At 48.4% G+C, this 143,318-nt stretch overlaps 2 protein-coding genes across 2 annotated transcripts; one reads left to right on the forward strand and one right to left on the reverse strand.

Moving 5' to 3' along the window:
- Positions 1-9,044: 9,044 nt before the first annotated feature.
- On the forward strand, positions 9,045-30,457 carry LOC132587721 (cholesterol side-chain cleavage enzyme, mitochondrial). Its single transcript, XM_060260070.1, is given in 12 exon segments — positions 9,045-9,289; positions 9,292-9,346; positions 13,244-13,305; positions 13,308-13,398; positions 17,356-17,461; positions 17,463-17,556; positions 20,267-20,470; positions 21,630-21,790; positions 23,781-23,947; positions 27,661-27,739; positions 28,761-28,952; positions 30,341-30,457. Coding segments are annotated over 12 exon segments (1,560 nt in total). The 5' UTR covers positions 9,045-9,057.
- An 8,539-nt stretch (positions 30,458-38,996) lies between these two features.
- Positions 38,997-116,928, reverse strand: CCDC33 (coiled-coil domain containing 33). Its single transcript, XM_060259990.1, has 12 exons — positions 116,845-116,928; positions 113,129-113,266; positions 66,235-66,311; positions 64,822-64,849; positions 52,124-52,319; positions 50,887-50,975; positions 49,378-49,509; positions 45,888-45,972; positions 44,929-45,050; positions 44,210-44,296; positions 42,196-42,315; positions 38,997-39,083 (listed from the first exon to the last, which is right to left on the reverse strand). Exons 1-12 carry the CDS (start codon positions 116,926-116,928, stop codon positions 38,997-38,999), a joined length of 1,245 nt encoding a protein of 414 aa, XP_060115973.1.
- Between the last annotated feature and the right edge of the window lie 26,390 nt (positions 116,929-143,318).

Raw genomic sequence — 143,318 nt, forward strand, 5'->3', positions numbered from 1 at the left:
AGAGAATAAGGTTTGAAGAAGAAGAATTGCAGATTTATACCCTGCCCTTCTCCCTGAATCAGTCTCAGAGCGGCTTACAGTCTCCTGTATCTTCTCCCCCCACAACAGACACCCTGTGAAGTGGGTGGGTCTGAGAAAGCTCTCACAGCAGCTGCCCTTTCAAGGACAACCTCTGCCAGAGCTCTGGCTGACCCAAAGCCATTCCAGCAGGTGCAAGTGGGGGAGTGGGGAATCAAACCTGGTTCTCCCAGATAAGAGTCCGCACACTTAACCACTACACCAAACTGGCTCTCATCCAGTGGCTCCTTGAAGGCCCACAAGGTTTCATTCTGGGAATAAGCTTTCTCGTGATATCTCAAGAAACGTGCATTCACACGAAAGCTTATACCCAGAATTAAACTTTGTGGGCCTTCAAGGTACCAGGCTGCCAAGTTCCCAGGCCGGGTGGGGTTTTCCCCACCCCAGAGGTTCCCAACCTGCTGGCTTGCATTGGGCCGGTGGGGGGGGGGATCCTCCCCCGATGTTGTTGGCGTGATGATGTCACTCACAGTGATGTCATTGTGCCGTCGACGTCACGTGCTGGCTGCTCTAGGAGCTTCTGGGAAAACATTATGGTTTCCCTGGACGCTCTAGCAATTTGGGAGGGAAAGCTCTATGGCACCTATTGTACCATAGAGTTTTTCCTCCCAAATTGCTAGAGCATCTGGGAAAGCCATAGAGTTTTCCTGGAAGCTCCTAGAGTGGCCGGCGCGTGACGTCGCCAGTGTGATGATGTCACTTGTGAATGATGTCACTGCTCCGCGCACATGAAAACATGGCAAGCCTAGTCACTGGGTACCACCGGACTAAAGCTGTAGCTTGGTTTGCTATGTTGGAGTGACTGGCCTGAGGCTAGCTGCCGGGAACTTAGAGTGTTCATTTTGAAACAGCTACACTGACTGACTGCGAAGACGAAGAAGAGTTAGTTTCCATACCCCACTCTTTACTACCTGAAGGAGTCTCAGAGCGGCCTACAGTCTCCTTCCCTTCCTCTCCCCACCCCAGACACTTTGTGAGGTAGGTGGGGCTGAGAGAAGGGTTCTGAGAGAACTTGTGACTGACCCATGGTCACCCAGCAGCTGAACGTGGAGGAAGAGCGGGGGAATCAAACCCGGTTCTCCAGAGTAGAGTATAGCCGTTATTAACCACTACACCAAACTGGATGGCCCAGGCTAGCCCAATCTTGTCTGATTTTAGAAGCTAAGGGTCAGCCCTGGTTAGTACTTGGATGGGAGACCACTGAGGAAGTCCAGGGTTGCTACGCAGAGGCAGGTGCTGGCAAGCCACCGCTGTTGGTCTCTTGCCTTAAAAACCCAACCAGGTCACTGTAAGTCTGCTGCAATTTGATGGCACTTTCGACCGCCATCACAATGGCCGCCGCCTGGTTGTTTTCTCAGTTCAATTCAAGGCACCAATTTTGACTTTTAAAGCCATTCAAGACCAGGGACCCGCCAATGTTAAGGACTCTCTGCTTCCTTATGTCCCTGTGTCCCAACTACAGCTGTCAGGTGGCCATCTGTTAGCTATCTGGCATCGACGAAAGCCAGGGCCTTTTCTGTCATGGCCCCCAATTCTGAGGAACTGGTTCCCCGAAGAGGCGAGGGCGGCTCTCTCTGTGGATATCTTCAGGAGGCGCTTCAAGACCTACCTGTCAGTCAGGGATTTTGAGAGGGTTTGGATTGAACATTTAAAGGTGGGGAGAGATTTGAGGCTTGCTGTTTTATTTTTGGTTTTAACTGAAAACTGTTATAGTTGCCAGGTCTGGGTGGGGAAATACCTGGAGATTTTGGGGGTGGAGCCAGGGGAAAGTGGCATTCGGGGAGGGGAAGGGGTATAACGCCTCATTGGGGTATAACGCCACAGAGTCTGTCATCCAAAGGAGCCATTTTCTTCAGGTGGGTTGTTCTGTCACCTGGAGACCAGTTGTCATTGAAGGAGACCTCCAGCCACCACCTGGAGAATTATACAGAAAGAAATGACTATACAGAAAAGTGATATTGTAATAAAAGGGGGGAAAAAACCTGTATAAAAGTAACAACTGTTGATACAAGTCTTGGCTTGCTACTCTATACAACCATTGTAAAAGCTGGAGAGTGTCTAAATATAAATCTGAAGGAAATACTGGGCATTCCATTACTGAATTCAAGGCTTTACCCAGTGTACTGCAGCCTGAAGAAGGTGAATGTAATGGATAGTTACCTAGGCAATCAGGTAACATCAGCCCTCTATTGGCAATTTTGCCAATGTTGTTAAAATCTGGCATCTAGTGTGTAGTGTTTTTTTCTGTCAATAATATTGATAATAAATCGTTTGTTTCAAAATATAGAGTAGCAAGCCAAGACTTGTATTAACAGTTGTTTCTTTTATACAGTTCCCCCCCCCCTTTTGTTACAATACCACCTGGAGAATGGCAACCCTATCTGCCATGACTCATGATGGAAGGGTGGGGCGTAAGTGTTGTAATAAATAAAGAAATGTTTTCCCTGAGTACAAGTTACCGATCCCATTGTGGGCAAAAGGGAAATCAAACCGATTTCCTTATCGTACGATCTGCAGTGAATCGCAGAGGCTCAGACCTCCGTATCTGAAAAGTGATTCAAGTGGGGTGTGTGTGTGTGACATACACAGTTGACTCAAAGGTGCCCTAGATATGGCAGTCACCAGAGACAGAAGAATCATCGAATCACAGAGTTGGGAGGGGTCATTGGGAGCATCGAGTCCAACCCCCTGCTTAACACAGGATCAGCCTAGGGCAGGGGTGGTCAAATGTAACGTAAGAGCCCCATGGAACATGAATGTCAGATTTGGAGAACCATAGGATAGGAAGGAAGGAAAGAAGGCAGAAAGGCAACTACCGGTAGATGGGGGGGGGGGGAGAGGTGGAAAGAAAGCAACTTTAAATGTATTCTCCAAGCCGCCAGCTGGCTTGGTAGAAGTGATTTAAAGAGATTTTAAATGCCTTCTCCAAGCTGGCCAAAGGGGCAGTGGGGGCTGGAGAGCCAAACTATGTGTGGAAGAGCCATGTATGGCTCCTGAGCCGTAGTTTGGCCACCTCTGGTCTAGAGCATCCCTGAGAAATGTTTGTCCAGCCGCTGCTTAAAGACTGTCAGTGGGGGAGCTCACCTTTTAAATTCATGGCCTGGGTATAATGGATAATTGATCCAAGGGTATCTGGGGCTCTGGGGGCTGTTTTTTTGAGATAGAGGCACCAAATTTGCAGCAGAGCATCCAGTGCCTCTCCCCAAAATACCCTCCAAGTTTCAAAAGCATTGGACCAGGGGATCCAATTCTATGAGCCTCAAAATAAAGTACCCCTATCCTTCATTATTTCCAATGGGGGAAGGCATTTAAAAGGTGTGTTGTCCCTTTAAATGTGATGGCCAGAACTCCCTTTGGACTTCAATTATGGCTGTCACAACTTTGTTCCTGGCTCCACTCGCAAAGTCTCCTGGCTCCACCCCCAAAGTCCCCAGATATTTCTTGAATTGGACTTGGCAACCCTATCTCGGGAGGTGGTGGGCTCTCCGTCTTTGTAGGTTTTTAAACAGAGGCTAGCGGGCCATCTGACAGCAATGCTGATTCTGTGAATTAAGCCGTTCATGAGAAGGAAAGAAGGAAGGGTGTGTGTGGGGGGGGGGCGTAATTGTGAAGTTCCTGAAATCGTGCAGAGGGTTGGACTAGATGACCTTGGAGGTCCCTTCCAACTCTATGATTCTATGATATCTTCCAATTTGGATATGATACAACTCTTAATAAAGCCGCATGTCTTAGGATTTCTTGTTTAAGCTGAGGAAACACTTGGCTTTATAAAGACTGCCCCCTCTAACTAATTCTCCATTAATACTGTTGATATTAGCCAAAGTTGGTGGCGTCTGCCACCTACTGGCAAAAAGAGAGAAAATCAATCCATTGAGGCAGACTTAAGTTTTGGAGAGGAGGAAAGAATTTCTTTCTGTAAATTCTCTTAACTGGAATTCTCTTGCATATGATTTTATTTCACCTAATTTGATTTTCCCCCCCAGAGTTTTACAATAACATATTTGTGCAGTGTGCAGAAGTATTGAATTCATGGCCTTGTGTTTGTGTCCTTTATAAAGTTTATATCTCTGCCTTTTGTTCTTCAATCAATCAGTCATTTTATTTATATCCCGCCCTCCCCGTCGAAGCAGGCTCAGGGCTGCTAACAACATTAAATCAAATACAGTAAGTTATACAATAATATTTAAAAGCAATAGCTAATTTAGCAATTTAATTAAAATTCTAAAATTAATAAAATTAACATCCTGGTGCTATTTCAACAGATGGTAAAATCACTTAAGCAGTCTATCTTTTAATCGGTGAAGGCCATCCCGAAGAGAATGGTCTTGCAGGCCCTGCGGAACTGTTCAAAGTCCTGCAGGGCCTGTACTTCTTCCGGGAGCTGGTTCCATAGGTGTGGAGCTACAACAGAGAAGGCCCGCGTGCGAGTGCTCTGTACTTTTGCTTCCTTCGGCCTGGGGATGGTCAGCAGGTTCTTCCCTGCTGACCTCAGTGCTCTTTGGGGCTCATATGGGGAAAGACGGTCCCTCAGGTAGGCAGGTCCTCAGCCATATAGGGCTTTAAAGGTAATAACCAGCACTTTGTAACGAATCCGGTATGTAACTGGCAACCAGTGCAGTCCGCGCAGCCCTGGCTGTATGTGCTCCCATTTTGGGAGCCCCAATAGCAGCCTAGCCGCCGCGTTCTGCACCAGCTGCAGCTTCCGGGTTCGGCACAGAGGCAGCCCCATGTAGAGGGCATTACAGTAATCCAGTCTCGAGGTGACCGTTGCATGAATCACTGTTGCTAGGTCCTGGCGCTCTAGGAAGGGGGCCAACTGCCTTGCCCGCCTTAAATGAAAAAAGGCTGACTTAGCAGTGGCTGCTATCTGGGCCTCAGTTTATATCTCTGCCTTTTGTTGTTGCTGTCATTCAGTCGCACAGTCGTGTCCGACGCTTTGCGACCCCATGGACAAAGTCATGCCAGGCCCTCCTGTCTTCCACCATCCTCCGAAGCCTACTCAAATTCGTGTTTGTTACATCAGTAACACTGTCGAGCCATCTCATCTTTTGCCATCCCCTTCTTTTTTTGCCTTTTGTCTTTCCCAGCATCAGGGTCTTCTCCAGGGAGTGCTCCCTTCTCTTGGGGTAGCCAAAGTCTTTGAGCTTCAGCTTCAGCATCTGACCTTCCAAGGAACAATCAGGGTTGATTTCCCTTAGGACTGACTTATTTGATCTTCTTGCAGTCCAAGGGACTCTCAAGATTCTTCTCCAGCACCACAGCTCAAAAGCATCTATTTTTCTGCTACCTAATCTTAAATAGGTACACACATGGCCCGGCCTGACAAGATCTCATTCATGTCAGATCCACCCCTCAGGACAAATGAGTTTGACACCCCTGCTCTAGGGCATACCGCACTGGGGTTTCCTCACTCCTAAATCTCCAGGAATTTCCTAAGCCAGAGGTGGCAACACTTGCATTTGTCAAGTCAACATTCCTAATGGTAATAGTATCGGACAATAAATATTGTCATCCCTATGTTAACTGAGGACGAATTAGGGTTGCCAACTCCGAGTTGGAAAATACTTGTAGATTTTGGGGTAGGGTTGCCAATCCCCAGGTGGGGGCAGGGGATCCCCCGGTTTGAAGGCCCTCCCCCCACTTCAGGGTCGTCAGAAAGCGGGGGGAGGGGAGGGAAATGTCTGCTGGGAACTCTATTATTCCCTATAGAGATTTATTCCCATAGAAAATCATGGAGAATTGATCTGCCGGTATCTGGGGCTCTGGAGTGGCTGCTTTTTGGGGTAGAGGCACCAAATTTTCAGTATAGCATCTAGTGCCTCTCCCAAAATACCCCCCAAGTTTCAAAAGGATTGGACCAGGGGGTCAATTCTATGAGCCCCAAAAGAAGGTGCCCCTATCCTTCATTATTTCCTATGGAAGGAAGGAATTGAAAAGGTGTGCCGTCCCTTTAAATGTGAGGGCCAGAACTCCCTTTGGAGTTCAATTATGCTTGTCACAGCCTTGATCTTAGCTCCACCCCTAATGTCTCCTGGTCCCACCCCCAAGTCTCCTGGCTCCACCCCCAAAGTCCCCAGATATTTCTTGAATTGGACTTGGCAACCCTATTTTGGGGGGTAGAGCCTTAAATTGGGGTTTGGGAGGGGAGAGACTTCAGGAAAGTATGATGCCCTAGATTCCCCCCCCCGGTCCTTCAAATAAGCCATTTCCTCCAGAGGAACTGATAAATTGCAACAGTGGAGATAAACCTGGAGATAAATTGTAACAATGGTAGATCTCCAGGTGCCACCTGAAGGTTGGCATCCCTAGCTTGCATACATTCCCTTATCAAATAATACACCCTTGGGCCTCTTGGGATCATTTCACACACGTTGGATAATGCCCTTTCAGTGCACTTCAGTTAATAGATTTTTCTGTTTCGACAATCCAGATGCAAAGAATTGCTAAAGGACGTTGAAAGATGGTAAGCAAAAGGGAACTTTTATCGCGCTGAAGAAAAGTTACTTAAAAAAAATATTTGTAGGAGAACACGGTTTCAGTTTTCTTCTCTCTCCTCTTTTTCAGTTTTATATTTTCTCTCTCCTCCCCCACCATCTTACATTCTTTGGCTTTGGCCTGTCATTTATGTCCTTGAAGTGAACTTGGTGTTCTGTTCTCTCAGGGATGATGCCCATTCTGTTATCAAACCAGGGTTGTTGGTTTTTAACATGTTATTTCAAGAGTTTTCCACTTCCTTCTTTTCTAAAATGACATATATGTACATTGCGGCCTTCTCTTTCTCTTCACTATATCGTACCAGCTGTCTTACGTTTTTTTGTGTTTGATATTAGAAAAGAGCAAGAGTCCCATAGCACCTTAAAGACTAACAAAATTTGTGGCAGGGTAAAGCTTTCGTGAGTCACATATCTTTTACATCGGCTTCTAGAAACATTCATAAGACTTCCTCTCCCCTCCAAATTTATTTTTGCAGACTTCCCAAGTCTTCAATGCAAGAATGGCTGTCAGCCGTTTATTTCCCCTCACAGAATTTTACCTCCCAGATGTTCTGTTTCTTCAGGGCAAGTATAGCTGTGTCAGCCATTTCCCCCTTTGCAGAACTTTTCTTCCCCTAATCTGACAGACTTCCTATGACTTCAAAGCAGGCATTGGTGCAAACCATTTTTCCCCTCACAATTTCTTTTTCCTTCCCCACCTCATAGAATTTTTGTTTCTTCAAGGATTGCAGTCAGCCATTTTTCTTGCCTCAGTATTTCTTTTTCTGTGCTCACATTCCTCTCTACCCTTTCTTCAAGATGCTCAGGGCAGCGCATCTCGCTCTAGTCCTCTTCCTCTTTTCCCTTCTTCGTTTTATGCTCACCATACCCCTGTGAGGTAGGTTAGACTGAAAGAGAGCGACTGACTGACTCATTTGGAATACTGGGTACAATTCTGGTCACCGTAGCTCCAAAAGGACATTGCAGAGCTGAGGAAAGTGCTGGGGAGGGCGAGCAAGATTATTATTATTTGGCCACTGTGTGACACAGAGTGTTGGACTGGGCAGACTTTTGGCCTGATCCAACACGGCTTCTCTTACGTTCTTATTTGGGATTTGAAGCACCTTCCCAAGGAGGAAAAGCCAAAGATTCTGAGAATTTTTCAGTTTAGAAAAGAGGTGACGAGGGTGGGGGGTGGACATGATAGAGGTTTATAAAATAACGCATGGAGCGGAGAGAGATGACAAAGAACTTTTTCTCCCAAAAGACTAGAACTCGAGGACATCCAATCCATCTAATGGGCAGGAGGTTCAGGACAGACAAAAGGAAATACTTCTTTGCACAGAGAGTGATAAAAATGTGGAATCTGATACCAGGATATAGAGATGGCCACAGGAATAAACAGCTGTCAAAGGGATTGATTCATGGATGATAAGTCCAGCAATATCTACTAGACATGGTGATTGAGGGTAGCCCCCAAGTTCAGAAGCACTTAAGCCTCTGAATCCCAGAGCCAGGAGGCAACCTCAAGGGAAGGCCTCAACCCCTCTCTGCCCTGTTGTTGTCCCTCCATAGGAAGTGGTTGCCACTGTGTGAGACAGGATGCTGGACTAGATGGACCACCAGTCTGATCCATCAGGGTTCTTCTTATGTTATAATGAAGGCCTCGGCCTCTCTGCCCTGTTGTTGGCCCTCCAGAGGAACTGGTTGGCCACTGTGCGAGACAGGAGGCTGGACTAGATGGACCACTGGTCTGATCCAGCAGGGCTCTTCTGATGTTCTTATGAAGGCCTCAGCCTCTAAGTCCTGTTGTTGGCCCTCCAGAGGAACTGTTTGGCCACTGTGCGAGACAGGAGGCTGGACTAGATGGACCACTGGTCTGATCCAGCAGGGCTCTTCTGATGTTCTTATGAAGGCCTCAGCCTCTAAGTCCTGTTGTTGGCCCTCCAGAGGAACTGTTTGGCCACTGTGTGAGACAGGATGCTGACTAGATGGACCACTGCTCTGATCCAGCAGGGCTCTTCTTATGTTCTAATGAAGGCCTTGGCCTCTCTGCGCTGTTGTTGACACTCCAGAGGAACTGTTTGGCTACTGTGTGAGACAGGATGCTGGACTGGATGGACCACTGCTCTGATCCAGCAGGACTCTTCTGATGTTCTTACAGGTGAAGACCTCAACCTCTGTGCCCAGTTGTTGGCCCTCCAGAGAAACTGGCTGGTCACTGTGTGAGGCGGGATGCTGGGCTAGATGGAGCATTGGTCTGATCCAGCAGGGCACTTCTTATCTTCTTAATCACTTCTGGGTTGCTGATTCTGTAACTGCTTGTCAGTTTGCTCTTTGTGAGGTAGGGGGGAATGGATTCCTTGTACTCAATATCCTTGAGAAAGCACCCTCCCCCCTCCAGTATAAGAGCCAGATCTGGCCAAGGTTGAATCATTCCAAAGCATTTTTGCCTCTCAAGCGGACTGGCTGGTTCTCTCCCCATTCTTTTTATTTTTTATTTTCAATGTTAACCAGAAATGGTCTGCGTATCCCAGCTCTGGCCCAACCCAGCTACTTGCGAACTTTGCACCAGGCTGAAGACGCTCAGCCCCTCGGCTACCGTGGGGTTCACACCATCTCTGGGGAGGTGTACCCTTCTTCACTTCAGGGGAAAGTAGCTAGGCCCTTCAAGGAATTGCCTGGCACCTGGAAAGCCAGCTGGTTCAACCTGTACAACTTTTGGCAGGAAGATGGTTTCGGAATGTCCACCACATCATGGTCCAGAAGTTCCAGAAGTTTGGACCAATTTACAGGTAAATTCATCTTTGCTATTCTCCCCCACCCTTGAAGCACCCTATGAGCAGTTCTCATTTTGGGCAGGAGCTCACAGGAGCAGAGCTCCAGAACCTCTAAATTTTATTGTGCTCTTTCTTTCTTAAAGCCCCCCCCCCAAAAAAAAATAGAAAAACTTGCTTCTGGGCTCCTTTGTTCAAACCCCTTGTGAGATTTTTGCTGAGTTCTAAGATTTGACAAACTTTCTGATATTTCCCCTCACAAAAAAAAAAAGGGAAAATAACCAAAGCATATAAAACAGACAGACGGAAATCTTCATCATGCCACTATGGCCACATAGGAAAAAGAAGAAGAAGATGAAGAAGATATTGGATTTATATCCTGCCCTCCACTCCCAAGAGTCTCAGAGCGGCTCACAATCTCCTTTACCTCCCCCCCCCCCACAACAGACACCCTGTGAGGTGGGTGGGGCTGGAGAGGGCTCTCACAGCAGCTGCCCTTTCAAGGACAACCTCTGCCAGAGCTATGGCTGACCCAAGGCCATGCTAGCAGGTGCAAGTGGAGGAGTGGGGAATCAAACCCGGTTCTCCCAGATAAGAGTCCGCACACTTAACCACTACACCAAACTGGCTCTCAAAGTTATCTAAAAAGTATAATGGGAATAAGATTTTATTCTGACAATTATAATTCAAGAAGCATTTGAAGGTAGATGCTGAGCTGATATCATTTAGTCTACCTTCCGGTAATGTCAGGGGGTGTGTGGCATATGCAAATGAGCTGTGCTAATGAGTTCCGGCACCTCTTTTTCTAGGAAATGAGAACGCACGTTCTGTTAAATGAATCTTGGTCAATATCATCCACTGATTAAGCATATCCATCTGTATAAATAATTCTCAAAGGGGGAAAAACATCCCGAGTTGATCGGACTAGAAATCAATCTGCTCTAGCATCCTGTTTCCAACAGAGGGCAGCTAAAATGCCTTTGTGAGTTACGGTTCTTCATTTGCCCCTTCCCCTTCGTCTAGGAAATTTTAGTCGTCTATAACGAAATGCAGGGAGGGAAGGCAGCATAGTACAGCCCAATCTCATCAGATCTCGGAAGCTGAACAGGGTCGGTACTTAGAAGGGAGACCACCAAGGAAGGCTCTGCAGGGGAAGGCAAAGGCAAATCGCCTCTGCTTCTCCTTTGCCTTTTGAGCCTCGTGTTGTATGTCATGACCTGCCAACCCCTAGTCACTTCAGGGTCATCAAAAAAGTTGGGGAGGGGAGGAAATGTCTGTTGGGCACTCCATTATACTCTATGGAGACCAGTTCTCATAGGGTATAATGGAGAATTGAACACAGGTATCTGGGGCTCTGGGAGGGGGTATTTTTTTAGGTCAAGGCACCACATTTTCAGCATAGCATCTAGTGGCTCTCCTCAAAACACCGTCCAATTTTTGAAAGCATTGGACCTGGGAGTCCAATTCTATGAGCCCTAAAAGAAGGTGCCCCTATCCTTCATTATTTCCAATGGAGGGAAGGCATTTAAAAGGTGTGCGGTCCCTTTCAATGTAATGTAAGAACTCCTGTGGGAGTTCAATTGTGCTTGTCACAACCTTGCTCCTGGGTCCACCCCCAAAGTCTCCTAGCTCCACCCCCAAAGACCCCAGATATTATTTGAATTGGATATGTAAAGGGTCAAGTCCCCAGATATTTCTTGAACTGGACATGTAAAGGGACCACAGTCCTTTTAAATGCCTTCCCTGCATTTGGAATAATGAAGGATAGGGGCACCTTCTTTGGGGGCTCATAGAATTAGACCCCCCTTTTTAAAACCTGGGGGGGGGGATATTTTTGAGGAGAGTCACTAGATGCTATGCTGAAACTTTGGTGCCTCTACCTCAAAAAACGATCCCCCCTCCCTGAGCCCCAGAGAGCCCCAGATCAATTTTCCATTATACCCTATGGGAATCGGTCACCATAGGGAATAACGGTGTGCCCAGCTGATATTCCCCCCCCCCGTTTTCTGATGACCTTGAAGCGGGGGAGGGGGAAGGCCCCCAAACCAGGGGATCCCCTGCCCCACCTGGGGATTGACGGTCCTCATGGAATGAGCTGTAGCCATCAGCTATAATCTCGCTCCCCTAACAAAACAATTCTTCACACTGGGAATAAAGAATTTCAGTCTTCTGTGTCATGTCCTGCACATAGCCTTGAGCAATGCAGTTTTCGCCTGCTATTTTAAAAAAGTTTAGAAATAGCTTTTAATCATGACGTGTGTGTGGATGCCCCCCCCCCCCCAATATCTAATGTCTTTTTTTGTTGTAGGAAGCCTCATCTTAAAACCAGGGGTCGTTTTGTAGAAAAATAGGTGTTGGAGCTCATTAGCATAACTCATTAGCATATGCTGCTGCCCCCCCCCCCAGCCTAAAGCAACTCGATGCAAGAAAGGAGAGCCCCGGGTGAGCGAAGCCTGCTTGGGCTGGCGGAACAAGCAGGCCTCCCTCACCTGGGGCTCTCCTGGGCTGCCCCCTCAGTCAAAAGGCCAGCAAGCCACCCACTGCCCAAAATCACATCAGAAGTGGAGAAAGGGTGGTGCGGGCTTCTCCAGGGGTTAATGAGGGCTGCTGGGGGTGTGGCAAAGCCCCTGGTGGCTGGCTGGTTGCCTGCTCTCCTCATCCAGGGATTGTTATGCAGCTGCACCTACTATTCAATGGACAAGGTTCCCATAGAGTATAATGGAGAATTGATGCGCGGGTGTCTGGGGCTTTGGGGGGGGGGCGTGGTTTTTGAGGTAGAGGCACCAAATTTGCAGCATAGCATCCAGTGCCTCTCCTCCAAACACCTCCTAAGTTTCAAAAAGGTTGGACCAGGGGGTCCAATTCTTTCTGCCCCAAAAGAAGGTGCCCCTATCATTCCTTATTTCCAAAGGAAGGACAACATTTAATAATAATAATAATAATAATAAATTTATTCTTATATCCTGCCCTCCCCCGCCAAAGGCGGGCTCAGGGCGGCTCACAAGCATGGAATTCCATGGTTCAATAAAACAATACAATACAACAACAATTTTAAATAATCAATAACATAGTAAATAAGTTAGTTAAAATAGATAAAAGGTGCTACATTACTATGGGTCGTAATATCCACAAGATGGCTGGATGGCTATTTAAAAGCTGTGCGGCCCCTTTAAATGTGATGGCCAGAACACCCTTTGGAGTTCAATTATGCTTGTCACAACCTTGCTCCTGGCTCCGCTCCACCCCCAATGTCTCCTGGCTCCACCCCCAAAGTCCCCAGATATTTCTTGGATTGGACCTGGCAACTCTAGTTCTTCCTCAAATGTGACAATTCTCGGACACAATCGCTAGATTGGAGTCCAATAGCTGGATCTGAGTCCAGTAACATCTTAGGCACCAACAAGATTTTTGGGATAAGAAGAAGAAGAAGAAGATATTGGATTTATATCCTGCCCTCCACTCCGAAGAGTCTCAGAGCGGCTCACAATCTCCTTTACCTTCCTCCTCCACAACAGACACCCTGTGAGGTAGATGAAGATATTGGATTTATATCCCGCCCTCCACTCTGAATCTCTGAGTCTCAGAGCGGCTCACAATCTCCTTTACCTTCCTCCCCCACAACAGACACCCTGTGAGGTGGGTGGGGCTGGAGAGGGCTCTCACAGCAGCTGCCCTTTCAAGGACCACCTCTGCCAGAGCTATGGCTGACCCAAGGCCATTCCAGCAGCTGCAAGTGGAGGAGTGGGGAATCAAACCCGGTTCTCCCAGATAAGAGTCCGCACACTTAACCACTTACTCCAAACTGGGTCTCCAAACTTCTGGCAGTCCAAACTTCCTTCTCTTCTGCCATGGGTGCCGGGGCTGGGAGAAAGAAAAGAAATCCACCTCTCACATTTTTCTTTCTCTGTTTTCCAGGGAGAAACTGGGCAATTACGAGAGCGTCAATATCATCGATCCTGAAGATGCTGCGACTCTCTTTAAAACGAAGGCTTGTACCCGGAGCGGTTCGCTGTTCCCTCTTGGGTGGCCTACCGGGACTTCCGGAACAAGCCCTGCGGAGTTCTTCTGAAGTAAGAGCCTTATGTTTTGTAAAAAAATTTATAAAATTAAAAAAGTTTTTTTAAAAAGCAAGATCTAGCCCCCCCCCCCCCCAAGAAAAAAGTGTGACGGGAAGGAGGGAATGTTGAAAAACACTGGGCGTTTTCGCACTGACCCTTAATCGGCAGCGACGCCCCTCTTCGCCGCGCAGGATCTGCACGGATTTCGCACCAATTGCCGCGGAGCAACCGGAAGAGCCACAAAGTCCCCGCGGCTTTTGCGGCGCAAATGGAAACTGGTTTTTTCCTAATCTAATCTAATGGTCAGGGGCCATGGGGGTAGCTTCTTCCTGATAGGTAGATTTGCCAGCCTCCAGGTGAATCTGTGATTGCATCCCGATTACAAGCAAATGCCTGACAAAGCTTTGAGAAATGGCTTTGATTACCGGTCTGCCGTAGCATGCTTCTTTTCTGTTGGGATTTCTGGACCAAGTTCTTTTTGAGTCCACGTGAGCAACAGAAGACAGAGCATGGCTCTTTATTACTTTTAACAGCTCCTACGTGGACTTTGAGTGAGGTCTATTGCATTTTGCACTAAGGTGTGTCAGTTTCGAGTCAGCATTGAAATCAACTGTCTATGTATGGTACAGAATTATTGTGTGACAAGAACTTTTTCATAAGTGTTTTATTGTACATTTCTCAATACAATTTATACCATTTGCAGTATTGTGCCTTGAGCTTTTTGCTTCTGTATAGTGTTGTCATTCCACGGCTTCCCCCTGTGATTTGTTGAGCCTCCAAGTGGGGCCTGGAGATCTCCTAGAATTACAACTGACCTCCATATAGGGTTGATAGCTCTGCCTCGGGAAATTCCTGGCAATTTGGGGGATGGGGTGGGGCCTAGAGATGGCAGAGTTTGAAGAAGAAGATATTGGATTTGTATCCTGCCCTCCACTCCGAAGAGTCTCAGAGCGGCTCACCATCTCCATTCCCTTCCTCCCCCCACAACAGACAGCCTGTGAGGTAGATGAAGATATTGGATTTATATCCTGCCCTCCACTCCGAAGGAGTCTCAGAGTGGCTCACAATCTCCTTTCCCTTCTTCCCCCACAACAGACACCCTGTGAGGTAGATGAAGATATTGGATTTATATCCTGCCCTCCACTCCAAAGAGTCTCAGAGTGGCTCACAATCTCCTTTCCCTTCCACCCTCACAACAGACAGCCTGTGAGGTAGATGAAGATATTGGATTTATATCCCGCCCTCCACTCCGAAGAGTCTCAGAGTGGCTCACAATCTCCTTTCCCTTCTTCCCCCACAACAGACACCCTGTGAGGTAGATGAAGATATTGGATTTATATCCTGCCCTCCACTCCAAAGAGTCTCAGAGTGGCTCACAATCTCCTTTCCCTTCCACCCTCACAACAGACAGCCTGTGAGGTAGATGAAGATATTGGATTTATATCCCGCCCTCCACTCCGAAGAGTCTCAGAACGGCTCACAATCTCCTTTCCCTTCCTCCCCCACAACAGACAGCCTGTGAGGTAGATGAAGATATTGGATTTATATCCCGCCCTCCACTCCGAAGAGTCTCAGAACGGCTCACAATCTCCTTTCCCTTCCTCCCCCACAACAGACAGCCTGTGAGGTAAATGAAGATATTGGATTTATATCCCGCCCTCCACTCCGAAGAGTCTCCGAGCAGCTCAAAATCTCCTTTCCCTTCTTCCCCCACAACAGACACCCTGTGAGGTAGATAAAGATATTGGATTTATATCCTGCCCTCCACTCCAAAGAGTCCTCAGAGTGGCTCACAATCTCCTTTCCCTTCCACCCTCACAACAGACACCCTGTGAGGTAGATGAAGATATTGGATTTATATCCCGCCCTCCACTCCGAAGAGTCTCAGAACGGCTCACAATCTCCTTTCCCTTCCTCCCCCACAACAGACAGCCTGTGAGGTAGATGAAGATATTGGATTTATATCCCGCCCTCCACTCCGAAGAGTCTCAGAGTGGCTCACAATCTCCTTTTCCTTCCTCCCCCACAACAGACACCCTGTGAGGTGGGTGTGCTGAGAGGATTCTAGAAGAAGAAGAATTGCAGATTTATACCCTACTCTTCTTTCTGAATCAGAGACTCAGAGCAGCTTACAGTCTCCTATATCTTCTCCCCCCACGACATACACCCTGTGAGGTGGGTGGGGCTCAGAGGGCTCCCACAGCAGCTGCCCTTTCAAGGACAACCTCTGCCAGAGCTCTGGCTGACCCAAGGCCATGCTAGCAGGTGCAAGTGGAGGAGTGGGGAATCAAACCCAGTTCTCCCAGATAAGAGTCGGCACACTTCACCACTACACCAAACTGACTCTCCACACCAAACTGACTTGGAGATGGGTGGGATTTCAATGGGGGTATAATGACATAGAGCCCTTCTTCCAAAGTGCCCATTTTCTCCAGGTGAGCTCTGTCATCTGGGGATCAATTGTAATAGTGGGAGATCTTTGGCCACCACCTGGGAAGCAGTGGCAACCCTAACTGGTTGGCCTCTCTGGGAGACAGGATGCTAGATTAGATGGACCACTGGTCTGATCCAGCAGTGCTCTTCTGATGTTCTTATCTAGGGAAGGCCTCAGCCTCTGTGCCCTGTTGTTGGCCCTCTAGAGGAACTGGTTGGCCACTTTGTGAGACAGGATGCTGGACTAGATGGACCATTGCTCTGATCCAGCAGGGCTCTTCTGATGTTTTTATGGCGGCTTCGGCCTCTTTGCCCTGTTGTTGGCCCCTCCAGAGGAACTGGTTGGTCACTTAGTGAGATAGGATGCTCGGCTGGATGGACCACTGCTCTGATCCAGCAGGGCTCTTCTGATGTTCTTATGAAAACATATTCCCCAGTTGCACACGATTCATTGCCAGTCCTATCCTCTGCTTTCCTTTAAGAGGACATTATGACCTTTTTGTCAAAAGCTTTTCCAAGGTCCAGGTGTAGATGATAGACCAGGGGTGTCAAATATGCAGCCCAGGGGCAGAATCAGGTCTCCAGAGGGCTCCTATAAGCCCCCCCGAGCAACTGGCTGTCACCTGCGTTCTTCTCACTCTCTCTTTCTTCCTTCTGCATCACACTTTGCTTTGCAAGGCTTGCTCAAACGTGCAGCTCAATCGTGCTTCAGAGCAAAGCCTCTACTTTCTCCACTGGCGGAGGCTCTTCCCTTGGGGATAAAGGGGGGGAGGGATAGCTTGCTTTGCCAGCTCTCTCAATCACACAGCAGAGCTACTGAGCCAAGCCTCTCTTCCTTCTATTGGCTGAAGCTCCTCCCCCTCCTGGTCCCCGGAAAAGGAAGGAAAGAACCAGAACTTCCTTTGCCCAGTTCCCTGAATCCCATGGGAGAAATACAAAGAAAGACCAATGAGCGCTAACGTTTTAACCATGTTTTATTTTAAGGGGTTTTAAAAAAAATTAATCCTGTTTGTCTGTGTCCTTAATGAAGTTTATATCTCAGCTACCTAATCTTAAATAGGTACACACATGGCCCAGCCCGACATGGCCTGGCCCAGCCTGGCAAGGTCTCATTTATGTTTAATCTGGCCCTCATAACAAATGACTTTGACACCCCTGTGATAGACACAGGAAGAGTCTCTATCAAGCTGTAATCGGAAGAGGTGAGCAGTGACTCACAAAAGTTCATACTTTGCTGCCCCAAATTTTGTTAAGTCTTCTGGACTCTTGCTCTTTTCTACTGCTAGAACGGGAGTCCATCTGTCCTTGGAGAGTGGAGTGATTTCAGACAGAGGGACTCACATTCTACTGTATCTGGAGAAGTGAGCAGTGATTCTCGAAAGCTCTCACCCTGCCACAAAGGTTTGTTAGTCGTTAAGGTGCTCCTGGACTCTGGCTCTTTTCTATTGCTACAGAAAGGCTAACACGGCGACCCATCTTGAACTGCCTTTGCACAGAAAGTGTTCCAGAGTAACGTTCTTTCTCTTCATCCACTAGGAACGGTGAGTCTTGGCGACAAGACCGGCTGACCCTGAACAAAGAAGTCCTGTCCCCTCAGGTGATCAACAACTTTGTGCCTCTCCTGAATGAGGTGGGAGAGGAACTTTGTCAAGCGGGCCTACAAGCAAATCGAGAAGAGTCCACAGGGAAGATGGACAGCCGACTTGACCAATGAGCTTTTCCGTTTCGCCCTGGAGTGTGAGTCAGCCAGGGGGGAGGGAGCTTTGGAGTTGTCCAGGCTCACGGGTGAGGGACATTAGGTGAGCTTAGAAGAAATACCCGCCCAGGTCATCTTCTTCTCATTTGTGACCCGGGAGACCCTCAATAAGGGGGATGATCCCAAATCCAAACCCTTTGTGTTGTTGCCAGAATGTTGTATTCCTTGTGTCAAACTAGGGTTGCCAGGTGTGTGTTGGAAAATACCTGGAGGCTTTGGCGAGAGGGCAGGGCTTGGGGAGGGGAGGATCCTCAGCACGGGACAATGCCACACAGTCCACCCTTCCAAGCAGCCATTTTCTCCAGGGGAGCTGATCTCTGCCAGCTGGAGATCAGCTGTAAAAGCAGCTCTCCAGGCCCTACCTGGAGGCTGGCAACCCTACCAAACTGGTAGTGTACATTGCCGTCAAGTCAAGCCAGTTTCTGATGACCCTGTAAGATTTTTAAGGCAAGAGATGAGTAGAGGTAGTTTGCCATTGCCCGCTTCTGTGTAGCAGCTGCGGATAAAGAAGAGAAAGGAGGGGAACAAAAAACTTAAACCCAAATAATTGAATGAAGAACCTGAAAGGCTAAATAAATGCAAATCTGAGGGCCAGTCCCTAAAAACAATCAGTGTAAAATATAAAACATATACATAATACAAAATTATCAAAAGTACATGTCTTTATTACAGGATAATTTATGGGCCCAACTGTAGCCTTAATACAAGGTTAAAACCGTACAATGTGCACAAATAACTTAACGTGACCTGATGTGTTTTGGCCAAACTGGCTTTCTTCAGTGGTCAAGCATAGATTGCACACTTAGGCTTAATACTGCAATGGAATGGCCTTGGGTCAGCCATAGCTCTCGCCAGAGTTCTCCTTGAAAGGGCAGCTGCTGTGAGAATCCTCTCAGCCCCACCCATCTCAGGGGGTGTCTGCTGGGGGGAGGAAGATAAAGAAGAAGATTTTGGATTTATATCCCGCCCTATACTCTGAATCTCAGAGTCTCAGGCGGTCACAGTCTCCTCTACCTTCCCCACCCCACACAACAAACACCCTGTGAGGTAGGTGGGGCTAAGAATGCTTTTGCAGCATCTGCCCTTTCAAGGACAGCTTCTATGAAAGCTATGGCTGACCCAAGGCCATCTCAGAAGGTGCAAGCAGAGGAGTGGGGAATCAAACCCGGCTCTCCCAGATTAAGAGTCTGCGCACTTAGGGCAGGGTATAAATCTTCTTCTTCTTCTTCTTCTTCTTCTTCTTCTTCTTCTTCTTCTTCTTCTTCTTCTTTCTTCTTCTTCTTCTTCTTCTTCTTCTTCTTCTTCTTCTTCTTCTTCTTCTTCTTCTTCTTCTTCTTCTTTAAATACAAAAAGTTCATAAATGTAGGACCAAAAAGGAGTTTTAAGTTTATAATCAATAACGTTAAGGCAAAAGAGTATTTGGGAGGCCTCCTATGATGCTGCCTTGTGTCATAATCAGATGCAGACACCCTGGATAGTGTTGCAATTATATGCCTTCCTATTAAGGTCCAGAAGATAAAGTCTCCGTCGACACTACCCTCTAAGCTGTGGAGTTTTGTGAGCAAAAATTCTACTTTGTGATCTGGCATTAAAGTGGTGAGCTCCTGCAGAAATTACCTTGCTCTGGGGTCATTTTCCCTGAGGTAAGTTCCCAGCCTCCAGGTGGGGCCTGGAGATCTCCTGCTTTTGCAGCTGACCTCCAGCTGGCAGAGATCGGCTCCCCTGCAGAAAAGGGCTGCTTGGGAGGCTGGACTCTAGGGCATTGTCCCATGCCGAGGCCCCTCCCCTCCCCAAACCCCGCCCTCTCCTGGATCCATTGCCAAACTCCTCAGGTATTTTAGGTATTTTCCAATACAGACCTGGCAACCCTATAAAGACAAAAATGTGTGAGCTGGAGGCTAAAAAACAATGCGCTAACCCGCACTATCTCAGCTTAGAGGGAACACTGCTCAAGGTCCATTCAGAGCCAATAGCACCTTAAAGACCAACAAAATTCGTGGCAGGGTAGGAGCTTTTGGGAGCCACTGCTCATTTCTTCAGGTGCAGCTTGGCAAAGGCACTTCCCACAATGGTATGTGATCAGAGCAAGGGTGTTAAGGATAGGATGTTTTGGAGGCCATCGATTCAATTTGCCGTAAGTCGGAAGCGACTGGATAGCGCGTATTACGCAGAGCCCCTGAAGGGCAGCAGATTTGTCAGTCGGGTCCAGAGCAGGGGTGACCAAACTTGGTTAACACAAGAGCCACACAGAATAAACATCAGATAACGGAAGGAAGGAAGGAAGGAAGGAAGGAAGGGGAGGGAGGGAGGGAGGGAGGAAGGAAGGAAGGAAGGAAGGAAGGAAGGAAGGAAGGAAGGAAGGAAGGAAGGAAGGAAGGAAGGAAGGAAGAAGGAAGGAAGGAAGGAAGGAAGGAAGGAAGGAAGGAGAAAAATGGAGAGAGAGAGGTAGAAAGAAAGCAACTTTCAATGCATTTTTCAAGCTGCTAGCTTGAGGAAGTGATTTAGAGAAATGCCTTTTCCAAGCCAGCTGATGGGGTAGTGGGGGCTTTGAGAGCCGCACAATATGTGTGAAAGAGCCACATGTGGCTCCTGAGCCACAGTTTGGCCACCTGTGGTCCATAGTTTGATTGATTCCCTGAGGAGAAACTAGTAATGGTGTCCTCATCTCTCCATCTGGTCCTTTCCCCCCAGCGGTTTGCAACGTCCTGTACGGGACACGCCTGGGCCTTCTGCAGGACTTCATCGACCCCGAGGCCCAGGAGTTCATCAACGCCATCACCACCATGTTTCACACCACCTCGCCCATGCTCTACATCCCACCAGGCTTTCTACGCAGGATCAACTCCAAGACTTGGCAGGACCACATCAAGGCCTGGGACGTCATTTTCTTGCTTGGTGAGCAGAACCATAGACTTTTTTACCAAATGCTAGAACTGGGGTGCCCAAACTGTGGCTCTTTCATACATATTGTGTGAAAGGCCTTTCTCTCTTTAAATCACTTCTGCAACTTGCAAGCCAAGCCAGCCAACAGTTTGGAGAATGCATTTAAAATTAGTTGCTTTTCCCCCACCTCTCTCTCCCTCCCCATCTATTTTCCTTCCTTCCTTCCTTCCTTCCTTCCTTCCTTCCTTCCTTCCTTCCTTCCTTCCTTCCTTCCTTCCTTCCTTCCTTCCTTCCTTCCTTCCTTCCTTCCTTCCTTCCTTCCTTCCTTCCTTCTTCCTTCCTCCCTCCCTCCCTCCCTGCCTTCCTCCCTTCCCTTCCTTCCTTCCTTCCTTCCTTCCTTCCTTCCTTCCTTCCTTCCTTCCTTCCTTCCTTCCTTCCTTCCTTCCTTCCTCCCTCCCTCCCTCCCTTCCTCCCTCCCTCCCTCCCTCCCTTCCTTCCTCCCTCCCTCCCTCCCTTCCTCCTTCCCTCCCTTCCTCCCTCCCTCCCTCCCTCCCTTCCTTCCTTCCTTCCTTCCTTCCTTCCTTCCTTCCTTCCTTCCTTCCTTCCTTCCTCCCTCCCTCCCTCCCTCCCTCCCTCCCTCCCTTCCTTCCTCCCTCCCTCCCTTCCTCCTTCCCTCCCTTCCTCCCTCCCTCCCTCCCTCCCTTCCTTCCTCCCTCCCTTCCTTCCTTCCTTCCTTCCTTACTTCCTCCCTCCCTCCCTCCCTCCCTCCCTCTCTTCTTTTCTTCCTTCTGGACCCCCTGATCCAATCCTTTTGAAACTTGGGGAGGTACTGGATGCTATGTTGAAAATCTGGTGCCTTTACTTCAAAAAACAACCCTCCCCCCTGAGCCCCAGATACCAGCGGATCAATTCTGCATTATATCCTATGGGAATCATTTTCCATAGGGAATAATGGAGTGCCCAGCAGACATTTCTCTCCTCCACCCCCGCTTTCTGATGACCCTGAAATGGGGGGAGGGCCTCCAAACTGGGGGATCCCCTGGCCCACTTGGGGATTGGCGACCCTAACTGAATCTAAGCCTACAGAAACAACTCTTAACCTTCTGGGCAGCCCCCTGTGCCAGTAAATTACATTTCTGCATCTGTGTATGCTTTCTCTCCACTTCTTCAGCTGACAAGTGCATTCAGAAAATCTACCGAGACCTCCATCTGAACCAGAAAAGCCCCAAGGAATATATGGGCCTCTTAGGCAGCCTCTTGCTGCAGAATAAGTTGCCCATCGAAGATATCAAAGCCAGCGTGACAGAGATGATGGCCGGGGGGGTGGACACGGTAAGAAGGGGAGGGTTGCGTTGACACGTTGATGCCCAGTGATGATATTACAGTGCTTAAAGCCAAACAGTGTCATGGTGCACAACAGAGCCCTGTCAGACAGTGTTGTGGCCTCTGATCACGCGTGAGCACCCAGAGACTTGCGACCTTCTCCATCTTGCTCTGGCTTAGTTGTTTTTTTCTAAGGCCATGGTTTAATTCCTCTGCTTAGTTTTTGATGGCTGTGCCGTTTGATGACTTTGTTTTCTTGGCTTTGTTGTAAGCCACCTCAGGGCTTTTCTTTTGAGCAGGAACACCCAGGAACGCAGTTCTGGCTGGCTTGGAGTCAGATGGTGTGGTCTAATATGCAAATGAGTTCCTGCTGACATTCTCTTATTAAAAAGCCATGTGGAACAATGGTGACATCAGGGGGTGTGACCTAATATGCAAATGAGTTCCTGCTGGGCTTTTCCCACCAAACCCCCCTGTATGAAACAATGGTGACATTGGGGGTGTGACCTAATATGCAAATGAGTTCCTGCTGGGCTTTTCCCACCAAAAAAAGCCCAGAGACATCTCAAGCAGGTTGCTGGGGAGGTGGCGTATGGATTATCCGAATAACTAAATGGAAGCTAACTGTAGCCTATGTTAGCCCGATCTCCAGGGGGGTTCATTTGGTAGAAAAAGACCAACAGAGACTCATTTGCATATTAGACCACACCCTCTAACTACAAGCCAGCTAGAACTGTGTTGCTGTGCAAACCCTGCCAATCTCCTTAGGTGTCAGAAGCTAAGCAGGGTTGGCCTTAATTAGTATTTGGATGGGAGACCAGCAAGGAAGTCCAGGGTTGCTACGCAGAGGTAGGCAATGGCAAACCACCTCTGTTTGTCTCTGCCCTGACCTGGATGGCTCAGGCTAGCTCAATCTTGTCAGATCTCGAAAACTAAGCAGGGCTGGTCCTGGTTAGTACTTGGGTGGGAGACTACGGAGGAAGTCCAGGGTTGCTACGCAGAGGTAGGCAATGGAAAACCACCTCTGTTTGTCACTGCCCTGACCTGGATGGCCAAGGCTCGCTCGATCTCATCATCTCTTGGAAGCTACGCAGAGTGGGCCTTGGTTAGTACTCAGTTGGGAGGCCACTAAGGAAATCCAGGGTTGCTGTGCAGAGGCAGGCAAAGGCAAGCCACCTCTATGTGTCTCTTGCCTTGACATGGACGGTCCAAGACTAGCTTGATCTTGTCAGCTCTTTGAAGCTAAGCAGAGTCGGCCTTGGTTAGTACTTGGATAGGAGACCACCAAGGAAGCCCAAGGTTGCTGTGCAGAGGCAGGCAATGGCAAACCTCCTCTTACATCTCTTGCCTTGGTTGGAAACCCTTCTGAGTCGCCATAAGTCAACAGCAAAAAAAAAAAAACAAACCTGAGGGGAGAAAGAGAGGTCAAGTGGAGCTCTTTCAAGTCGATGCACGTCATTCTAAACCAGGGGTGGCCAAACTGCAGCTCGGGAGCCACATGTGGCTCTTTCACACATATTGTGTGGCTCTCGAAGCCTCCACTGCCCTGTTGACCACCTTGGAGAAGGCATCTGTCTCTTTGAATCACTTCTCCAACCAAGCCAGCTGATGGCTTGGAGAATGCATTTAAAGTTGCTCTCTTTCCACCTCTTCCCTCCCTCCCCATTTATTTTCCTCCCTCCCTTCCTTCCTTGCTCCCTGATCACAGTCATCTGACGTTCATATCTTGTGGCTCTCAAACATCCGATATTTATTCTATGTGGCTCTTACATTAAGCAAGTTTGGCCACCCCTGTTCTAAACAATGGTTTGGAGTCACATCTGTCACTGCGCTGAGAAAAAATATTTTTGTGTCATTCAGTTCCAGTTCCAGCTCAGACCTTTATTGGCATAAATTTTTGTGTTAATGTTACTCCACCTTCCTCACTGAGGCTCCAGGAGAATTGCACAATGGCCAGCTTCTCCTTGACATTCATCTTCTTTCCCTGATCTGCCTCTAGACCTCCTTGTCCCTCCTTTGGACGATGTTTGAACTGGCTCGGGCACCTGCCTTGCAAGAGAGGCTGCGGGAAGAGATCCTCTCGGCCAGGGCTGCTGCAAAGGGGGATACAGTCAAGGTGCTGAAGTCGGTCCCATTGCTGAGAGCTACCATCAAGGAGACGCTGAGGTACTGGTGTCCTGATCTGAGTTCGTTGCAGTCTTTGTGGTTCTGTGGCTTGGGAGTAGAGCATCTGCTTGACATGCAGAAGGTCCCAGGTTCAATCCTCAGCATCTCCACTCAAAAGGTCCAGGTAGCAGGGGATGGGAAAGATCTTGATCTGAGATCCTGACTCAGTGGTAGAGCATCTGCTTGGCATGCAGAAGGTCCCAGGTTCAATCCCTGGGCATCTCCAGTTCACAGGATCAGTTAGTAGGGAATGGAAAAGACCTTGATCTGGGACCCTGGCTCAGTGGTAGAGCATCTGCTTGGCATGCAGATGGTCTCAGCTTAAATCCCCGGGCAACTCCAGTTCAAAGGATCAGCTAGTAGGGAATAGGAAAGACCTTGATCTGAGACTCTGACTCAGTGGAAGAGCATCTGCTTGGCACGCAGAAGGTCCCAGGTTGAATTCCTGGGCATCTCCAGTTCACAGGATCAATTACTAAGGGAAGGGAAAGACCTTCATCTAGGACTCTGGCTCAGTGGTAGAGTATCTGCTTGGCACGCAGAAGGTCCCTGGTTCAATCCCTGGGCATCTCCAGTTCACAGGATCAGTTAGTAGGGGATGGGAAAGACCTTAATCTGAGACCCTGACTCAGTGGTAGAGCATCTGCTTGGTATGCAGATGTCCCAGGTTCAATCCCTGGGCATCTCCAGTTCAAAGGCTCAGTTAGTAGGGGATTGGAAAGACCTTGATCTGGGACCCTGTCTCAGTGGTAGAGCATCTGCTTGTCAGGCAGAAGGTCTCAGGTTCAATCCCTGCGCATCTCCAGTACACAGGATCAGTTAGTTGGGGATGGGGAAGACCTTGATCTGAGACCCTGGCTCAGTGGTAGAGCATCTGCTTGGCACACAGAAGGTTCCAGGTTCAATCCCTGGGCATTTCCAGTTCAAAGGATGAGTTAGTAGGGGATGGGGAAGACCTTGATCTGAGACTCTGGCTCAGTGGTAGAGCATCTGCTTGGCATTCAGAAGGTCCCAGGTTCAATCTCTGGGCATCTCCAGTTCACAATATCAGTTAGTTGGGGATGGGAAAGATCTTGATCTGACACCTTGACTCAGTGGTATATCATCTCTTGGCATGCAGAAGGTCTCAGGTTCAATTCCCAGCATTTCCTGTTCAACGGATCAGTTAGTAAGGGATGGGAAAACCTTGACATGAGACCCTGACTCAGTGGTAGAGCATCTGCTTGGCACGCAGAAGGTCCCAGGTTCAATCCCCAGCATCTCCAGTTCAAAGGATCACTTATTAGAGGATGGGAAAGACCTTGATCTGAGACCCTGGCTCAGTGGTAGAGCATCTGCTTGGCATGCAGAAGGTCCCAGGTTGAATTCCTGGGCATCTCCAGTTCACAGGATCAATTAGTAGGGGATGGGAAAGACCTTGATCTAGGACTCTGGCTCAGTGGTACAGCATCTGCTTAGCACGCAGAAGGTCCCTGGTTCAATCTCTGGGCATCTCCAGTTCACAGGATCAGTTAGTAGGGGATGGAAAAGACCTTAATCTGAGATCCTGACTCAGTGGTAGAGCATCTGCTTGGTATGCAGAACATCCCAGGTTCAATCCCTGGGCATCTCCAGTTCAAAGGATTAGTTAGTAGGGGATTGGAAAGACCTTGATCTGAGACTCTGTCTCAATGGTAGAGCATCTGCTTGGCATGCAGAAGGTCCTAGGTTCAATCCCTGGGCATCTCCAGTTCAAAGGATCATTTAGTAGGGAATGGGAAAGACCTTGACATGAGACCCTGGGTCAGTGGTAGAGCATCTGCTTGGCATGCAGAAGGTCTCAGCTTCAATCCCTGGGCATCTCCAGTTCAAAGGATCATTTAGTAGGGGATGGAAAAGACCTTGAGCTGGGACCCTGACTCAGTGGTATATCATCTGCTTTGCATGCAGAAGGTCCCAGATTCAATTCCCAGCCTTTCCAGTTCAAAGAGTCAGTTAGGAGGGGATGGGAAAGATCTTGGCATGAGACCCTGACTCAGTGGTAGATTATCTGCTTGGCATGCAGAAGGCCCCAGCTTCAATCCCCAGCATTTCCAGTTCAAAGGATTATTTAGTAGGGGATGGAAAAGACCTTGATCTGGGGCCCTGGCTCAATGGTAGAGCATCTGCTTGGCATGCAGAAGTTCCCAGGTTCAATCCCCGGCATCTCCAGTTGAATGGATTATTTAGTAGGGGATGGGAAAGACCTTGATCTGGGGCCCTGGCTCAGTGGTAGAGCATCTGCTTGGCATGCAGAAGGTCCCAGGTTCAATCCCCGGCATCTCCAGTTGAAAGTCTAGGCAGTTGGTAACATGAGAGGCTGCTGCCTGAGACCCTGGAGAGCCACTGCCAGTCCAAGTAGGCAATACAGGCCTGGATTTAGCATGAGTCAGCTTTATGTGTGTTCATATGTATTGATGTGAGGTCCTGGCTCAGTGGTAGAGCCTCTGCTTGGCATGCAGAAGGTCTCAGGTTCAATGTCTGGAATCTCCAGTTAAAAGGACCAGGCAGTAGGTGATGGGGGAGACCTCTGCCTGAGACCCTGAAGAGCTGCTGCTAGTCTGAGTTCAGAACATTGACCCTGATGGTCTAGTAGTCTGATTCAGCATCAGGGAGCTTCATGTATTTATTTCCAGAACTTTGAAGGGTAAAGAAACTGAATTTCCTCTTGACAAAATTTACATTTCTATGCCATTCTCAACCATGGCATCATAAAAACATAAGGGAAACCATGTTGGATCAGACCAGTGGCCCATCCAGTCCAACACTCTGTGTCACATAGTGACCAAAAAACCCAGGTGCCATCAGGAGGTCCATCAGTGGGGCCAGGACACTAGAAGCCCTCCCACTGTGGCCATGGTCAGCCCCACCAGGTTCATTGTGGTTTGTTGATGTTAACAGTACAGTGGCGAATTATAATACCTCTGCATGCTTTCAGATAGATGGAAAGCTGAAATGCAACAGGGATTGGGCTGAAGATACCACGTGGATCTGTCTTCTGCTGGAACAGACTCTTGGTCCATCAATGTCAGTATTGTCTACTCAGTGGCTCTCCAGGGTCTCAGGCTGAGGTCCTCCATATTACCTGCTGCCTGGTCCTTTTACCTGGTGATGACGAGGATTGAACCTGGGACCTTCCATATACCCAGCAGATGCTCTACCACTGAGCCAGGGTCTCAGGCAGAGGTATTTCCACGTCACCTTCTGCCTGGTCCTTTTGTCTGGAGATGCTGGGGATTGAACCAGGGACCTTCTGCATCATGCATGCCAAGCAGATGCTCTGTCACTGAGCCGCAGCCACTTCCAGCACACTCATGGCTCACTGTTGGACACTTTCCAGCATTGGACCAAGATCTAGCAGGCCACCAAGGATCTGCTGGTTGATGGAATTCTTGTAAGGGTTGATGGAATTCTTGTAAGGGATGCAAGACTAGGCCTTTTGATTCAAGTAGGCTCTTTGTATGTCCTTAACTAAGAGTATCATACCCCTAGTAAAGACGAGTTATGCTTAGCAAAGATTAGTTGTGCCTTAACACCTAAAATCTGCTTGGTGGACACTTGTCCTGTAAATCATGGGGATTCTAGCTTGGTTTTGTTCGAAGAAGTGGATTGTATGTGATGAAATCAGTTTGTCTCTTGCATAGAAAGTTCACTGCGTGGGTAAACGTTACTTCTGTTCCTTTTCTCTCCTCAAGGCTCCACCCCGTTGCTGTGACCATACAGAGGTACACTACAGAAGAGATCATCCTTCAGAATTATTTCATCCCTGCCAAGGTGAGCATCCGGCATGGAAATACGGGTGCCACCCTCCAGGTGGGGCCTGGGATGCGTGCCAAAGGCTTCCACAATGACCAGTCTCAAAAATAACAACCGCTGTCATTGTAGAAAAACTTATATAACGTTCACAATTATTACAACGGTAAGAATTACCGCTAAAGAATAATGGAACGTCCCGTCTGCCATCCACAAAGTGAAACAAGTGAAAAGTGGAACAAGGGAACACACACAACCTTGTCACATAGGAACAAATCGCTGGCTGCATTTCAAGACACAGCTTTTGAATACGCCGGGCATCGACAAAAGACTTTTGCACTCCTCATCTCCACCACTGGTCCTTCTTAGCTGCGAAAAGACTGCACTTATTTGTATCTGGTCATAGGACTTTGTGGGTGGCAGACAGGACGTTGTTATTCTTTAGTTGTAATTGTTATCGTTGTAATAATATTATCAAATATTGTCTTCCCCCTTTTCCATCTTCCATCGTCTGTAGAATAGTCAGGGGATCCTAAGATCTAGCTCTTAGTGTTATGCTAGTGGTGAGCTAGACTTTGTGTTTAGGGGCTGAGAGAGCTCTGAGAGGACTGTGACTGGCCCAAAGTCACCCAGCTGGCTTCATGTGGAGAAGCAGGGAATTAACCCCGTTCTCCAGATTAGAGTCTGCCACTCTTAACCACTGATTAAAATATCTAGTTTCACCCCAGAAATGGCATAAAATGGACCCGCTTTTTGTAAACAAAAGATGCATCCAACCAGGGCTTTTTTTGGTAGAAAAAGACCAGCAGGAACTCATTTGCATATGAAGCCACACCTTCTGATGTCACCATTGTTTCACGCAAGGCTTTTTATTATTAGGCCACACCCCCGGATGCCGGTCCAGCTGGAACAGCGTTCCTGTGCGTTCTGGCTCAAAAAAAAAAGCCCTGCGTCCAACATTACATCTCAGCTGCTTTGGAGATCTGACGTGGGAAGCCCATGACAGCGTTTGACTGTCTGATTCCTTCTCTCCTCCGCACAGACGCTGGTGCAGGTAGGGATCTACGCCATGGGCCGGGACCCCCGATTCTTCACCCGGCCCGAGCAGTTTAACCCGGACAGATGGCTGAACACGGACTCCAAACACTTCCGAGGATTGAGCTTCGGCTTTGGGCCACGACAGTGCATCGGCCGCAGGATCGCAGAGCTGGAGATGCATCTCTTCATGATCCATGTGAGTGTGCCCCCGTCACAGGGCTTTTTTTGAAGCAGGAACTCCTTAGCATATTAGGTCACACCCCTCTTATGTAGCCAATCCTCCAAGAGCTTACAGGGCTCTTCTTACAGGGCCTACTGTAAGCTCTTGAAGGATTGGCTACATAAGAGGGGTGTGACCTAATATGCTAAGGAGTTCCTGCCCCCTGTCCTCCCACAAACAGTCCTGCTGCAGGTGGGAAATGCTTGAGATCCCAGCATGCGTGTGTGTGTGTCAGAGCTGTAGCCAGGATTTTAAAAGTCAGGGGGCCTTTTTAAAAGTCAAAGGTCACCTTTTCTCATCCACTGCGGGGTTTGCCGCTTCTCAGAAGCTTTCTGGGGTAGGGGCAAAAGCTGGAGACTCTGAAAGTGGCCATGTCGAGGCAGCCAGCCCTAAAACTTTGGAGTCAAGAAGGGACCTAACCTTGCATGCAAGCAGAGAGGTTCCTTCCAACTCTCTCTCCCCCAACCCATAAGAACATAAGAGAAGCCATGTTGGATCAGGCCAATGGCCCATCCAATCCCACACTCTGTGTCACATAAGAGAAGCCATGCTGGATCAGGCCAAAGGCCCATCCAATCCAACACTCTATGTCACATAAGAAGATAAGAGAAGCCGTGTTGGATCAGCCCAATGGCCCATCCAGTCCAACACTCTGTGTCACATAAGAACATAAGAGAAGCCATGTTGGATCAGGCCAGTGGCCCATCCAGTCCAACACTCTGTGTCACATAAGAACATAAGAGAAGCCATGTTGGATCAGGCCAGTGGCCCATCCAGTCCAACACTCTGTGTCACATAAGAACATAAGAGAAGCCATGTTGGATCAGGCCAGTGGCCCATCCAGTTTAACACTCTGGCCGTTTTCCCACTTACCTTACCCCGGAGCGATGTCCCTCTTCACCGCGCTGCGTCTGCGCGGATTTCGCAGCACCAGGAAGAGCCGCGTAGCTTTTGCGTCGCACACAGTGGCCAAAAAACCCAGGTGCCATCAGGAGGTCCACCAGTGGGGTTTCTGTTCAAATTGCTGTCACTTGAATTAAACCATGACCCAGCATTGGGGTGCTTTTTATGTATTTTTAGGCTTACAGCAATTTGTATTTACAGGAAATATATATGTGGGGAGGGGAAGTGGGTGTATTATTTTTTATTATGCTTCTACTTTATCATTATCCCTTTAAAATGTCTATCATCTTTCTTTCTTTCTTTCTTTCTTTCTTTCTTTCTTTCTTTCTTTCTTTCTTTCTTTCTTTCTTTCTTTCTTTCTTTCTTTCTTTCTTTCTTTCTTTCTTTCTTTCTTTCTTTCTTTCTTTCTTTCTTTCTTTCCTTTCCTTTCCTTTCCTTTCCTTTCCTTTCCTTTCTCCCAGATGCTCGAAAACTTCAAAATTGAAACCAAGAGAGGAATGGACATCGGTACCACTTTTGAACTTATCTTGATCCCAGACAAGCCAATCTACCTCACGCTACGACCTCTCCACCCATGATAATAGGGTTGCCATCTTCCAGGTGGGACCTGGAGATCTCCCCAAATGACAACTGACCTCCAGATTGCAGAAATCAGTTCCCATGGAGAAAACAGCTGCTTGGAGGTGGACTTTTTGGCATTATATCCTCCTGAGACCTCCATCTCTCCCCAAACTCTGCCTGCCTCAGGCTTCAAAATCTCCAGGAATCTCCCAAACCAGAACTGGCAACTCAAATCAAGAAGGGTTTTCTCAAGAGCTTTTGAGATGAGGCTAAGTATGTGGCGCGTCTTTCAGGAGCTCAGAGCTGCACAGTATCTATAAATGCCTATGAACCACAGGCACATATATGAGAAACCAACTCTTCCCCATCAAATATGAAGTAGTCTAGGGAAACGTCCAGTTTCTCAAGAGCAAATGGGAACTGTAAGTGTGTTATGATATCTCACCGTCTGTTTCGCTGGGGTTTAAACAAAGACGGCTGGCATCGTTCTGTTGGGCTTGGTCTTCAAAGCCAAGTTACGGAAAAATAGTTGTGATAAACATGGACGGACATCGATAAGCAGGGAAAACCCCAGCCAACCACAAATTCTAAGATATAATATAGAACTGCCCCAAAAAAAATCTTGGAAAAAATGTAATATTTTCCTGCAAGCAGAATAAAACATGCAACCGCCTTTGGATTTCCAAGCAGCGAGAGTTTTATTTTATTTACATCGGCTGTGGTATTGCAAAACACGGGAGCGTGTGAGGAAGTGCGGGAGAGAGAACTAGATGAATGCCCCTTCCCATATCTTCCTCTCTGTCTTTGTAGGGACTTCTGCAGGTCCTGTTTACACATGGAAGCGCCCCCCCCCCCCGCCCCGCAAAGTTAAAATTGCTGCCAGCTTTACATGCCTCTTGCTAGTGGAACACACTCTCGAGTCACAGCTGACTTATGGCGACCATGTTAGAGCTTTCAGGGCAAGAGATGTTCAGAGGTGGTTTGCTCTTGCCTGCCATTGTGTAGCAGCCCGGGACTTCTCTGGTGGTCTCCCATCCAAGGACTAATCAGAGCTGGCCTTGCTTCACTTTGAGCTGACAAGTAAGAACATAACAGAAGCCATGTTGGATCAGGACAATGGTCCATCCAGTCCAACCCTCTGTGTCACACAGTGGCCAAAAAAACAGGCGCCATCAGGAGGTCCATCAGTGGGGCCAGGACACCAGAAGCCCTCCCACAGCTGCTCTCCCCAACACCAAGAATACAGACGGAGAGTTCCAGCAATACGCTGTGGCTACTAGCCACTGATGGACCTCTGCTCATGTTGATCTAATCCCCTCTTGAAGCTGGCTATGCTTGCAGCCGCCACCACTTCCTGTGGCAGTGAATTTCATTTGTATGAGCTAGGCTAGGCTATCCAGCTTAGGTTAACGTGTGTGTGTGTGTGTGTCGAGGAAATCTTTTTGTTAATTTACAAAGTCAATTTTTTCTGTATGCTTGGAATATCCCCAAGAATGCCAAAGCCCCCCACCCCACTTTAATCTGTGGTTGACCTGCATTTGCAGCTTTTGTAATCAGCAAATGCTCCTTAGTTTACTGTTCGACAGGGCTTTTTTTCCCCTCATAGCAGGAGCTCCTTTGCATATTAGGCCGCACACCACTGATATAGCCAGTCCTCCTGGAGCTTACAGTAGGCTCTTTACTCTTGTAAGCTCTTGGAGGATTGGCTCCATCAGAATTCTATCTCTGGACCCTGTACTAAGAGCCCTGTAAGCTCTTGGAGGACTGGCTCCATCAGGGGTGTGTGGCCTAATATGCAAAGGAGCCCCTGCTAGAATTCTATCCCTGGACCCTGTACTAAGAGCCCTGTCAGCTCTTGGAGGGTTGGCTCCATCAGGGGTGTGTGGCCTAATATGCAAAGGAGCCCCTGCTAGAATTCTATCCCTGGACCCTGTACTAAGAGCCCTGTAAGCTCTTGGAGGACTGGCTACATCAGGGGTGTGTGGCCTAATATGCAAAGGAGCCCCTGCTAGAATTCTATCTCTGGACCCTGTACTAAGAGCCCTGTAAGCTCTTGGAGGATTGGCTCCATCAGGGGTGTGTGGCCTAATATGCAAAGGAGCCCCTGCTAGAATTCTATCTCTGGGCCCTGCACTGTAAGCTCTTGGAGGATTGGCTCCATCAGGGGTGTGTGGCGTAATATACAAAGGAGCCCTTGCTAGAATTCTATCCCTGGACCCTGTACTAAGAGCCCTATAAGCTCTTGGAGGATTGGCTCCATCAGGGGTGTGTGGCCTAATATGCAAAGGAGCCCCTGCTAGAATTCTACCTCTGGGCCCTGTACTAAGAGCCCTGTAAGCTCTTGGAGGATTGGCTCCATCAGGGGTGTGTGGCGTAATATGCAAAGGAGCCCTTGCTAGAATTCTATCCCTGGACCCTGTACTAAGAGCCCTATAAGCTCTTGGAGGATTGGCTCCATCAGGGGTGTGTGGCCTAATATGCAAAGGAGCCCCTGCTAGAATTCTATCTCTGGGCCCTGTACTAAGAGCCCTGTAAGCTCTTGGAGGGTTGGCTCCATCAGGGGTTTGTGGCCTAATATGCAAAGGAGCCCTTGCTAGAATTCTATCCCTGGACCCTGTACTAAGAGCCCTATAAGCTCTTGGAGGGTTGGCTCCATCAGGGGTGTGTGGCCTAATATGCAAAGGAGCCCTTGCTAGAATTCTATCCCTGGACCCTGTACTAAGAGCCCTATAAGCTCTTGGAGGGTTGGCTCCATCAGGGGTGTGTGGCCTAATATGCAAAGGAGCCCCTGCTAGAATTCTATCTCTGGGCCCTGTACTTAGAGCCCTGTAAGCTCTTGGAGGGTGGGCTCCATCAGGGGTGTGTGGCCTAATATGCAAAGGAGCCCTTGCTAGAATTCTATCCCTGGACCCTGTACTAAGAGCCCTATAAGCTCTTGGAGGGTTGGCTCCATCAGGGGTGTGTGGCCTAATATGCAAAGGAGCCCCTGCTAGAATTCTATCTCTGGGCCCTGTACTTAGAGCCCTGTAAGCTCTTGGAGGATTGGCTGCATCAGGGGTGTGTGGCCTAATATGCAAAGGAGCCCCTGCTGGAATTCTATCTCTGGGCCCTGCACTAAGAGCCCTGTAAGCTCTTGGAGGATTGGCTCCATCAGAGGTGTGTGGCCTCATATGCAAAGGAGCCCCTGCTAGAATTCTATCTCTGGACCCTGCACTAAGAGTCCTGCAAGCTCTTGGGGGATTGGCTCCAACAGGGGGTAGGGCCTAATATGCAAAGGAGCCCCTGCTACAAAAAAAAAAGCCCTGCCTCTTAGATAGAGCAATGTTTGCCCTGACCTGGATAGCCCAGGATAGCCTGTTCTTGGCAAATCTCAGAAAGCTTAAGCAGGATTGGCCTGAGTATTTGGATGGGAGACCACCAAGGAAGTCCAGGGTTGTTATGTAGGGAGGCTGGCAATGGCCAACCACCTCTGTTGATCTGCCCTGACCTGGAGGGCCCAGGCCCAGCCTAGCTGGATGCTCTCAGGTCTCAGAAGCTAAACAGGGTTAGTATTTAGACAGGAGACCACCGAGGGCTCCTGGGGTTGCTATGCAGAGGCAGGCAATGGCAACCCACCCCGGGAGCCTCTTGCCTTTGAAAGCCCCTTTGAAATCAGATGCGACTCAAGAGTGACACAAACAATGTTCCCTCTAAGCTGCAGAGTCTCGTGAGCAAACATTCTACTTTGTGAGCGACTAGCCTGAAAGCGGTGAGCTGCTGCATCAATGATTGTGTTCTGGGGTCCTCCTTCCAGCGCAAAGACAAAAATGTGTGAGCCAGAGGCTAAAAATCGGTGAGCTAGCTCGCACTTAACTCAGCTTAGAGGGAACACTGGGAACAAAACAAAACAGCAACAGCTGTGTACAGAGTTTTTGCAGCGGAAGGTAGTTCCCGTTCGGCCAAACGGTTGTCCCACATGCGCCGATGGAGTCCAATGTATCTAGGAAAAAACTTAACGTTTAGTTCATAACCTCCTCGATGCGATTCAGTCTTTCTTTCCATCTTTGCAGAGCTTGGAAGTTCGGACCTTGCAGCTTGCAAATCCTGGATGCTCATTCTTGGTCCTTGTTTTCTTGGGGATGTGGTGGCAATCGCAGCAATAGAACTGTGCAGACTTTCAGACCATCCCTGCAGCATCCCTGTGACCCTGTGTAGATGGCGAACAATCAGATGCATAACGATCCTACCCTTAGATCCAGGTGGGCAGCCGTGCTGGTCTGAAGCAGTAGAACAAAGCAAGAGTCAAGTGCCACTTTTAAGGCCAACTGCGTTTGATTCAGAATGTACGCTTTTGTGTGCTCTAAGCACACGTCACCGGACAATAGTATGGAATTGCAAGCAGCCCTAAATATGGAGAAAGCGGGCAGTGAATTCGTAGGCACTCACTGCCCACTTTCTCTATATTTAGGACTGCTTGCCATTCCATCCTGTTGTCTGACGGTGTGCGCTTCTAGCACACGAAAGCTGACATTCTGAATAATTCTCACCTTAGATACATAACAGTCCCTTGAGCTTCTTTGAGCTTCTTCCGAAAGAAGAAAAAGAAGGTGGGTTTTTATATGCCACTTTTTTCTACCCTAAGGAGGCTCAAAGCGGTTTACAATCTCCTTCCCTTCCTCTCCTGGCAGCAGACATGCTGTGACTCGACCTGTGAGGTAGGTGAGGCTGAAAGAGCTCTGAGAGAGTTGTGTTGGCCCAAGGTCACCCCGCTGGCTGCTCGCGGAGGAGTGGGGAATCAACCTCAGCTCTCCAGATGAGAGTCCCCTCTTAACCACTGCACCACTCTGGTTCTTGCCTCTTGCCTTGCTGTTGTGATGCCCAAATGCCTGCCCCCTTCGGCTTACTTTCGGCTGCGTTATACCCAGTGAAGGTTGCCAGCCGATTCAATTCTTGTAAGCAAACCCCCAAAATGGTACCTCTGCAGGATGTGGCTCTCACAAACTGCCCCTAATCTCCCCAAAATATAAATCGGGCCTTAATCCCAAGAGGAGAATTAACCACTCTCGCCTTGTTGAAAAATGTTCGAGCCAAAGCAATGAACATGGCCTTCTTTGGTCCTTTACACCAAAGGTGAGGAGGTGTTCTCAACCAAGCTCTATTCCACTGAGAAGGCAGTGGAGGGTGTGATTCTGTGCTCCTTTCCCCCTCCCTAAACACAAACCCCTCCCTGCCTTATACTAAGTCAGACCCTTGGTCCGCTTAGTTCGGGATTGCCTGTTCATGGCAGCCGCTCTCGGGGGTCTCAGGTAGATGTTTTCCTCATCACCTGGTCCTTTTAACTGGAAATGCCGGGGATAGAACCTGGGACCTTCTGCATGCCAAGCAGAGGCTCTACCACTGAGCCACGCCCCCTCTCCCAGCTCAAGAACTGATTCTTGCGCCTTTCCATCCCGATTGCCACCAGCCGGATCCATCCGTCTTTGCAAGCCACAGGCTCGAGGGAACGGGGGCCGCAGTTTTAATAAAATTCTCCAGGCAAGCCCATAGATTGTTCAACGTTTCAGGGGATAAATATAGATATGTATAACCCAGGGCATATTTTGCCATAGATAGTCCGTCCCCCATGGAATTTGCAATGCAAAAGGTGCTGCGGAGCTACTGTGCAGTGTAAAGGGTCTTAATCCGGATGCGGGATGGGGAATCCAGGCCAGCCTTGGGGAAGAGAGAAAGAAAACACAGACATTAGAAAGGTTTCCAAAATCTCCCAGGATCCGTTCACCCAACTGCCCTCCCATTCTGTATGGCACTCACAGGGATAATTTGGACATACACACCCCAATTGCCATGGGTGTTAGGGGCAGTATCAGGGCAGTCCAATGCCAAGTTCCATGGCCAAAATAAGTGGAGTTGTACACTTAGGGGATGCCAACACATCATCAAGGGATGGTGGAGGAAAGGGCCATCAAGCCACAGCAGACTTACTGGGACCCTGTAGGGTTTTCAGGGCAAGAGACGAACTGAGGTGGTTTGCCTGCATTGCAGCCCTTGACTCCCCTGGTTGTCTCCTTTCCCAGTACTTACAAGGGCTGACTCTGCTTAACTTCTGATATCGGATGGGATTGGGCGAGCCTAGGCCATCTAGGTCAAGGCAGGCAAACAAAAGCGGCTTGCCATTGCTTGCCTCTGCGTAGCAACCCTGGACTTCCTTCGTGGTCTCCCATCCAAGAGCTAACCGGGGCCAACTCTGCTTAGATTCCGAGATCCGACAAGATCCAGCTAGTGCGGGCCATCCAGGTCAAGGCAGGCAAACAGAGGAGGCTTGCCGTTGCCTTCCTCTGCATAACAACCATGGACTTCCTTGGTGGTCCCCCATCCAAGTACTAACCCGGCTGACCCTGTTTAGATTCCAAGATCTGACAAGATGGGGCTAGCCTGGGCCATCTAGGCGAGGGCAGAGGCAGACTTAGTTTGCCATTGCCTGCCTCTGCATAACAACCCTGGACTTCCCCGGTTGTCTCCTTTCCAAGTGCTACCAAGGGCTGACCCTGCTTGGCTTCCAAGATCTGAGGAGATTGAGCTAGCCTGGGCCATCCAGGCCAGGGCCGATGAGCAGAGGTGGTTTGCCATTGCCTGCCGCTGCGTGGCAACCCTGGACTTCCTTGGTGGTCTTCCACCCAAATGCTAGCCACAGCCAACCCTACTTAGCTTATGAACACATGAAGCTGCCTTCAACTGAATCAGACCTTCGGTCCATCAAAGTCAGTATCGTCTACTCAGGCTGGCAGCGGCTCTCCAAGGTCTCAAGCGGAAGTGTTTCATGCAAATTTGCCTAGACCCTTTTTAGTTGGAGATACTGGGGATTGAACCTGGGAGCTTCTGCTTACACCCTACAGACTATAAATTGCAGAAATTCACAGAACAACCAGCACATTCCACAGAACAATCAGCACAGTCAACAACCATCTTCCTTTTCTTCACACCCCTTCCAACCCTTCCAGCAATTAACACAGAACAATGGTCACATTCAACAGCCGGTTTCCTTATCACTACCCTTCCAGGAAGCCCCACCAAACAACAGGCACATCCACAAACCTATTGCCCTTTCACCACACCCCCTCCAGCCTAGAAATAGCAGCTCTCCAGCAGCCCTGGCCTCACTCAATGCACAGCAGCCAAGAAGGTCAGAGCGCCTGCTCCGGCCGCAACGCCACTGAGGATGTTCTCCGCAGCCGAGAACAAAACGTCTGGAAGAAAAACTTTCTCCAGTAGAACACGGCACTTGAGCCCGAAAGATTCTACAAACTCTAAAGATGCTCTACCATTGAGCAAGCATCCCTCCCCTGAGAACTGATGAGATTGGGCTAGTCTGGGTTCTCAAGGGGGGGTAAAGGGCAGGGAAATAGAGGTGTTTCCTGTCTCCCTCCCTGCCACTGAGAGAAACCAGGTAGCAGGTTGGGCTATACACATCTACTGTAGTCAGGATAGGAGGAAGGATTGAGTCTAGCCGGATTGGTCCTCCGGGTAAGCAGCTAAGGGGTGTGGGAAAGGGCTGTTGGCGTATGCCCACATTCCATCGAGCTAGGCATAGACATATCAAAGAACTCTGTTTGCAGGTAGCCCCCTTGCTGGATCGGGGCACTAGTGACTGAGCTGAGTGGGAAGGAGTTGGACAGCTGCCATTCCTGCACGCCATCAACGGTCTGGGGAGGGACAGTGGCTCAGTGGTAGAGCATCTGCTTGGGAAGCAGAAGGTCCCAGGTTCAATCCCTGGCATCTCCAAAAAACGGTCCAGGCAAACAGGTGTGAAAAACCTCAGCTTGAGACCCTGGAGAGCCGCTGCCAGTCTGAGAAGACAAGACTGACTTTGATGGACCGAGGGTCTGATTCAGTAGAAGGCAGCTTCATATGTTCATGTTCATATGTAGATTCATGATCTACTAGGGTTGCCGAGTCTGACTCAAGAAATACCTCGGGACTTTGGGGGCGGAGCCAGGAGACTCTGGCTCCAGGAGCCAGGATGTGACAAGCACGGTTAAACTTCAAAGGGAGTTCCGGTCATCACATTTACAGGGACCGCTCACCTTTGAAATGCCTTCCCTCCGTTTGGAATGATGGAGGACAGGGGCACCTCCTTTGGGGGCTCGTAGAATTGGAGCCCCAAGTCCAATCTTTTTGAAATTTGGGGTGGGGTGGGGTTTGAGGTTGGGTGCTATGCTGAGAATCTGGCAACTCTATCTCAAAAAGTAACCCCCCAGAGGCCCAGATACCCATGGATCAATTCTCCATGATACCCTATGGGAATCGGTCTCCATAGGGAAAAATGGAGTGCCGAGCACGTTTTCTGATGAGCTGAAAGTGGGGGGAGGGCTTCCAAACTGGAGAATCCCCTGCCCTCACCTGGGGATTGGCAACACTACCTACACGTGATTTTTAAGACCTGGGGATCCTTTGACTTAATCTTGCATGAGACAGTTTTCCCCACCAGGAATGGTGAAATCTAGAGAGGATGCCTATGTTCAAACTCATTGGATAAGAACAGCCACCCATCAGCCACTTTTTGCACTGAGGTACCCAACCCTAGGCCTTGGGAACGCTCTTTGCTGCTTTCCCTTCGTATACCTGTTTGTTCTTCTTCTCTTCGTTCCCTTTCCCTTCTTTCTCCTCCTGTGGGTAGGGGAGGGGGAGGATATTAGTAAGCCAAAACCCACTAAGTACTAACAGCCCGGTCTGTTCCAAGGTCAAGGACGCGGAGTTCCGGGGGTTTTCTCCAATGCCCACCTTTTATGGTCACAGTGACTAGGGCAGAAAACACCTGCAATTTAACCCCTGAGATTCTGAACTTGAAACTGGGTCTCTGATTTTTATTTGGTCTCTTAAGGATATTTATAGTCCGCTTTTCTCACTGGGAGGCGAGGCAGATTACACTGAGGTGAATCAATGCAATCAAAGAGATGGGGTATTCGATAAACGATGAAAAGAGGATTTGGGTTGCAGATTCTGTGGGAGAGGGCAGATCAACCCAATACCCAAGCCACACCTTTTCTCTATTTCGGTTAGTGTGTATATATTATTTGAGTGCCTCAAAATCCTTAGCTCATTCTTCCATACACTGGGGTTGGAAAGAGGTGTCAAGTCGCAGACAACCCTGTAGGGTTTTCAAAACGAGAGACATTCAGAAAGCGTTTGCCGTTGCCTGCCTCTGCGTAGCAACCCTGGACTTCCTTGGTGGTCTCCCATCCAAGTGCTGACCAGAGCTGACCACCCCTAGCTTCTGAGATCAGGCTGGCCTGAGCCATCCAGGTAAAGGCAAGAGAAGTTCAGAGGTGGTTTGCCGTTGCCTGCCTCTGCATAGCAACCCTGGACTTCCTTGGTGGTCCGCCATCCAAGTATGAACCAGGGCTGACTCTACTTAGCTTCCAAGATCTGTCAAGATCGGGCTAGCCAGGGCCATCCACGTCAAGGCAAGGAATTAATAGAGGTGGTTTGCCATTGCCTGCCTCTGCTTAGCAACTCTGGACTTCCTTGGTGGTCCTCCATCCAAGTATGAACCAGGGCTGACTCTGCTCGGCTTCCAAGATGGGGCCAGTCTGGGCCATCCAGGACAGGGCAAGAGATGGACAGCCTGGTCTATTCCATGGTCAAGGACACAGAGAAGGTCGAGGACACGGTCCATGGTCAAGGAGGCCTCTGAGAAAAAGATGTTCTCAGTTTAGCCCATGTCTGAGGAGAAGCAGAGCAGTTAAAAGACTCCACATTGACTGCCTTGTGATGGTGGATGGATTCTCACCAACATCCTCCAATTCTGACATGTTTATTGTTTTTGCTGTTTCCCCACAAAACTAATACTATCCCGACCAAACTTGTTATTCTTTCAATTTGTTAATTTCAGTATTTTGCCACTGAATTGTAGCTTTATGCTACTTAGCATGCTTAATCACTGCCCATCAGCTATACGTAGCACTGCTCACTGTATTGGATTTATATCCCGCCCTCCACTCCGAAGAGTCTCAGAGCGGCTCACCATCTCCTTTACCTTCCTCCCCACAACAGACACCCTGTGAGGTAGATGAAGATATTGGATTTATATCCCGCCCTCCACTCCGAAGAGTCTCAAAGCGGCTCACAATCTCCTTTACCTTCCTCCCCCACAACAGACACCCTGTGAGGTAGATGAAGATATTGGATTTATATCCCGCCCTCCACTCTGAAGAGTCTCAGAGTGGCTCACAATCTCCTTTACCTTCCTCCCCCACTACAGACACCCTGTGAGGTAGATGAAGATATTGGATTTATATCCCGCCCTCCACTCCGAAGAGTCTCAGAGCAGCTCACAATCTCCTCTCCCTTCCTCCCCCACAACAGACACCCTGTGAGGTAGATGAAGATATTGGATTTATATCCCGCCCTCCACTCTGAAGAGTCTCAGAGCGACTCACAATCTCCTTTACCTTCCCCCCCCCACTACAGACACCCTATGAGGTAGATGAAGATATTGGATTTATATCCCGCCCTCCACTCTGAAGAGTCTCAGAGCAGCACACAATCTCCTTTACCTTCCTCCCCCACTACAGACACCCTGTGAGGTAGATGAAGATATTGAATTTATATCCCGCCCTCCACTCCAAAGAGTCTCAGAGCGGCTCACAATCTCCTTTCCCTTCCTCCCCCACTACAGACACCCTGTGAGGTAGATGAAGATATTGGATTTATATCCCGCCCTCCACTCCGAAGAGTCTCAGAGCGGCACACAATCTCCTTTACCTCCCCCCCCCGCCACAACAGACACCCTGTGAGGTGGGTGGGGCTGGAGAGGGCTCTCACAGCAGCTGCCCTTTCAAGGACAATCTCTGCCAGAGCTATGGCGGACCCAAGGCCATTCCAGCAGCTGCAAGTGGAGGAGTGGGGAAGCAAACCTGGTTCTCCCAGATAAGAGTCTGCACACTTCACCACTACATCAAACTGGCTCAGGAGAGAGCAGTGACTCACAAAAGCTCAAACTCTGCCACAATTTTTGTTAGTTTTTGCAGGGATGGACATATCGAACACTGCTCGCTGCTGAAGAAGTATTCTGTTCATCTTTGCAGGGATAGAAGTATCAAACATGCCCTTCACACAGGAGTGCTGACAGAGCTGACAGAGGCTGGGTGATTCACAGGTTTCTATCTTAGCTAGTTTGACCGTTACAGGGTGAGAATCTTCCTGGTCTTGTGAATGGCTATGCACAGGGGTAGAATTCAAGCAGCAGCTTCATTGCATATTAGGCCAAACTCTCGTGATGTAGCCAATCCTTCAAGAGCTTACAAAAAAGAGCCCTGAAAGTTCATGGAGGATTGGTTACATCAGGGGTGTGTGGCCTAATATGCAAAGGAGCCCTTGCTAGAATTCTATCCCTGGACCCTGTACTAAGAGCCCTGTAAGCTCTTGGAGGGTTGGCTCCATCAGGGGTGTGTGGCCTAATATGCAAAGGAGCCCCTGCTAGAATTCTATCCCTGGACCCTGTACTAAGAGCCCTGTAAGCTCTTGGAGGGTTGGCTCCATCAGGGGTGTGTGGCCTAATATGCAAAGGAGCCCTTGCTAGAATTCTATCCCTGGACCCTGTACTAAGAGCCCTGTAAGCTCTTGGAGGGTTGGCTCCATCAGGGGTGTGTGGCCTAATATGCAAAGGAGCCCCTGCTAGGATTCCACCCCTGGTTATGCACATAAGCGTGCATAACGTGTCTTCCCAGCAGTTCTGCCCAGGTAGGCTCTGTCGCGATCCGCTAGACTGACAACTTACAAGTGGGAATTCCGGCAGCATGAAAGAGGAAGGCGATCGGACAAATCCATGTTCTTGCTCTAGAAGGCGCGAGGCATAATCTTGCTTCTCTCGCCCCCATTTCCTAGCAGATTCTTCCAGCTACAAAAAAGAGGACAAAAATAGTCAGTCTGACAAGCTGGTATCTCTCCCCTTTGAACTCATAAGTATGCGTTCACGCATGCACGGACACCATTTTATATTCATGACCTGATGGTGAGCCTGCTGGAATATGAACAAGGGGAGCCAGTTTGATGTAGTTAAGTGTGCGGACTCTTATCTGGGAGAACCAGGTTTGATTCCCCACTTCTCCACTTGCAGCTGCTGGAATGGCCTTGGGTCAGCCATAGCTCTCGCAGAAGTTGTCCTTGAAAGGGCAGCTGCTGTGAGAGCCCTCTCAGCCCCACCCACCTCACAGGGTGTCTGTTGTGGGGGGAGAAGATATAGGAGACTGTGAACCGCTTTAAGACTCTGATTCAGAGAGAAGGGCTGGGTATAAATCTACGGTCTTCTTCTTCTTCAAATCATAGAGTTGGAAGGTACCTCTAGGGTCATCTAGTCCAACCTCCTGCACAATGCAGGAAACTCACAAACCACTTCCTTCTAAATTCACAGGATCTTCATTGCTGTCAGACGGCCATCTAGCCTCTGTTTAAAAACTTCCAAGGAAGGAGAGCCCACCACCTCCCGAGGAGGCCTGTTCCACTGAGGAATCGCTCTAACGGTCAGGAAGTTCTTCCTAATGTTGAGCCGGAAACTCTTTTAATTTAATTTCAGCCCATTGGTTCCGGTCCTACCTTCCGGGGCCACAGGAAACAATTCCACCCCATCCTCTATAGGACAGCCCTTCAAGTACTTGAAGATGGTGATTCTTCTTTGCAGTGATTTACCATTTTTGCAGACTGCCTTTTGACCATAATGATCCTAGTGCCTTTTGTGTATGTAGAGCACCATTAAGTAGATGCTGACTTAGGAAAAAACCCATAAGGTTTTCAAAGCAAGCGAGGAACACTAGTGGTTGGCCATTGCCTTCCTCTGCAGAGCCTTCCTCGGTGGTCTCCAATCTAAGTATCAACTAGCTTAGCTTCTGAGAACCAATGAGATTGGGCAATACCATCCCGTCCCGCATCTCTCCCTAATACACTGTTGCATCTGTGTGTAATGTGCCATCAAGTCGCAGCCGGTTAACAGCAACTCCAGCAAGGGGACTTTCAAGCAGAAGTGGTTGGCCATTGTGTTCCTCTGCAGAGCCTTCCTGGGTGGTCTCCGTTCCAAGTACAGACCCTGCTTAGCTTCTCCCAGCAAGGCAAGTGAGAGGCAGAGGTGGTTGGCCATTGCCTTCTTCTGCAGAGCCTTCCGTGGTAATCTCCTTTCCAAGTACCAACCCTGCTTAGCTTCCAACTTATGGCGACCCCAGCAAGGGGCTTTCAAGGCAAGTGAGAAGCAGAGGTGGTTGGCCATTGCCTTCCTCTGCAGTTTTCCTTGGTGGTCTCCCATCCAAGTACTTATCCTGCCCAGCTTCTCCCAGCAAGGGGCTTTCAAGGCAAGTGAGAAGCAGGAGTGGCTGGCCATTGCCTTTCTCCACAGAGCCTTCCTTGGTGGTCTCCCATCCAAGTACCGACCCTGCTTAGCTTCTCCCAGCAAGGGGCTTTCAATACAAGTGAGAAGCAGGAGTGGCTGGCCATTGCCTTTCTCCACAGAGCCTTCCTTGGTGGTCTCCCATCCAAGTACAACCCTGCTTAGCTTCTCTCAGCAAGGGGCTTTCAAGGCAAGGGAGAAGCAGAGGTGGTTGGCCATTGCCTTCCTCTGCAGAGCCTTTCTTGGTGGTCTCCCATCCAAGTACTGGCCCTATTCTGTATTATGCAGAGTTTGGATTAATGTCAGGATGGTTGCCCATCTAATTCACTGCCCCCCAAAGAAGGCTCTGGAATGGACTGTAGGAGGTACACTGGGGCATGCACTCCAGAGATGGCTTTGGAAATGAAGGGGCCATTACCTGGCGTTCCAAGATGTGGATGCGGGCCTCAGCTTTCTCCAGTTTGCCCAGTAGTGTTAGCTTTTCAGAGCTGGAGGAAAGTGCATCCTGTAGAAGGCAAAGAGAACATCTGGTGGCTCTCAGACATCTGATGTTTATTCTGCGTGGCTCTTCAGCCAGTTTGGTGTAGTGGTTAAGTGTGCGGACTCTTATCTGGGAGAACCGGTTTTGATTCCTCACTCCTCCACTTGCACCTGCTGGAATGGCCTTGGGTCAGCCATAGCTCTGGCAGAGGTTGTCCTTGAAAGGGCAGCTGCTGTGAGAGCCCTCTCAGCCCCACCTACCTCATAGGGTGTCTGTTGTGGGGGAGGAAGGTAAAGGAGATTGTGAGCCGCTCTTAGACTCTTTGGAGTGGAGGGCGGGATATAAATCCAATATCTTCTTCTGTTAAGCAAGTTTGGCCACCCCTGCCCTGTAGGGTCTTAGGCAAAGAGACCCTTTCCCATCACCTCCTGCCTGGCCCCTTCAACTGGAGATGCTGAGGATCGAACCTGGGACCTTCTGCATGCCAAGCAGTTGCTCTGCCACTGATCTATGGCAGCTCTCCGTGACTTTATAGCAGAGAGACCCTTTCCCATCACCTCCTGCTGAGGATCGAACCTGGGACCTTCTGCATGCCAAGCAGATGCTCTACCACTGAGCCACAGAGGCAGTATTGCTGCAGAACCTGAATTCCTCACCGGTAAGGCTTGCTGCTGAAGTATGATGGGCGAAGAGCGGTAGCAGGTTTTGTTCAGCTCCTCCCGCAACCTTGTGTTCTCAGTCATCAGGGTGGAGTAGAGATCCTTGGACCAGCTTTCTCCTGGGATTGGAAGCAAAGAAGACCGACAAACGTTCAGGCAGAAGAGAGAAGAGTTGGGGCCTTGAATGAACGGCCATTGGGTCCTTCCTTCTGAAAGAACAGTACGTTGGACAAGGTCCGCGATTATGACTAAGATTGTGTGAACCTCCAGGTGGCGCTATTATTCAATGGTCGCCCGGTGACAGAAATCAGTTTGCCAGGAGAAAATGGCTGCCTTGGAAGTTGAACTCTAGGGTAGCATTGAAATCCCTCCTCTCCTCAAGCTTCATCTCCCAATTCTCCAGGTATTTCCCAACCTGGAGCTGGCAACTATAATAACCAGGCCTCAGATTCAGCAGGAGCTCACAGGAGCACAGCTCCTCAACCTTTCTGAGGGTTCCCCCTCCTCCTCCCCATCTACCTACCTTGTCCACTGAATAGTAGGTGCAGCTGCGTAACAAGCCCTGGATTAGGAGAGCAGGCAGCCAGCCAGCCCCCAGGGGCTTTGCCACACCCCCAGCAGCCCCCATTAACCCCTGGAGAAGCCCACTCCACCCTTTCTCCACTTGGTGACTGGTGGCTTGCTGGCCTTCTGACTGTGGGGGGGGGGGCAGCCAAGGAGAGCCCCAGGTGAGTGAGGCCTGCTTGGGCTGGCTGGATCTCTAGCCAGCCCAAGCAGGCCTCGCTTGCCTGGGGCTCTCCTTTCTTGTGTTGGGTTGCTTTTGGCTGGTGGGGGTGGGGGGTGGTGGCATATGCTAATGAGTTATGCTAATGAGCACCACCATCTATTTTTCTACAAAATGATCCCTGATATTAACTACCCTTGCCGGCTTCGATTCAGGTGGGTGGTCCACTAACCTGGATACTTCTCTGTACCCCGGACTGCGTCTTTGAACCGGTCCGCCATCTTCTCCTCCAGCATCTTCTCCATCCTCACGATCACCTTTTTGTTTTGGGTGGGGAGAAGGAATGAAGGAGTTTAGCAAAGAAGGAAGGGGCTTGTTAGTTCTGCCCTAAGAGCTTTTCAGAGAGCTGGGGATGGGGGATGATTTCTGAGGAACAGGAAGGAGGTTCAGCTAGGGTTGCCAAGTCCAATTCAAGAAATAGCTGGGGACTTTGGGGGTGGAGCCAGGAGACTTTGGGGATGGAGCCAGGAGACTTTGGGGCAGAGCCAGGAACAAGGGTGTGACAAGCATAATTGAACTCCAAGGGAGTTCTGGCCATCGCATTTAAAGGGACAGCACACCTTTTTAAATGTCTTCCTTCCATAGGAAATAATGAAGGATAGGGGCACCTTCTTTTGGGGCTCATAGAATTGGACCCCCTGATCCAATTGTTTTGAAACTTGGGGGGTGCTTTGGGGAGAGGTATTAGATACCATACTGAAAATTTGCTGCCTCTAACTCAAAAAACAGCTCCCCCAGAGCCCCCAAAACCTCCAGATCAATTCCCCATTATGCCCTATGAGAATCAATCTCCACATAGGGAATAATGAAGTGCTCAGTGGACGTTCTCCCCCCCCCCCCCCACGTTTCTGGTGACTCTGAAGGGGATTGGCCTCTCTACTCACGAGTTGCTGCCAACTTCTTCAAAGTAACACAGGCACACCATCTCAAGAGGAAGCCTTTCAATCGGAGACGGAAGCCTCCGGAGATGGAAAGGCACATGGTCCTCTGGGGGTGGGGCTTCCCCCTCCCCCCCCCCCCCGCCAGCCAGCTGACTGGGGGCGGGAAGCAACCTGGGAAAGCAGAAGAACCCCTGCTGGGACCTGGGGATTGGCAAGCCTAGGTTCAGCCAATGTTGTAGCAATGTATCCACACCACTTTTGGTATGGCCCAGAGTGCTGCCTGGAAATCACAGTGTGAAGTGACATCACACTGCGATGTCCAGGCAGCACTCTGGGCAAAAACTCTATGGTAAATTTGGGTTCTACCACAGAGTTGTTGCCCAAATACCACAGCGTCTCCGTAATGTCACCGACAGGGCTTTTTTTTTTTTTTTAAATCAGGAATGCACAAGAACGGAGTTCCGGCTGGCTTGGTGTCAGGGGGTGTGGGCTAATATGTAAATGAGTTCCAGCTGGGCTTTTTCTACCAAAAAAGCCCCGTTCGCCAACATCGTGGCGTTGCTTCTGGGTTATGTCAGAAGTGATTCAAGACTCCCTCTAAGCTGCAGAGTCTTGTGAGCAAAAATTCTGCTTTGGGAGCTCCTGGCACTAAAGTTGTGGGCTATTGCATCCATTAGTTTGCTCTGGGGCCATTTTTCCTGAGCGAAAACAAAAACGTGTGAGCTGGAGGCTAAACCCCCCCCCCCTGTGAGATAGCTCACACCAACTCAGTCTGCAGGGAACACCCTGCAACATCGACTGGGCCTTACTGTTTTTCTTATAAGCCACCTCCTCCTCTGGCCAGCTGATCAGCAGGGTGGCGATGCCTACTGGGGGGGGGGGATCCCTGCCTTCCCCAGAGGGTCTAGCGACCCTGCCTCCCATCCAAGTAAGAACTGGAGCCACCCCCGATTAGCCTCTGAGATCTGACAAAACTGGGCTAGTCTGGGCCGTCCAGGTCAAGGCTGTTTTAGAACTCGTCCAAATTAAATTGAAAATAATAATGCTAATATTTTATTTATATCCTGCCCTCCTTGCCGTAGCAGGCTCAGGGTGGCTCACAAAATATGGCATAAAAGCAGGTTACGATAATAAAACATCATATCCAACGATATACAGGTCACAATGTGGAGCAGAGGTCCATCAGTGGCTATTAGCCACAGTGTGTGTGTGTGTGTGTGTGTGTAATTACATTTATATCCCGCCCTCTCCGCAAGCGGACTCAGGGCGGCTTACAACATCATAAAAACAATCCATTCAGTAAAACATATAAAACCATAATTTACTTATCAATTTAAAAACTATTTGCGCTGTCTCAGCCCAGTCTGGCGGTATTGGCTTCTGACTATGATCGCCAGCTTCTGTAGGATGTCCGGTGGCAGCCCGTTTTCAATCAACCAGAAAAGCCTGTTCAAATAGTTCGGTCTTACAGGCCCTGCGGAACGCCGACAAATCCCGCAGGGCCCTTATAGCTTCTGGGAGGGTGTTCCAAAGTTCTGGTGCTGCCACCGAGAAAGCCCTGGATCTTGTGCATAGCTTGGCTTCTTTTGGGCCAGGGGCAGACAGCAGGTTTTTTGTCCCTGATCGCAGTGCTCTCTGGGGGATATATGGGGAAAGGCGGTCCCGTAGATAGGCAGGTCCCTGACCATAAGGGGCTTTAAAGGTTAATACCAACACCTTGAAGCGAACTCGGAACACAACAGGCAACCAGTGCAGCTCTCTCAGCACTGGCTGAATGTGCTCCCGTCGTGGTAGCCCCATTAACAGCCGTGCCGTTATATATATATAATTTTATATATATAAATTTTTTTTGGCCACTGTGTGACACAGAGTGTTGGACTGGATGGGCCATTGGCCTGATCCAACATGGCTTCTCTTATGTTCTTATGTGACACAGAGTGTTGGACTGGAGGGGCCGTTGGCCTGATCCAACATGGCTTCTCTTATGTTCTTATGTGACACAGAGTGCTGGACTGGATGGGCCATTGGCCTGATCCAACATGGCTTCTCTTATGTTCTTATGTGACACAGAGTGCTGGACTGGATGGGCCGTTGGCCTGATCCAACATGGCTTCTCTTATGTTCTTATGTGACACAGAGTGCTGGACTGGATGGGCCATTGGCCTGATCCAACATGGCTTCTCTTATGTTCTTATGTGACACAGAGTGTTGGACTGGAGGTGCCGTTGGCCTGATCCAACATGGCTTCTCTTATGTTCTTATGTGACACAGAGTGTTGGACTGGATGGGCCACTGGCCTGATCCAACATGGCTTCTCTTATGTTCTTATGTGACACAGAGTGCTGGACTGGATGGGCCATTGGCCTGATCCAACATGGCTTCTCTTATGTTCTTATGTGACACAGAGTGTTGGACTGGAGGGGCCGTTGGCCTGATCCAACATGGCTTCTCTTATGTTCTTATGATATTTGCTGTTACATTAAAAGCATTACAATTAAAACCATCAACTGAATTAGGTTCTAACATTTTCAGGTGCTATATTCTAGATGTTCTCCTCTTACAGTTTATGATGACCGGCTATAATAGGCTAGGATCCACATTAAGAGAAGGCCAGCTGAAAGAGAGTGGTCTTGTAGGCCCTACGGAATTGAGCCAGAGGACCGATATGTGACACACGGGGAAGGATGACCGAGCGATGGCTAGAACAGCGCAAAATCACCCTCTCAACTGCTGAACGTCACTGCGTTCCCACGTGCTTCTTCACGACCACCGTTCCCTCACCTTCTCCTGTTGCCTCACAGCATCCTCGAGAGCTTTCATCTTAGCGATCTTAGCCTGGTACTTCCTCAGCACAAGCTGCTGCTGCTGGTGGGCTCGCTGGAGCATCACCAGGTCCTTCTCTCGGTCGTTTTTCTGGCGGGAGAAAAACCACAGCCAGTGAGACACAGCGGCATCACATGTTGCCCCAGTCTAAACAGGAAACTCAACAAGCTGCCTTACGCTGAGTCAGAGCACTGGCTTGTCTAGCCCAAGGAGTGCCCAAACTTGTCACCCCTGAGGGCCTCTTTTGGAATTCTGAGGCAGAGTAGTGGGCGCCATCACAAAATGGCTGCCACAAGAGGGCAGAGTCAGTGCCAAAATGGCTTCCTTGAGGGAGCAGGGCCAATCTTGCCAAACGAGCATGGTCCTAACACTGAGACCCCAGAGTCAGGAGGCAATGTTGGGGGAAGGTCTCAGCCACTGTGGCCTGTTAGCTGTCCAGAGGAACTGATTGGCCACTGTGTGAGACAAGATGCTGGACTAGATGGACCACAGGTCTGATTCAACAGGGCTCTTTTGTAGGCCTTGCCCTCTATTGCCCTGTTGTTGGCCCTACAGAAGAAATGGTTGGCCCCTATGTGAGACAGGATGCTGGACCAGACAGACCACAGGCCTGATACAGCAGGACTCTTTTGAAGTTCTTATGCAGGCCTTGGCCTCTGTGCCCTGTTGTTGGCCCTCCAGAGGAACTGGTTGGCCTCTGTGTGAGACCAGATGTTGGGCTAGATGGACCACTGGTCTGATCCAGCAGGCCTCTTCTGATGTTCTTATGGAGACCTCGGCCTCTCTGCCCTGTTGTTGGACCTCCAGATGAGCTGGTTGGCCACTATGTGAGATAGGATGCTGGACTAGGTGGACCATTGGCCTGATTCAACAGGGCTCTTTTGATGTTCTTATGTAAGACTCAGCCTCTATTGCCCTGTTGTTGGCCCTCCAGAAGAACTGGTTGGCCCCTGTGTGAGACCAGATATTGGGCTAGATGGGTCACTGGTCTGATCCAGCAGGACTCTTCTGATGTTCTTTCAAAGGCCATGGCCTCTGTGCACTGTGGTTGGCCCTCCAGAGGAACTGGTTGGCCACTGTGGGAGACAGGATGCTGGACTAGATGGACCCTTACTGGTCTGATCCAGCAGGGCTCTTCTGATGTTCCTATGAAGGCCTCGGCCTCTCTGCCTTGTAGTTGGCCTTCCAGAGGAACTGGTTGGTCACTGTGTGAGACAGGAGGCTGGCCTAGATGGACCACTGGTCCGATCCTGCAGGAAACATCTTACATTCTAATGAGGGACTTGGTCTCTATGGCCTGTTGTTGGCCCTCCAGAGGAACTGGTCAGCCACTGTGTGAGACAGGAGGCTGGACTAGGTGGACCATGGTCTGATCCAGCAGGGCTCTTCTGATGTTCTTATCAGGAGAATGTGGAGGTCTCAAGAGGCCTCAGAGCTGCTTCAAAGGAACGGGAAGAGAGAGCTTACCCGTATAAGCTCGTTCTGCAGCCGCTGCACCCGGTCCTTCATTTTGGCCATCTCCCGAGCTCCAGAGGACAGTTTTTGCTTGAGACCCACTAGGAGAACAAAAACGCCAACCTCACCAAGTTGGGCCACACAGTTTTTCTTCCTAAAAGTTTATGTTCTTTTCTGATGGGACTCGAGAGGTTCTCTGGCTCAAATGTCCCAGCTCTGACTTTTAAGAGACGAGCCTAGGAGGTGGAAGTGGGTCAGAACAGGAAAACGAAAGGACCGAGCTGGGATTGTGCCAAAATAGAATGTCCGGTGTCTGTAAAGAGCCGTTGAGTCACAGCCAATTGATGGTGACCCCAGCAAGGGGCTTTCAAGGCAAGCGAGGTGGCTTTCTTTCCTCCGCAGAGCCTTCCTTGGTGGTCTCCAGAAGCTGGAAGCTAAGCACGGTGAGTACTTGGAAGGGAGACCACCAAGGAAGGCTCTGCAGAGGAAGGCAATGGCCAACCACCTCTGCTTCTGCCTTGCCTTGAAGCCCCTTGCTGGAGTCAACAGAAGTTAGAATCAAAGCAGGGTGAGTACGTGGAAGGGAGACCACCAAGGAAGGCTCTGCGGAGGAGGCAATGGCAAACCACCTCTGCTTCTTTGCCTTTTGAGCCCCTTGCTGGGAGAAGCTAAGCAGGATCAATACTTGGAAGAGAGACCACCAGGGAAGGCTCTGCAGGGGAATGCAATGGCCAACCACCTCTGCTTCTCCCTTGCCCTGGATATCCCTTCCTGGGGTCGCCATAAATCCATTGCAACTTGATTGCACTCCGACGAGGTTGCAGTTAGCTTCACCCTTTTGTCTCTCTTCCATCGGTGCAAAAAGTCTGCCAAACCCCTCCCACACCATTTTGGAGGTCGCGCGTTCTTTCTACCCAGGTTTCATAAGGGCTGCCAACTCTGGGTTGGGAAATACCTGGAGATTAAGGGGGGGGGGAGCCTGAGGAAGGAGGGGTTTGGGGAGGGGCGGGGCTTCAGTGGGGTATGATGTCCTAGGCTTGGCCTTCCAAGGTGGCCATTTTCTCCAGGCGAACCGATCTCTGTCCCTTGGAGGTCACTGGCAAGCCCAGGAAATCCCCAACCATCCCCTGGAGGTTGGCAACCCGATGCAGCCCTCCACCACCTGCGTTCGAACCAGTAGCATTTCTTTCCTTTCCTCGTCCCCTTGCATGCCCCGCCCTGCCTTTGACAGAGGAGCCAGGTCTCTTACTTATCCTGTCGACGATCTCCGCCCTGGTCATGACATCGAGGTCGATGTCCTCCAACAGGATGCGCCCCACGTCTTCGTGCATCACCAGGTTGCGTCGCAGGGCGTTGTTCTCCGTCTCCAAGTTGGCGATGTGTCGGCGCATGGACAGGATGTCGTCCGCCATTTTCTGGATGGCTGCGCGGAAGGCATCGGTCTCCTGTCGGGCAGGCGGAGAGGAGAAAAGGGGTCAGGGAGTCAACAAAGACGTCTCCGGCGAGAAGAAGAAGAAGATGTTGGATTTATATCCTGTCCTGTATTCTGAATCTCAGAGCAGTCACCATCTCCTTTGCCTCCCCCTCCCCCCAACAGACACCCTGGGAGGTAGATGGGGCCGAGAGAGCTCTGACGACAGCTGCCCTTTTCAAGGACAACTCTGCAAGAGCCATGGCTGACCCAAGGGCATTCCAGGAGCTGCAAATGGAGGAGTGGGGAATGAAATCTGGCTCTCCCAGATAAGACTACTACACCGAACTGGGTTGGGTGTTAGGTCATACTGACATACAGGGACAAACAATGCTAGGGCTTAGGGTTGCCAATCCCCAGGTGGAAGCAGGGCATCTCCTGGTTTGGAGGCCCTCCCCCTGTTTCAGGGTCATCAGAAAGTGGGGCGGGGGGGGGGAGATAAATGTCTGCCAGGCACTCCATTATTCCCTATGGAGACAGATTCCCATAGGGTATAATGGAGAGTTGATCTGCAGATTTCTGGCGCTCTGGAGGCGGGCTGTTTTTTGAGGTAGAGGCACCAAATTTTCAGCATTCATCCGAGTCCTCTTCTCAAAACACCTTCCAAGTTTCAAAAGGATTGGACCAGGGGGTCCAATTCTATGAGCCCCCAAATAAGGTGTCCCTATCCTTCAGAGCCAGCTTGAAGTAGCGGTGAAGCGCGCAGACTCTTATCAGGGAGAACCAGGTTTGATTCCCCAATCCTCCCCTTGCAGCTGCTGGAATGGCCTTGGGTCAGCCAAAGCTCTGGTAGGAGTTGTCCTTGAAAGGGCAGCTGCCGTGAGAGCCCTCTCAGCCCCTCCCACCTCACAGAGGGGAGGGGGGGGAGGCAAAAAAGATTGTGACCACTCTGAGGTTCAGAGTATAGGGCAGGATATAAATCCAATATCATCCTAATATCATAATCATTACTTCCAATGGAGAGAAGGCATTGAACAGGTGTGCAGTCCTTTTAAATGTGATGGTCAAAACTCCCTTCAGAGTTTCTTCGTGGTTATTTAATTTGGACATATGGATATATGAAGCTGCCTTATACTGAATCAGACCCTCGGTCCATCAAAGTCAGTCTTGTCTACTCAGACTGGCAGCGGCTCTCCAGGGTCTCAAGCTGAGGTTTTTCACACCTATTTGCCTGGACCCTTTTAGTTGGAGATGCCGGGGATTGAACCTGGGACCTTCTGCTTCCCAAGCAGATGCTCTACCACTGAGCCACCGTCCCTCCCCGATTTATTTATTTCTGTAGATTTATAGGCCGCCCTTTCCCATAGTGGGCTGCATAGGGTTGTCGCACCCTTGCTCCTGGCTCCACCCCCAAAGTCCCCAGATCTTTCTAGAGTCGGACTCGGCAACCCTAGGCAGGCATGGCGAGGGGGGACCCCATGCGTTCAGCAGATTCTGCCGCAGCTTCAGGCAGGGGACCTTGGAGAGGGAAGGCCGTGATGGAGCTTGTCTCTCCTGCCAAATCGCTGACCTCACCGTTCCTGGCCTTGCCACGGCCTTCGGAAGAATGTCAGGAGAGATAAGCACGGCGTGTTTGTTTATTGCCTGAACAGGCACTCAGCTGAGACTTATGAGGAGGGGGGGCCATTTCCAGTGATAGTGGTTGTGGCCGCTGTGGTTGCCTGCCCACCCCGGCGGCTGCATCAGAGTCCCTAGAAGCCCTGCTGTTTACTGATAAAAGAACCATCAGGCCGGAAGGTCTCGTTCTTCTAGATGGAGGGACGTCAGCACAGAGTAAAAAGCACAAAGGAGCAGTGTTCCTTCTAAGGTGAGTTAGCATAGAATCACAGAATCATCGAGTTGGAAGGGTCATCTAGTCCAACCCCCTGCACAATGCGGGAAACTCACAAACACCTCCCCCTCAATGCACAGGATCTTCATCGCTGTCAGATGGCCATCTAGCCTCTGCTTAAAAACCTCCAAGGAAGGAGAGCCCACCACCTCCCGAGGAAGCCTTCTCCACTGAGGAACCGCTCTAACCATCAGGAAGTTCATAGAATCATAGAGTTGGAAGGGACCTCCAGGGTCATCGAGTCCAACCCCCTGCACAAGGCGGGAAACTCACAAACACCTCCCCCTCAATGCACAGGATCTTCATCGCTGTCAGATGGCCATCTAGCCTCTGCCTAAAAACCTCCAAGGAAGGAGAGCCACCACCTCCCGAGGAAGCCTGTTCCACTGAGGAACTGCTCTAACGGTCAGGAAGTTCTTCCTAATGTTGAGCAACGGGAAGGCAATGGAAGCTAACTCATAGTTGTTTCGCCTCCGGTTCACACAATTTTGTCTTAGCTCAGGAAGAATGGCCCCGGAGCAAACGAATTTGTGCCAATAGCTCACAAAGTAGGATTTTTGCTCGCAAGACTCCACAGCTGCCTTCGAGGGAGTGTTGCAGGGCAGGGCATTAGTTGGAAGCTAAGCAGGGTTGGTACTTTGAAGGGAGACCATCAAGGAAGGCTCTGCAGGGGAATGCAATGGCCAGCCACCTCTGCTTCTCACATGCCTTGAAAGCCCCTTGCTGGGAGAAGCTAAGTAGAGTTAATACTTGGATGGGAGACCACCAAGGAAGGCTCTGCAGAGGAAGACAATGGCCAACTACCTCTTCTTCTCACTTGCCTTGAAAGGCCTTGAAAGGCCCTTGCTGGGCTAGTACTCGGATGAGAGACCACCAAGGAAGGGCAACCAAGATGACAGGGAGTTGGAACACTTTCCCCAGGAAGAAAATGTGAAGAGTCTGGGATTTTTCAGCTTAGAAAAGAGACAACTAACAGGGACACCATTATGTATGTCAGGGGTGGCCAACAGTAGCTCTCCCGATGTTTTTTTGCCTACCACTCCCATCAGCCCCAGTCAGCATGGCCAATGGCTGGGGCTGATGGGAGTTGTAGGCAAAAAAAACCCATCTGGAGAGCTACCGTTGGCCACCCCCGATGTATTTATTTAGCTTTCCAAACCTCTCTTTCTCCTAACCTGCTGTTCTGAACTGCGAAACAGGCACTGCAAATGTTTTGTCTCAGGGACACAATTCACTTTAAGATAGGGTTGCCAGCCTCCAGGGAGGGCCTGGAGATCTCCCAGAATTACAGCAGATTCTCAGATGAAAGAGCTCAGTCCCCCTGGGGGGAAACGGCTGGTTTGGAGGGTGGAGTCTATGGCGTACCCCACTGAAGTCCCTTCCCCTTCCCAATCTCTGCCCTCCCCAGGCTCCACACCCAAAAGCTCCAGGAATTCCCCAACCCTGAGCTGGGGGAAGGGACCCTACTTTGGAAAGGTTACGTAGGGAATGCAAAACAGTATAGCATAGCTTGATCTCATCAGATCTTGGAAGCCAAGCAGGGTTGGTACTTGGAAGGGAGAACCACCAAGGAAGCCTCTGCAGAGGAAGGCGATGGCCAACCATCTCTACTTCTTACTTGTCTTGAAAGCCTCTTGCTGGGATTGCCATTAGTTGGAAGCTAAGCAGGGTTGGCACTTAGAAGGAAGACCACCAAGGTAGGATCTTCAGAGGAAGACAATGGAAGACCACCTCTGCTTCTTACTTGCCTAAAAAAAACTCCTCGCTGAGGTTGTCATTGGTTGGAAGCTAAGCAGGGTCGGTACTTGGATGGGAGACCACCAAGGAAGGCTCTGCAGGGGAATGCAATGGCCAGCCACCTCTGCTTCTCACTTGCCTGGAAAGCCCCTTGCTGGGAGAAGCTGAGCAGGGTTAGTACTTGGATGGGGAACCACCAAGGAAGGCTCTGCAGAAGAAGGCCTTGGCCAGCCACCTCTGCTTCTCACTTGCCTTGTAAGCCCCTTGCTGGGAGAAGCTGAGCAGGGTTAGTACTTGGAAGAGAGACCACCAAGGAAGGCTCTGCAGAGAAAGGCCATGGCAGATCACTTCTGCTTCTCCCTTGCCTTGAAAGCCCCTTGCTGGGAGAAGCTAAGCAGGGTTGGTACTTGGAAGGGAGACCACCAAGGAAGGCTCTGCAGAGGAAGGCAATGGCCAACCACCTCTGCTTCTCACCTGCCTCGAAAGCTTCTTGCTGGGGTCACCTTAAGCCAGCTGTGACTTGACAGCCCTTGACACACACAAATCTTAGCATGTCACAGAGGGAAAAGTTGTAAGTGAAGCAGAGTCAGTGCGTGGACAGTAAGGCCTGTAGAACAACATCGTTCCAACATGCTTTCAAGAACTAAGGGGAGAGTGCTGCCAACCGCCAAGAAGCTGGGAATATTTAAATTACTATTGCACTTTTGTGAAACATCAACTTAGGCCATCAGCCTATCTGGAAGCTACGAGAAACCACGAAGAACTACGGGACGCCGTCCATCTCTCTATTTATCATACATTACATATCCACAGATGTGGCACCAAAGAAGTTAATTTCATAGAGTATGGTTTTAATAATTGCTTAATGCTTTATACCAATATTGTTTTATGATACATTATTGTATTTTATGATGTTAATATGCTGCCAGCTGCCCTTGTCTGCCAGACACTCCGTTATTCCCTATGGAGAGCGATTCCCATAGGGTATAATGGAGAATTGACCCATGGGTATCTGGGGGGGGGCTGCATTTTGAGGTAGAGGCACCAAATTTGCAGCATAGCCTCTGGCGACTCTTCTCAAAAGACCCTCCAAGTTTCAAAAGGACCGGACCAGGGGATCCGAATCTATGAGCCCCCAAAAGAAGGTGCCCCTATCCTTCATTATTTCCTATGGAAGGAAGGCATCGAAAAGGTCTGCGGTCCCAGAACTCCCTTTGGAGTTCAACGACGCTTGTCGCGACCTTGCTCCTGGCTCCACCCCCAAAGTCTCCTGGCTCCACCCCCAAAGTCCCCAGATAGTTCTTGAATTGGACTTGGCAACCCTATGTAACCTGCGTGGTTTCCCAAAGGCAGAAATGCTAGAGAAAGACGGAAGGGGCTTCATGGGAGAAGGGAGCAGGCATGGGGTGGGGGACTTCTTGTTTCTCAATCGCTGCTGCTGCAATTCGACTCGGGGGCCTTGGGGAGGGAAGGCCCTGAGAGAGAGCAGCCTCTGTGCCAAACTGCTGATTTTTGGAGACCCTGGCCTTGCCCTCGGCACGAGTGCAAGGAGATTAGCGTGGCATGTTTGTTTATCGGCCGAGCAGATGCTGGCCTGGGATTCTGAATCACAGCAGGGCAAGGGAGGAGTTCTGCGCTCTTCGACAAGGGCGGCCTCCCGCGTGTATCGCAGCGGCTGCATCCCCACTCCCAGAATCCCTTGCCTGCAGTTTTCTTTGCAAAAGCATCGAGGATAAAGAGCTGGTTCCTCTGGGCAGGGTTGCCAGCTTCCAGGCGGGGCCTGGAGGTCTCCTGGAATTACAACCGATCTCCAGTTTACTGAAATCACTTCCCCTGGAGAAAATTGCTGCTTTGGAGGGGGGGGGGGCGCAGAGTGGTAAAGCTGTAGTCCTGCAGTCGGAGTCCTCTGCACACGACCCGAGTTTGATCCCAGCGGAAGCTGGTTCAGGTAGCCGGCTCCAGGTTGACTCAGCCTTCCATCCTTCCGAGGTCGGTCAAATGAGTCCCCAGCTTGCTGGGGGGAAAGCGTAGATGACTGGGGAAGGCGATGGCAAACCACCCCGTAAAAAAGTCTGCCGTGAAAACATTGTGAAAGCAACGTCACCCCAGAGTCGGAAACGACTGGTGCTTTACCTTTTTTTTACCCCACTGAGACCCCCCTCCCTGAAGCTCACTTTGCAGGCTCCACCTCCCAAAATCTCCAGGAATTTCCCAGTTCAGACTTGACAACCCTACTTCTAGGGCAAGCAGCATTAGAATCAGGTTTTTTTTCTTTTTGAGCAGGAACACACAGGAACGCAGTTCCGGCTGGCTTGGCATTACAGGGTGTGGCCTAATATGCAAATGAGTTCCTGCTGGGCTTTTTCTACAAAAAAGCCCTGTGTGAAACAATGGTGCCCTCAGAGGGTGTGCAAATAGGTTTCTGTTGGTTTTTTTCCTACAAAAATCAAGTACAACAGAATAGAGTACAACTGATGTACAATCTGTGTGCTATAAAGTCCCACAGGAAGTGAAAGGGTGTGGCATTTGTACAAGACCTTGGCCAAAATGATCAGCTTCTATTAGGGTTGCCAAGGCTTCTTTTAGGGTTGTCAAGTCCCACCCCCCCACTGGGTGCTCTAGGCGTCTCTGGGAAAACTCTATGGGTTTTTTTCGGACGCTCTAGCAATTCGGGAGGGAAAACTCTATGGTACAATAGGTACCGTGGAGTTTTTCCCTCCCAAAATGCCAGAGCATCTGGGGAAACCACAGAGTCAGAGCCTGCGCTAGGCTTCCTGGCACTCTAGGTGAATCACCCACTAGCGCCCTCCCCCATTATTAAAAATATAGGGGGATTTTAATTTAATTTAAAAATACAGGGGAATTGAAGAGCGCCAAACTTGAAACTTTTCACTTTTTTAATTTATTGATTTTTAATTTTAATTTTCCAAAAAAAAAAAAATGTGATGTTATAAAAAAAAAATTGTGAGAAGAAGTGCTTGCCGGCCACGCCAGGAAGGAGGGTGGCGGGATAGGACGAGGTGGGAGGCCAAGTCACACATCGGGGAGAGGGGGGTGGCTTGGCTTTGCTGAGGGCAGCTTGGTGACGGGAGAGGACAAGGCGACGGCGGTCAGGAGCCAGAGTCATGTGTCAGGAAGGGGGCGCCCAGTGGTCCCCCCTAGGTGACTGCCTACTTTGCCTACTCCCACGCACCGGCCCTTCGTAGTTTTTTCCTGGAAACGCCTAGAGTGACCAGTGCAGGGTTGCCAATCCCCAGGTGGGGGCAGGAGATCTCCCGGTTTGGAGGCCCTCCCCCCGCTTCAGGATCGTCAGAAAGCGGGGGGAGGGGAGGGAAATGTCTGCTGGGAACTCTGTTATTCCCTATGGAGATTTACTCCCATAGAAAATCATGGAGAATTGATCCGCAGGTATCTGGGGCTCTGGGGGGGGCTGTTTTTTGAGGTAGAGGCACCAAATTTTCAGTACAGCATCTAGTACCTCTCCCCAAGATACCCTCCAAATTTCAAAAAGATTGGACCAGGGGGTCCAATTCTATGAGCTCCAAAAGAAAGTGCCCCTATCCTTCATTATTTCCTATGGAAGGAAGGCATTGAAAAGGTGTGCCGTCCCTTTAAATGTGATAGCCAGAACTCCCTTTGGAGTTCAATTATGCTTGTCACACCCTTGTTCCTGGTTCCACCCCTAATGTCTCCTGGCTCCACCCCCAAAGTCTCCTGGCTCCACCCCCAAAGTTCCCAGGTATTTCTTAAATTGGACTTGGCAACCCTAGACCAGTGTGTGACGTTGCAGCACGATTACATCATTTGTGGATGACGCCATCGTGCCGGCAACGTCGGGGGAGGTTCCCGTTGCTGGGGCAGTGGGGGCCGGCAGGTTGGGAACCTCCCAGGTGGGAGAACCCCCACCCGGACCGGGGGCTTAGCAGCCCTAGCTTCGATACGTTTTTTTAAAAAAGATTTCTAAATCTCTCCCTCTGACAGATGAGAAGAGATCCACGTGAGCAGCCATGTTGGTCTGAAGCAGAAGAACAAAGTTTGAGTCCAGGGGCACCTTTGAGACCAACAAAGTTTCATTCAAGGGATGAGGGGTTTTGTGTGTGCTTGACTAGATGAACTATTGGTCTGATCCAGCAGGGCTCTTCTGATGTTCTTATGAGGGCCTCAGCCTCTGTGCCCTGTTGCTAGCCCTCCAGGGGAACTGGTTGACCTCTGTGTGAGACAGGCTGCTGGACTAGATGGACCCTCACTGGTCTGATCCAGCAGGGCTCTTCTAATGTTCTTATGAAGGCCTCAGCCTCTGTGCCCCGTTGCTAGCCCTCCAGGGGAACTGGTTGACCTCTGTGTGAGACAGGAGGCTGGACTAGATGGACCCTCACTGGTCTGATCCAGCAGGGCTCTTCTAATGTTCTTATGAAGGCCTCAGCCTCTGTGCCCCGTTGCTAGCCCTCCAGGGGAACTGGTTGACCTCTGTGTGAGACAGGAGGCTGGACTAGATGGACCCTCACTGGTCTGATCCAGCAGGGCTCTTCTGATGTTCTTATGAAGGCCTCAGCCTCTGTGCCCCGTTGCTAGCCCTCCAGGGGAACTGGTTGACCTCTGTGTGAGACAGGAGGCTGGACTAGATGGACCCTCACTGGTCTGATCCAGCAGGGCTCTTCTGATGTTCTTATGAAGGCCTCAGCCTCTGTGCCCCGTTGCTGGCCCTCCAGAGGAACTGGTTGACCTCTGTGTGAGATAGGATACTGGACTAGATGGACCCTCACTGGTCTGATCCAGCAGGGCTCTTCTGATGTTCTTATGAGGGCCTCAGCCTCTGTGCCCCGTTGCTAGCCCTCCAGGGGAACTGGTTGACCTCTGTGTGAGATAGGATGCTGGACTAGATGGACCCTCACTGGTCTGATCCAGCAGGGCTCTTCTGATGTTCTTATGAAGGCCTCAGCCTCTGTGCCCCGTTGCTAGCCCTCCAGAGGAACTGGTTGACCTCTGTGTGAGATAGAAGGCTGGACTAGATGGACCCTCACTGGTTTGATCCAGCAGGGCTCTTCTGATGTTCTTATGAGGGCCTCAGCCTCCGTGCCCCGTTGCTAGCCCTCCAGGGGAACTGGTTGACCTCTGTGTGAGACAGGCTGCTGGACTAGATGGACCCTCACTGGTCTGATCCAACAGGGCTCTTCTGATATTCTAATGGCCTCGGCTGTTGTCAGCTGCCCAGAGGAACTGGCTGGTCACTATGTGAGACAGGATGCTGGACTAGGTAGACTATTGGTCTGATTCAGCAGGGCTCCTTTTATGTTCTTACGACAAGCGGTTCTATAATCTCTCCAGTACCTGATGCTATTTTATATAGAATACTTCTCTGGCTTTGGCATGCTCAGTGACTGGTCCCTCTGTTATATCAAACCACTAACTGATTTTCAAAAATTGTCATGAAACCTTTAACATATTACAACAACGGGTTTGCAGGCATTGACTCCTTTTGTGAATCCTTCCCATCTTTGCAGTATTTAGTCAGTATTTGGAGAGCCAGTTTGGTGTAGTAGTTAAGTGTGCGGACTCTTATCTGGGAGAACTGGGTTTGATTCCTCACTCCTCCACTTGCACCTGCTGGAATGGACTTGGGTCAGCCATAGCTCTGGCAGAGGTTGTCCTTGAAAGGGCAGCTGCTGTGAGAGCCTTCTCAGCCCCACCCACCTCACAGGGTGTCTGTTGTGGGGGCGGAAGGTAAAGGAGATTGTGAGCCGCTCTGAGACTCTTCGGAGTGGAGGGCGGGATATAAATCCAATATCATCATCTTCTTCTTCTTCTTCTTCTTCTTCTTCTTCTTCTTCTTCTTCTTCTTCTTCTTCTTCTTCTTCTTCTTCTTCTTCTTCTCACCTGTGGCATTTTTCTGAACCTCCACCATTTCACAACAGACAAATACACTGGGTGGGAGCCAAAAACATTTCATATACCAGGTGCCCAGGACATTCCTGCAAATTTCCTACAGATGGCAGCATTCCGCTTCAAATTAAAAATTTTTTAAAAAAATCCAGCGTTCAATGCTTTTCCTATTGCTGTACTTTGCCTGTCATGTTTTGAGAAGCGTGCAAAATTATTCTCATCCAGGGGTCCCAAACTTTTTGAGCTTGGGGGCACACGTGGAAATCTGACACCAGGTGGTGAGCTCAATCACAAAATGGAGGTTGCAGGAGGTAGAACCACCCACAATGTGTTAGGGAGTGAGACTCTGTAGCTCTTTAACATTTCAGAGAAAAGCTCTGTTTGCATTCAAGAATGAAACTATGGTTAAAAGTATTCCCTTGCATACACATAAGTATACAGATTGAGCTAGCTTAAAAAACACTCACCTAGAAGTACCTTGTCAGATCTCCAAAGGCCAACCAGAAGATCTACTGGCCTCCCCCGCAGAAGGAAAAGGAGGAGGGGGTTTGGTTTTATACCCTGCCCTTCACTGCTTGAAGGAGTCTCAGAGCAGCGTACGATCAATCGTCTTCCCTTCCTCTCCCCTCAACAGACACCTTGTGGGGGTAGGTGGGGGCTGAGAGAGCTCTGAGAGAACTGGGACTGACCCAAGGTCACCCAGCAGGCTGCATGTGGAGGATCAGTAGAGAATCAAACCCGGTTCTCCAGAGTAGAGTCCACTGCTCTTAACCGCTACGCCAAACTGACTCTACACCAGAACATTCAGCAGGCACACAGTTGGCCACCCCTGTTCTAGTCTAAGCCCTTTAAGTCTAATGGACAAACACACACACGCACGGTTGCTAGGAACCATCCGCACAATTCCATCTAAGGACCTATGAAAATCACTTCAGGTGAAATAAGGCCCACCAGAACGACAAGCATCACAGAGTTGCCAACCTCCAGGTAGGGACAAGAGATTTTTTTTCCTCTCAGAATTACAACTAAACTCCAGACGGCAAAGATCAGTTCCCCAGGGGAAAACGCCAGCTTTGGAGGATGGCCTCTAGGGCATCGCATCCCTGCTAGGGAAAATATTTGCAAGTTTTCTGGATAGTTTGCAAGAAATATTGCATCTGACGTTATTTTGATGTGAGAGGGTGTGCTTACCCTGAAAGGAGAGCGGGGTGCAGGGGGGGGGGGGGGAGAGATACAGCTGCTAGATCTCAGGCTAAGAATCAGGGCATGGCCAGATGCTCTGAGGTTAAATTGGCTGAGAGACGGTGACCGGACACACAAAACTATCCAACACTTGGCTTGTGCTTTTCCACATCCAGAACGCTCATTTCATTTATTATGATCCGAGACCAGCCAGCACCAACGTAAGAGCCCAAACTCAAGACAAACATATCCTCAACTTCATTAAACGCTAATTTAAAGGGGGGGGTGCCCTCAAACATCTGACTTACAGCGAAGCATATTGGGTTTTGTTTGTTTTGCTTTGTGTGTGTGTGTGTGTGCATGCGTTGTGTCCATGCCTAGATGTCATGGGGACCTCCGGCGACTCGTACTGGGGCTTGGCGGGTGTTTCAAGAAGTAGCTTCGTAACCTGCCTCTGCTTCCCAGCTCTGGTTTTCCAAGGAGGTCTCCCATCCAAATACTTGCCAGGGTCAGTCCCGCTTAGCTTCCAAGATCTGAGAAGACTGCGCTATCCAGGACAGGGTGGCCCCAGCGACATTTGGAAGGCAAGAGACATTCAGAGGTGTTTTGCCATTGCCTGCCTTTGCGTCCCTTCCTGGTACTCCTCGGAGGTCTCCCAACTAAAGACAAGTCATGGCCGACCCCGCCAGATCTGACAATGTCCTATTCCTTTAAGGAGGCGTGGAACTGTCAGGGATTGAGTCATCCTTGACTACAGGTGGTACATTGTCATCAGATGTAGGCCACTTAACCAGTTTGCATTGTGATTGGCTAAGACCACTAGAAACGCAGTAGCCAGCTACCAGTTCACTGTGGGTTAGGGAAAGAACGATACTAGCGTGGCATGCTGTTTGGATGGATATTGGATTGATGACTTTGGACCGTGTCATGACTCTTCTCTTGGGCTCTGTATTTGTACCTCGGCCTGGCTCTACTTGTGTGTAAGTGTATGACTCTTGGGCTGCCTATTGACTCTGTTACCTGCCTGAACCCAATACAGTTTGTGTAACCTGCTGCCTGTTTCGAGTGTCTTCCTTGGGATTGCTCCCTGTGGCTGGGGAGTCCAGTGGTCACTGCTTCTACATCTCTGACAAGATCGAGCTAGCCTGGGCTCTCCAATTCAAGTGATACAAAGCAGTTAATTTAAAGAAAGATCAAAGCGTCTGCTTCCTTATCGACCGAACCAATGTGCAAAAGTTGGCCACCTTAAGAACGGCATAGCTTTTTTTTTTTTTTTAAAACAGGAATGCAGTTCTGGCTGGCTTGGTGTCAGGGGTGTGGCCTAATATGCAAATGAGTTCCTGCTGGACTTCTTCTGCAAAAAAACCCCTATGTGATGTTAGGGGGTGTGGCCTTACATGCAAATATATGAACATATGAAGCTGCCTTCTACTGAATCAGACCCTTGGTCCATCAAAGTCAGTATTGTCTACTCAGACTGGCAGCGGCTCTCCAGGGTCTCAAGTTGAGGTTTTTCACGCCGGTTTGCCTGGACCCTTTTGAGTCGGAGATGCCGGGGATTGAACCTGGGACCTTCTGCTTACCAAGCAGATGCTCTACCGAGCCACCGTCCCTTCCCAAATGAGTTCCTGCTGGGCTTTTTCTACCCCAAAAGCCCTGAAGAGTGGTTTTACGAAGGCCAACGGCGAGAATTATGGGTATATAAAGTTTATCCTCTCCAAAACAACACTTTATCCACTGGTGCCACACCAACCTGCCTCACTTTGCTTCACCCCGCCGCTGGCATTTATACCGTACCCCCCCTCCCTTCAGATCTTTTTTTTTAAAAAGAAAGCAAAATTCTCACCACATCTGGGACCTCCTGGAGGAAAGAGCTACAAAATACAAAACAGCACAACAGTATTAAAATGACGCATCCCGCTGTTACCCCTTTTGGGGAATATTTCCCTCCCAGTTCTCAAGCCTCCTTCTCAAACGTTTGCAGGAAGAAGAGTGTTTTGCAACGGAGGAATGTTTTCTCAGTTGCAAGCTCACCCCATTTTCTGCTCAGCCCTAACAGACTTTAGAAGAGTGAGAGAGAGAGAGAAAAATTCTTGCCGTGCAGACAACTGTAATAGCCTCTTCCAGCGGGATCAGGAAAGGTGGCTTTTTTTAAAAAAAGTTGTGTTTCTTTCTTTCTTTGTATTTTTATGAATGCACCCAACACTATTTATATGGTCACCAGAATGGATAATATTCTCCCCGCCCCTCCCCAAGATTTTGAAAATGTACTTTGTTCTTCTATTTGCCAATGTCCGGTATACGAAGAAAGTTATGTATATTTTGGTATTTACTCTTCTGGTTTTAAACAATTTATTGATAGCATATGGTAACAATATCTAATTATATCATTACTATCTCTAACCCATATGATATTTTCCAATCCCCCCTCCCTCCGTTAACTGACTCCCGCCGAGGTTATATCCTTAAGTTCAGTTATAAAGGTACCGTAAACCAATCAAAGTTCAATATCTTTCTTTTCTCATATTCATGTTAAAAAATTGTCCAATGTCTTTTTACATTCCACTCTTTCTCTATATATCCTCTAAATTTCTTCCACTCCTTTTTAAACACATCCAAATCATAATCTCTTAAAGTTCTTGTTAATTTGTTCATCTCACTCTACGATAAAACTTTCAAAATCTAATCCCATTTCTCTGGTATTTTTTCTTGCTTCCACAACTGCGCATACAATGTCCTAGCAGCTGAGAGCAAGTACCAAATTAGAGTTCTATCTTCTTTTGGAAATTTTTCCATTTGTAATCCCAGCAGAAAAGTCTCTGCAACTTTCTTAAAGTCATATCCCAAAATTTTAGAAGGTATTTACTCTTTTAAATAAAGTTTGATTAAATGAAAAAAAAGTCATATTAAGGAGTCACTTTAGCTGAAATAGTCCAGCTCAGGAATACAAGATGCAACTCCAGGACGATGTAAGATAGTCTCCAGCCTCCAGACACTGCCTAGAGATCTCCTGCTATTACAACTGATCTCCAAACAACCAAGATTGGTTCCCCTGGAGGAAGTGGCTGGAGGGTGGATTCTGTGGCATTCTACCCTGCAGAGGCCCCTCCCCTCTTTAAACCCCGCCCTCCAGGCGCCGCCCTCCCCAATCTCTAGATCTTTCCCCACCCAGAGCTGACAACCCGACACTGTAGTAGGAGAGGGCCCAGGAAATGGGGGTGCCATCGGAATGGCGGATCCCGTCCGAGGTTGGACGCACCTAGTGTAGAGCTGTTTGTCCGGCAAAATCCCTGCCACAGCATCATGGGGAGGGAAGGCATTCTCGTCTTTGTGCAGCTAGGAGAGAGAAGGAAGCCAGTCACCGTAAAGCATGCCCAAGCAATGATCGCGAAGCCCGTCAGTTCTCATTTTGTCATTCAGGGTGTTCCCGAGATCCGCAATAAGGACATTCTCTGGGCCCTGACAAACAGATGCTCAAGAACTGCAGAAGGATATGCAGCAAACTAGGACAAAAGCCAGCGTGGCAGGGTTTTTGGAAGGAACTCCTTTGCCTATTACGCCACACGAGGGATGGAATTCTAGCAGGAGCTTCTTTGCATATTAGGCCGCCCACCCCTGATGTAGCCAATCCTCCGAGAGCTTATAAAAAAGAGCCTTGTAAGCTCTTGGAGGATTGGCTACAACAGGGGTGTGTGGCCTAATATGCAAAGGAGCTCTTGCTAGAATTCCACCCCTGGGCCACACACCCCTGATGTAGCCAATTCTCCTGAAGGCCCTGTACTAAGAGCCCTGGAAGCTCCAAGAGGATTGGCCACATCAGGGGTGTGTGGCTTAATATGCAAAGGAGCTCTTGCTAGAATTCCACCCCTGGGCCACACACCCCTGATGTAGCCAATCCTCCTGAAGGCCCTGTACTAAGAGCCCTGGAAGCTCCAAGAGGATTGGCTACACCAGGGGTGTGTGGCCTAATATGCAAAGGAGTTCCTGCTGCAAAAAAAGCTCTGCAGTGTGGTATTCCCATGTGAAAGAGCGGAAAGAATCTGCCCCAAGTCATGCAGATTGATGGTGCAAACCAATGCTCCCTCTAATTTTTCCCCCTTCCTGAGCAAAGGAGTTCACATCCTGAGCAGAGTATAACTGCTGTGATCTTCAAATGGGCAAGGGGCAGATCGATGCTGAGGATGACTTCCTCATTAACAAGTGGCCACTCATGCACACAGCTTAGATGTGGGGGGGGTGTGTGTGTGTGGACTGGTGCAAACGTAAGAACAGAAGAGAAGCCATGTTGGATCAGGCCGTTGGCCAATCCAGTCCAACACTCTGTGTCACACAGTGGCCAAAACCCAGGGGCTATCAAGAGGTTCAACACTGGGGCCAGAACTCCAGAAGCCCTCTCACTTTTGTCCCACCAAGCACCAAGAACATCACAGAAGAACATAAGAGAAGCCATGTTGGATCAGGCCATTGGCGCATCCAATCCAACACTCTGTGTCACACAGCCGCCATTAGGAGGTCCACCAGTGGACAAGAACTCCAGAAGCTCTCCCACTTTTGCCTCCCGAGCATCAAGAATACAGAGCGTCATGGCCCCAGAGTGCTGCATTGAGACCTTGTGGCTACTGCTGAACACATGAGAAGCCATGTTTTATCAGGCCAATGGCTCATCCAGTGATTCACATAAGTTCCTCCCCTGCCACAGATTGTTAGTCTTGAAGGTGTTCCTGGACTCTTGCTCCTTTCTACTGCTCCCGACAGACAAACATGGCTACCCATCATGTTTTGCAAAAACAACAGAAATTAAAACCCATTAGAGCACCCACTGGAAATCCCACTGCTTGGAATTGTGGGAAATGTTCTAACTCCAATCTGATGTAAATTACAGCGTGTGTGAAAGAAGCCTGGCCAAGAAAGGCCTTTTCAGTCAAACGATTCGTCATCCAACTGGAGTTATGGAAACGGCAAAAAAAAGAGAAAAGCCCCACAGACAACCACCCCTTCCTGCCCTCGAAGCCCCGGCTACTCACAGTCGAGGAGAAAGGCCGGTAGTACAACGTCATCTGGAGTTTTGAAGGAATGCGCTAAGCTGTTCCACCAGGGGGGAAAGACCTCCGGGACTGAGAGTCCAGATGTGGCAGCACTCTACCCCGAGCAGGGTGGAGTTTGGATTAGCAAGGTCTGTTTGTTGCCGGGTGTTTGTCGCTTCAAACAGCAGCCTCCAGAGGACACTGTGAGTGAGTGCCAGAACCGCAAAGCAAACAGACACCCCCCCCCCCCACACACACACACACCTGTCCTCCAGCTCCCTCAAGTGACCAAGTGGCAGTTCAAACGTGAAGCTCCAAAAAAGACTCTGATATGCACCCCACCCACCTGCCTGCCCATCCACCCTTGAGGGAGAGAAGTGCGGATGGCAAAGAAAGTCAGCTAGACTTGCAACTTACAAAGGTGGATAGCAATATGGGTAAGGAAAACAGAATCCTCCTGTGGGCAGGGCAAGCTGGCGGTTGGCAGACAATGCCCGTTTCCCAGGTCCGTTGGCAGCTCACCTTGGTAGCTACTGTTGCTACAACAGAAGATTTTTTTCCCCCCCCTGTAAGCAATTGGGATCTTTTGTCCCAGAGCACGGTGATGGAAGAACACAAGCTGAAATGATGAGATATATTTTTAAAAATCTATTCAAGGCAAAGTAGCTCAGACAAGGTGAGGAAAAGACAGGAGATGGCACAACGGTGCAGAATGCGGGACTAGAACTCAGGTCTTGGGGATGGATCCAATCAGCCAATCAAAGAGTCCTTAACACATGGAATTCACTGCCACAAGAAGCGGTGGTGGCTACAAGCACAGACAGCTTCAAGAAGAGACTGGAGAAATACATGGAGCAGAGGTCTATAAGTGGAATTTGTTGTAATGCATAGATGGAACACTGTGTTTGTGGCAGTGATGTTCTGTATTTTTAGTGTTTGGGGGGCAAGAATGGGAGGGCTTCTGGAATTCTGGCCCCACTAGTGGACCATCTGATGGCACCTGGTTTTTTGGCCACTGTGTGACACAGAATGTTGGGCTGAATGGGATATTGGCGTGATCCAGCATGGCTTCTCTTTGTTCTTATATGTGGGGCAGTGATTGGTGCTTGAAGGGAAACAGTGGGAAGGCTTCTAGAGTTCTGGCCCCACTGGTGGACCTCCTGATGGCACCTGGAGTTTTGGCCACTGTGTGACACAGAATGATGGACTGGAGGGACCACTGGCCCGATCCAACATGGCTTCTCTTATGTTCTTATGTGACACAGAGTGCTGGACTGGATGGGCCATTGGCCTGATCCAACATGGCTTCTCTTATATTTTTATCCTCTTAGAAAACTTTCTCCAGTTGGCAGAAGAGCCACTTAAGTTGAAGAAAGTCTCCAAACCTGAGCCAAAAGGAAATGTGGGGGTACAGATATTTTAATAAACTTTGCTTAGTGGAGTGGTAGGACAGGGGTAGGATCACCCCTCTGACAAATATCTCCCTTTGCCACAGAAAAGCGGCCCCGTGGCACAGAGTGGTAAAACAGCAGTACTGCAGTACTGTGGTCTGAACTCTCTGCCCATGACCTGAGTTCGATTTCGGCGGAAGCTGGATTTATGTAGCCGGCCCAAAGTTGAATCCGCTTGCAGAGAGGGCGGGATAGAAATTTAAAGTAAGTAAATAAATAAATAAATAAAGGTTGACTCAGCCTTCCATTCTTCCGAGGTCAGTAAAATGAGTCCCCAGCTTGCTGGGGGGGAAAGTGTAAAAGACTGGGGAAGACAATGGCAAACCATCACGTAAAAAGTCTGCCATGAAAACTTGAAAGCAATGTCACCCCAGAGTTGGAAATGACTGGTGCTTGCACAGGAGACCTTTCCTTTCCTTTCCTTGCCACAGAAACTTTATATTTATCACAATTGTCTCCCATTCTTCCCTTCAACATAGTTATTGTTCTCCGTTTTGTTCTCACAACAATCCTGTGAGGTAAATTAGGCTGCGGGAGTGGAGGGGCAGGGCCGCCCATATCTGGGTGAGGATTGAAACCGGATGAGGGTTAGACTGTGACATGCCTAGCGCTCACCACGCTGACTGTCTCCTTTTTCTCCTCACAACTGTTGGATATTGTCACCCTGTATGTAGGAGGATCTGAAAGGGTTAAGAGAATTCGCTCACTGGAGTACACTGGGCAGTTGCCTCAGGTAGAGGTTGAGCCTCTTTTTTTAAAAAAAGAAGCTTGAAGATTTATACCCTACCCTTCTCTCTGAATCAGAGACTCAGAGCGGCTTCCAATCTCCTATATCTTCTCCCCCCACAACACGAAGTGGGTGGGGCTGAGAGAGCTCTCCCAGAAGCTGCCCTTTCAAGGACAACTCCTGCAATAGCTATGGCTGACCCAAGGCCATTCTAGCAGGTGCAAGTGGAGGAGTGGGGAATCAAACCCAGTTCTCCCAGGTAAGAGTCCGCGCACTTAACCACTACACCAAACTGGCTTTCTTTGGACCTCGCTTGCCTTCTGTTTCATCTTATAGAGGACCAGGGATCATTTAATAGAAAAAGAGGCGCTAGAGCTGGTTAGTACAATTCATTTGCATCACTCATTTGCATATGCCACACACTCCTGACATCAACTCAGCATCTACCCTAAATGCTTCTTGAATTATAATTGTCCTCATAAAACCTTACTTCCATCATACTTTTTAAATTACTTTTTCCCTATGTGGCCACAGTGCCATGAGGAAGATTTTCACCTGTCTGCTTTGTACATTTTGGTTATTTCCCCTTTTTTTGTGGGGAAAAATATGAGAAAGTTCAGCAAAATTCTCACAGGGGGTTTGAACAATGGAGCCCAGAAGCCAGTATGGGGCGGGGTGGAGGGGTTAGGAAAGAAGGAGCACAATAAAATTTACAGACTCCGGAGCTCCCCTCCTGTGAGCTCCTGCCCAAAATGAGGCCTGTTTAGGACCTCTCTTCTTCTCTCTTTGCCCCAGGCTTGGAGCTGCAGCAAGTTAACTTTTTGAAAGTCAATCTGTTCACAACATGTTAAATGTACTTAACATGAATATGTAAGGCTGCCAAGTCCAAGTCAAGAAATAGCTGGGGGCTTTGGGGGTGGAGCCAGGAGCAAGGTGTGACAAGCATAATCCAACTCCAAAGGGAGTTCTGGCCATCACATTTAAAGGGACCGCACACCTTTTAAATGCCTTCCTTCCGTAAGAAATAATGAAGGATAGGGGCACCTTCTTTTGGGGCTCATAGAATTGGACCCCATGGTTCAATCTTTTTTGAAACTTGGGGGTATATGGAGGAGAGGCATTGGATGCTATGCTACAAATTTGGTGCCTCTACCGCAAAGAACAGAGGTAGAGAGCCCCCCAGAGCCCCAGATACCCGCAGATCAATTCTCCATTATTTTCCATGGGAATAAGTCTCATAGGGAATAATGGAGTTCCCAGCAGACATTTCCCTCCCCTCCCCCCACTTTCTGATGACCTTGAAGCGAGGGGGAGGGCCTCCAAACCGGGAGAATCTCCTGCCCCCACCTGGGGATTGGCAACCCTATGAATATGTCATGTAAGATGTGCTTCTATGTTTGTAAGTAAAATTTCTTTCTCTTGTTCCCACTGGAGCCGGATCATCTTTGTCATTTGTTTGAACAGCATTTCCCCCTTAACTGGGAAACATGGAGGATCGGGGGGCTCATATGTCATGTAAGATGTGCTTTTATGTTTGTAAGTAAAATTTATTTCTCTTGTTCCCACTGGAGCCGGATCATCTTTGTCATTTGTTTGAACAGCATTTCCCCCTTAACTGGGAAACATGGAGGATCGGGGCTCACCCCTTCCTGTTCTCACAGCAACCCTGAGGGGTAGGCTAAGCTCAGAGTGGGTGACGAGCCCAAAATCACTGAATGAATGATCTTTCGTTTTCTTCTCACGTTACAATGAATGCGCCTACAGGCAGTTTTATATGTATGTGGTCCTTCTGTTTATAAGAAGCAACGTGTGTTCACTTTGCCACTGAAATCAGGATCTGCTAAATGCAGAGTTTATATCGCATATTTAGCTGTACGTGCATTTTATGCAGCAAGAGAATTTGCCCAATGCCAAATATTTTTTAAAAAAAAAATCGAATGAATACAGTACACAGATTGTACGTACATTCATAGTAGCTTATGAATAGGGCACATGTGAGATTTTGAACCCAGGTTGCCAATCACAAAGTAAAAGAATTCAGGATAGCAGAGATATTAAATGGGGACAAGAAATCTGTGAAAATCACCATCTGTGGTTTCATTTCTCCCTGGCTCCAGCTGAAGAAGTTATTGGAATTATATCCCGCCCTATACTCTGAATCTCGGAGTCTCAGAGTGGTCACAATCCCCTTTATCTTCCTCCCTCACAACAGACACACTGTGACGTGGGTGGGGCTGAGAGAGCTCTCCCAGAAGCTGCCCTTTAAAGACAACTCCTGCGAGAGCTCTGGCTGACCCAAGGCTATTCCAGCACATGCAAGTGGAGGAGTGGAGAATCAAACCCGGTTCTCCCAGATAAGAATCCGCGCACTTAACCACTACACCAAACTGGCTCAAGTTGAACCTGTGTTTCTTTATTTTCATGTATTTCTTGTCCTCAGACTGAGTCACGGCCATCCAAAAATCTTTTTCTCTGTTATAATTAGGGCTGCCAAGTCCAATTCAAGAAATATCTGGGGACTTTGGGGGTGGAGCCAGGAGACATTGGGGGTGGAGTCAGGAGACACTGGGGGTGGAGCCAGGAGCAAGGTTGTGACCAGCATAACTGAACACCAAACGGAGTTCTGGCCATTACATTTAAATTGACTGCACACCTTTTATATGCCTTCCCTCCATTGGAAATAATGAAGAATAGGAGCTCCTACTTTGGGGGCTCATAGAACTGGAACCCTTTGTCCAATCTTTTTGAAACTTGGGGGGTATTCTGGGGAGAGGTACTGGATGCTATGCTGAGAATTTGGTGCCTCTACCTCAAAAAACAGGTCCCCCGAACCCCAGATACCCACAATTCAATTCTCCATTATACCCTATGGGAATCGGTCTCTATAGGGAATAATGGAGTATCCAGCAGACATTTCCCTCCCCTCCTCCCGCTTTCTGATGATCCTGAAGCAGGGGGAGAGCCTCCAGACCGGGGGATCCCCTGCCCCCACCTGGGGATTGGCAACCCTAGTTATAATGATGTGTGGGCGTTTATCTTTTGTAGAAATATTTGGGCCCTCAAGTCGCAGCTGACTTATGGCAAACCTGAAGAATTTTCAAGGCAAGAGACATTCCGAGGTGGTTCATACCTCCCATCCAGGTATGAACCAGGGCTGACCCTGCTTAGTTTCCGAAATCTGACAAGATTGGGCTAGCCGCTTTATAAGAAATGATGTTGGACTAGATGGACCACTGGTCCAATCCGGCAGGGCTCTTCCGATGTTGTTATGATTTCACAATCCATTGTTGGCAACCCTAAATATTGTGTGGGGGGGGTGGTGTCTCCATGGCAATTTTCCACCAGCTTGGGGGGGTGAAAATCACAACACATACAACACACAACACACACTTTGGGCAAAAGCCCCAGTTCACCCTCAGTGTCTCTCTTGCAGTTTCCTCAGCCCAGTTTCTTTCTTAACAGTAGAAAAACAGCTGGAGCCGCTGATCGATCGGTTCCTTGTAGCTCTCGCCTGGCCATGCATTTTTCATCAAAAGGCCTGTGCCCTTTTGAAAACGTGCCGTTCACTACTACAGCAGACCACGTGGTTCTATCCAAAGCATGCCGACTTCAACAGTGGAATGACGGGGAATGAAAGGCAGTTTCTAGCTGAGTGCACCACCACCCCCCTCCATACACAAGTACTGGGTGAATTCAATGCTGCTAACCAGACCCGTGGCACAGAGTGGTAAAGCTGCAGTACTGCAGTTCGAGCTCTCGGCTCACAACCTGAGTTCGATCCCAGCGGAAGCTGGGTTCAGGTAGCTGACTCAAGGTTGACTCATCCTTCTGTCCTTCCAAGGTCGGTAAAATTAGTACCCAGCTTGCAGGGGGGGGGGGAGTGTAAAGGACTGGGGAAGGCAATGGCAAACCACCCTATAAAAAGTCTGCCTTGAAAACATCGCGATGCGACGTCACCCCAGAGTCGGAAACGACTGGTGCTTGCACAGGGGACTACCTTGACCTTTACCTTTTTCAATGCTGCTGGAATGGGGCTGCACTGAATTCACCACCGTGGGAATATAAGACCAAAAGCTCCACAGGTCATGGAACTCATGCTCACGCGCACTGATGGAGGTGGTAGAAAGGACACCATTATTATAGGGAGGAGCTGTGGCTTTTTGATGAGCGGATTTCCTGCCAGTTGCAGCAGACCATATTCGACTATAGGGAGTGGCTTAGCGTACGGCAGAGCTCAAGAGCCAGCACAGATGAACCACCGTGTTCTAGAAATTGCCAAGGAGAAAACCTCCACAAGGGAAAAGCGACAAGAAAGATCCTCATTCTCACACCCCACACCAAACAGACAAAACATGTTAGGGGGAGATATATACTCACCACCAAAAGGTCAGAGTGGGGTCTCTTGCGTTCCAGGGGGATGAAGACGCTCTGAAAACAACAAAACAGAGCTCTAGTATTGCTTTCCTTTGGAAACACACCTGGTTAAAGAGCCACCGTGCACACAAAAAATCTCTAGAAAGAAATCTGTGTCTCATATACAAAGAAGCCCCTTGAAGGACTAGTATATGAACGTGACCGTATTTGTTCCCTCTGAGTGGAGCTCGTGTGGGCTAGCTCACAGGTTTTTTAGCCCCCACCTCGCACATTTTTGTCCTAGCTCAGGAAAAACAGCCCCAGAGCAAGCTAAATTAGGCAGAAGCTCACAGCTTTAATGCCAGATCCAAGTGGGGCAGCCGCGTTGGTCTGAAGCAGTGGAACAAAGCAGGAATCAAGTTAAGACCAACCAATTTTTATTCAGAACGTAAGCTGCTTCCTTATTCGCAGATCCTTATTCATGAATTCAACCAAAAACACTGAAGAGAGTTTGAAAGCTCTGAATCCCAAAATAAGGACTGGACCCCCATATATCATATGCCCCCTTCTTCAGGGGACTCTGCCCTTCGAGAATACATATGCTGTTTCATGGTCCAATGAGCAGTTCTCGTGTCAGCTGCTCCAAAACAAGGTGCCCCCAGAACACACAAACAGACAGACACTGGGGACAGGCTGTACCCCAAAACAATGGGGACAGGCTGTACCCCAAGTGACACATCCCCACATTGGTGCCTGGTCCAAACATTCGTTCTAGTGCCAAAAGAAGAATTTTTGCTTACAAGACTCCATAGCTAAGAGGGTCGTCCTCCTTTCCTGCTGCCTTCCGCTTTTCCGAGCATAATTGTCTTCCCCAGTGACTCTTGTCTTCTCATAATATGACCAAAGTACTATAACCTCCATTTTGTCATTTTAGTATCCACGGAGAGATCGGGCTTCGTTTGATCTAGGACTCACTGGTTTGTCTTTTTGGCGGTCTATGATATCCATAAAACTCTTGAGAGCCAGTGTGGGGTTACAGTTAAGAGTGGTGGACTCTAGAGGACTGGGTTTGATCCCCCACTCCTCCACATGAAGCCTATTGGGTGATCTGGGCCAGTCACGGTTTCCTCAGAACTCCCTCAGCCCCATCCACCTCACAAGGCACCAGTTATGGGGAGAGGAAGGGAAGGTGATTGTAAGCCACTTTGAAGCTCCTTAGGGTAGAGAAAAGTGGGGTATAAGAACATTAAAATATAAGAGAAGCCAAGCTGGATCAGGCCAATGGCCCATCCAGTCCAATGCTCTGTGTCACACAGTGGTCAAAAAAACAAACCAACCAGGCACCATCAGGAGGTCCATCAGTGGGGCCAGGACATCAGAAGCCCTCCCACTGTTGCCTTCCCCCAAGTACCAAGAATACAGAGCATCACTGTCCAGACAGATATCTTGTGGCTAATAGTCACTGATGGACTTCTGCTCCATGTTTCTCCAATTCCCTCTGGAAGCTGTCTATGCTTGTAGCTGCCACCATGCCCTGTGACAGTGAATTCCATGTGTACCTCCTTTTATCTGTTTTAAAAATGAACTCTTCTTCTTCCTCCAAACCCACATTTGAAATGAATCAACCTTCTTCCTTTCCGCTTCCTACATTGTCCAGCTTTCACACCCATGCATAGTAATGGGGAATTCTATGGTATGAATTGGTACGACACATATGATGATGATGATATTGGATTTATATCCCGCCCTATACTCTAAATCTCAAAGTCTCAAAGCGATCACAATCTGTTGTGTCTTGTATTTCAGTCCCTGAATTTCCAACATAGTGCGATTACGTGTGCTGAGGTGACCAGTGGGAAACTGCGGGTCACCTGACTGTAAGGGACAAAAGCAATCCGCCTATGACGAACAGTGGCGGGAAGTTTAACTGGTCAGGATTGGACGTGACCAAGGAGTGGGTTGTTCCAGGGAATGTATATAATAGGGGACCCAGCCCCGCCATGTTGTCTTTGTGATGTACTCACCAATAAAGTATGTTGTATTCTAAACGTGTCCGAACCCAGTACATTACAGAAAAAAACGTTGTTGGTCTTAAAGGTGAAGAAGAAGAAGAAGAAGATATTGGATTTATATCCTGCCCTCCACTCCAAAGAGTCTCAGAACAGCTCACAATCTCCTTTCCCTTCCTCCCCCACAACAGACACCCTGTGAGGTAGATGAAGATACTGGATTTATATCCCGCCTTCCACTCCGAAGAGTCTCAGAGCAGCTCACAATCTCCTTTCCCTTCCTCCCCCACAAGAGACACCCTGTGAGGTAGATGAAGATATTGGATTTATATCCCACCCTCCACTCCGAAGAGTCTCAGAGCAGCTCACAATCTCCTTTACCTTCCTCCCCCCACAACAGACACCCTGTGAGGTAGATGAAGATACTGGATTTATATCCCGCCCTCCACTCCGAAGAGTCTCAGAGCGGCTCACAATCTCCTTTCCCTTCCTCCCCCACAAGAGACACCCTGTGAGGTAGATGAAGATATTGGATTTATATCCCACCCTCCACTCCGAAGAGTCTCAGAGCAGCTCACAATCTCCTTTACCTTCCTCCCCCCACAACAGACACCCTGTGAGGTAGATGAAAATATTGGATTTATATCCCGCCCTCCACTCCAAAGAGTCTCAGAGCGGCTCACAATCTCCCTTCCTCCCCACAACAGACACCCTGTGAGGTAGATGAAGATATTGGATTTATATCCCGCCCTCCACTCCAAAGAGTCTCAGAGCGGCTCACAATCTCCCTTCCTCCCCACAACAGACACCCTGTGAGGTGGGTGGGGCTGGAGAGGGCTCTCCCAGCAGCTGCCCTTTCAAGGACAACCTCTGCCAGAGCTCTGGCAGACCCAAGGCCATTCCATCAGGTGTAAGTGGAGGAGTGGGGAATCAAACCCGGTTCTCCCAGATAAGAGTCCGCGCACTTAACCACAACACCAAACTGGCTCTCCAGGTGAAACTTGACTCTTGCTTCGTTCTATGATTCTATGATTTTAAAACATTTGCACCCCGCCCCTCCCGTTTCTGTCCACACGCAGTGCCTCACAACCAGCATGCACCTAAAGCAGGCATTGCTCAAATCCAACAAATGCCAGACAGACAAACAAACACCCCACCTCTTTCTTTGCTTTGACACATCCATTGATGCAACGATTCCCTCCCCTGTCCCCAGTCTTCTGAACTGCCAGAGGGGATCAAAGCACGTAATGCGCAGCAGACACCACATGGACCAAAGGGAGGGAAATGTACAAAAACGCCACATCAGAGAATCCGAAATCCCCGTAGAGGCGTGTCTTAAAACAACAGCAAGGGAGTAGAAAAAGGCAAAAAGCTTCAGATCCGCTTTGTAGCTGAAAAGAATGGTTTTCTTTTTAAAACCCCCCCACAAATATCAGTGACACTAAAAATGCTCTTTGTGTTTCATGTCGTTCTTACGGAACATCTACATCCACTTGAAGATTTCAGAGTGGTGGCAACCAAAATGGAGAAATGTGCATTGTTGGAAGGAGGTGATTCTGAGGAAGAACACTGCAGGGAGGGAGCCGAAGCAGGTCTACTCAGAAGTAAGTCACATTTAATTCAATGTGGCTTATTCCGAGGAAAGCGGTTTTAGGACTGCAACCGAAATCTCAGGTATATCTGCACCAGCTGCACCAGGGCTTTTTTTGTAGCAGGAACTCATTTGCATATTAGGCCACACCACCTTGATGATGAAGAAGGCTGCAGATTTATAGCCCGCCCTTCTCTCTGAATCAGAGACTCAGAGCAGCTTACAATCTACTTTATCTTCTTCCCCCACAACAGACACCCTGTGAGGTGGGTGGGGCTGAGCAGCTGCCCTTTCAAGTACAACTTCTGCGATAGCTCTGGCTGACTCAAGGCCATTCCAGCAGCTGCAAGTGGAGGACTGGGGAATCAAACCCGGTTCTCCCAGATGAGAGTCCGCACACTTCACCACTACACCAAACTGGCTCTCTAGCCAATCCTCCAATAGCTTACAGGGCTCTTCGTACACGGCCTACTGTAAGCTCCAGGAGGATTGGCCACATCAGAGCCAGTTTGGAGAGCCAGTTTGGTGTAGTGGTTAAGTGTGCGGACTCTTATCTGGGAGAACCGGGTTTGATTCCCCACTCCTCCACTTTCACCTGCTGGAATGGCCTTGGGTCAGCCATAGCCCTGGCAGAGGTTGTCCTTGAAAGGGCAGCTGCTGTGAGAGCCCTCTCCAGCCCCACCCACCTCACAGGGTGTCTGTTGTGGGGGAGGAAAATAAAGGAGATTGTGAGCCGCTCTGAGACTCTTCGGAGTGGAGGGCGGGATAGAAATCCAATATCATCTTCTTCTTCTTCTTCTTCTTCTTCTTCTTCTTCTTCTTCTTCTTCTTCTTCTTCTTCTTCTTCTTCTTCTTCTTCTTCTTCTTCTTCTTCTTCTTCTTCTTCTTCTTCAGAGGGGTGTGGCCTAATATGCAAAGGAGCTCCTGCTACAAATAAAAGCCCTGAGATGAACAACAACTGGGAGGAGCTTCTGTTTCCACTGTTGTGTGTGCTCGAACTGCCATCAAGTTGTAGCTGACGTATAGCAACCCCACAGTGGTTTTCAAGGCAAGAGTGGTTCAGAGGTGGTTTCCCATTGCCTGCCTCTGCAGAGCAACCCTGGGCTTCCTCGGTGGTCTCCCATCGAAGTTCTAACCAGGGCTGCCCTGCTTAGCTTACAGGATCTAATCAGATCAGGTTAGCCTGGGTCATTCAGGTCACGGCTTCCTCCTTCGCTACAGGTAGTGAAGTGTGGCTGTGGCCCAGGGGTGGTCAACGGTAGCTCTCCAGATGTTTTTTGCCTACAACTCCCATCAGCCCCAGCCATCAGCCACGCTGGCTGGAGCTGATGGGAGTTGTAGGCAAAAAAACATCTGGAGAGCTACCGTTGGCCACCCTTGCAATAAAGGATTTTCCCATTTGCGATGGAATGGTTGTTTCCTGTAATTTATTGTGAACATTTCCCCTCCCTCCCTTCACGACCACAAGCCCAGTAATCCTGGGAAAGGCAGGGCACAGATGTCTATAGAAAGAAACCTCTTTGAATGAAAACCTCAGTGATGCATTCCCACTTTAAAACTAGCTTTTTCACACATGCTAAATAAAGCCGTTTCAAACCAGCGACTGTTTGCGAGTGGATTTTGCCGTTTCGCACAGTAAAATCCAGTGGGTTTTTTTTTTTTTTTGGAGCAGGAATGCAGTTCCAGCTGGCTTGGTGTGGCCTAATATGAAAGTGAGTCCCTGCTGGGATTTTTGCACGAAACAATGGTGACATCAGGGGGTGTGGCCTGATATGCAAATGAGTTCCGGCTGGGCTTTTTCCTACCCCAAAAAGCCCTGGTAAAATCCAGCTGCGAAGTGCATCGAAAGCAGTTGAAAGCGCGTTATTCAGTGTCTGTGACGGCAACCTTTAACTCTTTGAAAAAGAAAAAAGAAACCTCCCTTGTCTGTCTCCAGGTACCCAGACAGGGCGACAGAACGCAGGTTATCAAGCCGGACTTCCAACCAGCGTTCTACCCTTTCAACAATATTTCCTGTTTTATCGGTGTCTCCTGGATGGAACACGGGCCGGGGAGCCAAAAACTGTAATTACAAGAGACGTTAAAAGCTTTGCATTTCCTGCTAGCCGGAGGTTTATTTGGATTTTTTTTTTTTTTTGCAAAAAGAAATATAATTTTATATTTCTCCCAGCTCTTTCTCTCTCCTTCAGTAATTACACATGCCTTTCGAATCGAAGCAGGGGGGAGGGGGATTTGTTCCCTCCTCCTCTTCTCTCTTTCTCTCTCTCTATATTTATTTTCGATCTCTCATCCCTATTTATTTTACAAATGGCTTGGAGGCTCTTTGATGTCGGGCGATTAGTTTCAAACGGTGGAATCTTTTAATCTTTTTGTGTCTGAAGAAAGGCGGGCCGTCTCAAAAAAGCTGTTTTACATGGTCTCTTGAGTCCCCCTCCCTCCCTGCCACCCCACCCAGTAGGGATGCGTGAAGAGTGTACCAATGTGGGAATGCAGGAAAAGCAGAATTTAGAGTCAAGTTTCTAAAGAGCCCCGTGGCACAGAGTGTTAAAGCTGCAGTACTGCAGTCCTAAACTCTGCTCACGACCTGAGTTCAATCCCCGGTGGAAGCTGAGTTTTTAGGTAGCCAGCTCGAGGTTGACTCAGCCTTCCACCCTTCCGAGGTCGGTAAAATGAGTCCCCAGCTTGCTGGGGGGAAAGCATAGATGACTGGAGAAGACAATGGCAAACCACCCTGTAAAAAGTCTGCTGTGAAAACGTGAAAGCAACGTCACCTCAGAGTCAGAAACGACTGGTGCTTGCACAGGGGGCCTTTCCTTTCCTACTTCCCAAAGTGGCCATTTTCTCCAGGTGAGTTACTCTCTGTTCCCTGGAGATCAGTTGTAATCAGGGGTGGAATTCTAGCAGGAGCTCCTTTGCATATTTGATCAAACCCTTGTGATGTAGCCAATCCTCCAAGAGCATACAAAAAAGAGCCTTGGAAACTCTTGGAGGATTGGCTACATCAGGGGTGTGTGGCCTAATATGCAAAGCAGCTCCTGCTAGAATTCCATCCCTGCTTTCCTTTCCTTTTTCCTGATGTTTCTACTGTTCCTTCCAAGCAGGAGGGGGGTGGAGGGCTATTGGCAGGATTGTCAACCTAGTAGGGGAGGCAGTTCCGGGTTGGGAAATACCTGGAGATTTTGGGGCCAGAGTCTGAGGAGGGTGGGCTCGGGGAGGGCAGGGAAGGGGCTGCTTCCACAGAGTCCACCTTCCAAAGTGGCCATTTTCTCCAGGGGAACTGATCTCTGTCATGTGTAGTTATACTAGATGTCTGCTGTCCCTAATGTTTTAAATGTTTTAAATGTCTTAAAATTTTAAATGTATTAATTATTTTAACTGTTTTTATGCTTAAATTCTATTTATGTCAAATTTTTATGTTGTGAGCCGCCCTGAGCCACTTGTTGGGAAGGGCGAGATATAAATCATAAAATAAATAAATAAATAAATAAATAAATAAATAAATAAATAAATAAATAAATAAATAAATAAAATGTGGCAATCAGATCCCCACTTGGAGGTTGGCGCCCTTAATTAAGGTTTCGTTTCCTTCAGGTTATACCTGCATCCAGGGGTGGAATTCTAGCAGGAGCTGTTTTGCATATTAGGCCACTCCCCCCCCTATGTAGTCAATCCCCCAAGAGCTTACAGGGCTCTTTTTTTTGTAAGCTCTTGGAGGACTGGCTACACCAGGGGTGTGTGGCCTAATATGCAAAGGAGCTCCTGCTAGAATTCCACCCCTGCCTGCATCCATGGATTACTTCATATAGGGCTGAGCTGGTTATTTATTTTTGCATTAGCATTTTGATAGGCCATGGAGGCTAAACAAAGATCATGGATAAAACTCAGTGCAGTTTAACTAGGGGCGTTTTCGCACAGGGCTTACCCTGGAGCGATGTCCCTCTTCACCGCGCAGCGTTTGCGCGGATTTCGCACCAACTGCTCCGCAGAACCAGGAAGAGCCGCGAAGTGCCGTGGCTTTTGCATCGCAAATGTAAACCGCCAAAAACCAGTTTACATTTGCGACGCAAAAGCCGCGGCTCTTCGCGGCTCTGCGGCGCAGTTGGTGCGAAATCCGCGCAGACGCTGCGCGGTGAAGAGGGACATCGCTCGGTAATAGAGTAAAACCAAATAAGAGCTCATAAAAATGAAAAAGATCAAAACAAAATAAATAAATTACGCAAATGGAGAAGAGATACAAAATAGTTCAAGGTAAGCATCTCATACGCCTGGTAGGAGATATTGTAGGTTGGTCATATTCAGAATACTGTAATCGATTATTGGCTGATGAAAATAAGTATACTGTGGAATCCGTGGTGAAATTTTGGGAGCTTGTTACAGCATCAGGAAAAGTCAGTTAATTCTGCGGTAATAACTTGGGTTATGGTTTTATCTTCTTTCTCCTAAAATTGGATTTTTAGTGTAGTTTTTATGTAATTGAGATCCTTACAAGAGACCCGTGTAAGTATGTATGCATGCATGCGTGTGTGTATATGGGCCATTGGCTTGATCCAACATGGCTTCTATGATATTCTTATGTGACACAGAGTGTTGGACTGGAGGGTCCATTGGCCTGATCCAACATGGCTTCTCTTATGTTCTTATGTGACACAGAGTGTTGGACTGGATGGGCCACTGGCCTGATCCAACACGGCTTCTCTTATGTTCTTATGTTCTAAAATCATCCCGCAATCCTCATTCAGGCTTCCCTAAACATTCCTGGGTAGGGGTGGTAGGCTCCCCCAGCCACTGGCTCTTCAGCCGAGACTGATGTGGAATACAGCATTCTGAAGCTGCGGGCCCCACCATTCCTCCACCCCATCAGAGTTTTGCAAATCAAGCAAACGTGTAGGTGGCCTGGATGATTATGGGCTTTTCTGCTGCTCTTGGTGCACTGAATTCCTCCAATCGATACCCTGACCTTTCACTCAGAGGAAGAATGAATCAACGGAGAACATGAACAAAGCCATGGACTGGTACCACCAGAGATCCTCAGTAGCTGGTGATGGCAGATGTCTGATGGAGGCATCCGTATCACTGACATTTCCGGAGTTCTCGAAACATTTGGAAGGTTTTTTTTTTTTTTTTTTTTTAAACAAGTGGGGAAAACAATGTCAAGAATTATTTGCAACAATTTTAACATCAGGAACTGACCCACTGTCTCGTTTGAAGGCACAAGGATATAAGAAGAGCCCTGCTAGATCAGACCAGTAGTCCATCTAGTCCAGCTTCTTGTTACACACGGTGGCCATCCAGTTCCTCTAGAGGGCCAGCAACAGAGCATAGAGGCTGAGACCTTCTTAAGAACAGCAGAAGGGTCCTGCTGGATCAGGCCAATCTTGTCCAGCATCCTGTCTCACGCAGTGGCCAACCAGTTCTTCTGGATGGCCAACAACAAAGCATAGAGGCTGAGACCTTCCCTTGATGTTGTCTCCTGGCGCTGGAATTTATTTATTTATTTATTTCATTCGATTTATATCCCGCCCTACCCCACCGAAGTGGGCTCAGGGCAGCTTACGACATAAAACTCTAACAGTAAATCAGTTTAAAATACATAAAAACACATTTATCAATATACCATGCTACATCTTCCCTAAAAGTCGGTTCTTCAAGTATTCCAATGTTCCGATATGCTGATGTTCATGAATTTGGATATTCAGATATCGGTCAGTTGTATGCCAACCGGAAGAGGGTTGTCTTACAGGCCCTGCGGAACTGTCCGAGATTTCGCAGGGCCCTCACCTCCTCCGGGAGCTGGTTCCACCAACAGGGGGCTGCAATCGAAAAGGCCCTGTCCCTAGTTGTTTTCAGACTTCCTGCCTCTGAACGCGGAGGTTCCCCTCAGTCACCATGGCGCAGGGCTGTCTTAACGCATGGGCCTGATGGGCACTTGCACATGGGCCCCACGAGCATAGGGGCCCCATACTAATCTGTGTATGATGCAGCACTAATAACCACTTACATTTTTATCCCTGTGAATAGTTGTCATAGGGGCCCAGTACACTGCTTTGCTCAGGGCCCATAAGGCTGTTAAGATGGCCCTGCCGTGGCTTGGAACCATCGATAGACTAATGCTCCAGGAATCTATCTAGTCGCTATTTCCTCCTGTGGCCATCACTACATCCTCTGGCAGCAAATTCCACATTTCAATTACTTTCTCTGTCAAGTAGTCTTTCCTTTTGTCCGTCCTGAACCTCCTGCCCGTCAGCTTCACCGGATGCCCTCAAATCCTAGTATTTTGGGTTAGAGGGAGAGAAATTTCTCTTTGTCCACTCTCTCCACCCCGCGCATAGTTTGATAAACCCCTATCCTGTCCCTCTAGTCATCTCTTTTCTAAACTGAAAATTTTCTAAATTGAAAAGTCCCAGCGTTCCACCTAGGGAAAGTGCTCCACCCCCCACCCTCATTATCTTAGTTGCCCTCTAGATAGATCCAGGTGGGCAGCCGTGTCGGTCTGAAGCAGTAGAACAAAGTAGGAGTCGAGTTTAACCTTTAAGACCAACAAAGTTGTATTCAGAATGTCAGCTTTCGTATGCATGCATGCTTCTTCAGACAAGGGAATGGGGGCACCGCTACATATAGCTGGTGGGTTAAGAGTGCAAACGGATACAAAGTTAGGATTAAATGGCAAAATAGTGTAATAAACTGGAAGGCTCATTTGCTTTGGATAGCATTAGGGTGGGAAACTAATAAAAGGGTTTTTTAAATGTCTTATTATTATTTTATTACTCTATTTTATTATTTTATTTTATTATTTTTAATGTTTTATCTTATAAAACTAAAAGATTTTTATTTATTATTTGTTGTTATTATTATTTTGCAACAGCCCCGTGGCGCAGAGTGCAAAAGCTGCAGTACTGCAGTCCGAACTCTCTGCTCACAATCTGAGTTCGATCCCGGTGGAAGCTGGGTTCAGGTAGCCAGCTCAAGGTTGACTTGGCCTTTCATCCTTCCGAGGTCGGTAAAAAGAGTACCCAGCTTGCTGGGAGGAAAGTGGAGATGACTGGGGAAGGCAATGGCAAACCACCCTGTAAAAAGTCTGCTGTGAAAACATTGTGAAAGCAACGTCACCCCAGAGTCGAAAACAACTGGTGCTTGCACAGGGGACTACCATTATTATTATTATTATTATTATTATTATTATTATTATTATTATTATTATTATTATTATTATTATTATTATTATTATTATTATTATTATTATTATTATTATTTTATTATTACCTTTTATTGGTTTCCCAGAGTCGAAAACGACTGGTGCTTGCACAGGGGACTACCTTTACCATTATTATTATTATTATTATTATTATTATTATTATTATTATTATTATTATTATTATTATTATTATTATTATTATTATTATTATTATTATTTTATTACCTTTTATTGGTTTCCCACGCTAATGCTATCCAAACCAACTGGTCTTCCAGTTTATTACACCATTTTGCCATTTGGTCCTTTGTATCCGTTTACACTCTTAACCCACCGGCTACAGTATATGCAGCTCTGCTCACCGTACCCCATTCCCTCATACAAAGAAGCATGTGTGCATACGAAAGCTTCCATTCTAAACACAATTTTGTTGGTCTAAAAGGTGCTACTGGACTCCGAGTTAGTTGCCCTCTGTACTTCCTCCAGCTCTGTGATGTCCTTTTTGAGATAAGTGTCAAGTCGGCAGATTCAATAACGAGTCGTTGTTGATACAAAGAAGCTACTTTATTGATACTGATACTTGTGGCCTGAGCCAAGGTTTGAAAAGACTAAAGAATATGCTGTAGATACATTGCATATAAGGGATACTTCAAAAGGATTCCTTAGGAGGGGGGGGACTATGCAGGGAGCATTAACACATAGATGTTACAAAGTTGTTCTCATGTTGATTAGGCCTGCATGGCCTTGATCATTGTAGGCTCCTGCCTCCCTTCCGTGAGCCAGGGCTGAGAAGGCACAGATAAGACTTTCACATATTTCCATTTCAAAGCAAGGATACTCTCTACAGGAAAGGAGGGGGGTAGGGAGAGGGTGTGCTAGCAGCATTTGGTTATACTTTGGTTTTACCCAGAATGCTGAATGATCGAGCCAGAGTTATAGACAGACTTGACAGACGTGAGGTGACCGTACTGATCCAGGCCTGCCTTAGCTTTGGAAAAGAGATGAGGCAGAAACAGGGGGGTTAACAGAGCGTGTGCAGAATGTGAAGCCAAATGGAGCCAGCCCCAAGAGAATTCAAACATCAATACTTCTGCATATAATGGCCATACAAAAGACCAACATGGACAGATAACAACGAAACAAAAACAAAACAAGGGAAACCACCAACACAAAGTTATCGCTGCCTTCACGCCTGTTACTGGTAACAAATGGGAGAGTCACACCTGCCAGTGGCTGTCAGATGAAAACCGTGTCAATGAGCAAATGAAAAACATAACTTGTGATACAGAGCCCTCTTTCTGTCTCTCATGGGCAGAAAAATATTTCCTGGAAAGTCTGGCAAGCTTGCAAGAAATTCAGGATTTTTTTTAAAAAATGGAAAATTTCCAGTGTATTGGTTCTACTCCAGAAATAGGACCGGGTAATTCAGAACCCTGGAAAGGCATCCAGATGTGTCATGAACCTAGGCCTAGTGCGGCCTACAGGCTCCAGGGAAGCTTGTAAAAGCAACAACCAGGCCTACATTTTCCAGGATCCCTTCTGTCCCTCTGATTGGGTGGGCAGTAGTTTTGGAGGGAACACCTGCCCAATGGAGAATACAGGGGTGGGACCTGGGAGGAAAGGATAAGAGGTTTAGCTAGAAGAGGAGGGGTATTCTCTCGGGAAAGGCTGAACTGGGAAGAGGCTGTAGCTAGGAGAGTTCCCTCATCCAAAGAGGGTAAGTCAGTTTGGAATCAGAAGGAGGGAACATATAATTAGTTGCCTCAGGGTTTTTATTTTTCTTTGTATCGCCTTTATTGCTTTTTCCTATTTTACCATTGCACTAATGATGTTACAATTCACTTATTTGTTCTTGAGCACTTACAATAAACTTAATGTTATACTGCCTGGGTCCTCATGTCTCTGCGGTCACAGATAAAAGGACTTGCTGAGAAGGAAGACACAGGGGTTGGGTGTATGCCTTGGGCCCTCCCAGACAGATCCTTGCCAGTGTGGTGGCAGGCTGTAGAGGCCTTCCTGGTGCAGTGTGACATGTAGAAATATTGGAAGAACCCCTACATTCAGTCTAGAGGGAACAAACACGGTGGGCGACACAATAACTATGCACTGCTGCAGAGGTTGCTAGGTAAGCCCAACGTTTGAAAAGCCCTGTTGACATTTATTTACTCATTTACAAAATTTATACCCTGCCTTCCTTCCCTATTCAGGGCCACCAATATGGCTAACAGATTAAAAACATACCAAATACCAAGCCTTGAATTCAGCAGGAGCTCACACGAGCACAGTTCCTGAACCTTTCTGAGGGTTCCTCCTCCTCCTCCCCACCTACATTGTCCATTGAATAGGAGGTGCAGCTGCATAACAATTCCCGGATTAGGAGAGCGGGCAGCCAGCCAGCCACCAGGAGCCCTCATTAACCCCTGGAGAAGCCCACACCACCCTTTCTCCATTTGTTATGTGATTTTGGGTGGTGGGTGGCTTGCTGGCCTTTTGACTGGGGGTGGGGGTGGCCAAAGAGAGTGGCCAAGGATCTCTAGCCAGCCCAAGCAGGCCTTGCTCACGTGGGGCTCTTCTTTCTTGTGTCGGGTTACTGTTGGCTGGTGTGGGGGGGGGGCGGCATCTGCTACTGAGTTACGCTAATGAGCTCCACCACCTATTTTTCTACAAAACGACCCCCGCCAAATACAAAATGCATCTTAAAAAGGACTAAAAGCAAATAGAAAACATCATACAAAGCATTAAAACCAAAGCGACAATATGCATCTGAACATGTCTATAGTAGTCCCCTGCTCCCATCCGAGGACCGGCAACCCTACAACTAAATCAGAGGGCAGGGGAAGAGGGATCACCAAAATAATGCCAGACAAAACAAAAAAGTCTTCACTCACTGGCAGAAAATGGCAACAGAAGGGACAAACGAATCACCCAGCTATACAAATTTCCGGGGGGGTGGGGTGGGGGGGAGACTCGTTTTTGAGATACCTTACTGAGCTTTCCCCATTAGTTTTTTTTTTTTTAAATGTGTTTTGACAGGGACGCTGCAGATCACGCGCCTCGGGGAGCCAGGCCAGGCCATGAGCACGGCTTTGTTGTCTCCCGGCCATTACAACTGCGTTGGAATGCCTGCTGTAATTACAATCCTGCAATCAATGGGCATACATGGTAGATAATCGGAATGCACAAGCACGGGCCGGACAGAATAATCACTTACTCCAGAGGGCTTCGATGGCAGGGAACAGCATCTATCAATCCCGTGCATTCATGGCCTTTAATTACTAACGCCCGCTCACTTTTTGCCCTTCTCCTTGGAGATACAACCATAATCGCGCAGGGATAAGACCGGCCATGAGAACTAATCCTCGTGCCCTTTGTTTTAGCCACTATGCCAAGGCAGGCTTGAATTAACAGAGCATATATCGGATTGCTTTTAAAAACAATCTAGCTTCCAGGCTCATGTGAAAGAGAACGCAATTCAGGCCACAATTTTGGCTGAAAAACGGCAAGGGCAAAACAAGAGCCCTCCTTTCATCTCTCACAGGCAGATGAAATCGCTTCTGACTAGGGCTGTTGGGATAGTGGTGGGACCCAGTAGTGGTTGAGAGCGGCGTGCTCTAAGTTGGAGAACCAGATTTGATTCCCTATTCCTCCTTCACTTGAAGCAATCTGGGTGACCTTGGACCAGTCCCAGTTTTCACCAAACTCTCTCAGCCCCACCCGCCTCACAAAGTACCTTGTTTGGGGAGAAGAAGGGAAGGAGATAGTAAGCTACTTTGAGACTCCTTAAAATAGAGAAAGGAAAGGAAAGGTCCCCTGTGCAAGCACCAGTCGTTTCCAATTCTGGGGTGACGTTGCTTTCACGACGTTTTCACGGTAGACTTTTTTACGGGGTGGTTTGCTATTGCCTTCCCCAGTCATCTACACTTTCTCCACAGCAAGCTGGGGTTTCATTTTACCGACCTCGGAAGGATGGAAGGCGGAGTCAACCTCGAGCCGGCTACCTGTAAACCCAGCTTCTGTTGGGGATAATAGAGCAAAGCGGGGTATAAACTCCTCCCCTTCTTTATTCTTTTCCTTTCCTTTCCTTTCCTTTCCTTTCCTTTCCTTTCCTTTCCTTTTCTCCTCCTCCTCCTTCTCCTCCCCTTTGCATAAGGCAGTTTCCCACTATGTCCTGTATAAGAAGACTTGAGACATGAGGATAATTGGACTCAGGAAACATTCTGTTGTTATAAACCTTCAAAAAGTCCTGCAAAGTAGCCATACGATCTCTGCACAGAGGAATGGGAGCTGAGGCTCAGTTGTTTGCATAAGACCCACCTTGCGATTTTATGACAGGAACAAAACCCAAAGCACCGCATTACCCTACGCCCGTATCTCTCCAACAATGAGGATTACAACGCACGCCTTTTCTTTGTGCTCTCATGGGCATTACGAAACAACCCAACTGAATTCAGTCAATCAAACCATTCTGACCTGTTTGTGTTGCAGTCTATACCTGTAAGATCTAGGCAGAGTCTGCCAATCCCAGCAGTTCTAGAAACTGCTGAATCCTAGCAAATCTGCAAAAAGTTTGCTTGTTTCAGGGGTAGTCATGTTGGTTTGCAGCAGGATTCTAATCCAGTAGCAACCTTAGAGTGCAACAAGATGTTCAGGGTATAACCCTTCAACGGTCTGAGTTCGCTTCATTAGAGGTAGCTGAATCGCAGCAGTTCTAGCGACAGCCGAATCTGGGCGGATCTGTATAATCCGGCAGAATCCTGGCAGTTCTGCACAGAGTTCACCCTACCCCCTCGCTGGATGCATTCAGATGATAAACAGTTTAGATTATCTGATCTACAAGCACAAGGTTAAAATGTTTGTCAGGTGATGAAGGAATAGAAGAGCTGACTTGGAAGGCTTTGCTGCAGTTGTTGCAAAGACTGATTAATCGAGCCTAATCAAACACCAATTTCATGGGTCAGCCACCGACCTCAAAGAGCAGCTTCTGAATATCAGTGGGAGAGATGCAACCTTGAGAACTGCAGCCCAGGGTGTTGGGAATATTAAATCAGCTCCCTGGACGCACATTCCTTTTGAATGACCCATACGAGCTCCATCCTTGCACCTAGATGGTGTCAATGGCAATTAATTGTCCTTTATCTGATCACACCGGGGGTGACCTCACATGCCATTTGCTTTAATTTGTGGCAAAGATAGAGGTCTTGTATACAAGCCAAAGAAAGGGGGAGAGGAAGAAGGAGGGAGCAGAGAGACTTGCTAGGAGAAGACGGCGGTATATTATCCCACGCGTTGCTATTCAATTTGAGAGTTAATTGGATTGTATCGGAAAGCATTTAATCTCGGCTAATAGAGACACTCTTTCCTCCTTGCAATTCCCCCTCCCTTTCCTCATTCAAAAGCGGTGATTTTGAGGGGGCACAGAGATGGCCATCGCCACTGAGCTACACAGTCCCAGCTGCTGAAAGCAGATAGGCCATTGAAGAAGGAAATAAAAGACGACGGATTATGCTGGTAAACTCTCTCTTCAGACAAGCAGCTTCCCCTGGCCGGGGCTTGTTTTTGCACAGCCTGTGCCACCAAGATAAGGGCAAAGAGAAGCCACCACCCGCAAGACTGCAAAGAAGAAATTCTCGTGCTCGCTTTCCCCACTGCTGCATCTCTCTGCGTTTCTCCTGTTCTTTTATTTCCACCAGGCCAACAACAGAGGGCTGCATGAAAGCCGCGCAGAAGTTTCCCATGGCCTCTGATCGAGCGAGTTCAAAAGCACATGTCGCTGACAGAGAAATAAGTGCAGGAATAGAAATCCAGCATCTTAAAAAAGAGCTACAGACAAATAAGAAAAATGAATTACACAGGGTTTGGGGGTGTTTTGCATCTTTGCAAATTTCCCTCTCTGTCAACAACTTTCTCAGCTTTAAAAAAAAAAAATCTTAGACAGCAAATGGCTAAAAATAAACAGAGTTAATGAAGAACTGGTCAAAAGGGAGGGGCTGATTTGGGTTCACATTAAGATGGCCAAAGGCTGGACCTCTCATGTACCCACCCACCCATCACTTCTTCTAAAAAATGGACACTTTAAGCACTATGAACCCCATTTCAACCCTGCAGACCAGAGGACAAATCCCAGTGGTATGACCCACATCTCTGAAATAAAGAATAGTAGGCTGCAGAACCAGCCTGTACCAGCAGCACCTCTACCGGAACAAAAGGGCACTGCTACCATCATTCGTACCTTGGTGACTTCTAGAGTAGACTACTACTGTGTGCCCTACAGGGGACTGCCCTTGAATACTGTCTGGAAACTTCAAGTGTTCCATAATGCTGTTGCTCAGTTGTTGCTGAGTATGAGTAGGGGACTTTGAGGAGAGGGAATAACTAGTGGCAGCAGAAGTAATTTTAGTTTCAGGGCATTTGGGGCAGCTGCCCCTAGGCCCCAGACTGGGAGGGTCCCAATTGCTCATTAGCCATGTTTCCCCAATAGCAGGGGGGAGAGAGGTGGGGGCCTAGTATTGGGCATAGGGGGGACCCTAGGCACTCTCTGCCCAAGGCCCACCAAGCCTGGAACTGGGGATGGACGTTAACTGAAGTTCATGATGAATTTTCAGTGGTTCGTGGTTTGCGAAGTCAGTTTCATGGCAGGTCAGCTGGCACAAACGTTCCACACATTTTCAAGTAGTTCGTGGAGGTTCGTGATGGTCCGTGACATTTCCAGACAGTCTTCACTCAATCTAAATGTTTAACAACTTCAAAGCAACAACTTGGAGGGGATGTAGAGGAGCATCCAGGGGAGGTCCCCGGTGACTTTGATGACTCTAGCTTGCACTGGCTCCGTTCTATACACTCCTGAACCTTCTGAACCTCTGACCGTGAAAACGACCATCAAACTGGTCCATTTGGCCCTTAAAAATTTGGTTGGGTTGTGGTTCAGAAACTGGGTACGCCACGAACCACAAACTGAACTGAACTGAACCGCAATTCCTGGTTCATGCCCATCTCTGTAGCTGGAACCCACCCTGCTACTGGTTTCTTCTTCACTAAAAATGGAGTGAGGCTTTTAGATTTGGAAGGTTTTGCATTCCAAGATCCCAAAATCTTAAACCTGCCACAACCGCTGCGGCAAGCCATAATTGCACTGGATATTGGGGGATGTATACAACAGCACAGAGCCGTCTGACTACATGAATCCACCACTTAAAAGGGAGACTCTTCAATCTCTGCACCCTCCTTTGTTCTGGTTTTTCTTTAGCCTCCTTCAGCTCAGTTTTATAAAGATAATAATTTTGTTCCAGCGACTTGTTTTTATTTTCAAGCGACTTGTCTTTATTTTCAAGGTAAGCTGGAAGCAGCGGCTTCGACTCCATGCTTATCAGAAATTACTGCTCACAGAACGATGAAATTCTATTATTCTCTCCCCTCTCCAATTACAGATGTTGGTACAATCTTCTCGCTCAATCTTAACAGCCATTTATGGAGCATCTATACATTTTTATGTGTGTATCTTGATGGATTTGCTTTAGTGACATAATATTGCTTGTCAATTTGTTTCAATTGCAGAGATCATTTCATAATACAACTCCGGCACTCCTCCCCACCCACCCCCCGCACCGCATGCCGGTGATAATATCGACTGGCCGTTCTGGTTAATGAAGCAAAAAATGTAAGTCGAATCTCCCTTAAGCCCTTCAGTGAATTCTCACCTCCCTTTTAGCAGTGCCAGATTACGACACCTTCACGTCATACTCGACCAGCTCGCTCTGCTGTGGATTGGCTGGCATTTCCTGCTTGGCTTTGAGTTCTAATTAGCTAAAAATAATTTGGGCTTGTTAACAAGCTAGCTACAACAACGACTAATGAGCTTGTTTCATCTTGTTAATTAGCGCTTCATAAAGGTCTGTTTGGCTGATGAAATTAGCGGCAGAATCACAGCACCGGTCAACTCTTTCCGTGATAAATGCGACGAGGTTTTTGTTCTTCTTGGATGCGCTGCCAGATAATGCATCGTTTCCAAACGATTATTGCACAACAGCTTGGTAGCACCTACAGCCCAGATCTTCTGTGGGTGCTCTGAAAAGATGGACATAAGCAACAGCAGTTCAGAATGCTTGTGAAGTCAGGGTTAGGAAAGGGGCCCTGGCTCAATGGTAAAGTATCTGTTCAACACGCAGAAGGTCTCAGGTACAATCCCAGGCATCTGCAGTCAAAAGAATCAGGAAGTAGGGGATGAGAAAGGCTTTGATCGGAGGCTCAGAGTTAGAACATCTCTTTGTAATTCCTACATGCAAACGGCATTTGTAAGCTGCTATGAGGAACGCATTATTATTGGAAAGGTAGGATATTAAACAGAGCGAGACTTGGTGGTGCTGGAATGTGTCATCAAGCCGTAGACAACTTACAGCAACCCCCTTGGGGTTTTCAAGGAGAGAAACGTTCAGAGATGGTTTGCCATCGCCTGCCTCTGCGTAACAACCCTGGATTCAAGCATTAACCCGGGCTAACCCTGCTTCGCATCCAAAATCTAATGATACCAGGCTAGCCTGGTCCATCCAGGTCAGGGCTATCTCGGTGGTGGAAAGTGCTGTCAAGTCATCACTGACTTATGACAACCCCATAAGGTTTTCAAGGTGAGAAATGTTCAGAGGTGGTTTGCCATTGTCTGCTTCTGTGTAGCAACCCTGGGCATCCTTGGTGGTCTCCCATCCAAGGACCAACCAGTGCTGATCTTGCTTAGCTTCTTCTATGGATCCTGTAGGGTTTTCAAGGCAAGAGATGTTCAGAGGTGGTTTGCCATTGCCTGCCTCTGTGCAGCAATTCTGAAATTTCCTGGTGGTCTTCCATTCAAGGACAAACCAGGGCTGATCTTGCTTAGCTTCTTCTGTGGACCCTGTAGGGTTTTCAAGGTAAGAGGTATTCAGAGGTGGCTGGCCATTGCCTGCCTCTGTGTAGCAACCCTGGGCTTCCTTGGTGGTTTCCCATCCAAGGACCAACCAATGCTGATCTTGCTTAGCTTCTTCTATGGATTCTGTAGGGTTTTCAAGGCAAGAGATGTTCAGAGGTGGTTTGCCATTGCCTGCCTCTGCATAGCAACTATGAACTTCCATGGTAGTCTCCCATTCAAGGACCAACCAGGGCTGATCTTGCTTAGCTTCTTCTGTGGACCCTGTAGGGTTTTCAAGGCAAGAGATGTTCAGAGGTGGTTTGCCATTGCCTGCCTCTGCATAGCAACTATGAACTTCCGTGGTGGTCTCCCATTCAAGGACCAACCAGGGCTGATCTTGTTTAGCTTCTTCTGTGGACCCTGTAGGGTTTTCAAGGCAAGAGATGTTCAGAGGTGGTTGGCCATTGCCTGCCTCTGCATAGCAACTATGAACTTCCGTGGTAGTCTCCCATTCAAGGACCAACCAGGGCTGATCTTGCTTAGCTTCTTCTGTGGACCCTGTAGGGTTTTCAAGGCAAGAGATGTTCAGAGGTGGTTGGCCATTGCCTGCCTCTGCATAGCAACTATGAACTTCCGTGGTAGTCTCCCATTCAAGGACCAACCAGGGCTGATCTTGCTTAGCTTCTTCTGTGGACCCTGTAGGGTTTTCAAGGCAAGAGATGTTCAGAGGTGGTTGGCCATTGCCTGCCTCTGCATAGCAACTATGAACTTCCGTGGTAGTCTCCCATTCAAGGACCAACCAGGGCTGATCTTGCTTAGCTTCTTCTGTGGATCCTGTAGGGTTTTCAAGGCAAGAGATGTTCAGAGGTGGTTTGCCATTGCCTGCCTCTGCGTGGCAACCCTGGGCTTCTTTGGTGTTCTCCTATCCAAGTGCTAACCAGGGCTGATCTTGCTTAGCTGCTTCTGTAGAACCCGTAGGGTTTTCAAAGTAAGAGACTTTCAGAGGTGGTTTGCCATTGCCTGCCTCTGCATAGCAACCCTGAAGTCCCTTGGAGTCTCATCCAAGTACTACTAACCAAGGCTGCCCCTGCTTAGCTTCCAGGATTGAGACTGGGCAAACTTGGGCCACCCAGGTTAGAGACAATGGAACTTATCCAGAAAACATATGCACAACTGTAGCTTTGAAAACATAGACCTCATAGCTAACGCCTCCTTGCATTTCTATTTTCTTCCCCCTCCCCACCACCAATTCTCTTCTCAGATCATCTTACTCAGGAATGCCTCCCTCAAATTGCCACTTATGGGCAGCCAGTGAAAAGAGGTCTGGAAATTCTACCTTGGTAATAACTAGCCTTCCAGCAGGTGACTGCTAATAGCGGAGGATTAGGGGTTATAATGGGCAGCAGCATCAAGAGCCCCTCTCCGAGACTGGCACAATCCAGCTCCACGAAACGCATTAAGTTCAATTGTCCCGCTCATCAAGCCAGGCTTTACTCGGAGGCTCTGACCTCGAACAGAAGCCAATTTCTGCTCTCTGCAACAATGAAGAATGATTAGAGCTCGGAGGTGGCAAAAAAATTCTCTTTAATGAGCCACTCTGAGTGCACGTAGAAACACGTGACGGAGCCGTGGAAAATGCATTTTGTGATGACAAAAATATATATATGAACAAGGTAGGTTTTTGCAGGTCATACTTTGCCTCTCTCTCTCTCTCTCTCTAACAGATGGATAGGGGGGGAAAGGCCAGACTACATGCCATGTTGGAGATCCACAACTCGATCTCTTGACCTGTACTTTACCAGCCCTTTTAGTCACCAGATCTAATCCCTTTCCAAAGCAAGTAGCAGAAGATTTCTGTAAAAACGGTTTCAGCCCTACAAGATATCTTCAAGCAGCACACAATTAGGGTGATTACAGATAGCCAGCTCAGGGTGGCATGAAGCTGCCCCAAAGAGAGACAGCTGGAAAAGGAGTGGACTGGAACTTCCAGACGGCATGTGACCTGCCCCCAGAACAGGGACAAGCTGCGTACACCCTGGAGAAGCTTCCAGAACACTTGTGCGCCTCCAGTCCGATCCCCAGGTGCTTCCTGGCCATCCAGACAGCCAGGAAGCACCTCAAAGCCGTCTCGGAGTTTAGGCACCACTTTGTAAGTGGTGCCTTTCCAAGGTGGCTTCGATCCTGCCCTGGGTGGGCTGCAGTCAGGACAGAGACGGAAGGCAGATGTGCGCATGTGGACGTGTTTTGGTCTGCCTGCCTCCCATCCCCGGGACGGCTTAAACCGCCCATCTGTTATCACCCTTAATGTACAGAATTTGCCACTACGAGATACAATGACAGCCACTGTCTGAGATAGCGTTGTCCGCAGAGAATAGTCACCATAATGAATAACTGTTGATCGACTTTAGTGGAACCTCCATGTTTAGGGGCAGTAAACCTGTTTCTGGAGGGAAAGGCTTCCTGGAAGTAACTGCTTGACCTCTGCAGGAAACAGAAGGATGGACTAAGTGGACCTCCATCGTGATCGAGCAGGGGTCTTCTTCAGGGCTTTTTTTTGTAGCAGGAACTGCTTTGCATATTAGGCCACACAACCCTGATGTAGCCAATCCTCCTGGAGCTTACAGGGCTCTTAGTACAGGGTCCGGAGATAGAATTCTAGCAGGGGCTCCTTTGCATATTAGGCCACACACACCTGATGGAGCCAACCCTCCAAGAGCTTACAGGGCTCTTAGTACAGGGTCCAGAGATAGAATTCTAGCAGGGGCTCCTTTGCAGATTAGGCCACACACCCCTGATGTAGCCAATCCTCCTGGAGCTTACAGGGCTCTTAGTACAGGGTCCAGAGCACGCTCTGCTCGGCTCCTCTGGCCTGCTGCCACACTCGGCTGCCCCCCTGCCATGTTCCTCTCGCCCCTCCAGCCACAGCTGCCACCACCAGCTTCCTCTGGCCCACCGCTGCCACCGCACTCCGCTCGTTCCCGCTCCCCGGTTCGCCGTGATGGAAACAGCCCTACAGGCATGGGCTACTAGAAGCCAGTAAGGCTGTAGTTGCGGTGGGGGGGGGGCGAGCGAGTGGAGCACAGCAGGGGGGCGAGTGGAGCGCGGCGGTGGGCCAGAGGAGGCTGGTGGTGGGGGAGGAATGGGAGACAAACTAACCAGTTGCCTTGGGCACTGGGGGGGGCAATTTGGCACCCCCTGCCTCTCAGTGCCCTAGGCAACTGCTAGTTTGCCTAGTGGGCGAGCCAGCCCTGCACAGGATTCCGGAAGCTATTACTCACGGATTTGTTGAGCTGCACCGGGAGGGACAGTGGCTCAGTGGTAGAGCATCTGCTTGGGAAGCAGAAGGTCCCAGGTTCAATCCCCGGCATCTCCAACTAAAAGGGTCCAGGCAAATAGGTGTGAAAAACCTCATGGTGGCTCAGTGGTAGAGCATCTGCTTGGGAAGCAGAAGGTCCCAGGTTCAATCCCCGGCATCTCCAAAAAAGGGTCCAGGCAAATAGGTGTGAAAAACCTCAGCTTGAGACCCTGGAGAGCCGCTGCCAGTCTGTGTAGACAATACTGACTTTGAGCGACCGAGGGTCTGATCCAGTATAAGGCAGCTTCATATGTTCATATGTTCACTGATTGAAATTTGTTGGTATAATGAGATTTTTGTAAATATTCTAATAGATACTACGCTTATCGTATCCAAATATTGTTTATCTCGGTGAGTGTGTGTTTATTGTATTTATAGAGCAGCTAGAGAGATGGCTGAACACAGATACCTGCCTTGGCTCCGTTGCCAAAAGGTGGCCTGTAGTTCTACATCTGTCTTCCACTGGATGGCACTGTGACAACTCCAAATGGACGCTCAGAGCTCAGCCCCCCCCTCCCAGATGCAAACTTTGACTCCCAAGCTGGGCTACGATCAATGGAGAGAAAGAAAGAGCGGCCACGGAGAGGCGAGCTAGAAGCAGGACTGCCCCCAGGTTGCTACGGACTTCAGAATGTAAAAACTCAGTAGGTAACTAGGCACACCAGTCAAATACCAGAGAGCTGACACTGTGCGTCCTGAAGAGATACATTTACACACCCCCACATGTGAAGCCGCCTTCTACAGAATCAGTTCCTTGGCCTATCAAAGACGGTATTGTCCGCTCTGACTGGAAGCAGCTCTCCGGGCTCTCAGGCAGAGGTCTTTTGAACATATGAAGCTGCCTTATACTGAATCAGAGCCTCGGTCCATCAAAGTCAGTATTGTCTTCTCAGACTGGCAGCGGCTCTCCAGGGTCTCAAGCTGAGGTTTTCCACACCTATTTGCCTGGACCCTTTTTTGGAGATGCCAGGGATTGAACCTGGGACCTTCTGCTTCCCAAGCAGATGCTCTACCACTGAGCCACCGTCCCTTTTAAGAACACCTACTGCCTGGTCCTTTAACTGGGCTAGACTGGAGCATTAGGGAAGGGCAACTGTTGCTTAAGGACAGGGATGGAATTCTAGCAGGAGCTCCTTTGCATATTAGGCCACACCCCCTTGATGTTACCAGTCCTCCAAGAGCTTACAAAAAAGAGCCTTGTAAGCTCTTGGAGGATTGGCTGCATCAGGGGTGTGTGGCCTAATATGCAAAGGAGCCCCTGCTAGAATTCTATCCCTGGACCCTGTACTAAGAGCCCTGTAAGCTCTTGGAGGGTTGGCTCCATCAGGGGTGTGTGGCCTAATACGCAAAGGAGCTCCTGCTAGAATTCCACCCCTGCTTATGAAGAACAATTCAAACAAATGCTTTTGCCACACCCATCAAAAGGAAGAGGGAGACACAGGGAGCAGTGGTGTGAATCCTAACCAGCATTTAATATTTGACTTAATCAGGGCTTTTTTTTGTAGCGGGAACTCCTTTGCACGTTAGGCCACATACCCCTGATGTGGCCAATCCCCCAAGAGCTTACAAGGCTCTTTGTACAGGGCCTACTGTAAGCTTCAAAAGGATTGGCTACATCAGGGGTGTGTGGCCTAATATGCAAAGGAGTTCCTGCGACAAAAAAAAAGCCCTCAACTTAATCCAAGCTGTGAAATTAGGTATCTGTGTAGGAAAGATTTTTCTACATGCTACTTGGATGCCTTAAGTGGTGCAGTAACTTTTAAACAGGAAAAGAGGACTTGGTTTTATACCCTGCTTTTCACTACCCTAAGGAGTCTCCGAGTGGCTTACAATCACCCTCCCTTCCTCTCCTGACAACAGACACCCTATAAGGTACGTGGGGCTGAGAGAGCTCTGAGAGAACTGCTCTTGAGGGAACAGCTCTGAGAGAAACGGGACTGACCCAAGGTCACACCAGCAGCTGCATGCGGAGGAGCGGGGAATCAAACCTGCTTCTCCAGAGTCTGCCGCTCTTAACCACTACACCAAACTGGCTCTCAGAAGGACTGATACAGGGGAGAGAAGTAGACTTGCCAACCTCCAGGTGGAGAACTCCTGGAATTTCAACTGGTCTCTAGATGGCAGTTCCCCTGGAGAAAACGGATGCTTGGCAGGGTGGACGCATCCCACCCCTGCAAAGTTCCCTCCCTAGGCTTCACCCCCAAATCTCCAGGGATTTCCCAAAATGGAGCTGGCAGCCCTTGACACGAGGCTCTTCCACATCCGCATTTCCCTTCCTCGTTTGCACTTAGCACTACGGGATTGCACAGATACGAAACCTCTGAGTGGTCACGTCAGATAACCAGCAGTGGCTTAGGAGGATGCTATCTACAATGTTAGACATGCAGGGCCTCAGGTGCGATACAAGGCCGCGTAATGACACTGTCTGTATTCGGCTCTGTCCGCTGGAGGAAAGGAACCATTCAAAAGCAAATTGGGCCTGTCTCTTGGAAACCGTTTTGTTCAAAAAGGCAACAATAAGGACAACTCTAAGTCGCTCCTGATGAGTTTGGCTGAGGGCCAAACAACGCGCGGGGCTGGGCGTTTCATGGATGAGCTCTCGGGTTGCCAACTCCCAGGTGGTGCCTGGAGGTCTCCTGCTGTTACTATTGGTTTCCAGAGATCATTTCCTCGGGTGGGGGGGATGGCCGATTGGAGGCTGAAGCATTATATCCTGCTGCTAAAACCCCGCCCTTCCCAGACTCCACCCCCCCCCCCCCCAAATCTCCAGGTCTTTCCCAACCCAGAGCTGGCAGCCTTAGCAACTCCCATGTTTTTTCCTTTTAAAACACAGACACATGGGGCCCCTGATTCGGACTGAGATAGTGTTACAGGAAAACAGGGGAAGACTTCCTGTCCAGGATCTATACAAGGACTGGTTTGTCAACTCCAAGAGGACACACAAATGGGCAATTGCGTTCCACGCGTCTGTCGCTCAATCTAGCTTGGCTGATAGTTATGAATGCATACAAGTAGGAGAGGGGGAAGGAATAGTAATCCCTGCCCATCGCCCATGATCAACAATAACAATTACTCCAGTGTAAAATTTGCCAATATTATATATTATCACAATTCCGGGACTGTCCTCTTATACATATACGATTGTGTACCACGTGTACGATCAAAATGCTTCTTACAATAAGCAATGTTCTACCAATTTAAGCACATGAAGAAAAGGTCCTTAAATGTCCTTTCGTGTAATATTCCAACAGTTCTTAAACATGAAGCGTGAAAACCTTTCAATGTGTCCTTCCGACTTCCCGGATTTGTTGCTCTTCGCCCCAATGATCAGTTGGCCGGCGGGATTCTTACCAGAAACAAGATGGAGGCCCAGGATCCTTTTCTGGTGTGTACGGGAACTGATGTCATCACATGCCAGCAACACTCTAGCATTTGGGCAAAACCTCTGTGGTAGAAGTCACTTTTACCATTGATTTTTTGCCCAAATACTAGTGTTGCCATGACAGCACATCATGGTGACATCACTTCTGGTACATGCCGGAAGTGACACTGTCCCATCACCAATCACATAGCCTGGGCCTCTTTCCTGATCCTGTTGAGTCCCTCCCACCAGTTACCAACCCTAACCAAGAGAGGTGTTGTGGTTCAGGGGTAGAGCACCTGCTTAGCACTCATAAAGCTCCCCAGTTCAGTCCCAGGCACCTCCAGTCGAAAGTAGTTGCCGGGAAAGTAGCTGCCGGGAAAGACCTTTCTTGGCTTGTCGCCTGAAAGGTGCTACCAGTCAGAGCTGACAATACCAAGCTAGATGAACCAATGAAGTGGCCAGGTGTACGACACCTTCACTACCTTCTAGGTTTGGATTATGCAGAAGATATTTCAGTATGGCATGGTGACCTACATCTCGCCACACATTCTGAAGGCTTAAAAAAGAACATGTTTTCCTCGAGACTTCTGCCGAGTCCCCCATCCCTGTACAGATCCTAACTTTGCCCCCTATGTTGTTCCTGTTGACCCCCCAGGAACAAAATTTCAGAAGACTCAATGGGCTGTCAGTGGAAACAAAAGTCTTCAAAAGTCAGGGCTTTTTTTTTTTTTTGAGCAGAAATGCACAGAAACGCAGTTCTGGCTGGCTCGGTGTCAGGGGGTGTGGCCTAATACGCAAATGAATTCCTGCTGGGCCTTTTCTTTTTAAAAGCCCTGTGCGAAACAATGGTGCTGTCAGGGGGTGTGGCCTAATATACAAATAAGTTCCTGCTGGGCTTTTTCTACGAACAAAGCCCTGCAAAATGCTATGGTTCGATAAGGGCCAACATTTGTGTTTCCTACGTTTTGCGTTGGTTTGCTTTTTTGTTCTTGCCTCCTGTGCTTCCCAATTTCAGTTTACCCATCCTTCAAGCTTACGCCGTTCTTTCTTCCGTTTGTGCTAATTCTCTTTCCTGCCCTTATTCAGGACCTCACGATCTGATTATTTTTATGATTATTTACTGACGGTTCTTATCTCAATCATCAAGCCTCTAACAATGTCGCTGCGGAACTGCTCCGCACACAAGAAATGCAATACATAAATTTCCAGATAAATAAAGATCAGTGTCAACAGCACACAGCCGATGGTCGTCGCGGTGAAAGTTACGTATCTTGGTGAATTAAGGCCGATGTTTGTATAGACGCCGATGGCTGGTTCACCTTGGGGATCCCCAGTCTTCCTACCACTTGGGCCCTGTTCATGCCCGCATGTCCCTGAAGGATTATTTGGGTAGCAGAGTGCTCAAGGCACATGATACAGCACAGTTGATCTGGTTTGCGTTTGTTGACAAGAAACAAAGGCTGTTTGTACACTCGGAGTCGATTCTGATTTTAGGAGCATTGAATCCGCCTGCAGAAAACTCATAAGAATATAAGAGAAGCCATGTTGGATCAGGCCAATGGCCCATCCAGTCCAACACTCTGTGTCACACAGTGGCCAAAAAAACCCAGGTGCCATCAGGAGGTCCACCAGTGGGGCTAGAAGCCCTCCCACTGTACCCCCCACTCCCAAGCACCAGAATACAGAGCATCACTGCCCCAGACAGAGAGTTCCAACAATAAGCAAATGCTTATCCAATCCCCTCTTGAAGCTGGCTATGCTTGTAGCCGCCACCACCTCTTGTGGCAGTGAATTCCACATGTTAATCATCCTTTGGGTGAAGAAGGACTTCCTTTTATCTGTTCTAACCCGACTACTCAGCAATTTCATGCCCACGAGTTCTCGTATTGTGAGAAAGGGAGAAAAGTACTTTCTCTACCTTCTCTATCCCATGCATAATCTTGTAAACCTCTATCTAATCTTGCGAACCTCTGTTTTGAACTCTCTGTTCAAAAGTACTCTTGTCACGTGAGGAGAGACTCCGGGGTGAAACCAGAGTAGATGACTGTAGATGACTTAAGATAACGCAAAGCAAGACGGAAGTGATGGTGGTATGCAATGTAGATGAACATTTTAAATGCGCACCGAGAGAGGATCTTCTGTCAAGTGTAGAAACAGCCTCAGAGTTACACACAGAGCCTCTTTATCTTTGCAAAAAGCTAATACAGGTCCTTTTTGTAAGCAACTCCATTCTAGACAAGGATAGAGCATAGATAGGATTCTAATCTAGTCCAATTAGCTAGGATGGATAGAGATGCGAGAAGCCCTCATGGATCCAAGGTGGAGAAGGATTGTGTAGTCTCTGGAGAGAAGGTGGAAGGAAGGAAGATGATTCCCTGAGGCTAGCAATCTCTACATCAAGGGGATAGCATCAGAGCATTAGAAGGGGAAAGATGATCAGGGTCCTGGCCTATTTATCTCTCTGGCTCTCTATGACCCCCCTCTGAAATCTGAGGTTAAGAGACAAGGCAAAGTCCTTCACTTCTTACCCTCCCTACTTCTCCACTAATCCCTCTCCTACTGTCCATGTTCACTTCCCTGCGCAATCGGCATACACAGTTTGGCCACCCCGTTCAACTCCTTGGAGAGAGGATAAAAATGGTATTCCTGTAAACCAGCTTGACAACTCCGACAAAAAATCCACTAGCACTAGAGGATAGCCCTGTTGGGCTCATGTCGAAGTGCTGGATTCAAGCCCAGGTGCACTTCAGAGACCAGATTTCAGAGGTGTGAGGTTTTGAGAGTCAGATGGAGTCCTCCTGACCCTAGAAAGCTTCTACCTTGAAAATCTTGTCAGGTCTCAAAGGTGCAACAACTGCACTAGCTTATAAGGCCAAATGGTTCTCTCCACGGCTTTTTTTGTAGCAGGAACTCCTTTGCATATTAGGCTACACCCCCCTGATGTAGCCAATCCTCCTGGAGTTTACAGAGCCTATTGTAAGCCCTTGGAGGATTGGTTACATGGGGGGTGGGTAGCTTAATATGCAAAGGAGTTCCTGCTACAAAAAAAGCCCTACTTCTCTGAACTTCTCTCCTTCTTCCACTGCCCCACATATAAGCATCTCCTCATCCAGCTCTGTTCCTTGCCCTCCTGCCTTTCATCCTACTTCCTCCCACCCAGAGGTGGAATTCTAGCAGGAACTCTTTTGCACATTAGGCCACCCCCCCCTGATCTAGCCAATCCTCCAAGAGCTTACAAGGCTCTTTTTTGTAAGCTCTTGAAGGATTGGCGACATCAGCAGGGTGTGGCCTAATATGCAAAGGAGTTCCTGCTAGAATTCCACCCCTGCAACCCATGCTGTTATTAGGGCAAGAGATGCCAAGTTCTACAATTCAACATCTCTGGCAGCAAATCCAGGTTGGCCGCCCCTCTGAACCGACAATGCGAAAGAAGAAAAGACAATGCAAACTGCGCTGTGCATAAATCCGGCGGTTTTTTAAAGTGCTTTCAACGGCAACCTTGCATTCATTGTCCTCTCCACCCCTTCTCTTTCCCTCCCACATTTGCCTTGACGTTTAATAGCCGAGCTTTAATGACATGTTATTTTAAAATCTAGACAGATGGAGTCCTGGAAAGCCTTCGCTTAGCACAGGGCCGCTCTAGTAACTCCGATTTTTATCAATGCCAGAAGCTTTGCTGATGTCAGCCGTATATCCAAGGAGCTGAAAGGTACGGGGTGCTGCGGGTCGGGAGGTCTGGAGACTAATGCAGCTGTAATAGCAAAGGATTGGCTAAATGGATTCGGAATTGGATGGACGGATCAAATTGGGAACCTTGAAACTGTTGGAGTGAGCGACACAGCACACGTGGACATGGGCGGGGGAGGGGCTACATCGTTCTCACTGTGCATAGGTGTTCTCTGTTTGAATGGGAGGCCTCTCTTTGTCTTAACTTGGGAGCTGCCCTCTGACCCCCCTCCACTCTCTCTTTGTCCTCTCCCTTGCTTCACATGGCCTTCCATGGAGACACATGTCTGGGCAGGTCTCTCGGGGAGATACAATGCCCTCATCCTCCCACACACATGATGCTCGACAAGGTGGCCATTCATGACAGGGGGAGTACCACTTAGATGAGGATTCCTTCTCTTCTTTCGACCGCAACCTGAATGTGAACTGGATCTATTTGAATAAATGCAAGTTTACCTTTTTTTGTAATATACTTCTTGGTAGATTTATTTACTGTGCTCAGGATCACACTTCTACCACTGGGCAAAACTCTGCTATATTAAACAAATATTCCAATAGAAACTCCCAGGCTGCTTACGGACCGGTACTTTGGGCCGACTCACAGTCGCCTCTGAAATCAGCCAGAAAAATCCCTCCAAATGATGGGGGTTTTTACATTCAGTTTGCTCCAGAGTTTTAGAGTCTTCAAATCGCCTGCCACTGTTCCGCTTTTATTATTTTCCTTTTACATTTAAGCATTTCAATTTTTTTTTGGGGGGGTGTCTCTGATCAGAGGGCAGCCGGAATGCCAGTGCTTAGTTAAATGCATATGATTGCTTGGAAATCGTGTCAACACTGCAAAAACAATGCAAATTTAAATTACTTGATGAGGCAAGCAATGATATGTAAAAATTTCAAGTGCTGTCAGTTCCGTGCAAATGACTGCACCTTGAGGTGGCTTTTGGAGGAGGCTTTTAAAATGCATGAGAACTTCTACAATACAAGTTTGAAACGCTTGTAGAGAAAAGGCCAGACGGTCTGGGATGCTTATAAAGCAGTAATGAGAGGGTTGCTGATTACTTTGAACAATAAAGATAAAAGGGAAAAAGAAAAACAACTACTGGATATTCAAAATGAAATAAAGAAAAAAGAAGGAGAGCTGAGGAAAAGACCAGGGAAAAAGAAAATTCTAAGGGAAATTTCAATATTGCAAACTCAACTAAGACATTTATTAAACAAAGAAGTAGAATGGAATTTGAAAAGGCTCCAGCAAAAATCGTTTGAAGGAGCAAATAAGACGGGGAAATACTTGGCGTGGCAGCTGAAAAAAAAGAGGGAAAATAAAATAATTAATAGAATTGTGATAGATGAAAGAGACGTAGTTACTCAAGAGGGAATAAAAAGAGAATTTTTTAAGTATTATGCCAAGCTGTTTAAAGGTGCTGAAGTAAAGAGAAAAAAGATAGATGAATATCTACAGAAAATAAAAATTGAGCCATTAACTGAGAATATGAGAAAAATTTTGAATGACCCAATTGAAAAAATAGAAATTGAGGCAGCAATCAATGTGATGAAAAATGATAAAGCTCCCGGGCCAGACGGTTATACAGCCAAGTATTTTAAAATGTTTAAAGATGAATTAATACCAAAATTACAGAAGCTGATGAATGCAATAAGAGTCAAAGGGAAGGTACCAAATACATGGAAAGAAGCTGTTATTTCTTTGATACCTAAAGAAGAAAGAGATGTTACAAATGTGAAAAATTACAGACCAATTTCACTTTTGAACAATGATTATAAAATATTTACAAGAATTCTGGCAGAACGTCTTAAGCAATATTTGATAAATTTTATAAAAGAGGACCAAGCCGGTTTTCTTCCCAAAAGACAAATAAGAGACAATATTAGAACTGTTGTAAATATTGTAGAATATTATGAAAGACATCCAGAAAAGGAAGTAGCGCTATTCTTTGCGGATGCAAAAAAAGCATTTGACAATTTAAATTGGGACTTTATGTTTGCAGTGATGGAAAAAATGGAGCTTGGAGAAAGTTTTATAAGAATGATAAAGGCAATATATTCTGAACAAAGTGCAAGGCTGTGCATCAACGCAGATCTTACAGATGAAATGAAAATTAGTAAAGGTACCAGACAAGGCTGCCCGCTTTCGCCATTGCTGTTTATAATGACTCTTGAAATTTTACTAATGCAGATTCAAGAAGAAAAAGATTTAGAAGGACTACAAATAAAAGGATTTACCTATAAATACAGAGCATTTGCAGATGATATAATGTTTATAAATGAAAATCCTTTACAAGTTACACCTTTGTTGTTAATGAGAATACAAGAGTTTGGGGAGTTGGCGGGACTTTATATAAACAAAGAAAAATCAAAAATCTTATGTAAGAATATGCAGAAAAATAGACAACAAGAACTACAAAGACTAACGGGTTGTGAAGTTACCTCTAAGGTAAAATACCTAGGGGTAGAGATAACAATGAAAAATATTGATTTGTTTAAGAACAATTATGAAAAGCTATGGCGTAAAATAGAAGAAGATATGCTAAAGTGGAACAAGCTCAATTTGTCACTGTTGGGTAGAATAGCTGCAGTAAAAATGAATATTTTACCAAGGATTATGTATCTGTTTCAAACCATCCCCATTGTGAAAGATGCTAAGCAATTTGATAAATGGCGAAGAAAAATTTCGGAATTCGTGTGGGCCGGGAGGAAACCTAGAATTAAAATGAAAGTCCTGATAGATGCGAAAGAGAGAGGTGGATTCCAATTACCAGATTTGAAACTGTATCATGAAGCAATTTGTTTAGTATGGTTAAAAGAATGGATAACGTTATTAAATAAAAAACTTCTAATGTTAGAAGGCCATGGAAAAAAATTCGGCTGGCATGCATATTTGTACTATGGAAAAAAGAAGATGGACGGTCTTTTCTCTCACCATTATATAAGGAGTAGCTTATTAAATGTGTGGATAAAATACAAGAAATATGGTGATGAGAGGAGACCTTTATGGATAGTGCCGGCTGAAGTGATAAAGTTAACGGCCAAAACAGTCAAGGAAAAACAACTATCATACAACCAGTTATTAAAAATACAAAGCGGGAAAATAGAATTGAAAACTGCAGAAGAACTAAACTATAAATATGATTGGTTTCAAATGCAACAAATAAAAAGTTTGATGGAGAATGATATCAAAGCTGAAGGAATAAGGAAAGAACAAACAGAAATGGAAAGAGTTCTGCTTGGAGATAATGAGAAATTAATTTCAAAAGTGTACAAATTACTTTTACAATGGGCTACAGAAGATGAAGTAGTGAAATCTCAAATGATAAAATGGGCAATTAATGTAAATAAAGAAATAAAGATGGAATCTTGGGAATATCTGTGGAAAAATTCCATGAAACTCGCAACATGTCATAGTATTAAAGAGAACTGTTTTAAGATGATGTATAGATGGTATATGACTCCAAAAAAATTAGCAAAGATGAACAATAAGATGCCAGATAGGTGCTGGAAATGTAAAAAGCATGAAGGTTCTTTCTACCATATGTGGTGGACCTGTGAAAGAGCTAAAATGTTTTGGCAAATGATTCAACAAGAGATATCTAAGATCCTGGGATATGAATTCAATAAAGAGGCAGAGACTTTTCTGCTGGGATTACAAATGGAAAAATTTCCAAAAGAAGATAGAACATTAATATGGTACTTGCTCTCAGCTGCTAGGACATTGTATGCGCAGTTGTGGAAGCAAGAAAAAATACCAGAAAAATGGGACTGGATTATGAAAGTTATGTCATGGAGTGAAATGGACAAATTAACAAGAAAATTAAGAGACTGTGATTTAGAACTTTTTAACCAAGAGTGGAAGAAATTCAGAAGATATGTAGAGAAAGAGTGGAAAATAAAAGGACATTGGACAATTTTTGAGGATTAAGATTTTTAAGATAACAATATAACTCTTGAAGGGGGTTCTTCTTCCCTATGTTTCTTTTTTGTTTCGTTTTTTTTCTTGATAGTTAAGGGTACCTTTAATATCTGTTTTTTTTAAAGAAAATAACACTGGCGGGGGTCAAGTAATTGGGGGAGGGGTGGGAGAAAGTAAGATGTGGGGTAGAATGATGGTCTTTTTCTTAATATATATTAAGCTTTTTATAAGTTGTAGTTATAGTTCTACTACCATATGTTACTAATAAAATTGTTTATTCACAAAAAAAAAAAAAAAAAAAAAGAGAAAAGGCCAGATGAAAACGAGTGTGGAGAAAAACGTTGCAGCAGCAGCTCCAAAACTCATGTCACCGAAACAAATGTAGATGCTTCGGGCAGCAACGATGAAAACAGTTGTGAGAACGTTAGGCAATGTAAAAGGTGAGTTTCCAATGCGGTAAGAACATAAGAACATCAGAGAAGCCATGTAGGATCAGGCCAATGGCCCATCCAGTCCAACACTCTGTGTCACATAAGAACATAAGAGAAGCCATGTTGGATCAGGCCAATGGCCCATCCAGTCCCACACTCTGAGTCACATAAGAACATCAGAGAAGCCATGTTGGATCAGGCCAATGGCCCATCCAGTCCAACACTCTGTGTCACATAAGAACATAAGAGAAGCCATGTTGGATCAGGCCAATGGCCCATCCAGTCCCACACTCTGAGACACATAAGAACATAAGAGAAGCCATGTTGGATCAGGCAAATGGCCCCTCCAGTCCAACACTCTGTGTCACATAGGAACATAAGAGAAGCCATGTTGGATCAGGCCAATGGTCCATCCAGTCCAACATTCTGTGTCACATAAGAACATAAGCCATGTTGGATCAGGCCAATGGCCCATCCAGTCCAACACTCTGTGTCACATAAGAACATAAGCCATGTTGGATCAGGCCAATGGCCCATCCAGTCCAACACTCTGTGTCACATAAGAACATAAGCCATGTTGGATCAGGCCAATGGCCCATCCAGTCCAACACTCTGTGTCACACAGTGGCCTACACACACACACACACACTGTGGCTAATAGCCACTGATGGACCTCTGCTCCATATTTTTATCTAACCCCCTCTTGAAGCTGGCTATGCTTGTAGCTGCCACCACTTCCTGTGGCAGTGAATTCCACATGTTAATCACCCTTTGGGTGAAGAAAGACTTCCTTCTATCCGTTTTAACTCGACTGCTCAGCAATTTCATTGAGTGCCCATGAGTTCTCGTATTGTGAGAAAGGGAGAAAAGTACTTCTTTCTCTACTTTCTCCATCCCATGATAGGGAGTCACAAACTGTCAGTGTAAAAACGCCCGATAACATCTGCCGCCCATCCCCACCCCATCGTCCTCCAGCCTCCAGAGAGTGGCTCAAAAAGCTACCACTTTGGTAGTGGTAGCAAATTTGTAAGCCGTACGCCAGTCACCTCCTCCCTGTCTGGAAGTTGAAGGGCTCAAGTGGGGCGCCTCCTACCAAGCCACCTCGCAGACAGGATAGGGTCGCCTCATGGGGGAGCATGTGGAGGCTTCAGGGGGGCTCTTTTTGAGCCAGCCTGATTTGGAACGTCTCCAATCCGCCCAACAATGCCCGTCTGTTATCAGCCCCACTGTCAGCTGGAGGGATGTGTGCGTGTTGAATGGAGGCAAAGGGCAGTGGTGGTGTTAAGTAGCATCTAATTAGGGGAGAAGAGCCCCGTGGTGCAGAGTGGTAAAGCTGCAGTACTGCAGTAGGAGTCCTCTGCTCACGACCTGAGTTCGATCCCAGCGGAAGCTGGTTCAGGTATTTATTTATTTATTTGATTTATATCCCGCCCTACCCCACCGGAGCGGGCTCAGGGCGGCTTACAATACAGAGATTCTAACAATAAAATTCGAATTTTAAATATAATAACAATTTACATAATTAAGAAATTAGAAACATTAAAAAACATTAAAAAATCAGTACATCAATCCAACAATGTGCAATCTATAAACTTCCTTCAGTATTTTGGTGGTTTGATACCGGTCAGTTATAGGCCAACCGGAAGAGGACTGTCTTACAGGCCCTGCGGAATTGTCCAATATCCCGCAGGGCCCTGACCTCTTCCGGTAACTGGTTCCACCAGCAAGGGGCTGTTATTGAGAAGGCCCTGTCCCTGGTTGACTTCAACCGGGCCTCCTTCAGGTAGCCGGCTCCAGGTTGACTCAGCCTTCCATCCTTCCGAGGTCAGTCAAATGAGTCCCCAGCTTGCTGGGGGGAAAGCGTAGATGACTGGGGAAGGCAATGGCAAACCACCCCGTAAAAAGTCTGCCGTGAAAACATTGTGAAAGCAACGTCACCCCAGAGTCGGAAACGACTGGTGCTTGCACAGGGGACTACCTTTACCTTTTAAATTAGGGGAACCCCGTGTGGCTTTCAAGGCAAGAGAGGAGCAGAGGTGGCTTGCCATTGCCTGCTTCTGCATAGCAACCCTAGGCTTCCTCAGTGGTCTCCCATCCAAGTACTAACTCGGGCCGACCCTATTTAGCTTTCAAGACCCAACAAGATCGGGCTAGCCCACGCCAACCAGGCCCAGGGTAGAGTGTTGTAGCTATTATTGCTAAGGCCTGGGTTTCTAGAAACGAGCCGTATCTCAGATGGTACCTTTTACCATACGAGGCGGTCTTGCAAAAATACCCTCTAGTGAATATTGGATAGAATATACATACTGAAATTTAAAAAAAAGAATATAGAATTTGTTATGTTACTAGGAATTCCTACCAGTGAACACAGACAATGTTACTAGGAATTCTACCAGCGAGCGCAGATAGAACAATGCATGAATTACTTAGATGTATGAGGATTGGAGCAAGGTTAGCAGTTGCAGCAAAGTGGGAAATCGAGGATTGTCCGACTCTTGAGAGAACTGGATAGATAACACGCAAGAATGTGCTGTTACGGCAAAACGGACAAACTGCTTTAATCAGAGACTGAAATTTGAAAATAGCTGGTGAATTTTCTACAATTACTATAAACAACCTTCGTCGTCGTGCAGTTGAATGGTTTGTATTATGTGACTGTTTCAATACAAAATATTAAGGAAGTTATCTCTTGCGTGACTTTTATCACAACAAACCGCTATGCTAAAATTATAGACAAACTTTTATTCAATTGTGCATGTTTTATCATATCACTGAGAAGATTGATAGGGTAGGATAAAAAAACGATACTATGTTATGATAAAACGATAGAATAAGTTGAGTAGGTTGCTATAGCGCAGAGGTGGCCAAACTGTGGCTCAGGAGCTAAATGCGGTGCCTTCACATATATTGTGTGGCTATCGAAACCCCCACCACCCTGTCAGCCAGCTTGGAGAAGGCCTTTGTCTCTTTAAATAACTTCTCCAAGCCAAGCCAGTCAGCAGCTTGGAGAATGCATTTAAAGCTAAAGTTGCTTTCTTTCCACCTCTCTACCCCTCTCCCCATCTATTTTCCTTCCTTCCATCCTTCCTCCCTCCCTTCCTTCCTTTTTCCCTCCCTCCCTTCCTCTCTCCCTCCCTCCCTCCCCTCAAAGAAAGAGAATTCTTCTTGGAGGAGCAGGGTTGAGAAACTGACGTAGTTTAAGAGTGCTAGAAAGTAGATCATAGGATCATAGATAATAGAAACATAGAGTTGGAAGGGACCTCCAGGGTCATCTAGTCCAACCCCCTGCACAATGCAGAGAATTCACAAATACTTCCCCCACACCCTGACACCTGCGCTACACCTAGAAGATAGCAAAAAACCACTCCAGGATCCCTGGCCTGGAGAAAAATAGCTGCCTGACCTCAAAGTGGCCATCAGCATTTCCCTGGGCATGTAAGAAAGGATCGCAAAGCATGGAGGCACACCATCCACCAGGCTGTCTCTTCCTCTGAGAACGCACGCATAGCTGGTTTTGAGGACAAAAGGAGATTGAGGAAGAATCGCACTGCTACAGCACCAACCCCAAATCAGACTTTTCCCTGCAGCCACTTCCTGCCCCCCTTTCTCATGAGCTGCCTAAGTCCACAGAATCAACATTGCTGTCAGATGGCCATCTGTTTTAGAAAAACCTCCAAAGAACTAGAGCTATTTCTCACTAGAGCTTTAATCCTGGTTTAACTCTGTCCCCAAACTGACTTTCTACACTAAAACCACTCTGATTCTGGTGTAGAATGTCAGTTTGGGGATAGAGTTAAACCAGGATTAAAGCTCCAGTGCGAAATTGGTCCTAGTTTCAGTGTGTACTTTGGTGCTGACAGAGAGGGCAGTGAGCTGGTTCAAAAGTCGCCTGAGAGCTGGGACAGAGACAAGAGGGATCGCCACCTACTACTTTAGGACGAACGCAGGGTTAGCGGTTTTGCTCCCTGCTGTAGGCCTCTGCTCGCTTCCACGCTTCTTCTTGTATATTACAGAAGATACTTTAAGTCTTCAGAGTTCTGCCATCCCAAAGGAGCCTGTCTGGCTGTGCTGTCCTTGGATTTCAGTGCTCAGAGAAGAGGAGACAAGATTTTTAAAAAGGGAACGAGAGAGGAGCTCACCTCTTCACTGGGCACAGGAACAACGGCAGTCCTGGAAGGCGTCCATGGTTCTTTGATATTCCCAAGTTTATCCACCAGCTCGGGATCCAAAAGGGGAAGGACGTTTGTGGTAGACGGATTCAGGAAACTGTCCGGCTTCTGTATACAAACAAAACAGGATGTTAAGCTATTGACTGGAGTAGATCGCTTTCTAAAAAGATTTAGTCACATTTGTGAAGGACTTGTGTTTTAGCAGCCAGGCTGGAATATCTAAGAATGGCATTTCCACCATCGGCGGCAGCACGCCTCTGAATTGGCTGCTACATCCATAGGTCAGGAAAAGCTGGATACGTTCGCGCTCTTGCTCAACCTGCTGGTTTTAAAAGCACAAGAACCAAGGGGTCATTTTGTAGAGAAATAGGTGGTGGAGCTCATCCAGGGATTGTTATGCAGCTGCACCTACTATTCAACGGACAAGGTGGAAAGGAGGAGGTAGAACTCTCAGAAAGGTTCAGGAGCTGCGGCTCCTGGGAGCTCCCACTGAATCTAAAGCCTGACAAGAACATTTTCTTGAGCATGGGAGACATTTTAATCTTTAAAACAGATCTACCAATTGCAACACTGCCTTCACTTATGTAGAAATGCCCTTGAAGTTCAAGGGATAAAAATGTAAAGAAGAAGCCTTGATGGATCAGGCCAATGGCCAATCCAGTCCAACACTCTGTGTCACACAATGGCCAAAACCCAGGGGCCATCAGGAGGTCCATCAGTGGGACTAGAACGCCAGAAGCCCTCCCACTCTTGCACCCCCAAGCACCAAGAATAGAGAATATCACTGCCCCAGACAGAAGGTTCCAACAATACCCTGTGCCTAATAGCCACTGATGGACCTCGGCTCCATATGCTTATCCAATCCCCTCTTGAAGCTGGCTATGCTTGTAGCTGCCATCACACCCTGCGGCAGTGAATTCCATGTGTTCATTACCCTTTGGGGACCACTTATCACCAGAGAAATATTCTCTCCCAGTTATCTAGGTTTGGCTTTTTTCTTGTTTTTGGCAGAATGCATTCCCTCCCACTTTGGTACTCTCACTTGGCAAAGTGTTGCTAAATGTATACCCCCCTCTACATTTCCTCCAGCCTTCCCAACTTTTCCCCTGCTGTGTCTTTAAACAGCTTCGCTGCTTCATCTGCATAGCAAGAAAGAGCCCCGCTGGGTACTTTTCTGCCTGAACAACAAATTGGCCATGCTAATATTTGCTGAAGTTATCTTTACTAGAAGACTGTTAAGGTGGCTGCTCATAGATAAAACCAGGTACATACAAAAGGTCTGGGGTGGAATTCTAGCAGGAGCTCCTTTGCATATTAGGCCCCACACCTGGGTGTAGCAGCCAATCCTTCAAGAGCTTACAAGGCTCTTTTTTGTAAGCTCTTGGAGGATTGGCTACATTGGGGGGGGGGTGGCCTAATATGCAAAGGAGCTCCTGCTAGAATTCCACCCCTGCAAAAAGTCACTCCAACCAATAGAACAAGCATCTCGGACAGCATTTAACATTAGTTAGCAGAAAGAGCAACAATTTTAAAAATTAAACTCAGAGAAGAAGAAGAAGATATTGGATTTATATCCCGCCCTCCACTCCGAAGAGTCTCAGAGCGGCTCACAATCTCCTTTACCTTCCTCCCCCACAACAGACACCCTGTGAGGTGGGTGGGGCTGAGAGGACTCTCACAGCAGCTGCCCTTCCAAGGACAACCTCTGCCAGAGCTATGGCTGACCCAAGGCCATTCCAGCAGGTGCAAGTGGACGAGTGGGGAATCAAACCCGGTTCTCCCAGATAAGAGTCCGCATACTTAACCACTACACCAAACTGGCTCTCCAGTAGGTGCTGAAATGATAAAGGTAGTCCCCTGTGCAAGCACCAAGCTGTTACTGATCCATGGAGTGACGTCACATCATGACGTCTTCATGGCAAACTTTTAAGGCGGTGGTTTGCCACTGCCTTCCCCAGTTATCTACACTTTCCCCGCAGCAAGCCGGGTACTCATTTTACCGACCTTAGAAGGATGGAAGGCTGAGTCAACCTTGAGCTGGCTACCTGAACCCAGCTTCCGCCGGGATCGAACTCAGGCCATGAGCAGAGCTTAGGACTGCAGTACTGCAGCTTTACCACTCTGTGCCGAGCATCTAGCATACAAGTTAGCAGCAGCTAGAATGAGCACTGCCCTGATTTAGATAGTCTAGGCCAGCCCGATCTCATCAGATCTCAGAAGTTAAGCAGGGTCGGCCCTGACTAGTATCCAGAGGGGAGATTTCCAAGGAATACCAGGGTCGCAACACAGAGGCAGGCAACAGCAAACCACTTCTGAATGTCTCCTGCATGAAAACATTTCAAGGTTGCCATAAGTCAGCTATGGCTTCACAGCACTTTTATTTATTTATTTATTACTTTCCGTTTATATCCCGCCCTCTCCGCAAGCGGACTCAGGGCGGCTTACAACATCATAAAATACAATCAATCCAATAAAACATATAAAACCATAATTTACATATAGCAACTTTAAAACCATTCTATGGCGCTATTTCAGTACAGTATAGGCGGTATCAAATTCTCGACTGTGATTGCCAGCATTCTGTAAGATGTCCGGTGGCAGCCCTTTTTCAAACCGCAAAAGCCTGTTTAAACAATTCGGTCTTACAGGCCCTGCGGAACGAAAACAAATCCCGCACTATCCCGCAAACAAATTCCACCACTACCAAAACAAGAAGATGATGATGATATTGGATTTCTATCTCGCCCTATATGCTGAATCGCTGAATCGCAGAGTCTCAGAGCAGCCACAATCTCCTTTTTATCTTCCCTTCCCCACAACAGACACCCCGTGAGGTGGGTGGGACTGAGAGAGCTCTCCCCAGACAACTCCTATGAGAGCTCTGGCTGACCCAAGGTCATTCCAGCAGCTGCAAGTGGAGGAGTGGAGAATCAAACCCGGTTCTCCCAGATAAGAGTCCGCACACTTAACCACACTTAAACCACTACACCAAAACACAGAAACTAGTCAACTTGACCATTATATCTGTGACTCGGTGGAAGTACATCTGTTTTTGCATGTGGAAGGTTCCAGGTTCAATCCTGGGCATCCCTATGTAAAAGGAAATGTGGAAGATCTCCCCTTGAGCCCCTGCAGAGCTGCTGCCGGTCAGAGTAGACGAGATCAATCTTCTTAGATGAAGGGCCTAACTCAGCAGATGATGGCTTCATGCTAATTAGCAAATACCCAGGTTCATGACCCTAAGCTTCAAACAGGAGGAGAGGTAATCAGTGTTTAGATGCACCTTTCTTCCAAACCTAAAAGAATATGCTATCCTGTCCTCCAGAGGAAGGGAAGGTATTGTAAGCCTTCCGAGACTCCTTTGGGGTAGTAAAGGGTAGGCTCTAAAACCAACTCCTCCTCTTCCTTCTCTTCCGGTCACCGCCTGCCTCTTATTGATAAGACTGCAGTATGTTTCTCATTGGCTTGGGAAGGATTGCCTTTCTACCGTGGCGTGGTTTGTAACAGATCAATTACAGAGCAGCCGCTATTAGCGAGCCTCATCAACAGCGCAAAGCAAATGACACCAGGCAGATGCTCCTTAACCAAACAGGGGTGGATCGCTAATTGAAGAGGATTCAGTTAGTGCAGACTCCAGTCATTTCCCTAGGAAGACAATCTCGCCCAGCATTCATCAGCGTGCCCACGCGTGACGGCCTGTTCATTTGCCGGTAATCCATTCGTAACCGGCTAAATTGGCCACTGCGGATGGATGACGATAAAGTGGCCATCGCCACCTTCTGATCCGTGACTGTAGGCGCTGATGCCTCATTAGGGTCATAATGAGAAAGCAGACAGGCCTGGAACCTAATGGCCCAAGGGCCTTCTCTTGCTCCGTCCCCCTAAGCCCCTGGCATCAGCGCTCGGGAAGAGGGATAACGGCGAATAAGAGACTCGCCGAGATGCTCGGATAAAGCCGTAGCAGCCTTGCTGATCCGGGCCTCGTTAAAAACCATCTGATGTGGTCTTCTGAGGCCATGCATTTCATAAGGCTTCAAGGCTGCGACCTTGCGCACCAATTAGACCAGGCCCTGGGCTACCAAATGGTAATTACTGCTGTGTCCGCGAGCACACAGGTACACACATGCTCCCTGAGCACAAGTTCATGCAAAATGCAGGTGTTTATTCTTGCAATTCCAGCCAGCCAGTGCACAGATGGTGTTCTGGGGTGGGTTGAACGGTGGACAGCCATTTCCTTCCAGGATGCAGTCCGATCAGGTCGACTATCAAAGCGGTAAGTTCCCCTAATTCAATTAGCTCTCCCCCTTAAATTCTCCTCTGGGAGAAGCAAGCAGAAACAGGCACATTTTCCTCCACAAAGCCATTAATTCTCTCTTTCTCTGTCTCTTCTACTCTGCCAGGGCTCCGCTGCGTCCCACCCATTAGCTGTCTAACAAAGCGAGCCCAGCTCAATCCATTCCCATTCACTAGCAATTCTATCACTCCTGTGTAATTTCCGCAGCGATCGAGGTTTGGGAGGTAACGGCCGGAAGAAACCCGCTGGAGAATAACAGACTTGTACTCCATTCAGGAACTAGACTCTTATTTCCTTCAGGCATATCGCCCCCAGTTATTTCTTTGGCTTTTGCACACATGTATTTGGCCAAGGAACGATGGATACACATATCAATGCTGAGCTAGAAGTTGGGATGGGCGCAGATGTTTGGGGGCCTTTTCCATCCAGAAGAGGTGAGGAGGGGGGCCCTTCCATGGAAGCAGGAGGAGGAGGAAGATATTATAAGGTTGGAATATGTGATTCCTGCCTGGCTCATTGAAGCCGTGAGAGCAGAGCTTGGGGGCTTGGGAACAATGGGGAGTAGGATTCTAATACCTGCTGCCCTACACCAATCACAGGCCCCCTGCCTGTTTGAATGACCCAATAACATGCTTGTGCAGGAACCGGGAGTTGTAAATTGGTTGGCCTGTGGGCCCATTCTTTAGTCTTGTTAGTGCAGCCATCTACCATGCTGCTTCTAATAAAGAGCTGTTATCGCTGTTGCCTCATCTCCTTGATGCGTTGAAACCACAATATTATAGAAGGGGAGGGGCGGGGGAGGGAGGAGGTGGAGGAAGAGATAGGATTTATACCCAGCCCTTCACTCAGAGTCTCAGAGTGGCTTACAATCTCCTTTTCCTTCCCCTCCCCACAACAGACACCCTGTGAGGTACATGGGGCTGAGAGAGCTCTGAGAGAACTGCTCTTGGGAGAACAGCTCTAAAAGAACTGTCCATGTGTGTGCGTGGGTGTGCATGTCTGAAAGTCATGGCGACTTCTGACGACCCCTAGTGGGGCATGGGGAATGTTCAGAGAAGCGGCTTGATCAAGCCTGCTTCCACCTCCCAGTCCTGGTATTCCAAGTAGGCCTCCCATCCAAGTGCTTGCCAAGGCTGGCCCTGTCGGAGACCTGATGAGATCAGGCTTGCTTGGGCTATCCAGATGAGGTAGCAGAGCGGGATTCTGAGATGACAACAGGGCTGCCAGCTTTGTGTTGGGAAATACCTGGAGATTTGGGAGGGCGGGGTTTGGGGAGGGGAGGGGCTTCAGCAAAGCACAACGCCATAAAGCAGGGGTGGCCAACGGTAGCTCTCCAGATGTTTTTTGCCTACAATTCCCATCAGCCCCAGCCAGCATGGCCGATGGCTGGGGCTGATGGGAGTTGTAGGTAAAAAACATCTGGAGAGCTACCGTTGGCCACCCCTGCCATAGAGTCTACCCTCTGAAGCGGCCGTCTCCTCCAGAGGAACTGATCTTGGTCACCTGGGAAGGGCTTTGACTCAGTGGTAGAGTAGTTGCTTGGTCCGCAGGAGGTCCCAAGTTCGATTCCTGGCACTGGTGATGGGAAAGACCTCAACCTGAGACCCTGGAGAGCTGCTGCCAGTCTGAGTAGACAAGACTGACCTTGATGGACCAGTGCTCTGCTTCAGCATAAGACAGCTTCCTGCATGTGGGTCTGGAGTTGCATTGCAATATGGAGGGCTCTCCAGGTACCACCCGGCACCCCTAGGTGATAGCGTGCAAATAAAGACGTCCCCAGATTTCACATAAGGCCCTTGCATTAGATGTGTGAATTCAGTAAACGCCAGCAATGGAATGCCTCGGTCAACAGGCAAAGTCCCCTGGCGCAACTGCAGTGATGCCGTGGGCAACAGTTTGGTGTAGTGGTTAAGTGTGCAGACTCTTATCTAGGAGAACCAGGTTTGATTCCCCACTCCTCCACTTGCCTTGGTTCAGCCATAGCTATCGCAGAGGTTGTCCTTGAAAGGGTAGCTGCTGTGACAGCCCCCTCAGCCCCACCCACCCTCACAGGGTGTCTGTTGTGGGGGAGGAAGGGAAAGGAGATTGTGAGCGCTCTGAGACTCTTCGGAGTGGAGGCGGGATATAAATCCAATATCTTCATCTACCTCACAGGGTGTCTGTTGTGGGGGAGGAAGGTAAAGGAGATTGTGAGCGCTCTGAGACTCTTCGGAGTGGAGGGCGGGATATAAATCCAATATCTTCATCTACCTCACAGGGTGTCTGTTGTGGGGAGGAAGGTAAAGGAGATTGTGAGCCGCTCTGAGACTCTTCGGAGTGGAGGGCGGGATATAAACCCAATATCTTCATCTACCTCACAGGGTGTCTGTTGTGGGGGAGGAAGGGAAAGGAGATTGTGAGCCGCTCTGAGACTCTTCAGAGTGGAGGGCGGGATATAAATCCAATATCTTCATCTACCTCACAGGGTGTCTGTTGTGGGGGAGGAAAGTAAAGGAGATTGTGAGCCGCTCTGAGACTCTTCGAGTGGAGGGCGGGATATAAACCCAATATCTTCATCTACCTCACAGGGTGTCTGTTGTGGGGGAGGGAAGGGAAAGGAGATTGTGAGCGCTCTGAGACTCTTTGGAGTGGAGGGCGAGATATAAATCCAATATCTTCATCTACCGCACAGGGTGTCTGTTGTGGGGGAGGAAGGGAAAGGAGATTGTGAGCCGCTCTGAGATTCTTTGGAGTGGGAGGGCGGGATATAAATCCAATATCTTCATCTACCTCACAGGGTGTCTGTTGTGGGGAGGAAGGGAAAGGAGATTGTGAGCCGCTCTGAGACTCTTCGGAGTGGAGGGCGGGATATAAACCCAATATCTTCATCTACCTCACAGGGTGTCTGTTGTGGGGGAGGAAGGGAAAGGAGATTGTGAGCTGCTCTGAGACTCTTTGGAGTGGAGGGCGGGATATAAATCCAATATCTTCTTCTTCACCCATCCCGCATCGTAGAATAACGCCTTTCCGCACACACCATTGTACATGTTCGGTTTAATTTATGCATTCCCACTCCTAGCAGCCCCCCCCCCCCCATGCACTTAGCAATCTGTCAGCCCCTGTCTTTTTCACACAGCCATGTCACGTGCCCCCCCACCCCGCCCCGACAAGGTGTTTAATTCCACTGTTATCTGCCAAGAGCTCCTTTTGTGCGGTCTTTCTTCAAAGGAGAGGGAGGGGAGAAATCCTGTTACTCGGTTAAAAACTGTTTAAAAATGACAGCGAGCAAGAGGGGAGGGGGAAAAAAGGAACGAGGGCTCAAGACTCTTATTTCACTTAGAATTAATTAGGCCTCCTGAACGGCTTTGAATGGCGCAGTGGTGTCTCCCGGCTGGGCACGCGCCCACACGTGCCAAGCAAAGGCAAATGTGTATTTTTGTGTTGGGCGGAAGCCTTCAAGCTTCCAGGGCCCGATGCAAGCAGAAGAGAAGCCATCGAATAGCCCAAAGCCTGTGGCCAGAATTCTGGTGCTTGGAAGAGATGCCAACGGGTTGAAGGGGGGAGGAACCTGGTCTTGTAAGGCTGCCAGTCTCCGGGTGGGGCCTGAAGATCTCCAGGGATTACCCACTGATCTCTAGAAGGCAGAAAGCGGAAAGCAACTTGAACTTCAAATGCGTTCTCCAAGCTGCTGACTTGGTTTGGAGAATGGATTTAAAAGAGAGCAACGCCTTCTCCAAGCTGGCTGACAGGGCAGTGCAGCCACACGATATGTGTGAAAGAGCCATGTGTGTCTCCCAAGCTGCAGTTTGGCCACTGCCGGGTTAAAGGGAATGGAAGAAGAAGCTATTGGATTTATATTCTGCCCTGTACTCTGAATCGCAGAGTCTCAGAGCGGTCACAATATCCTTTACCTCCCCCCCCACACCTCCCACAACAGACACCCTGTGAGGTAGGTGGGGCTGAGAGAGCTCTCCCGGAAGCTGCCCTTTCAAGGACAACTCCCGTTATAGCTACGGCTGACCCAAGGCCGTTCCAGCAGCTGCAAGCGGAGGAGTGGGGAATCAAACCCGGTTCTCCCAGATAAGAGTCTGCACACTTAACCACTACACCAAACCGGCTCTCAGTCCAGTCACACCTTAAAGACTGACAGCATTTATCCCAGCAGGAGCTTTCTTAAGACAGATGACATAATGGTCCAGCTCATTGCAAAACTGCAATTGTTTGAACCCCTCCTGTCAGTTCCCTTTCCTTTTGTGGCTCTAAGTGACAAACTCATCCCTCTTTATTGTTGCTCGGGCCAATTTGTTGCAACAAGCTTTAGCAGTAAAATTAAGAAGCCCAGCCTGTCACTTGGTATTTTTGGTCCCCTTTCTCACTTGGACATACATTTGGAGGGTGGGGGGAGGAGGAGGAGTGCGAGGGGAAAAAAAAAAGAAATAACAGTTCCTAGATCAAAACAATAATCAGCTAAATGAATTCCATGGCATTTTCCCGCATGACTCGGAGTGATAATTTACTGCGGCAGCCAGCTGGAAGGAAGGGGATTAATTCTGCACTTACCGACACCCCTGTGAATAATTCATCACGCGTGGGCCCCTCTCTGCTGACCCCCTTGGGCAATTACTCCAAAGTAACTCACCAGACAGCCCTGCCCCAGCTGTGGGGGTTCTGGAGGGGGGGAAAGGGTGGCGGAATTAACCCACCAGCTTTTCAGATTGGTCTCGTATTAACTTTGCAGAGGGAAAGGGGGGGGGGGGGGAGAAGGAAAGGTTTTTTGCAGCTGGAGATCCATTTGTCTCTTTAAATCACTTGTCCAAGCCAAACCAGCTGGCAGCTTGGAGAATGTATTTAAAGTTAAAGTTCTTCTCTTTCCACTTTTCCGTCTCCATTTATTTTCCTTCCTTCCTTCCTTCCTTCCTTCCTTCCTTCCTTCCTTCCTTCCTTCCTTCCTTCCTTCCTTCCTTCCTTCCTTCCTCAGTGTACTGATTAGTAAAAACCGAAATGAACACTGCGTAACAGTGTGTTGCAAATAATTGCTAAACAAATTTCTGTTATTCAATGCTCATGTATTATTTACTTGAATTCCACAAACCAAAATTCTTGTTAGTGCCCATGAATAAGGCACAATTCTAAATAAAGATCCAACTCTGAATGTTATAAGGGACGGTACCGAAGTCTACTGCCTCTATAATCAACTCTTGTTGAAAGACGCAGACAGTACCAATAAATGTGCTACTTCTCCTTTGGGTAGCAATCCTCAATCCAACAGGTGCGGCTCCACGAGTCCTGGGTTCAAGCCGTGTTTCATTTGCCATTTGGCACTTCAATAATCTCTTTCCTAAAAACCCCTCCCCCCCCACACACACATTTTTCTTTTCATTTTTAAAGACTGGAGCATTCCTCCCATCCCTGACAACATAATTTAGTCTGACAAGCTGAAGATGATTCCCCACAATTTTAAGCACTCTCCGTCTGTGTTATTTTAACAGACTCATCGACAAGAGTGCGGGCGGCAGGGGAAGAGAAAGACGGAGAGCAAGAGAAAGAAGAGCGCTTTTATGGGCTCTATAAACCATCATCTATATTCATGACTTTGCTCTAGGAGCCGCATGTCTCTAACACAGTCAGCTACCCGGCCGCCCGCTGTTTGTCTGTGCTGTTTTGGCACACCGTTGGCCAGAATGTTATGAGGGTTAGCGGAAGGGAGCTGCATTCTGCACTCGCCAACGTTTCATGGATGAAAACAGGGCCATGCTTGCAAAATCTTTTCTTTTATACCGTGCGTTATTTTGCGTGCCTTCTCTCTGCCACCTCCCCAAAAATGTAACAATACAATACAAAAGCAATGGAGTGACGGCGTGTGTGCAAATATAACAATAATCATAACCGACACTAGGCAATAATTGAAGAAGAAGATATTGGATTTATATCCCGCCCTCCGCTCCGAATCGCAGAGTCTCAGAGAGGCTCACAATCTCCTTCACCTTCCTCCCCCACAACAGACACCCTGTGAGATGGGTGGGGCTGAGAGGGTTTTCACAGCAGCTACCCTTTCAAGGACAACTCCTACGAGAGCTATGGCTGACCCAAGGCCATTCCAGCAGCTGCAAGTGGAGGAGTGGGGAATCAAACTTGGTTCTCCCAGATAAGAGTCCACACACTTAATCACTACACCAAACTGGCTCTCTTAATAAACATTCATTTCCATGCTGAAGTTCTGTTAGCCCATGAAGTCCAGACGAAGACCTCAGGTGTTTTTTATTTCTCCATTTCAATTTTTAGAAAAATCTTCAGCAGTGGTGTAAGGTTCAAATACGTATTTAGATGCCAAAGGAAGAATAATTCCAATATTATTGCTAATACCTTCTTATCTTCCTTTCCAAAATCTCTAAGCATTCTCACAGATTCAAGCCTTACATCGGTTAGAAGATTTTCTAAAAATTGAAACGGAAGAATTAAAAAAAAAAACACAAAACCCGGGATTTTCATCTGGACTTCATGGGCTACCAGAACTTCAATGTGGAAATGAATTGTGTATTAATTGTTGCCTAGTGTCGGTTACAGTTATTGTTATATTTCTCTCTGCTACCGCCATCGCATGCGGCCAGCGTCTTCAGCACACCCCGCTGTATGCATTTACACCGCAGTGCTCTATCATAAATTTAAAAGCCAAAGTGAAAGAGTAGGGTGGTGGCGGTTAAAAACCTACATTGCAGACATTGCTGCCTCACAGTGTCTCACTGAAATTTGCAAATATACCTCAGCAGCTGCTGTGTGTGAGAAGGCAAGCATAATATGGGAGTGTCCATGTATGTGCATTTAAATGAGTGTGGGTGTGGGTGCGCTAAAAGCAAGCGGCGTCTCCAGCGGGAGAGCCAATGTGATGCAGGAGCTACGAAGCTGGTTTAGGACTTGGGTTTGAATCCCCGGTCAGCCATGAAGCTCACTGGGCGGCCCTCGACCAGCCTCTCTCCCTCCTTCTCTTTCCTCCTCCTTCTTGTTCTCCCTCCCCTACTCTTTCCCCCTCTTCCTTCCTCTCCCCCCCCTCACCTTACTCTCTCTACCCCTCCACCTCTACCTCTTCTTTTCTTTTCTCCCATTTCCCTCCTTCTCTCTCTCCCTGTCTCTCCCCCCCCTTTCTCCCTTTCACTCTCTCTCTCTCTCCCTCTCCTTTTCTCTTCCCTACTCATCCTTTCCCTCTCTCTTCTCTTCTCCTCCCCTCCCCTTTCTCTGTCTCCCTCCCCCTCTTTCCCCCAGTCCCTCTTCCTTCTCTCTCCCCCTACTCCCCTTCTCTCTTCCTCATTCCTTCTCCAACTCTCCCCTTCTCTCCCTTCCTCTCTCCCATCTCTTTCTCCCTCACCCCTCCTCTCTTCCCCGCCCACCCTCCTGCTCTCTCCTCCCCCTCTCTTCCTCCTCTTCCCTCTCTCACCCCTCCTCTTCTCTTTCCCTCTCCTTCCCTTCCCCTCTCCCCCTCCCTCACTCCCTCTCCCTCCTTCTCTCGCTCCTTCTTCCCTTCTTCCTTCCCTTTTCCCTCTCCCACTTCCTTCCCTGCTTCTATCCCTCTCCCATCCTTATTATTGTTGTTGTTGTTATTAGTTTATTTCTATTCTGCCCCTTCCCCCTTTTCGAAAGGCTCAGAGTGGAGTACAACAATTTAAATTAAAACCACAATAAAATCATATCAAAACCAAGTTCAGCATTCAGTAAGTGCAGTAAGTTAGTTCAGCAAGGTGATATAAAGCGGGGTGGCCGACGGTAGCGCTCCAGATTTTTTTTGGCCTACAACTCCCATCAGCCTCAGCCATTGGCCATGCTGGCTGGGGTTGATGGGAGTTGTAAGCAAAAAAAAACATCTGGAGAGCTACCGTTGGCGACCCCTGATATAAAGCAAGATAGTATAGCTCCACAATACAGGGATGCAGCGGGCCTTAAGAGCGTAGGGGGAGGCCAACCGATCTAATAGGTAGATAGATGCCTGTTACCTCATCCAAAGACCTGGCGGAACAACTCCGTTTTACAGGCCCTACGAAAGGCCAGCAAGCAAGGTAGGGCCCGGATCGCCACAGGGAGCTGATTCCACCAGGTTGGGGCCTGGCCCTGGTAGGAAAAGTCCTGTCTCTCCTACTCCTCCTCCCTCTCTCCCCTCACCCTCTCTTTCCCTCTCTCTCTGGAAGGAGAGCCAGTTTGGTGTAGTGGTTAAGTGTGCGAACTCTCATCTGGGAGAACCGGGTTTGATTCCCCACTCCTCCACTTGCACCTGCTGGAATGGCCTTGGGTCAGCCATAGCTCTGGCAGAGATTGTCCTTGAAAGGGCAGCTGCTGTGAGAGCCCTCTCCAGCCCCACCCACCTCACAGGGTGTCTGTTGTGGGGGAGGAAGGTAAAGGAGATTGTGAGCCACTCTGAGACTCTTCGGAGTGGAGGGCGGGATATAAATCCAATATCATCATCATCATCATCATCATCATCATCTTCTTCTTCTTCTTCTTCTTCTTCTTCTTCTTCTTCTTCTTCTTCTTCTTCTTCTTCTTCTTCTTCTTCTTCTTCTTCTTTCTCCCTCCCTCAGTGTAACCTATCTTACTCAATTTGTGTGAAGGTAAAGGGGAACGAGGGGACATCAGTGTTAGGGTTGCCAATCCCCAGGTGGGGGCAGGGGATCTCCCGGTTTGGAGCCGCCCCCCCCCCCCGCTTCAGGGTCATCAGAAAGCGGGGGGGGGGAGGGAAATGCCTGCTGGGAACTCTTTTATTCCTTATGGAGACTGATTCCCATAGGAAATAATGGAGAATTGATCCACTGGTATCTGGGGCTCGGGGGGGGGGCTGTGTTTTGAGATAGAGGCACAAAATTTTCAGCATAGCATCCAATGCCTCTCCCCAAAATACCCCCCCAAGTTTCAGAAAGATTGGATTAGGGAGTCCAATTCTATGAGCCCCCAAATAAGGTGCCCCTGTCCTTCATTATTTCCTATGGAAGGAAGACATTTAAAAGGTGTGCGGTCCCTTTAAATGTGAGGGCCAGGACTCCCTTTGGAGTTCAATTGTGCTGGTCCCAACCTTGCTCCTGGCTCCACCCCCAAAGTCCCCAGATATTTCTTGAATTGGACTTGGCAACCCTAATCAGTGCACACCAACCTGAGCTGCAGGCAGAAACGCCTAGAGAGGAACATATAGAGTCCCATCTCTGATGCAGGACTGCCATCTCCGGGTAATACCTGAAACTTTTGGGGAAATGGAGCCCAGAGTGAGCGGGGTTTGGAAAGGGGACCTCAGCAGGGTACAGTGGCACAGACTCCACCCTCCAAGGCAGCCATTTTCTCCAGGGGAACTGACCTCTCTACCTGTAATACTGGGAGATCTCCAAGAACAAGCAAGAAAAAAAGCAGATACTGTTCTTTGTAAACAGAGGTCACTGGAGCTTAGAACAGGAGTGTCAAACATGCAGCCCGGGGGCCAAATCAGCCCCCCCCCCCCGAGAGCTCCTATCAGGCCCCTGAGCAACTGGGTATCGTCTGCTTCCTTCTCCCTCTCTGGCTTCCTTCTGCACCACAACTTGTTTTGTTAGGCTTCCTCAATCGCACAGGAGCTGCGGAACAAAGCTCCTCCCTTGGGGAGGAAGTGGGGGGAAGGAGAGCTTGCTTTGCCAGGCTCTCTCAATCGCACAGCAGAGCTACTGAGCCAAGCCTCTCTTCCTTCTGTTGGTTAGGCTCAACATACCAGCGAGGTGGACTAGACTGAGTGTGCGTGCTTGTCTGTGTCCTTTATAAAGTTTGTCTCTCCCCAACAGGCATTACATTTCATGACACACATGGCCGTCCTGACATGGTCAAGATCCGGCCCTCATAACAAATGAGTTCGACACCCCTGGCTTAGAAGATGCAGTTTGGGAGTGGCCCATGAGAAGGCGAGGAGGGATTTTGCAGGCATAAAGCAAAAAGCTCGCGATCTCAGGCTGTGACCCTGTGCCCACTTGCACACAGAAAGGGAGGCAGAATAACAGTCTTGTACACAGGGCTACAGTACAGAGCAGCCCCGTGGCGCAGAGTGACAAAGCTGCTGTACGGCAGTCCGAACTCTCTGCTCATGACCTGAGTTCGATCCCGGCGGAAGCTGGGTTCAGGTAGCCGGCTCTAGGTTGACTCAGCCTTCCATCCTTCTGAGGCTGGTCAAAGGAGTACCCAGCTCGCTGGGGGCAAAGTGTAGATGACTGGGGAAGGCAGTGGCAAAACCCCCCGTCTGCCATGAAAATGTGAAAGCAACACCACTCCAGAGTTGGAAACGACTGGTGCTTGCACAGGGGACTATTTTTTTTTTTACACAGGTCTACAGATATATAGAAGAAACCAACACATTTCCCCAAACCATCTCATCTTCAGCATCCTTCCAGTCACTTCTGATTCTCCACTCTCCTCTGTCTTTAAAGAGGGTTATCCTAATGGACCATCTACACCTTCTCTTTTGCCAACAACACAGTCAAGAAGATCAAACGGTCTATCCGTCAATCTGAAGTCAGACCACTGATCCGGTGGGTGATTTCCCCCCCCTTCCTTTTAGCCTCACCTCAGAATTGAACAGCTGGAGGCCCAGCTGGATGGTTGGGGCTTGTCCAGATGTGGTCCTCAGCTCTGTGTTCTGGGGGGAAGAGGACATGGAGAACAAGGTCAGTTCATCTATCCTTCTACGCCGTACTCTGGACAAACGTGCAAATCTGCTTTCGTGGACTAGAAATCTCTTTGTAGTGGACCATCAAATAAGGTGTAGCTGATATTGTCAAATCTTGGGATTCAGCAGGGTCAGGACTCGGATGGGAGACCACCAAGGAAGACTCTGCAGAGGAAGGCAATGGCCAACCACAGAAGAAGAAGAAGAAGAGCTGGGTTTTATACCCCACCCTTCACTACCCAAGGGAGTCTCAAAGCAGTTTACCTTTCCCTTCCTCTCCCCACAACAGACATCTCGTGAGGTAGGTGGGGCTGAGAGAGCTCTCCCAGAACTGCTCTTGAGCAGAACAGCTCTGCAAGAACTTGTGGCTGAACCAAGGTTACATCAGCAGCTGCAAGTGGAGGAGGGGGGAATCAAACCCAGGTCTACCAGATAAGAGTCCACACACTTCACCACTACACCAAACTGGCTCTCTGCTTAATCATTAGCCTTGGAAGCCTCTTGCTGGGGTTGCCATTAGGCAGCGGTGACTTGTCAGCGCTTACGTAAGGAGCATGGAGTTTGTCATGGCCTGCCTCTGAATTGCAACCTGGGACTTCCTTGGTGGTGGTCTCCTATCCAAGTACTAACCTGGGCCATAAGTAGGAAGAAAGGGAGGGAGGAAGGCAGGCAGGGAGGAAGGAAAGAAGGGAGGGAGGAAAGAAGGAAGGGAGGAAGGAAGGAAGGAAGGCAGGCAGGGAGGAAGGAAGGAAAGAAGGGAGGGAGGAAAGAAGGAAGGGAGGAAGGAAGGAAGGAAGGCAGGCAGGGGAGGGAGGAAAGAAAGAAAGGAGGGAGGAAGGGAAGGGAGGGGGGGAGGGAGGGAGGAAGGCAGGCAGGGAGGGAGGAAAGAAGGGAGGGACGGAGGAAGGCAGGGAGGGAGGAAGGCAGGGAGGGAGGAAAGAAGGAAGAAAGGCAGGCAGGGAGGTAGGGAGGAAGGAAAGAAGGGAGGGAGGGAGGAAAACAATGAATCAAAACCTGGACTGGAAGATTTTTGACTTGCACTCCACCCTTGTTGCTCTCTGCCAAAAGCCTCCGATAGACACGGCCGGTGAGCGGCAGCACCGAGAAACCCAGAGGCTTTGGTTTGCTTTCCATTTCTGGCTCTGCGAAAGGGAAAAATATATATATGTGTATATATCAGTCTCTCTTTCCAAGGCATTGGATTAAAAGGAAGAAGAGCTTTAAACCAGCATTCAAAGCACAGAGCTACCAGCATCTCTCCGATGCTAGCTGCAAAGCACAGCACTATCAGCTAGTAAAATATTACTTTCCAGGCGCAGAATAGTCTACGAGGGCGCAAAGTCGGTTTAGACATGCAACGAACCCTTGGGAGACCAAAATATCACTATGAAATGTCAGTTTACTTGATCGGAAGAATTCGATCACTAGAGCGGTGTCTTCTGAGAAAGCTGTCGCTCCGTCCCGGCCTTGGAACAAGTAGGATGTATTCCATGTTGGTTTTTCAGGAGGTCCACTAGATACGGTAACCTGGGAAGAGATGAGGGAAGACCAGTCAGTATGGGAGGGGGTGCTCTTGCAATGAACCAAGAAGCCACTCAAGAAGAAGGCTTGGTTTTTATACCCTGCTTTCCTGTATCCTAAAGAGACTCAAGATGCAAGCGCACATACTAAATAACGCACTTCCAATTCACTTTCCAATTGGCAAAATCCTGTTGGAAAGTGAATTGCGAGGGGGTCAAAAGTGCGTTATTTAGTGCGGGTGCTCGCAGCCCCAAAGCGGCTTACAATCCCCTTCCCTTCCTCTCCCCACAGCAAGCACCTCGCGAGGCAGAGGTGGTTCACCATCGCCTTTCTCTGTGTAGCAACCCTGGACTTTGTGGACGGTCTCCCACCAGGTATGAACAAGGCCCTGCTTAGATTCCAAGATCTGATGAGACTGGGTTAGCCAGAAGATTGAACTAACACATCCGTGCAGGTGAGGGGACACTCAAGGAAGCTAGAGAAGGCCACATACGCTTATGCCACGTAATGTGGGAGGTCACTTTACAAGTTAAGGGTTAAGCATGGTGAGGGTTGTTTTGTTCTGCCCGCCCTTCATCCACGGCTCAGCCCGACTGCTTGGCTGAAGGTGAATCCGGAGCCCTTGTTTGCCGATGCTAATGGGATGCGACAGGCGAAAGGACATGCTGGTGTGGCAGAAGGATCGAATATAATTAATCACCACGTAGGGCTCGCCCAGGGACAGCCATTAACCTCCGTAACCAGAGTAACGGCCGTTCCTGCCCACAACTCACTCGTAGCTCTTCCCCGGTACCCAACAGGGATGGTTGCGTCATCGATGCATCGATTATCGCCCCACGTCTGATATGCGAGCGATGCGGGGAATTTGTTCAAAGGTCCCTTCCTCCCATCAGGAAAGTGATGAAATGTTAATAGTACAGTTTGATCCAGGTGGTGAGAAGAAGGCTTCCCCCTCCACCCCATCTTCTGGACATCTGGCACCCGTTCAGAAAGCGCCTTTGATGTGTGTGGTTATGAAAGCATTACTTACACCCACGCCCATTTTCATGTTCTCCAATTTCTGGCTGACAACCATGCTCATCTCTCTCTCTCTCTCTTCTACACCCCCCCCTCCAAACAAGGCAGCCCCCTCCCCATCCTCGGGGTTTAACTCACTCCGTCCTGGAAGGAAATGCGTTCATTTCATTATACAAGGAGAACCACATCAGTTCTCTTGTTCTTGGTGCAAGGTGTTAAGTGCGCGGACTCTTATCTGGAAGAACCAGGTTCGATTCCCCACTCGTCCTCTTGCAGCTGCTGGAATGGCCTTGGGTCAGCCATAGCTCTCACAGAGTTGTCCTTGAAAGAGCAGCTGCTGTGAGAGCCCTCTCAGCCCCACTTACAGGGTGTCTGTTGTCGGTGGGGGGGGGAGAGGTAAAGGAGATTGTGAGCCACTCTGAGATTCAGAGTATAGGATGGAATATAAATCTAATATCTTCTTCTTCTTCAATTACATGGCTTGACATACAGGGCACACACCATGCCATATCTTTAGAGGGTGGTCATAACTGTTGGTAGTAGGAGAGCTCAATTTGAGTTCAGTCGTCCTTTAGAGACCACTGAGATTTTGGGGAGGTGAGCTTTCTAGAATCAAAGCGGCCTCCGCATCAGATATCTGACAAAGCCAGCTTTATCCAAGCGGGCAGCCGTGTTGGTCTGAAGCAGCTGAACAAAGCAGGAGCCGAGTGGCACCTTTAAGACCAACCCATTTTTATTTAGAAGGTAAGCTTTTGTTTTCTCTTAAGCACACTTCATCAGATGAGGAATCCAGCACAGGGAGCAAAGCCATACATAGCTGAGCAGACCCATACAAAGCTGTTAGGCAGTGGCCCAGAATGCAACATGGTAGATTCTGCATTCTACATTCCATGTTGCATTCTAGGCCACTGCCTACCAGCTATGTATGGCTCTGCGCAGCTATGCATGGCTTTGCTCACTGTGCTGGATTCCTTGTCTGATGAAGTGTGCTTAGGAGCACACGAAAGCTTACCTTCTAAATAAAAAATGGGTTGGTCTTAAAGGTGCAACTTGACTCCTGCTTTGTTCAAAAGGCAGCTTTGATTCTGGAAAGCTTAGTGGAAACCAGGGGTGGAATTCTAGCAGGAGCTCCTTTGCATACTAGGCCACACACCCCTGATGGAGCCAATCCTCCAAGAGCTTTCAAAAAAAGAACCTTGTAAGTTCTTGGAGGATTGGCTACATCAGGGGTGTGTGGCCTAATATGCAAAGGAGCTCCTGCTAGAATTCCACCCCTGGTGGAAACTATCAGCAAATCACAGCTGACTTATGGAAACCCCAAAGGGTTTTCAAGGTGAGAGATGAACAGAGATGGTTTGAGGCTTCCTGCCTTTGCAGAGCAACCCTGGACTTCCTTGGAGGTCTCCCGTGCAAGCACAAAGAAAGGGCTGACCCTGTTTAGCTTCCAAGATCTGTCCAGGTCGGGCTAGCCTGTGCCATCCAAATCAGCCTTAGAAAGCTCGCTGGTCTCTAAGGTTCTACTGGATTCGAATCTCGCTCACCGCGACTTGTTAGTTTTAATGGTAATTTTGATGGTTTTAATTAGCAAATTATATAGATTGTACTGAGATAATGTTTTATATTGTAATTTGTATTTGTTATATGTTGTGAGCCGCCCTGAGCCTGCTTCGGTGGAGAGGGTGGGATATAAATAAAATATATTATTATTATTATTATTATTATTATTGAAGCTTTCTGAGTGCATCTGGTTGCGTTGAAATATACTGACCCCGTGCGATTGCAAATTTGCACGTAACATTCATGCAAAAGGCCATCGATCACTGGCAAGTTAACAGTGACGCACGAACAGTCTGTCCCTAGTCACGCAAAGACCCAAAACACAACGGACAAGAAGCCAGATGAAAGTCCACGAAAATACCCACAACCAATGTTCCCTCTAAGCTGCAGAGTCTTGTGAGCAAAAATCCTACTTTGTGAGCTCCCGGCATTCAAGTTGTGAGCTGCTGCATAAATTTGCTCTGGGGTCATCCTTCCTGAGCTAAGACACAAATGTGCGAGCCGGAGGCTAAAAATCTGTGAGCCAGCTCACGCTAACTCGGCTTAGAGGCGACACTGCGCGCAACGTTCTTTTCCCAGTTGCGGCAGGCAGCGTTTCACTGCTGAACGTTCTAGAGCTTTGAAGCTGGCAGGAACACAAAGAGGGTTCCCATCGAGAAAATTTACAGCCAAAGCCTTGAATCTGTGAATGACTGAGAGGGTTTCATTAAAATGGAAGGTTTATAACCAAGGTCAAGCACTGGTTGAATGAAAAGGAACAATTGCATACAGAGTGGGGGGATTTCTGCTGTCGCCTTCTTCGCTAGATTGAAGGAGGAAGACTTTGTCACAATGCCAAAGGGGCTGGCTTAAGGTAGAACTTCCATTCCAAGCATTCATGAATTCTGAGTCGGTTAGTTTCAAGGTCTCCTCAAATGCAATGTGAATTAAGGTGGACGCAGCAGCAGCATCGGGATAGTACGTTCTCTCTAACCCTCTCGAAGCCATCTGAGCTGCCCTAAACATCCATACACCGGATGATGCATTTACTGGATTATTTGATGAAAACAGGATTTGCCCAGTCTTAGAAGTGTGATCTTGAATGCCAGAAATAAATTCCCCAAGAAGTATATTGCAAAAAAAGGTGAACTTAGACTGCAATCAGACACATTCAATAATGCACTTTTGATCCACTTTCAATGCACTTTCTGACTGAGTTTTCCTGTGTGAACTGGCAAAATCTAGTCGGGAAGTGCATTGAAAGTGGATCGAAAGTGCATTATTTAGGGCGTGTGATCACAGCCTTAAGCCAATTCCACACTGGCCCTTTAATCCTGGTTCAGCTCCGCCCCCAAACTGACATTCTACACTTCAGTCACGGAACCATAGAAACCAACTCTATGAGTTTATGATTCTGGCGTAGGAAATCAGTTTAGGGACAGGGCTGAACGAGGAGTAAAGGTCTAGTGTGGAATTGGCCTTAGATTTATTCACGTAGATCCAGGTCACATTCAGTTTGCAGTCAAAACGAGAAAGAGAATACATTTTGAAATTTTTTTAAAAAGGAGAAAGAGAAGCCTAATCTAACGAGTACTTTCCCGATCAAAAATGGCCAGTGTGTCTGGCATCAGAAGCGTGGGAGTATGACGTCATCGTTATCTACAGGATAGGGTTGCCAATCCCCAGGTGGGGGCAGGGGATCCCCCAGTTTGGAGACCTTCCCCCGCTTCAGGGTCGTCAGAAAGCAGGGGGAGGGGAGGGAAAGGTCTGCTGGGAACTCTATTATTCCCTACGGAGATTTATTCCCATAGAAAATCATGGAGAATTGATCTGCGGGTATCCTGGGCTCTGGGGGGGCTGTTTTTGGGGTAGAGGCACCAAATTTTCCATATAGCATCTAGTGCCTCTCCCAAAATACCCCCCAAGTTTCAAAAAGATTGGACCAGGGGGTCCAATTCTATGAGCCCTAAAAGAAGGTGCCCCCATTATTTCCTATGGAAGGAAGGAATTGAAAAGGTGTGCCGTCCCTTTAAATGTGATGGCCAGAACTCCCTTTGGAGTTCAATTATGCTTGTCACAGCCTTGATCTTGGCTCCACCCCCAAAGTCTCCTGGCTCCACCCCCAAAGTCCCCAGATATTTCTTGAATTGCACTTGGCAACCCTACAACAGGAGGAGAGGCCCTCAAAGACATGTGTCTCCATGGAAGGCCATGTGAAGAGAGGGACAGGACAAATGGAAAGAGAGAGGAGGGCAGCTCCCAGATTAAGACAAAGAAAGGCATCCCATTCAAGAAGATAACACCTATACATACTTAGGGGGTATAGCGTGCACACACACCCAATGTCCAAGCAGAGTCTCTCACTCGAACAAATTTTGCACTTGGCGTTCCTAAATTCTAATGTGTGTAGACCCCAGCAGATGCAATCCATACCCCACAAGTGGGATGTTTAAACTGCAGGTTGTAACCTGAGTGACACGTCCAATCAGCAAAGTTGCCGCCTCTGGATTGAGAATTCCTTGGAGATTTGGGGGTGGAGCCTGGAAAGGGTGGAGTTAGGGGAAGGAGCTCAGCAGGGCTGTGACACCATAGACTTCACCCCCATAGACTCCACCCCCCTCCACCATAGACTCCACCCCCTCAAGAAGAATGGATCTCTGTGGTCTGGAAGTCAGCTGTGATTCCTGGAGGTGGGCCATCCTATTAGGATCGACAACATTTCGGTGACCGCTGGAGATCTTCCAAAATTACAAATGATCTCCAGCTACAGAAATCCGTTCCCCTGGAGAAAAGGACTCCTTCAGAAACTGGATTCTATAGCACAGTACACTGCTGAGGTCTCCCCCTTCCAGCCCTCTCCTTCTCCAGGTTCTGTAACGTCTCTCTTTGGTTGTGGGTTCCCAGGTTAGAGTAGTAGTAGAAGAAGATATATGACTTATACCCCACTCTATACTCTGACTCTCAGAGTGGCTTACAATCTCCTTTAGCACCCCTCCTCCCACAATGGACACCCTGTGAGGTAGGTGGGCCTGAGAGAGCTCTCCCAGAAGCTGCCCTTTCAAGGACAACTCCTACAAGAGCTATGGCTGACCCAAGGCCATTCCAGCAGCTCCAAGTGGGAGGAGTGGGGAATCAAACCCGCTTCTCCCAGAGAGGAGTCCGCGCACTTAACCACTACCCCAAACCGGCTCTCACTCAGCCACCTATTCTCAGGTCCATTCAGCAGAGACAAGCCGGCTCAAAGCATCAGCCATTTATTTGCAAGGAGTCAACTCCGACCGATCACATTTTCAACTAGCATACAAAACTGGAAACAGAAACCAGAGCTCCACCCAACAGGACCCAACAAGATCACACAGACATTAGGGGAGGAGCAGACTGTCCCATTACATACATACATATATACAATACATATATGTATATAATATAACCCCCAAATCTCCTGGAAGTTGCAAGATGGCAAACTGGAGATGTCCTGATCTACCCCCATCCCCCCCGCCCTCCCCTTCCCGGATGATGCTTTTAATTTTAAAAAAGAGAACTGTGGGAGACTGATCATGGAGCCCCTGCTCCCATTCATTCAGTAGAACTCCATGAGGGGTCGCTGACCTTGCACAGATGGAAAGGCAAGGTGCATCGTTGCGTAGCCTTTGAACATGGGCCTGCCCTGACAGAAGAAGCAGTGCATGCTGCGCTCTGGCATTCCAAGGGTTAAATGGCCTTTTGAAAAAGGACACACCAAAGGGGAGGGGGAGGGAGGGAACAGCACAACAGCTCAATTCCCTCCGCGGATTAATTTGTAATTCAATTGCTAAATGCAATCTCGTGCCCAGAAAGTATGATTTATGTCAGGCAAAGGCAAGCACTTTGGAGGGGGGGAGGCGGGTCTCCCAGCCTCACATCCCACAGCAAATCCGTCGGATTGCCGCCATCCCCTTCCTTCTTCCAAGGCCAAAGAAGAGAAATGAGCCAAATTGTCCCAGAAGATAAGCCCCTAACGATTATTCCTCAACGAAAATGAAGGCATCTCTCCTGCCTTGCCCTGAGGTTGCAAGAACGGAAGGACGGGACACTTTTAATAAAGGACACGGAGCTTTTAAAACCTCCTTCTTTGGAGGGAGGGAACGCTTCCTCCAGAGCTCAAGGAGACACTACAAGATGAAGCAGGCAGCATCAGAGATCCGTCACATGGTCTCCTTAACACAGGGGTGGCCCAACTGTGGCTCAGGAGCCACATGTGGCTCTTGATACCCCCCCCCCCCACTCTGTCGACTGTCTTCAAGAAGGCATTTCTCTCTTTAAATCACTTCTTCAAGCCAAGCCAGCTGGTGGCTTGGAGAATGCATTTAAAGATAAAGTTGCTTTCTTTTCACCTCTCTCTCTCCCTCCCATCAATTTTCCTTCCTTCCTTCCTTCCTTCCTTCCTTCCTTCCTTCCTTCCTTCCTTCCTTCCTTCCTTCCTTCCTTCCTTCCTTCCCTTCCTCCCTCCCTTCCCTTCCTCCCTCCCTTCCCTTCCTTCCTTCCTTTTTTTCCTTCCTTCCTTCCTTCCTTCCTTCCTTCCTTCCTTCCTTCCTTCCTTCCTTCCTTCCTTTTCTCAAACATCTAATGTTCACATCTTGAGGCTCTCAAATATCTGGCATTTATTCTGTGTGGCTCTTACATTAAGCACATTTGGCCACCCCTCCCTTAACAGAATGCCTTTTTCATTTTAGATGTGTTAGAATGTTGGAAGGAACAGATGGGCCAGAAATGCCAGGGCTTTTCCCAGGTCATCTAAGGACTCTTTTTCATTTGCGAGAAGATAAAAAAGAACCAAACATAAAGATGGGTAGGCAAAAGAAACTTGGCACCAGCCCTGAGAGAGAGGAAAAGCCAGGGCTTTTCCTGGGTCATCTAAGGACTCTTTTTCATTTGCGAGAAGATAAAAACAAACATAAAGATGGGTTGGCAAAAGAAACTTGGCACCAGCCCCGAGAGAGCAGAAGTTCAAGCAAACAGGAGCATTAGATAAATCGGTAGATCTTGTAGGGATGCCAGCCAATGCCCCTTCTAATGCTGTGGGGGTTTGTGAGCAAAAATTCTACTTCCTGAGCTACTGGCATTAAGGGTGTGAGCTACTGCATACATTAGTTGGCCCAGGGCCATTTATCCTGAGCTGAGACATAAAGGTGTGAGCCGGAGGCTAAAAAAACAATGAGCTAGCTCACACTAACTCAGCTCAGAGGGACCACGGATGCCAGCCTCCAGGTGGGACCTGGGGATCCCCTGGAATTCCAGCTCATCTCTACAGAGATGACTACAGAGATCAATTTCCTTGGAGAAAAGGGCTGCTTTGGAGGGGGGACTCAGTGGCACCAGACCCCACAGAGGTTCCTGGCAGCCTCCATCCTTAAATCTCCAGGAGTTTTAAAAAGGCAAATTTGGGGCTGTATCAACAGTAGTGTCCAGATCACGTGATGTGATGGTATCGCTTTACTCTGCTCTGGTAAGACCTCACTTGGAGTCTTGTGTTCAGTTTTGGGCACCACATTTTAAGAAGGATGTAAACAAGCTGGAAGGGGTCCAGAGGAGGGCGACGAAGATGGTGAGGAGTCTGGAGACCGAGTCCTATGAGGAAAGGTTGAAGGAGTTGGGCATGTTTAGCCTGGAGAGGAGGCGGCTGAGAGGTGATAGGATCACCATCTTCAAGTACTTGAAGAACTGTCCTATAGAGGATGGTGTGGAATTGTTTTCTGTGGCCCCAGAAGGTAGGACCAGAACGAACAGGTTGAAATTAAATCAAAAGAGTTTCCGGCTCAACATGAGGAAGAACTTCCTGACCGTTAGAGCAGTTCCTCAGTGGAACAGGCTTCCTCGGGAGGTGGTGGGCTCTCTGTAATATGTATACGTCACAACTTAAGCCGTCAGTATCTGGCGAATTTTGCAGAGAGCCGCACAAAACTTCGCAAGATGAGCCGAAACCAGTGGTTTTACGTCTCTAAGTAGCGTTCAAGCATCCACTGGATCGTATAGGCTCATTTTGGGTTGCGTTTGTTTTCCCCTTTTCCTTCATTGGTCCACCCCCAAATCTCCAGGAATTTCCCAAACCAGAACTGGCAACCCTGGCCCCAAACGAAGAAGGCTACAGAGGGAAGCATCGCCAGAACAGAGACTGGACTTGAATACTGAATTTCCAGCCTCGGTCTCCGACTTATTGGACCTAGGGTTACCAATCCCCAGTTGGGGGCAGGCGATCCCCCGGTTTGGAGGCCCTCCCCCTGCTTCAGGGTTGTCAGAGAGCGGGGTGGGAGGCGGGAGGGGAATGTCTGCCGGGCACTCCATTGTTCCCTATGGAGATCGATTCCTAAAGGGTACCTTTCCCACCTTGGTGGGAAGGGCGGGATATAAATCCTAAATAAATAAATAAATAAATGTAATGAAGAATTGATTTGTGGGTATCTGGGGCTCTGTGGGGGAAGGGGCTGTTGATGTAGTGGTGAAGTGTGCGGACTCTTATCTGGGAGAACCGGGTTTGATTCCCCACTCCTCCACTTGCACCTGCTGGAATGGCCTTGGGTCAGCCATAGCTCTGGCAGAGGTTGTCCTTGAAAGGGCAGCTGCTGTGAGAGCCCTCTCCAGCCCCACCCACCTCACAGGGTGTCTGTTGTGGGGGAGGAAGGTAAAGGAGATTGTGAGCCGCTCTGAGACTCTTCGGAGTGGAGGGCGGGATATAAATCCAATATCTTCTTCTTCTTCTTCTTTGAGGTAGAGGCACCAAATTTTCAGCACAGCATCCAATGCCTCTCCTCAGAACATCCTCCAAGTTTAAAAAAGGTTAGACCAGGGGTTCCAATTCTATGAGCCCCAAAAGTAGGTGCCCCTATCCTTCATTTTTTCCAATTGGAGGGAAGGCATTTCAAAGGTGTGCGGTCCCTTTCAATGTGATGGCCAGGAATCTCTTTGGAGTTCAGTTATGCTTCTCACACCCTTTGTTCTGGCTCCATCCCCAAAGTCTCCTGGCTCCACCCCCAAAGTCTCCTGGCTCCACCCCCAAAGTTCCCAGATATTTCTTGAATTGGACCTGGTGACCCTAATTAAACCACACCATCTTCATTGAGAAACCCTCCTCAAAAAACCAACTCTCATTTAAGGCTTTTAGCAAAACTAACAGGAAGCATGTGAGAGGGGCGGGGAGGCCTTTCTCAAGGCAGATGGCCCGGTTAAATCATTTATAACCCCGTATCTACATTTTGCATGATTTTTTTTAATCCCAATTCCAGCTGGCGCCGGGCCTATCCAAAGAGCTGTCAGCCAAAGCGGGCTGAAACCGCCGTTTAAAAGACTTGGCTTGGGTGTTTTTCTTCCTTAAACCAATATTGTGCTCCAACAGCATGCTTCCCCCCCTGCAGGGGATTTTTCTGAAGCAGAATCCATTTGGGTTGATGCTTCTGTCATCTCAGCCGGAAAAGATGCAGAAGATACAACAGGCGCACTGTCCAGAGCATCTGGAACAGGGTTAGGAGGAAGGGTGATTGTGGAAAGTCCCTTTGGCCAGCAGTGAACGCTGCCCCTGAATTGTAAGACTGGCAAAAAGAGAACAGACTCAGAGACCTCCAGGGACACTTAGTGAGGGAGAAGCTATGGGGAGGATAGTTCCAGGCCTTGAATTCAGCAGGAGCTCACAGGAGCTCCTATCCTGAACCCTTCTGAGGGTTCCCCCTCCACCTCCCCACCTACCTAATTTATCCATTGAATAGTAGGTGGAGCTGCATAACAATCCGTGGATTAGGAGAGCAGGCAGCCAGCCAGCCAGCCACCAGGGGCTTTGCAGCCCTCATTAACCCCTGGAGAAGCCTGCGCCACTCTTTCTCAACATCTTATGTGATTTGGGGTGGCAGGTGACCTGATGGCCTTTTGACTGGGGGGTGAAGGCAGCCAAGGAGAGCCCCAGGTGAGTGAGGCCTGCTTGGGCTGGCTGGATCTCTAGCCAGACCAAGCAGGCCTCATTTGCCCGGGGCTCTCCTTTCTTGCATCAGGGCCTACTGTAAACTCCAGGAGGACTGGCCACATCCAGGGTGTGTGGCCTAATATGAAAAGGACTTCCTGCTACAAAACAAAGCCCTGTTGGTTCAGGGTCAGAGAGAGTGGATTGCCTAAAGCCATATAGTGAATTTGTGGGAGTGGCAAGGTTTGAACAGGGGACATCCTGATTAGGCTTCCCAATCCCCAGGTCCCAGAGGGGGATCCCCCGGTTTTACAGGCTTCCCCCCTCTCCCAGCCAGCTGGCCAGCGGGGGAAGCCCCGCCCCCACAACCAACATGCACCTCCATGAACAATTCCCATAGGGAATGATGGGGAATTGATCCGCAGGTATCGGGGGCTCTGGGGGGGGCTGTTTTTTGAGATAGAGGCACCAAATTTTCAGTATAGCATCTAGTGCCTCTCCCCAAAATACCTCCCAAGTTTCAAAAAGATTGGACCAGGGGGTCCAATTCTAGGAACCCCAAAAGAAGGTGCCCCTATCCTTCATTATTTCCTATGGAAGGAAGGCATTTAAAAAGATGTGTAGTCCCTTTAAATGTGATGGCCAGAACTCCCTTGAAGTTCAATTATGCTTGTCACACCCTTGCTTTTAGCTCCACCCCCAATGTCTCCTGGCTCCACCCCAAAGTCCCCAGCTATTTCTTGAATTGGACTTGGCAACCCTAATCCTGATACATACCTTTCAGCAGCATCCTAAGCAGAATGAATAGGCTTAGAAGCAATTCTCCCTCTAAACTGCAGAGTCTTGTGAGCAAAAATTCTACTTTGTGAGCTACTGGCATTAAAGTTGTGAGCTGCTGCATAAATTAGTGTGCTCTGGGGCCGTTTTTCCTGAGCCGAGACAAAAATGTGTGAGCCAGAGGCAAAAAAAAATCTGTGAGCTAGCTCACACTCACTCAGCTTAGAGGGAACACTGCTTAGAAGGGTATAACTCCATTTAGGACTGCCACGTTGGTGTCTTAATGGCTGTGCTACCACTGTGACTCAACCAGGTCTTCTCTCGGCCCTATGAATCTCGGGTCAAAAAGCAACAGTCGGCTGGTACCTGCGGGTATCCTTGGTTGGTGACTCGTGGGGCGTCAAAGTCCTCCATCACGGGATCCGGGAAGTTTGCAACTGTCAGCGGGACAGGAGGTGCATCCGAGGTACGAGACATCATTTCCTCTCTGCAGAAAGAATAATAGTGCTCAATGGAGGGGCCATGGCTCAATGGTAGGTCTCAAATTCAATCCCCAGTGTCTCCAGTTGAAAGGGTAAGGTAGGGGAAGACTTGATCTGGGATCCTGGTTCAGGGGTAGAGCCTCTGCTTGCCATGCAGAAAGTCCCAGGTTCAATCCCCGGCATCTCCAGTTAAAAGGACTATGCAAGAGGTGATGGGAAAGACCTTCACCTGAGACCCTGGAGAGCTGCTGCCAGTGTGAGCAGACAATACCAACCTTGATGGACCAAGAAAGCCTGATTCAGTATGGCAGCTTCATGTGTTCATGTGTCATTTGACTTTATAGTTCTGCTATCTGAGGAAGGGAGCTTTAACTCAGGAAACCTCATACCTTGAAAATCTTGGTTGCTAAGGCAGGACTTATTATTATAGCATTGGAAAAAGTGCAGAAAAGGGCAACTAGAATGATTAAAGGGTTGGAACACTTTCCCTATGAAGAAAGGTTAAAACGCTTGGGCCTCTTTAGCTTGGAGAAACATCGACTGAGGGGTGATACGATAGAGGTTGACAAGGTTATGCACAGGATAGAGAAGGTAGAGAAAGAAAGACTTTTCTCTCTTTCTCACAATACAAGAACTCATGGACACTCAGTGAAATTGCTGAGCGGATAAAAGGAAGTCCTTCTTCACCCAAAGGGTGATTAACATGTGGAATTCACTGCCACAGGAGGTGGTGGCGGCTACAAGCATAGTCAGCTTTAAGAGGGGATTGGATAAAAATATGGAGCAGAGGTCCATCAGTGGCTATTAGCCACAGTGTGTATATATATATGTATACGTGTGTGTGTATATATATATATATATATATATATATATATATATATATAATTTTTTGGGCCACTGTGTGACACAGAGTGTTGGACTGGATGGGCCATTGGCCTGATCCAACATGGCTTCTCTTATGTTCTTATGACTGAACTCCTAGCAGCACTACAGAGGCATGGTAAAGTGAGGAGATAGCTACAGAATTAGTGTCTCATGGACAACAACATTGTTCTTGCTAGTGCAAAGGGAAGGGCCCTCTGGGTCCTTGCTGCTGGTCAGAAGACCACAGGACACCTGGAAGATAAGCCTCCACCAGGGCTTTCTTTGTAGCAGGAACTCCTTTGCATATTTGGCCGCACCCTCCTGATATAGCCAGTCCTCCTGGAGTTTACAATAGGCCCTGTACGAAGAGTCTTGTAAGCTCTTGGGGGATTGCATACATCAGGGGGTGTGGCCTAATATGCAAAGGAGCCCCTGCTAGAATTCTATCTCTGGGCCCTGTACTAAGGGCCCTGTCAGCTCTTGGAGGATTGGCTACATCAGAGGGGTGTGGCCTAATATGCAAAGGAGTTCCTGCTACAAAAAAAAGCCCTGGCCTCCAACTTCCTCATAGGGAGTCCACTTCAAAGAAGCTGCCTGGCTCCAAAAAGAATTGGCTCTTCCGCTGAACTATGGCACCCACTCTCAGGAATGTAAAATCAACCTACAGCCCTAAATATCACAACCACAGCTTGTCTTCAACTCTCCTTCCTCCCATCCTCTTGCCCCACTTACTGGTAAGCCTTGATGTTGTTCACAATTCTAGCGATGGCTATGATGGAACCTTCTGGTTCTGCGAGGTTTTCGTTGACCTTGCAAAGGAAAACCTGGAAGTGCAGGACAAGACCGTGAAAGGGAAATCAGGTAACACCCTGGCCAGGAGCATTCAACTCACTGAAAATGTCAAGACAGTGTGCGATTGCAATAAAAAAGGCCAACACCATGCTGGGAATTATTAGGAAGGGAATTGAAAACAAATCAGCCAGTATCATAATGCCCCTGTATAAATCGATGCTGCGGTCTCATTTGGAATACTGTGTGCAATTCTGGTCACCGCACCTCAAAAAGGATATTCTAGCATTGGAAAAAGTGCAGAAAAGGGCAACTAGAAT

Source organism: Heteronotia binoei, chromosome 19, assembly GCF_032191835.1.
Source record: "Heteronotia binoei isolate CCM8104 ecotype False Entrance Well chromosome 19, APGP_CSIRO_Hbin_v1, whole genome shotgun sequence".
Lineage (NCBI taxonomy): Eukaryota > Metazoa > Chordata > Lepidosauria > Squamata > Gekkonidae > Heteronotia > Heteronotia binoei.

What these genes read in the sequence shown, in the direction of transcription:
- CCDC33 (XM_060259990.1), bottom strand. Translation starts at nt 116,928, where the DNA reads ATGGCCACTTTATCGTCATCCATCCGCAGTGGCCAATTTAGCCGGTTA. An exon ending in AAATGAACAGGCCGTCACGC is followed by an intron (nt 113,267 to 116,844) that starts GTGGGCACGCTG and finishes GTTTGTATACAG; the next exon opens with AAGCCGGACAGTTTCCTGAA. An exon ending in TTCAGCAGCAAGCCTTACCG is followed by an intron (nt 44,297 to 44,928) that starts GTGAGGAATTCA and finishes TGCCTTCTACAG; the next exon opens with GATGCACTTTCCTCCAGCTC.